Source organism: Anguilla anguilla, chromosome 4, assembly GCF_013347855.1.
Source record: "Anguilla anguilla isolate fAngAng1 chromosome 4, fAngAng1.pri, whole genome shotgun sequence".
Classification (NCBI taxonomy): Eukaryota; Metazoa; Chordata; class Actinopteri; order Anguilliformes; family Anguillidae; genus Anguilla; species Anguilla anguilla.
This window is the reverse complement of record NC_049204.1, coordinates 22,005,650-22,127,545: the sequence shown is the minus strand read 5'-3', so window position 1 is coordinate 22,127,545 and position 121,896 is coordinate 22,005,650. Positions and strand designations below refer to the sequence as shown.

Below are 121,896 nucleotides of genomic sequence, written 5' to 3'. Positions count from 1 at the left end.
ACAAAGCCACTGCCCCTTTAGCTCATGTAACCCCAGAACTGATGTAATTAGTCTCGTAAAGCCTTCAGGGCGAGGGAAGTGGTGGGGAGAAATACGACCTCCAACACAGATGCCTGCCTTCTGCTTCTGTTGCTGACCTGCTGCAAGCCACAGACACTCCTCGTACCAATGCTGCCATTATCCCGCTGCACCACAGCAAACTACTCAATATTCATTCATTCAGCTTTTTCTGTGTGTGCACAGAAACCAGAATCTAGGAGGAAAACGTCCTATTATGAGAATATGAGGCTACTCTGCATGCAGCGCTGTCGCTAAATGGGGATCTGTGCGTGCTGGTGCTAACCCTGGTGTGCCATCACCCGGAGGCAGAGGCATGACTCTACACCGCTATCCCTGTCTCACGTCACACTGGGGAGCGGTTTCTTCCCTCATCCATTAATATCGCTAATATGCACTGCAGCTGTCTGTCCTTGATAGAAAAGATTTCATTGAAAAAGTTTTAAAAATAATTTCAGCAGTACTTACAGCATCTATTTCCGGTGCCTGTAAGAAGCGGCCCTAGAGCTGGTAGAGTCGCTTATTCACTGACTCATCAGTGAGAATGCGGCTCCCTCAGCAGTAAACAACAGTACCTCATTTTAGCACTAGATGGCTAAAAGTTTAACAAATATGTTAGCTATTTGCTGATCAGCTCCTCTTATTCAGACACTGTATATCAGCAAAATATTACACTCTTATTTTCTCCTACTTTGTGCCCATGGGTGCAGTTGTTGAATTGTTTTTTTCCCCCCACATGTTAGTCTAGTACATTTTCTTGTTTCCTTTTTTTTCTGTAGCAAAGCTACCTGTCTGAGAATAATCATTCCTATAGCCCTGGCCACATCACTAGTAGTAGACTGCGCAATGGCCCATGCATTTATGCATGAAACCCTCTGAAACTTTAATAAGTGTGCACCATTAATCTATGTGCCATCTTTAAAAGTGGGAATTAAAGTTTCATTTGTATTTTTCTTCCCTCCCCCTCTCCTCCCCTGCCTCTGTCCACCACCCGCCAAGCTGGCCAGTTAAATATTTATCAGTGCTGAATCACACATCATGGAACGTTCAGTCTCTTTGCCCTCAGCACATCTGTGTTCGCTCTCTGATTCCAGCCCAGGGAGACAAGAGGAGGACGATAGGTTCAGGAAAACCAGATCCTGTTACTGGGAAAACAGCCCTAGGGATTAAACATCTGTGAGATACATACCTAATAAAAACACAATATCACTATTATCAGTTTTAGCTTGAATCCAGATTTAAATCCCCCCCCCCCCCAACAAAAAAAAAACACCTTTCTGAGATTCAAAGAAATAGTTTTTTTTTTCTTTCTCAATCATCGTATTTCATCATATATAACCACACTCATATAATAGCAACAATAATACTGCTGCCTCACTGACCACAAAGCAATATGGGTATCATTGGTCAGACAACCAATCAGCAGGACACATGATGGAAGGCCCAGCCTCTCGTCGAATTTGGATTAACATCCCACAATCTATGAGCAAAATATAAATATTTATGCTGCTTTACATGCTATATCACATCCCACATATAATGCAGTTTTTTGTCTACCTATATTTACATTTTACAAACAGCATTTTTTAAGTTAGTATGAGAAACCTCCTTTCAATTAGTTTTTCTTCTACCAGTCACAAGATCCTGAAAAGATAGCCTACCACTTCAGAGCGTTCACAATAGATTGAAGCATCTATGTGCGTATTTGAGACAATGACAATGACAAAAAGTTGACTACTACGGTAAAATATAACGAAAACGGCTCACAACAAAAGTACACAGCCCTGTGTAGCAGCAAACGCACAATAGTGAAGAAGTCCCCAAGATTTCAAAGGCGTGTAGCGATACCCTAAGGCCCTCGCGCGCAGCCCCGCCCTATTCGCTGGAGCACAGGCTGTGAATGGAAGGCTGCGCAGCCAGGGGGAGTGAGACATGCGGTGAAAGACGGAGAGGGCGCGCAAGAGAAAACCACCGTGTCTCAAAAAAAAAAAAAAAAAAAAAAATCATGTCAGCTCCATTGGGCTGTACACCACACACAGGGATGAACGAGGAGCAACACTAGGCATGGAACGAAATTGCCTCCCTCTCAGCGGCAGAAGCAAAAGACGTCGAAACAGGAACAACTTTGCAATTGATGCGGTATCTCCTTGCCACGCTGTGCTGTTTTAACTGCACGGAGAGGACGCAGCGAACGCAAAAGAAAACAAAAACTTAAAAATTGATAACTTTTATTTTAAGAAAAGCGACGAAGGGAAGAAACAGATTGAAGAAGGAAAAAGGTGGTTGATGCTTGAATTGCTCTCGCAATGTGACTGTGGCAGTCTCAAAAGCCGGACATTTGCAAACCAATGATTTCCATAGGATTGGATGTTGCCGTGCTGCGGAAATACTGTAATGTTGTTTTGAGTTTCAGCTAATAGAACAAGAAAGGAAAACAAGGATCCCGAAATCCGTATCAAAGCTGTTGTGTGTCTGAAATAGACCCATGGCATGCTGAACAGGTCGCCCAGAAAAGAAAAAATCGCTATGTGTTTAAATGTATGGGTGCACCGTTGTAATTTTAAAATATTCTTGCTCCCAGTTTGAGCACAAGCAACTGAATGGATGGATGGTAGCATATGCTGCTGAAGGCGAAAGTTTTAGCAAGTTATGCGGGAGGGGGATGGATTTAAAAGGCAAACCGTTGCATCTTTCTACTCCGTGAATTTGAAAAAGGACTTGACAGACGGCTTGTGGTGATTTCCAGACATGCCTTTATCAATCATTTTATTCTTGCAGAATGGATTTTAATGGATATTGGAACAGCTCACCGTGCAACAGTAGAAGAGTAGCGCGCTAGTTGAATTGTTTGAATGAACGCGGATTGTTGTTTACTTATATGAAGTACTGGCGTAACCTTGAAAACTTCGGTCCAGTGACACATCTGGATTCCAAAGGAGTGGACTGCAATTTGCTTGCCTTTTTGATCTGCAAATCATCATGACCATTTGAGAAAAGGAGAAATCTAAGTATCGAACAGTATCAATATTTAAAACTGACCTGTTTAAATACTAGACACACACTGACTCTCCCTGTAGGTTATCATGGACAAGAACTATATTGCTTACCAAATGGAGTTGTCACTTTTGGTGGTAGCCCTCATATCTTGGGTCTCGGTGTGGGCGGACGATAGCAAGGTGATTTCTGACAGATATGCAGTCTACTGGAACAGCACAAATCCCAGGTAAGGATTAGAAAACGGACTTTTCAAAATGAAACACAATACCCTCCAAACACACACGCGCGCCCACACGTAGGCCTAACTTAAGATCATAATGTTTGTTTATTAGAGTGTAGACTACAAAATGTGAGCTCAATAACTGAATCCTCACTCCTGTCATTTTGAACAGGATGCCTTCAGTAATATTTTCAGGATGTCTGAACGTCAGTCCAGAATATGAGTATCTTTATGTTTATTTAATGTACTCTATGGCGATGCTCGTATATAAAAGTGTTGCAAGTGTATCCACATTGCAAAGTTCTTAGGGAACTTCTTAAGGAACTTCCAGAAATTCAGCTGCATATGATGACTTGCCCCTTGACCCTATTTATTTATTTATTTATTTATGAGGAATTCCTGGACCAACATTTGTTGCCAATCTTTCCTGCCTTTATGCCCCTTAATTACACATTCCCACTGAGAGTTAACTGTGTACCCAGAAAGTAGGATTTGGATTTATTTGTGATATTTTTCAGTCAATATTGTGAGTTCATGGGTCTTTTATGCTTCCTCTGAAGCTCAGAGTTTCATTCCCCCCACAGACACTAATTAAAATATTCACAGTTTTTTATGCCACATCCAATTAATAATTCCCCAGTTCTGTGGCTGGCCGTGGAATCACACATTATATTTATCAGTATCATGTTAGCAGTGGGCTACAGTTTGCCAGTGACAGTGGCTGAACTGTCCTTTCCTGCTATTGGTTTATACAAATTTTAGTAGCATTAATGCTTTTATACTCAATACTATATACGTATAGGCCCTACCTCAAAATAGGCAAATGCTTCCTAGTCTGTTAGAAACAGTCTAGGAGGGTTTCTATTACAGTTCTCTTTTTCGATGTTATTGCATGAGAGACCCAGAATAAAACAACTGATCACACACTTAGTCACACATTATTCACAGTTGTTTACATAGTGAATGGCACAAAACATAACCAGTATTTTAAAGAATACAAATTTCGAATTCCTCACGTGGTTGTGTAATATTTGCCGTTATACAGAAATCAATACCAAAGGTAAGAACATGTACAGGTAATACATATCGTTTGCTAAAAATAAATGAATGCATTCTAGAGACACTCAGGACTTTTTATGATTCTCGTTAGAAATAAATCTCCATCTGTTTTCCTTAGCATTATACTGTCGATTGCAGTAGTGAAAGCAAGATTGACAGTTATATAGGTACTGTAAAGATTCACTACTTTGTATATTGTATGTTGCTTTAATACATGTGTTGGCTATAAAATAGCTTATTCCTGTCTTTCTGGAGATGGGACAAAGTGTTAGATTTAAGTTCAGAATTAATGAGAAATTTTCTTGTAAATAAAGTGTTCCAGATGTATAGTCAGAAGCTAGCAAAACTCCATGTGCATCAGAGATTTGTGGCACTCATGAAGTTTTCTTGTTTTTTGAAACAGTGATATACAGTTTTCCTCTAAATGTAGGGTTTACTGGATCACAATAATTTTTTTTTCTTTCAAATTTCTTTAAAGGAAACTTCTTAGGATGTTCTTCCTGTCAGTTATCATGGGCATTAAATGCAACCCCTGGAACTCATTTATTCTTTCTCACAATCAAAAATAATAAGAAATGGCTCCATGAAATAACATTTTCTTAAAAAAAAAGAAAGAAAACCAAGAAACTAAAAATAAAATAACTAGTCAAAGAAGAAAACACAGCAGTTTTCCATTAGCTCACTGATCACAGGGCCATTCTCTTTGATTATTAAATAATATGCGTCCAATTTTCTGACAAACTGAATAGTAGCATGATTGCCAGGACAGGTTGAAAACTAACTTATGGAAAATATTTTAAAGTGCCAAAGCCAATGAGACGCATGGCTTTTCTTTCAACTCTATAAATACACAAAAATGTCCTTGGTAATTTGGTGTTTTGGACTTGTCTATGCGAGTGTACTACTAATGGAGAAAATGAGAATATATAAAAGGAGAACAGGAATTGGGCTCTTCCCACAATTTCAGTTGGTAGTTTGCAGGTAAAAATGTTTGCACGTCTGGCAAAGTTGCCAGCGAAAGCTTGAAGTTCACGCCTTGCCATATTAAACTGTTTAACCCACCCACAGTTCCTCTTAAACAAGTTTTCAGGGTAAACATTACCACTAAATTTACTAGAGTTAAATGTTTGTCCCACTAATTTTGTCCCATACGGAATCATATTTGCTAGTGATTTCCCCTTCTCAGTATTTTGTGGTGTTTGTTTTGGTAGAGACAGGGGAGCACAATGTTGTCTTAGAGTGTTTAGATTGGCCCGTGCAACCAGTATATACTGTTCCTTTTAGATATTGTTTTGATTCTGACTTTTTTAGTTTTTCTGAATTATTTAATGTATTGTTTTTGAACTTTGTTTTATGTTGCAATTAATTTTTTTCACCAAATATGTTAGCTGCAAAGTTCTCGCAAAACTTACAAATGGCCAAAGAAAAAAATATATAAAGAACTCCCAAGACAATTGAGCCAATTTTTGAAAATAATCCATAGACACAAATTATTGGTGCTTATCAGTTATGTTTTGTCTTGTTTTGTGTGTATTGAGAGCACATTTAGACTGTTTAGTCATTGGGGTTTAGTGCACTGTTGACAATTAGGACAAATTAAATGGTGGAACACGGTTCTGTAAAAGCAGCTCAACTGCCGTGCATAGGAATTCACCTCGAGGCGAGGGGTGCTTCGACAAAGGAGGGTGAATGGAGAGGGTTTAGGGGGTCTTAAAAATGAGGCCTCCTTTTGATTTCATTTTCAAATGTAAAAAAAAAAGAACTAAAGTATAGTTTGAGGTTTTCATTTGAATGTTTATAACAGTAGGACCTATCAGGACATCACAGACTGGGCCTCGATCAGCTCCTTGTTGACGCTCGCAGTAAAAGAAAAGTTTAGGTAGTTTGCTAGCTTGAACACATTTCTTGTTGCTCCATTTCATATGATTTTATTAACTATTTACAAACAGGGCATACTTAAGTACGCAGAACACATCTCTTCATGCTTCAAAGAGGGGTAATGTAATCGAATGAAACCTATAATATTGAATTTGATCTGAACTGCAAAGTTATATCCCTTCTTTCTTGAGAGATCCCGAAATGATAAAGATTTATGAGGAAGGTTTACGTGTTTGTCTGCACAAGTATAAATATGCAAATGAAAATTGCTGGACTGCAGTGTTAATTTTCCTACAAAACATGGTTTGTTTTGTTTTGCTGCCTTGCAAATTCTATAGGTTAATTAGAGGGTTAATGGGATGAATATGATTACATTGTATACTTGGAAGTTATTATGCATGAAATTGTTTCATCTCACAGCAAAATTGACGGAAAGCTGAATCTCAATTTCACTTGATATTTGCTTGATTTTCATATCTATTTTTACATTCTACATGGATGGCATAAGCTGTTAGCTAATGACTAGAGTTCATATAGTTGCTTGGCTGTTCATTCTTTTTTGTTAAAATGTTAATTTTTCCCCCCTCAGGAAATGTAATGTTATATGTAATGTTTTTTTAATGATGACTCATATATTATTGGGTGGGGTCAATGTTCGCATTTTTCGATGCCTCATGGATGAATAGGCTTGGCCAATATCTGTTTGTGATGACTCATATATGAATGTATGTTGATTAGACAGACGTGTGTCTAATTCATGGCTAAACTATAGAGACAGTTACCCTTTAGCCGTCCTATGGTTCAGTTTCACGTATACAAACTTTAGTTTTCACAAATCCGGATAGTGAGCTACCCTGTAATTCAGTGATAGTTACAGAAACTAAAGTTATAATGTTCCATCAAGCAATTTGTTTCATTATCTTTATTTATAAAATACATTTTGGTTGACACAGCGCTATTTTCTAGCTAGACAGAATATAGTGATATTTATGCTGTTGCCATACTATGAAGTAATTATGAAAAAGGCGAACTGTTTTGGAAAAATCAGTGGTCAAAAGAAGATGGCTTTATGGTGGGTAGTTACATTAATCATTATTTATATTATTTCCACGCTCAAATTACATAATTGTATTATGAGATGTTCAGTAATATCATCTAATTTTAAGACCGTTAAAACAACATTGCGTGTAGTAGTCTAAAAAATTTGCTTTACTGATCAAAAGTTTACATGACCAAATGTAAAATACAGCTGAAAATGGTTGACTTAGTTCGGTATAAAATGTTATATTGGTCATATTTTATCGTTATGTTGCGTTGTCATGTTATTGGTGATTCAAATTACAAAGCACTCAGGCCTCCTGGTAATATAGTGAATGGATGTTTCTCATTATTATAACATACACTGCGCAGAACAAAACAATTTAGGTTTATTTAAAGTTTGTAGTATACTACACGCATATGTATGTACGTATTACATTGCTATGTAATACATACACAGCAATGTCAAATCACAATCTCAAAAAAACACTGGATTGGACAGATCATGTTACATAGCTTTCTGCGGGGGGGTGAATTGAGTTTTTCCTCTTACCTGTTTTTGCCCCATGCAGACAAATTAGTTTTGAATCTAAGGGGCTACTGCTGAATGTGACAGCACAATTCTTGGTCTTTTGATTTATAGTTCAGGACTTCCACTGAAACCTTCAGTCAAGCATCAAGCACTGGCGTGGCCTGTGGCATTATAGCTGCCGCGTGATTTAAGATATCTCTAAAATAGAAGCAAAATAGACCTCAATCTCACTGTATACTAGTGGGACTGATACATGACAATAAATACTGGTCTGACACCAAAGTACTTCCTTCTCAGAGTTCACTTGCCTTCGCTATATGTCTTGTATTTTTATTTTAAGTTCTCTTTTTCTTCTACAGTCCTTCTCTCTATTGACCCCATTTTGCAGAGGTTACTTGGGAATATATAGGAAGGAGGGAAGAGAAGAGTAGAGATGGCAGTCAATGACGTTGTTCTCTGTGATGCCATTTTTGGGTTTGGCTCCTTGATGTCAAATACCAAAGATGAGCTTTTTAGAATCTTAACTTTAGGCTTGGCAAGTTTGACCATAAAAACGGGAATGAGTGCAAAATGGCAGGAAACTGTTTAGCCAGCGTTCCACTAGATGGCGCTGCATTGTTTTTTGCATAAGTATACAACCAAGTCCGCCATTTTCTGTCTTGAAAAAGCGATCTTTTTTTGGAGTCTAGAAAGCAGACAAGAATAAATGAGAGAGAACACAATTCCAATCAAAGAATTTTGAATGAATAAATTGGCTGTGTTGTTTTGTAGAAATGTAGGATGGATTGCCTAAGTTAGATTGGTCAATGACTCATTAGCAGTACCGCATGGAAGACTGATTAAGACTGAGTAAACATTTTGTCAAATATATCGCTGACCTGAACTTCGAAATTAAATATGTTTATGCATGTTCTGACATTTATATTGAACTGCATGAATTGTTAACACTGTATCACGTAAGAAGACATTTCATTGAGCTCTGTTTAAGATGGCGGCTTAATGGAGGAGTACCACAAAAGAGAACTGGGTTTCTGATATTTGTCAAAGTACTTTGTTAAAGTATTTGCTGAAATTGTATTTGCTATTTCAGGATATTACAAATATATAAAAGATGTTTCCGGTATCGTACATATCGGTATCTGTCATATATATGTCCAAAGACATGTTATTATCAGTATGCATAGAATTATTCTGAATTTATACAATTTGCTCTTTAGTTATTTAAGAGATGCTTTTCGCCAAAGCAGGGTACAAAAGTGTATTTCACATGGTAAGCAAATACCACAATATATAATGCTGGTCAATTAATAATTATTATATTCTAGTCCTACTCTCAGAGACATAAGGAATAAATGCATGTAATGAAGCTCAACTGTCAATGTAGGATGCCGTACCACCAATTCAGGCATCGTTTTCACAAAGGAAAATGCCTGAGATGTATACGAATATTTTTTAAATGACGATTTGGTGTAAAAAAAAAGAAAAAGAATTATGCGAAGAATGTTAATTAATGAAGAAATATATATATATTATTTTTTAAAACTGATAAATAACTTTGACGCATAGTGTGTATCGTCAATGTATATGATTATTGCAGGACATGAACAATATCAGGCCTGGTACATGTTGTCTTCTCCTCACCGTCTCTGGGCTGTGAAATGGAGAACCTAGCACGAGCTAGCAGTGGATAAAAGATGTTTGTGAGAACAAGCACTTTGTTATATGTCCCTAATGGTACTTCTAATGGAGAATTTGTATGCAAAAGGACTGCTTTGTCTTACTGGGAGAAGCAAATTGCCGTAAATCTGTTTTCTGTATTCAACCAGACATAGCTGCGTGACATTAATTCATTTTTCGAATTCAAATGGGCTGCACTTTGGGGTCACTAGACCTGTGTGTACAAATCAGCCGTCTCAATAAGCAGAGATGTAATTAATTTGAGCTATCATGAGAGCGGTGACTTCCAGTGCAATTTCTTCAGTGTAAAGTGTGGTTTAAACCAGCCTTCCTGGGGAAAGCACAGTTTGTTATTGCGCTGTTTGCTCTTTGTATCTTGTGGGAGATCCCACTTGTCCTAAAGGTTAGCGACAAAATCTCTTTTTTAGAAGCACGCCTGAACGACATTAAGCTCCCAAGGTGCTCACGGACGCACATTCGTCTTTCTCTGCAGAAATGAACTGCATCCATTTCTGTGGCATTTCAGACTGACATTTGCTCTTAGTGCTCTAAACACAAGTTGACCCAAAACTTAATGACTAAAAGCAAGGTCACCATTTTGTCTCGTTCAAGTCGCCCCACAATTTATTTGTCGTCTTTTAATAAGAAATTGCTCCTCTCAATAGACAGGAAAAAGCCACTTTAATTGATAAAGTGCTAGGCTGTGCATATTTGTAAGTCAAGACAATCGGATTAGGATAAAAAATATTTGTGTTTGGAGTCCACTTGTCAAAGATATTGTGTCCTTTAAGTGAAACCTAATGTGGAGCCGTGCAGACTGTACCATCATTTTTATTTAATTGCAGGCCATTTCTTTTTTATATGAGTCTGCAAGAAATTGATTATCACATTATTGTTGTTTACTCAATAATTGTATATGTACCCTGTACAGGTGTACTAGGGAGGAGGGGCCAACAAGTGACAACATAAAATCAATTCATTAGTCATTAATTGATATACAGTTTCGTCATGGGCACGATATGGGAGTTCTCAAGCAAAACTTTTTCTCAGTTTATTAATAATCCTCATTTTATATTCCAAGTGCACAAAAAGTGCATTTTGTCTTTCGCGTTGAATTGCATGTTAATAGTCTTGCACATAGCAATATTAAATGGCTCTAATATTTAATTAAAGATTAAAGTTGGAACACCATATCTTCAAAAGCAGTTTGTATGAAAGGGGAATATTCTAATCAGTAATACAGGTTCAAAGCATCATTAAATAAAATGACCCAGAGTGTGCATGTGCCCTGAGCCAACTTCAAATGGGTAGGACACAGCATTTTGCTGCTAGTGCTAATCAAGGTTATGCTAATGCAATATATTTCAAATGGGACATTTACACTACCGTTCTGTCATCTGAACCTGTTATTGATGGAGAAGGTGCAAGAAAGACTTTCATTCATATATTTCTGTAGCTGGCTGTTCTTTCGGTCTAATTTTGTCAAAAAGTGTAATTATGCCCCTCCTGAAATTATGCCTCCATTAGAAATGGCTGAAGACTTAAGATCAAATAGATTGTTCTCAGATGTCCTTTCGGTTACAACATACATACATTTGTTATTTTGAAAGTGTGTTCATTATTGTGCTGAACTGTGAAAAGACACATGTAGTCAAAAAGGACATATGAAAGTAAATGAAAAGTTAGGAATATGTGAATAATCTATATGAATCGTTCATAACTATATACACACAAATAACACATTATTGCCTGAAAGAAACTATACTTAGGCATACTTCTGAAATATTAACGTGTTCCTAAGTCACTTCAATCATGCTGCGATTAAATGTAGATGGTCTATACATTGTGGTAAATTGTCTTTGTAATTGTATGAAATAATTTCATTTCTGTTTGTGGCTATCGTAAATCTTTAGTATCTAGAGTAAATTGTCCAAAATCATCCCCATGCAATCCTACATTCTGATTATTGTCTCATTTTGAATAGGGGGTGTAATTATTCCAAATGCCTTCCCTAAAAGTCACACATGCTCACAAACTAATTAAAATCAACAATTTATGAAAGTCACATTTTAAAAAAAAACCAGTACATACCTTGAGGGTCTTTAAATCGTCAAGAGAAAAGAATTACATACAGTTTTTACTTGAATGTGGTTTTATATCAGAAAATGACAAGAACTCACCTCATTCTGTATTAAGATAAAAATGCAAATTACAGTTCAGCCATGTTATGTCTAGGCACAAGACTTACATCAGTGTATACTCTGCACAATGGTCTTCTCTTACAGAGATATGGATGGTAAAAATTGCTCCAGGCTGCTGAAAAGAAGGTCTTGTTTATTCATTCAGCCTTCAACTAACTTTTTTCAAACCCCATTCCATTGTTCTAACCTGTGTGCAGACAGCTTAGGCCATCGTCTTCCTTAGCATTGCAGTCTGTTTGCATTTACACGTGTTCACTGTGCCTATTCCGCATTGCGCAAAACAGAACACCTCGCTATCAGGAACTCAGTTATTGATGAACAATGAGTAAGAGTTTTCGTTTTACTTCAAATTATAAAATTTATATTACTTCGAAATTTGGAATTGGGAGGTAAGTAGCAACTAGAGACAGTCAGGCGCTGTCTATTTTATTTAGATTTTACTCCCTCACACATATGCATTTCTTTTCAGTTTTAACGCCTGACCCACATTCGCTTTGCTCATAAATGGGGGCTTTTACGTGTACAGTGAGCAGTCAGAAATAGCTAGCTTGGCTATATGCTCAAAATGAATGTCGCTGCTTTTTTTACTGTTCCAAAAAAAAAAAGAAAAAATGATAACCTGAGCTTTACTTCACAGCCTTCGGTCGAAGAAAAAGACGGGGAAAAAGCATTTGGCTGAAGACTTCTGAAATGCCACTTTTATTCTTATAGGTCGATGTTATGACTCTAAACAGATGCAGGACACAATCTCACTTCCTACTCCTTAGCATGGCTCACAAACCTCACTTCTGTGTAGCATTGCTGGGTTTTTCGCATTGTCTAAACAGGTCTGTGTTGCATGGTCATGGAGCTTATTTTGAATTGAATAGAGTAAAACCCTCTGTGCCACTCTTTAGCTGCTCTCTTTCTCTCTCTCTCTTTCGCTCTTTCTCTGGTGTTGAGCCATTTCGAATCAAAAAAGGTTTTTACTGCTCACTGAAATTGTTGTGTCAAATTAAGGAAGTCTTCTTGATTTAAAAATTGAGTTGAAAGTATTGTTCTTTGGTTTGCCATTGGTTGTAGAAATTACAGGCCTTTTGTTTATTTACCCCTTTCAATGAATAATAATAGTAGCATAATTTGAATTTTATTGGCTGTGCAATGTGTATTAATCTGAAAACTCTGCTAAACATAATGTAACCACAAGATATAATTGAGAGCATGCAGCTCAAATGACTTTCTAAACATCCTAATGGCTTGTCGCTTGTATAAGGGACAGTCAGGACTGGACAAATTGAATACATCTATGTGCGCTTGGATGATTGCTCATAAGAGTGACGACAGTGCTTCCTTAATTGATCCTGAACATTAATTTACCTTTGCTTGCACATACACATACACACGCGCACAATACATTGTCTCCCTCTTCATTAATGCTCCATTGCATCCTGATTCGGCTTTTATCTGCATCAAAACATTAATCAAATTACCGTAATGATGTGCAGACTAAAATGCTGAAGTCTATTTCTTTTGTCTTTATAGTGTATTTTATGGACTGATTTCTCCACTCTATCACACATTCAAAATATGTGGCTTCTTTTGTGTCTGACTGTAGATCCACCCCATAGCAAGCATTTAGAATACTGTCCATTAGTCATTGACGTGCATGGCTTGCTGTGTTGTTTTTAGACAAAACCAGCTTTTTGTGTAATATGTTTATCATGATTATAGACTGTATTAAAATATAACGTCACAAAAATGAATAGAAGTCAAAATAGTACGATTTATAAAGTTATAGCGACTGCCTACATGTGATCAGGAGGGGAATAATAATTTAACAGTTCATAAAGTGTGTTCCCGAGGGTATTGATCATCTTCTGTGGAGTAGATGTCCCTCAAATTATTTTTAAGATCGTAGAACGGCAATGTCTGCTTCATGGCATCTTCGTTTTAGAAGCATGGCTACATAAACACACTCAGTAAAATCTGTTCATGGCTGAGCAGAGAACCTGTAATTTTAGCAGTACATGACAGGCCTGCTGTGATTTAAAATATTTAACAGAAACTCGCTAGGTTGAATTATTTGACGGAAGCCAAAACATTCAAAGCTTCATTTGGCTTGTTTGTTCTTTTAAATTTTCTGCCGGAGTCATTCCAATAAAAAAAAATCCTTAGATTTGATTCAATGGCTGTGCAACACAAAAGTATAACATATGTATATTGTATCAGATAATGCCAAAGTAAGAAACATTGTATGAGATGAAAGCACTAGGAATAGAAGTACATTTACCTGGATTTCGACTACAATTTATTAAATGTTTGAACAGTTCATGGACTGTTGTGAATTTGGTATAATTTGTGGGTGATCTTGGAGACATTTAAAATCTGGATTTTGAAGGCACTGCAGAAAACCAGCATAGACAAATTAGGTATGTGGAAATTTTGGTCAGGAGTTGGGGTAAAGTGCTGCATTGTTTTAGTCGAATGTGGCTAGCATTGTTGAAACCATGGGATACTGTTTTGTTGGATGTACAAAGCATTTGTACTGTAAATCTGCCTAATGAGTGTCAGTGAATTTGTTTGCTTGGTACATTTAATGCAACACCTTTTCCGTGAATTTTGTTAAATTTTTTATCTTTTCTGTGAAAAAAAATATTTTAAAGGCGCTATTAGACAGGTAAACAGAATATATTATTTGGAATTTTAAGTTGTAGATGTAATAGTCCAGTACAGATATCAGTCCTTTATGTCATTGCTGTTGGGATAAGTGCTTTTCTAAAATAAGCCTTCTTGAAAACAAATTCTCTTAAAAATTATATTTGTATACACAAACACACACAGACAACTTCTGCTGCTATGTTTATGCTTGTGTTGATATCATATGTAAACACACATTTCAGTTGTGCTATTTACTGTAAGACACATGTTTATGGCCGTCAAAATGATCTTAAAATTATCTCGCTGAAAAATGTAATGATTTGCTGGTTGTGTGCGTCAAACATATTCGTAATGAAATATACCGGAATTCAATTACAATACAGTTACATAGCCTGTTCATATTACACACTAATGACTCTTTGTTAAGCACTGAATCCTCTCTACTCATTTTAACATTTCAATTTATTATTATTTTTAAAAAATAATTAAAAAAAATAATAACCTATTTAATAAAAACTCTAAAACCGATATTGATGTTTTTGAAAATAGGAAACCTGCTTTAGATTTCAGGGGTGCCATTCATGACGAATATTCTCCAACGCACCATCTTGTCTGTATTGCACTTAGCAAGCTAGCCAGGACATATTTCTCTGGTTATACACTTATAAGCTGTGCTATGATAGAAAAATAGATACATGGACAAATATAAGTAAGTAGCCTGACTGGTATCACCTAGCTAGTTTTGAAAGGAATTTATATAGCATAACCTTTAGCGTATATATAGCGTAACTAGCTACTACACTATAAGCAATTTCAACAATACAAACAAATAAAGGAAAAAGAGATTTAGAATGCTTTTTTTGTATGCCATCAGCATGCGATTGGTCATCTGGTTGTTTTCAGGATGTGATTACCTTGGCAAATGTGAAAGCAGAGTGAATCTGAGGCTTCCAAAATTCTAGTGCTTTCTTGGCGAGGTAGATTTGTAAATGAATTCTGAACTCTGCTGGAAATACCGCAGTCTGCTCTCCTTGGGTGTGGAACTAGTTAAACCTGAGATACACCAACACATCCCGAAAAAGTCATGCAAATGGGACACACTCCTATAGTTTGCCCAGTAATGATGTGTCACTGAAAATGTTTTAAGATTTTATGAATAAAAATAAATAAGGAATTGCTAGAACGCTAATATGCTGGACGTTTTCATGAGATATTTTCGGTTCAGGCATGGTGGACAAGGTGCGAGGACGTTCGTAATTGCAGTACCTAGTTTAAATATCCTGACATATACTGCCGATTGCATGATGGTTGCAGTTTTACTTGGTAGGTCTGTGCTTACCTATACACATAAGAAAGTATTATGTGGCTGCAGTTTTTTCCTTTTTTTTGGGGGGTGGGGGGACGGCGGTGGAGAGTTGGCTGTCCCAAATAAGTGTCAACAGAATAGAAACAGGGTGGAGTATTCAAGTGCATACTATTTTGAATTTGTATTTTTATGTTGCTGTTAAGGCGCAGACATATTTCAAGGCATGTTCCCACTTGGCATTGAAAGGTTCGGCCCTGCTTACTTCCAACTTCTGGGAAGACAAACTGGAGTTCTAGCATCCCTGTTTGTTCCAGCATTTTCATCTGGATTTTTGATCTTTCCAGGCCCAGAAGTGTGTTCAGATCGTTGAGCCCATGCGGGTTCTAAACAAAGATAAAATATGCAATCACACTTTTCTTCTGGTTGTATCATTGATTGATGGTTTTTTTCAAGTGGAGGCGAGGGGTGTCTGTGTACAGTAGTGCTAGAAAATGGTCAAGATCGGTCTGAGTCCTTTTAAAGTCAGATGGGACAATGTGAAAGATGGCTCATACAGCAGCCACCTACTGTAATTGGTACACTTTTTTTATATAAAAATGAATTTGGCTTGGCATCGATGCCTCTTTCAAGCATCAGTAATTAAAATTTACTGATGATAATCGACATTTCAAATGAAAATACTGACTGTTTATAAACTTGTTGAGTTTATAAACTTGTTGAGTAGCCTTTAATAATGATTATAATCATCATAATCTGAATAAGGAGAATGGCAACAAAATCTCACATAATGCAGATGTTTTATTTTTAAAATTTGGCATTTAGCCAGCACAACTTCTCCATTTGTTTTGTTTTTGTCGATTTAGGCAAGACTTACTCATGCATAGAAACGAACGAACATAATGTCTCCGTTGCGTTCAACTGCACATTTTCTCAAATAACTAATCTTTGGAGCAGGATAAGGAAATGGAAAACACTTGAATAAAACTGAATTCAAAATACAACTTTCATTAGGCCCACTTTCCATTGTAGGCTACTATGGTACAAGTCAAGAAAGAAGATTTATAGCCTAATCAGACTACAGCATTGCATTCATAAAATTCGGTCAAATACTTTATATGTAACTATACTAGTCTCTGTTCTAACTTTGTATTTGCTATCTGCCATGCAGCAGCATGTGAGAGAAGCAGTCTACAATGCCATATACACTATAGAGTGTTTAATAAACATTCAGTGCAGACCACAAGTGTTTGGACAGTGTCACAGTTTGTGTAATTTTGGCTCAGTTCTATAGCACATTGGATTTGAAATGAAACGATTCATGTGGGATTAAAATGCAGACTGGCAGCTTTAATTTGAGGGTATTTATATACATATTGGGTGATTTGTGTGTGAATTCCTGCCCTTTTAAAATGTAGTCCCCCAATTTTAGGGGAGCAAAAGTAATTGGACAGTTGGCTTCCCAGCTGTTTCTTGGCCAACTGTGTGTCGTGTCATTAATTCACACACAAGATAGATATCAAAAGGTCTTGAGATGATTCTAAGTGTGGAATCTGGATGTGGAGTTTGTTGCTGTTGTCTCTCAACATGAGGACCAATCCAAACAAGTGGCAATGCCAGTAAAGCAGGCCATCATGGGATGTAAAAATCAGAGGAAATTGATCAGAAACATTGAGTGTGTCAAAATCAACTGTTGGGTACATTGTTAAGCAAGAAAACACTGGTGAGGTCAGCAATAGTAAACAACCTGGTAGGCCACAGAAGACCACTGTAGTGAATGACCGAAGAATACTTTCAATGAAGGAAACCCCCTTTTCAACTGTCAAACAGATTAACACTCTCCAGGATGTAGGCGTAGATGTGTCAGAGACTAAAATAAAGGGAGCACTACATCAGCATAACCTCAGTGGGTTTACTGCAAGATTCAGACCACTGGTAAGCCGCAAGAAGCGAACGGCCAGGTTGGAGATTGCGAAAAAGTACATAAAAAATGTGGAACAAACTCTGACAGATAGATGAGATTAGTATTAACTGGTTGCAAAGTGATGGAATTTGAAAAGTGTGGAGAAAGAAAGGAACCACTCATGATCCAAAGCACCACAGCCCCCCCCCCCATATCTTTGAAACATGGTGGAGGTAGTGTTATGGCTTTGGCGTGTATGGCTGCTGCTGGAACTAGAGCGAGCTCACTTGTCTTTATTGCTGATAGCAGTAGGATGGATTCTGAAGTTTACAGAGACATCTTATCTGCAAAGATTCTACAAAATTCCTCAGTACTCATTGAATGGTGTTTTACCTTGCAGCAGAAAAGTGACCCCAAACACACTGATAAAGCAACAGAGAATTTTTTCGGTGTGAAAAAATGGAATGTTCTTGACTGACTAAGTCAATCACACTACCTGAATCCAATGAATATTTATTTCACTTCCTGAAGTCAACATTGAAGGCAAAAATCCCCCAAAACAAACAGAAACTGGAGATGACTGCAGTACAGGCCTGACAGGGCCTCACCAGGGAAGATACCCGGTGTCTGGTTATGTCTGAGAGTCACAGACTTCAGGCAGTCACTGAATGCAAACGATTTGTAACTAAGTACTAGATCTGATGATTTAAGATTATGTTAATTTGTCCAGTTACCTTTGGTCCCATAAAATGAGGGCTGTGTATAAAAAGAGCTGAAATTCCTGCATGGATCACTGGATATGGATGTAAATACTCTTAGATTAACCTCATTGTTTCATTTCAATTCCAGTGTGCTGGAGTACAGAGCCAAAACAACAAAAATTGCGTCACTTCAAATATACTGTATAAACTGTACTGTATTTTGGTAGCTGATTTAATACATCTCATGAACATTTAATTAATAACATTCCAAAACATAGTCTGCATAAATTTAGAAGATACATTGTTCAATACATTGTTTTCAATTCAATATCATATTCTAAATATTGCATGATCCTAGTGTATTTCATCATTTTGAATGGCTAATAATTGATTGATAGTTGGTACCAATTTGCAGATTACAATTTTTTTTTACGTTTACTTTTACTTTTAAAAATGAATATATCGTCGGGAAAATGTAATCCAAAACCCAATGTAAGTGAACAGCCCTTTGTGATAGAGCAAATGTGGCAGTTCAGATGGGATTTCACATTGACTCATGATGGTGGTATTATGCGACTTAGTAAGGACGTTCAGATCATTTTTATTACAATGATTGCTGTAGAAAATAAAGAATGGGCGCATTTATGAAGGACCTTTTAACACAGTGTATAATTTGAGTCTAGTCATTTTCTAGCTTTTCACTTTCCCATTCTCAGGGCTCAGCCACCATAAATCTTTTATCTCACACGTTCATCCTGTAACTTTATTGTTCATGAATGCAAGCCAGATATCAGAGCACATTGAAATGTACAGAAGTATTCTCCATGCCATATAAATACTTTATATTTAATTCATATTCATACGTAGACATAAACCCATTGAAATTAGGGAATAGGAAGGAACAAAATATATTCTGATTAAGTGTGAGCTCACAGAGAAGACAGTGGTTGTATATCAGGTTTGGAATGTCTTTCCGAGAAATATTACTCATTATCCATTCATAAGATTAATACACACTGTGTAAAAATTATATTTTAACAACATTTCCAGATGATAATGGAATTGATTTATTCTTCACTTCAGTCCAGTAAAATGGGTAACATTTGTAGTTTTTAAAACAGAAATAAATATCTAAACACAATGCGTATTGGACAAATTAAATAATCTCAAAACATGCATAGTTTAAAGAATACTATTTGTGTGTGATTGCTAGGTTCAGTTAATAATTAAAAACATTTAGGGCTTTTGGAAAATTACTCAGTGGCATAATAAGGAAAATATTTTGTGGTTTCCAGAGACTGTGATTTTTCTGTTTGTAATTTAGTTATTAACCCTGAGGTCACTTTTCTATCATTAGTGTAATTCTGATGGTCTGTTGTCAGGCGTGCTGTCAATCTGCCAATCCGTGAGCTTAATCATTCTGGCCAATGCGTCCCAGATTGCCTCACCTGGTTCCCCACAGTAAAGCTGGGGCTTCTGACTGTCGGCAAAGGTGGCTCCTGCACACATGTTTCTGTCTTTAAGTGGAGAAGCAGAGGGTGGAGAGTTGGTATACCACAGCGCACACAGTAAGCTTTGACCTTCAAATAACTTGAGATTTGAAAGAAGGAAGAAAAGAAAGAAAAGGGAAAGCTTGTGAAAAGTGTAGCATTGCTCTTGAGTCATCTGGGAGCTTTCTTTCCTGAATTGCAGACATGTCAAATCTGTCATTCTCTTCTCAGCTGAAAAAAAGGCTTTTGTCTAGAGGTCTGGGGGGCTGGTGGTTAGTTGGAGGGTGTGTGTTGGGAGGGGGGCATGCACAGTGGCTGGGGTAGGCATAGTCTGAAACAGGGATCACCAGACCCTTTCCCAATCCCTTGCAGTACAGAGAGACTGGTGCAGGGATAGGCTATTGTGAATAAAAAACCAACCGAAATCCACCATCCTCCAGATTGCTTTAGCTGTAGCTGTGGAGTTATAATTGAACCAATATGGTAGTTTTCATTTACATTGTTCAAGTGATCAGGGTTTTCCCCAGTTCTGTATTTTATGATTAATGCTGTTTAGATTTTGTGCAATCCACCAGTCTTTTAGGTCCGTTGGATAGCTCATCCTATTAACTTATATCCATGTACTATATAAGGTGAGTGAGTACTTAAAGAATCCGCCCAGCATTTATCCTAAAAACAAGCCAGAATCTTGGTTAATGCACTATTACTGCTGACCTCTGAGTATCTTTAGTGTTAAGCCTATTTGCAACCTGTAACATTGCACACATGGCAGGGTTTCTACAATGTTTTTATTCATAACATTGTAGCATTGTAATTAATTGAAGAATACACCAACCATTGGTGGAGAGAGAAAAGGAAAATGAAAAAGGGAGAAGACAACTCTAAATTACCTATAAACTAAAATTTCCGCTCTTGTGAAATATCATGGAAATTAGGTAACTGATTTCTAATTTCAAATTAATAGTGGGTTTCCTCCCAGCTCTTCAGCATTGATTTCTTTGAGAAAGTCAAGAATGCCGATAAATGACATTGCTTCTGTAATTTTAATTGAATTTGGTTGGCCTGAAAAGGGGCAGCCTTGGGCTCATGGACATGTCTGCACACAATAAAAAGGGCGACTGGGTAAACAAATATCCAAAAAAAGTCCCAGAACTGGTAAATTAAGGTACCCAGCACATCTAGAGAGTACCCAGCACACAGTTTGTCATCTTGTTTTGGAGAGACTGCAACTCAACCATAACAATAATAACACAGTAAGTTGGTTGCAAGCAGATTGACATATGGCCTGGAAGATAAATGTTTGTTTATTGTTGTCCTTGAACTTTCAGCAATATTTGATAAGGACCTTGCTATATTATTAGGTGTATGTTTTGGCTGTGTTGGTTTCAGAAGTCGTCAGAGTCAGCCTTTATGAGCATCAAGGTGTGTCTCACAGATGGGAGGCGGTGTAGTCTAATGGGTAAGGAAGGAACTTTAACGGAAAGGTCACAGGCTCGATTCCCGGGTAGGACCCTGTTGCCGTCCCCTGCTTAACCTGCATTACTTCAGTATATGTCCAGCTGTATGAATGGACGCAGTGTAAATGCTATGTAAAAGTTGTGTAAGTCACTCTGGATAAGAGCGTCTGCTAAATGCCTGTAATGTAAGATGGAACCCCCTATGAAGGCAGCACTACACGTTCGCCAATGAAGCACAAAAGCCAATGTTTACATCACAGAAGGCCTGAAGAAAAACATTTAGGCCTATACATTTTTAAACAATTTCTTTAGCTAGGTAGTAGCTACCTTGTTAAGTAAAATTAAATGATTATCACTGTTTTGATAAAACTTGTATATTTAAATGTTTTTCCTGATTAGCTGAGCCCATCTGTATTCATACATTTCACTGGCTATGGTACATTAACTGGGTCTATGGACTATTTACTAGCTAGCTTGAGGAAAGTTCTGTGAGCCATTAATCATCCAACCTATTACTGAACTGTTTACTGCAGTTACACATTCATTTATAGACATAAATAGATCACATGATTGATTAACTGCACTTGTAACCCACCTCCCAGTGTACCTACCTGATCAAGGCAATGATATAGGCTGCCATTATTTCAATGTAAATTAACATTTTTAAGGTCTTGTTGTTTCACAAGGATTTATCAGATTTCCTGCCTGGCAAAGGAGACAACTGCCTTCAAATTGAACCAAATTTACTCACCTTGATAGACAGCATTCTGTAATGCCCATGAGTTGGACCAGCATGTGAAATTTCTGGGGCTGGAAGGACACCAACTATCATACTTGGTGTTATAGGTAGCTTCAGACTGCAATTTTTTGGCCTTAGAGATGCCTTGGTTCACCTCAGGCTCAGCTGACTTGCTGCTAAGGTAGGCGAGCAGGCAGTTCAGTGGAACTGCAAATTATGAGGAGCTATATATAATACTAATGGAAGTGAAAAATTGCAATCATCAGAAAAAATTGAAATAGCAAGAATCTATTTCAAAAAATTGATTGAAGCCATATAATTATATGTCTCCTACCATTCTACTGTATGTACTTCTTTCAGTCGTAACTCATGACTCAATTGTCACAGATGGAAAAAAGATGGTGTTATAACTCAGTCTAAAGCTTTACATGGTTTGTAGACAGTCTGGAATGCATTATCTGAGGTTATCATATACCATAGTTCTTTGTATATTTTCAGAAAATTTACTCACACACAATGTTAGGAACAACCCAGTAGTTGTATTTCATACAAATAACACGTAATTCGAAATGGATTTAAAGCATTAAGTTGACATTGTCAAGGTCTGCATTATACTCAAAAACGAACAGGAAAGCCAAATAAAAGTCATTCATCATGGTACAGAAATTGGAAAAGAAGTTGAAAGTTGCAGCCTCAGGGCAATCGGTTGCTGACCCCTAGATGAATTAGCAACTTAAAGAGCTGGTTAATTTGTTTTACTTGTAGTCTGCCAGTATAGTTACAGTCAGAATGGATATAAAATTGGCCTGTACAGATTTTTGATCTGTACAAATAAATGTGCGTATTTCAGTATTGCTTAGCACACTTAGAATTTCCATCAATGTCTGAAGCTATCTCCATTGGTTTCTCAGTGATCGGGCTTATATATTAAAACTTTTCATAGTGCAAACATCCCATCATTAATCACATTTTTTCATTCCTGTTGGTTGTGAAGTGTTGAAGTGTTGTAGATCTTTCTTGCATACTTAACTGGCAAGACTTTAGGTCAGAGTTAAAAAACAGCTTTATTGCCCACTCAGAGTGTGTCATTTGATCCTTTGAATAAATCACGTAATATGAGATGAATCACCTGAAAGTAATTCCACTGTCTCAGTCAGTGAAACTGTATGGCATTTGGTAAGTGACAGTGCAGTTTGTGAAACTGACAGCCCGTACCGCTGTACCATCGGGTGGTGAAATCTTCTTTTACGGCTACGTTTTATTTTATGTAAATTCTTACATTTTTTTTGCTACAAGATTTGGCGATCATGAGACGCTTTGCGAAAACTTGGCATTTCAGACCCCTTGTGCTCTGAAGTTCTGAATCACAGCGCGACTAATGGAAGTGACCTCTTGACTGGAGCATGTTAGCTGGCTGTGCGCTGTTTCAGAGAAAGAGAAAGAGAAAAACGTAGGCAGTTTGGAGATTGGGGGGGGGGGGGGGGGCAGAGAAAGAACAGGAAAACGTACATGACCAGCGTGACAATGAGAGTACAGCAGTAGCTGTGCGCATGCTCAGTGTCCCCGCACCGGGGGTGAGGAGTCTTAAAACTAGGTTACAAATAAAAAGGACTGACGTGTATTTGTTTAGAGAGTCACTCCTGCATTTTGTGTTTTTTCAAAAAGGGAAAGACAAAAATGTACAAATGTACACCTTGTCAAGATCATACAGCAGCTTTCCCAAACTGAATTATATATATATATTATATATATATATATATATATATATATATATATATATATGCTGTAGGTTTGTTAAAGAAGAGTATCTTAAACCACATTTTTGGTTATAAAACTGGGATGTTCATTTAAAGATAATATGTGCATAACATTTTATAAAATTATCAATAAATATAATAGAGTGCCTTCACAATTTTCATGTTACTGGTATGAATTTTAGTATCAATTCCAGGAGTGTAATGGCTAACAATGTTATGTTCATTCATTATGCAGGTTAGCATCATTTTTATTATGGTGCAAAGCATTTTTTTAAATAACCTTTTTGATAAGTACCTATATTTTGATGTTATGCCCCTGTAACAGTTCCAATTTTAAGATAAAGAAAAAAATGCATGAAATATTGAAAAGTATTTTTTCTTGATATCAGCGAACATAGACATATGAGTAAGTGTATATATGTAGTAGTATATTTTTAAGCATTCAAAACATATATATCCAGTGCCATGAAAAAGGATTTGGCCCCTCCCTTATTTCCTCTATTATTGCATATTTGTCACTCTGAACAGTTTGGGATCTTTAGACAAAATATAATATTTGACCAAGGGAACCAGAGTAAACACAAAACACATTGTGAACATTGTTATTCATTTTTCATTTATTTAATGGAAAAAGTTAAACAGTCATATAAAGTTAACAAACACCCATCTCATCCATGTGAAAAAGTAGTTGCCCCTTAGTTTCTCAATCAGCTCGTTTAACCAAATTTAATTGATAATTGGATTCAGCTGATTGAACACAGCCAGGCTTGATTGCAGCCGACCTTGTTAAATTTAAACCTTACTCATATTGATACTTACCATGAAAGTGAGAAAAGTAGAAATTACAGCACTTTTTATACAGTAGCCCCTATATTTCATGGCACCATGATGTTTGGGACATATCAATGTCCAAATGAAAGTAGTCATGTTTAGTCATGCTTTCCTTTGCCTGCAATGACTGCTTCTGAGTATCTTCTCTGGTGATGTTCTGCCAAGCCTGTCCTGCAACCATCTCCAGCTCCTGCTTGTTTTGTGGGCTGGTTAAGTTTTGATCTGTCAGACAGGTGTTTGGGGGTTTTTGTTCATTATAGTGAGAATTCTTTGGTCAGCAACAATAGAGGTCTTCCTTTACGGTTACTGAGCTCACCAGTGCTCTCTTCTTAATGATGTTCCATACTGTTAATTTTTACATGGTGCAAACAAAATGCATAAAGATACCCTCTAATAAAAGCTGCCCTTTAACCTCTTAATTTGATTACTTGATTACACATCTAAAATTATGGAGTACAGAGCCAAATCAAGAAATAAAGTCTGTGTTTGTCCCAAACATTATGAAGTTCACTGCATATACTGCAGTTTTTTGAGTACTGCAGGTAGCCTGGCGTGATTCCTGCCAGTGCCCTCACTCCCCTGTGATGATAAACTGCAGTCTCACCTCGGGGCGGCGATGAAGCGAGCTGAACATCGGGATAGCGGGAGATTACAGAGCCTGTGTAGCGAGTTTAAACAGGATTAGCCATTCCAGCTCAGGTGCTGCAGTAATAGGATTAGGGACTCCCCTTTCTTGTTCATTCCACCGTTAAGCCGAATTATGGGATGAAAACAAAGAAGGTGCGTTTCTGGACTATGCAAGGATGTGTGGGAGATGCTGAGCTCTTGGGAATCAGCGTTTGCCAGGAATCGCCACACACCTCAGTGTCAGGTGTGTCCACACTCTGCCCAAGAGTGATTTGCAGAGAATGTTGGGCTCTCACCTTTGGTAGCAACATTTCCTGAGGTTGATTGGGTTTATGTATCTCAAAAGAACTGAATGAACATTATTATATTAATCCTGTAGACATGAGCAAATATTGGGTCCCATTAGATGAGAATTTAACATTTTGTACTTGTATTAGCAGCATAAGCCTGTAAGGTGTAGAAAATGTTCCATGGAATATCCATTTCTTTCATTTTTTTCGGTAGGCAGTTAAAATATAAAAATATTCAAAGACTGACAACATCTACAAATGTGCAAAGCTTATTTTTAATGACTCCTGTGAGGATTAAAATTCTTAATTGAGTTATGCTTTAAAATGAGTTCTTTCAACAATACTATTATTAGTTCCAAGAATTGACTGTCTTGGACATCACCCAAACAAAATTATAGTTACTGTAGCCTGTACCTACCACTACTAATGTAGGCTCTAGCTTCTCTGTAAATTCTGGAGGAAACGAATTAGCTTGTTTTTTTTTTTTTTTTAAACTTGCTGTCAGCTGACCCCTCCTTTTGAACTGTGAATTTCACTAGCAGATCTGCTGCAGCAACTGTGCCACAGGCCCATGAGGCTGACACAGGTAGAGTACAAGTGTCCCAATGCCCCAGTAGCTAGCAGAGCCGCAACTGATCAATGGGCAGGAGTTACTCTTCTGACTCAAAACTATGAAGGTGACACTATGGCCAGTTACACAGAAACCCAGTGGAATACATTGCCACAGATGCTGGCTTGGGTGCATCACTGTATTAGTATTTGACAATTCATGCGGGAAGCGCATGTAATGTAACACAAGGGTATTTGAAGTTGAGTTGAAGAGTAGGAATTTAAGAGTTAATTAAACATACAAAATTGAGCATCTCCCCAGGTTTGACTAAGTTGATGCAAAATGTACTTCTTGAAAAGAAATGGGAAATATTTGTGACAGCAAAACATATCCTAATGCTCCTGGAAAGAAAACAGAAGGGAACTGATATACACTACACTGCACACAACCTCCTATTTTAGGAAAACATGCCATCATTACTGCTACTGATATCCATATTTCTGTTAAAATTGTTCTTTGTAAAAACACATAATGATGGTATATAATTCTGTACTATCACCTGTGCTGGATTTTTACTCCAGATTGGCAGGTGGTGGGAGGGGGGTGGGGTTGGTGGTGCTGGTATTGCTGTCAGCTGTAAAAAGAAGTGGATATCTCCTCAGTGCCAGTCTTGTGGGGGCCCACAGGAAAAGCGCCGAGCCGTCTACCCCAGAGGGATCCACTTATAATCCCAGGGTTTATCCTTCAAAAGCCAGTCTCTTTGAGGTTCTTCACAGACCTTTGTGCTCTTCAGCCTTTTCTAATAGGGGGGTGAAAGTTATACCAGGGGTGGGCAGGGCTTGTACATTATGGTGGGTGGGGGGGGTGGAGCGGGTGTTGCAAAGACATTGGCTTAGTTTCAGTTCTGGAAAAAAGAAATTCAGAGAGGAAATCCCTGGGGGGGATGAGCATGAAGTAGCAGTGTACGACATTCCTTGTAGGTAGAAGGGACTGTGAGGATCCCCTCAACAGCTGAAAAAATTAACCAAAAAGAACCAGGCATCTGCCTCTCAAAAGCCTGTCTTTGGAGCTGTCCTTCCGGGGATCTGGGTCTTAAGGTCCGTATTTACTTTCGATACCAAGCCTTGCTCTCTGAACGCACTTAATGTCAGTGTTCAATGAGGAGCATTTTACGCCGCTGTTCAATACTTGACTTTCATTGCTCTACACTTCATTGGCTGCTGTGCTCATTGCGGATTTTTAAGGTCGCATTGCATCTGAGCCCTAATGGGTGTTACAATGAGTATAGAATTTATTGAGTTTCTTCCTGAGCCGATTTTCCTACAATCGAGTAATGGTATTACTCCATCCCCCCAGAAATAAACTAATGATATACAGTCTTATTTGTTGTGTGTCTGCTAGACTTTTAGTTCTTTTGGCTGTTCTGACAATTTCTACCTTTCGAGCAGTGCAATCTTGGCTGGGTTCCCAGCAAATGCCATCATGACGAGCCTAAAGACCCTGACTTTCCATTCCACCAGCACCTCGGAAGAATGATTGTCCATATGGTTTAACTTTATGCTGTCAGTCTTTTGGTACTTTCCAGCTGCTCTGGGGTTAATCTTTTCCACTGTGCCAGCTATCCACAGTAAATACATATCAAGATAGGTTCATCCTGCAGAACAGTCATTGACTTAAGAGAAAACAACATTGACTTAAGAGACATTGAATTGTCTTAAAAGCCAATTTGTTCAGAATGCACTTCATTCTTCCTAATTTGAGTTCTCCCTGTTTCTTTGGGGTCTTTAAATCGCCTTCAGATAAACTGCTTGCTAGTGTACACAGACACACATACACTCATGCGTGCTGCACATGCACACATGCTCACTCATGCACACACGCACACACATGCACATACACAGACGTTATTCAAACCCTTGATACATATATATTTGTATTCTAAACAATGGGAAGTTATATTATTTTATACAAATATTATCTCTCACAGAAAAAGACTTGTTTTAACAAGCAACATTTTTTTCACAATAAGAAATGTTGCAATTATCCATGCCCCTACTTATTCCATTAGATAATCGACAATACATCTATATTAACGTGCTACTTTTTAATTTTACCTTAATCTTAGGATACTATCTTGTGGCCTCCCATGGCTTCCTGTTAATAATATAAAATAACCTTATAAAATGAGGTAACAAACATGTAAGATCCATTACCATGTGTCATCCGTTACTATGGGGAAATGAAAGAACTCTCAGAAGAAATAAGACAGGGGGTTGTTGACCTTCTCAAGTCAAGAAACGGTTGCAAACAAAACATTTTAAAGTAAAGATACCATTTTACACGGTTATGTTAACAACAAGAATCACTGGAACAGAGGTAAACCTGCCTGGTAGAGGATGCAAGTACATCCCACAGTTCCACAGTCGGAGGTCTGCAAAACTTGGTTGCATTGTGGGGGCACCTAAGTCCCCAAGTCTACTACCAGACAATAGACTTTGTGGATGGGTTACCAGAAGAAAGCCTCTGGTGAGGGAAATTGACCAGAATGAGCATCTGGAGTTTGCTAAATGGCACGCACGCACTTCAATGGTGGGCTTGTTTGAAGAAGGATGCTTATATTGAAAAGATGTCATACCTTGGGGGAAATATGGTTTCCGATCCTTGATGATATGGGGCTGCTTTGCATCTGCTTCTCCTGAGGCTCTTGTTCAAGTCAATAGAAACATGGCCAAAAATACTTTGGCCAGTATCCTGGTTACCTCTGCCAGGAAGCTCAAACTTGGTCACAGACAGGTCTTTCGACGAAACAACAATCCCAAGCATAACCTCAGTATCAACCAATAAATGAAAAATAATGACCTCAGAATGATGCTTTTAAAATGGCTTTCAGTCTACACTCCTGAACTCAATCGAACAGCTGGGGGTTGGAAGGGCTCTCCACCAGCACAGACTACAGGATTTGAAGGATCTTGGAAGATTCTGGATAGAATAATGGTCAAAGATCCTCACCGATATGTTCAATGACACCTTTGATGTATAATATATTTTTAATTTGACAAAAATTATATGTTGGTTACTTCTATTGAATCATTATTAAATTAAAATGCACTATTTTCCACATTTTGGAATTACAGTATATTTCAGTACTTGTATTATTTATTTTATACAGTATTCACAGTAAAATTGTTAAAGCAACTCTTACAGAGTGCATATGGTCTGTATTGGGCTCATATGTGGTCTGTTAGAGTTAAACTAACACTGGACATTTTAATGTGTTGTTAGGCTCCAGGGGTGTGTATCATTTTGGAAAGGGCTCCATATTTATATATTTCTGTAGTGATATTAATATGGAACAATAAGAGGTGCATTATAAGTTTCTTTCTTTTTGAATAATTTATAAGTTCAGAAACAAAAAAATCTACCAAAGGGTCTATTTTCCTTTCAGTTTTTAATTAAAGAAAACTTGAATCAAGGTTTTTGTCCAGAGGAAAAAATGCGACCTTGAACCCTTCAGATATATGCTATATCATGTGTTATATCTTTTTCATTGAATTTATACGTATATTGGCAAAACATTTTTTCATTGCTGCTCTGACCACCTCTGGCTGAAGGAACTTTCTGCAACATTTATCTATTTACATGTATGCGTACACACACACGCACACCCACACACGCATGCATATGAGAGGCATTTTAGGCCATAAATCATACTTGATCGTGCACACGCCATTCTCGCCCACGTACACCATTATATGCTTTCACGCACACCATTGTACTCTCTGAAACACGCTATTATACTCACTCACGCACACAATACTCTCTCATATACACCCTTATGCTCTCTCACACACACCATTATACTCACTCACACACACCATTATGCTATTCCACACACACCATATGCTGTCACACATAGCCATTCCTCTCATACACCATCAGAGAGTATAGTGTTGTGTGTGAGATTGAGCATGATTTATTGCCAAATCAGCCTCTCTCTCACACACACACACACACATGCAAGTATGCACAAAGCCATGGTATGCCACTCCATTTCTAACTTCCCCAATTCACGTCTTGTAGCGATAAAGATTTTACAATTTGTACTGAACGGTGACTCATCTGTTGCGTGATCTGCCTTCCCTACATACTTAATTACAACAGTAACCACTTCAGAACTATCCGAGACATTTTATGGAGTAGACGTACCATTCTTTTTTTTCTGCATCAACCAGATGCTTGCAGTTTACTGAGAACGCCAGTGACTTTGTGGGATACTTCCTCATTACCTTCCCCACTGCTTTCATTATCCCGCAGAAATGACTCGGCAGCTGAATGTACAAAGAAGAGGCCTGGCGCTCGGCCCTCAGTCTGTGATCATCAGAATTCAATTAAACACTTTCCGGCCCCAGGTTGTGTAGATGACCTGTTTATGTGTCGGTATTTGTGCGTGCTGATACTACTGCAGCTGCTGGTATAGCATGTGTTATAATCATTTTGAGCTTGTAATGCATTTTGTTATTCATGTCCCCTTGCCACATATTTTTTCCCATTTTGAAAACAGTATTGCAGTGATCTCGTTGAGAACTGGAAAGTTGCAAAGCAATTGGGTTGAGTGTTCAAAATATTTTTTTGTCAATACATGTGAAGTTTCTGGCCTGTCTTTGGGTCTATTCCTTCTCTGCTTGTTAAAATCACTTTTTACTGTGAAAGCCCATGCTGGATCTACTTCATTTGTGGGAATAGAGGCTCTATTATATATAATAAATAAGGTAGTTAAGGCAGGTTCCTAGGGTATGTTGAAATAAAAGAATGTGCTTGAACACTTGATTCAGTGGCTACTGAGACTGACAGAAAGACTAAAATAGGCCTATCTGCTGCATTGGTGTTGGAGTCGTAACTATGACTCAGTACAAAATAAGAATAAAGGGTTGCTGGTTTATTTTATGATAGATGTCATATGTATTTGTGGTTAGTTGGTTCATATATTTCCATATCTCTGCACTGTTATGAGTATGTGAAACGTTTTTGTATTCCTGTGTTTAGGGAGTCTCTTAAACTGCAATTGTTTTTATATTTGATGTTGCTGGTCTAAATGGGAAAAAGCTATGAATATGAAGCTTGGTTTTTACAAGGGGAAGCAGTTGGTCACAATATAATTCACACTATAGCTTCTATATGGTGGTTTTTCATGTGTCTTAATGGTGATGCAGCATTATTAGTACAAAAAAAACTTTAAAGAAAATACCATGATCTTTCATTTTTTGTCTCCCTATAAGGGTGAAATGATGTTTGTTTATGAATCTTATCTACCCACGTATACATTGTTATCATGTTCAACTGTTGGTCAGTTCTTAGTGAAATATATTTTTGGTAAAAGAAATAATTTTAAAAATGACATGAAAATGATTACTAAATGAAGCTGTAGCTATAGCACAGACATTGCCAATGGACTTATATAAATAAACTTTGATTCAATACTACTTGACTGAATCAGCTGGAATCTTTCAAACTAAAACTGTACGTGGTGAATTTGCATCATAAGAATGTATTTTAATGGGCCCTTGTGTATCAAGGGTATGATGAATAATTAAATAATTAATTTGAGATTTTTGACCTCTTAATTTTCATATGTCAAGCTGAATTTGATTAGCTGAGTCATTTATCTTTGTATGCATGAGGATATTACAGGAAGGCATGAGAATTAGGAAAGGTCCCTTGTTCTGTTGTGGACTTATTCCTCATTATTTTCTTGAAGACGTGCAGGCAGTCTCAGATTGCTCACCATGTGTCCAAGTACTTAGCTTGTTTTTGTTGAGTTGCCACCGTATATTGCCTGCACGTACCCATGTGCCTCCGTGAGTGGGGATTTCAGGGGTCATTACCGTCTTTCAGAGCCACGCCTAATGTAAAGGATTTTTCAAGATGTGATCTTTGGGGAACCCTTTGAGAAACCGTTTCCGTCTGAGGCAAAAGCGGTTAGACCCAATATGGGATGAGTTACTTTTCGAAAACAAAACGCAGACACGAAGGAAATGGAGAGAGGCTGTGGCCGAATTGAAAGGCTGGAGTGTGTGATAATGGGTAAAGACCGGGCAAATGGGAGTCATCAGCGTGCGGAAATAAAATGGAGGCGAAGCACGCCGCCTAAATTCCAGACCCGTGCGGAGCGGAGCGGAAAACAGGCCGCCGAGGTGAAGCTCCCGTGCCAGTTTCCACCCCGCTGACGTCCGCTAAGGTTTATGACTGGGAGCCCGTAGTAGAAGGGGTCCCCCTGTCCCTCCTCAACTGGGCTGAGGGGTGGCAGGACGGGGGCCTCGATAGCCAGGAGTGTTTTAATCTGTCTGTGGAACGGGCAATTAGGGAATCCTCAGAAGCATCGGCCCAGTGAACCTTTTATTGCAAAGTTCACTCCACACACAGGGATTAAACTGGCCAAGAAGGACTCTGCTGGAAGGGTCTTTTCTGCCACATTAGCTTTAACAAAAAGGATTACTGTGGTCGAGGAAAAGCACCCCAATACCAACTCATCCTCTGCCAACGTTCAGTGGTTGCAATTAACTGACGTTCCCAAAGAAAGTAAATTTGAGGGGTCGGTTTGTATGAGTATACCCCCATCCCGCACCCACACCCTTCAGGAGTGTAATTAGAGGGAAGAAGACTCCGAGGGTGGGAGAAACGGTGAGGGGTAAAGGGGCTTTGTTCAGTTTTTGTAGGAAATGAAGGCTTGTTAGCTGAACCAGGCTGCTTGGCTGATCAGCTTGAACGGGGCGCGGAGTTTAGGTAGGGCTTTGGGTGGGGTGTGTGTGTGGTGGGGGGCCACCAATAAGAAACTGTGAGCACTCCAGTGAACTTGAATGCAGAAAGCCCACACTTGATGATCAGCCTGTATCTAATATGGCAGTAAAAGAGAATAGCAGGCCATTATATGGATTTCACTTGAATGGACCAGAGAGTCTATTTGACTTGAAACTTAGATGCTGCCAGCATCGAATTGCACGGCCAAGTGCTTGCTTGAACATTACGGGCCACGGGGAGAAGCTTTGGTGCTTCAGCCAGGTCAGATTTCAGAGTTAGAAGCAGCTTTATTGCACAGCCTGGCAAGGTCGCCGATACCGAGTGGAAGGAAGAAAAAACAAATAAATATACAAGGTACCATTACTTGTTCCACTGTTGTTGTTGTTTTTTTTTTGTTTTTTTTAACAAAACCAACAAGCGGCCAAATCCCCTCTTGTTCTTTCAGGGCAGCGGGGTCTGCTTGAGTTTGGAGAGCTTATTGGAGGTCTTTGTAAAGTCATTGCTAACCCACCCCCCCCCCCCCCCCCCCCGGCCCCCCCGGCCCCCTCTCCCTGCTCTGCCACGGAGTTTAAAACGTGTTAAACGGCGCTGCCCTCTCTGGAGCCCGGGTGGATCACAGTGGTGCAGAGCGTTTGGCTTGTTAATGCTGCCCTTAATCCCAGCTTCTCTGGAGGGGATCCTGCCTGACTCCTTGCCTGCTGATACAAGAATCTGCAGCCACAGCTTTCTGATGGGCTGCCTGGACAGCACTTTGGGGGGGGGGGGGGGGGTTCAACGACGCCCTGACACCCCAGTCCCAGCCAAGGTCAGCCCTGATCTGAGCCAAAACACGGGCTGAAAACATTGGGGCTCTCGCTGTTGGGCACCCCAAGTCTCCCTTCAGTCGCGTGCACACCCCCCGATTGGTCCCCAATTGCTGGAGCAACTATTCCAACTAGTTGTGTGTTGAGACTTGGCTCTGCAGTACTTTTAGCGGCCATGTTGATGGTGACTATATTGAAGAAAATAAAATAAGAACAGGTTCTTCATCTCTAAATATGAAGAGGGAATTGGATGATGGTCTTGGGTCTCATCTACAGGCAAAGGGAAGTGCTTGCAAAGTGCCTTTTTTATATCATTCATAAAAAAAGAGAAATAAAATGCGTGGCCGTTGTTTGCGTTTTCAGCAGCCTGTACTTTGATATGGCTTTGTATAAATCATCTCAGCAATGTGGAATGTGTTTAAGTCAAAGAGCATTTTTTTCTCCTCTTGCGTTATTCATTATTGATTACTTTAAATTATTGTGTGTAGCCATTTCATAAATCATTGAAAATGTAAGAATAACAGTTGCTCATATCCGTTCTCGTCCCTTGGGGACAAAGCCTTAATACAGATCTGGACCATTTTTGGGGAAATAATGAAATATTTTTAGGAAACCTAATTATACCGTAGCATTTTACCTCGTGGAGCCTCTTAGACACTTTAAGTGATCAAACAGAATTTAAAATGTAATTCCCCCCCCCCCCCCCCAGCATCGGTCACTCTAACCCCTGCAATTCAAGTCCATTACCTTGAGCTCCTCTACCACATTTAAGTGATTGATGAGTATTGATTGTAGTAAACACATGTGTATTGTACAGTGTATCATCCGAACATGAAAACATCCATCACGCAGTCGGGGAAAAAAGAAATAAAAAATCAGTAACGTGATCCTAATGCCTCGAACGCACTACCGCCGCCGCTTTGAGCCCCAGCCAGAAATCAGTCATGAGCCAGGCTGCGCGAATTCCCATTTCTGTAACTCGAAGCCGGGACAAAATTCCTCCCCGTGCGGTACGCAGGTAGCGGTCGCTCCTGCGTCGGCCTGTTGTTCCTTGTGTTTCTCTGCTCCTCACACCGGTGCCCACAGGGAGTCTTTATTAGGAACATTTTCACAGAATAAAACCTTAACAGATTGCTTATTGATCGGCGCTGGAGCCAAACAGTGAAGAAAAAAAAGGAAAAAAAAGAAAAGAGAAACTCGGGCATTTTTCTCTGTAGCAGCCCCGAACTGCCTCACGCCGCATTCTGTCTCCCATTCCTTTGCAATATCCATCTCGTGATATCCTTCATCCCGTCGTATCCACACGCAGGCTGCAGGGAGGCCTTCTCATATATCACAGCCTTCACGGAGAGGTTTTTTTTTAGTTCTTTTTTCACTGGCGTGAGTTTAGGTCCTAATCCCCCCCCCCCTCCCCCCACCCCAATCATTACATGTGTGTTTTACATTGCTCCAAATGCTTTCTGTCTCCAGGCCCCATTTGTGTTGGCCGAGGTTTTGGTGGTCTTGGTGCAAACTTCATTATTTCACGTCCAATTCTTTCATTAAAAATGAATACTATAAATGACCTCTTTTTAATGCTGGAGTCCAATCTCTTTGTTGCAGAGGCCAGAAAATTTTTGTGAAAGGAAGCCCTTCTAGTACAACACTTAGCATAAATTCAAGTGCTAGTTATTCTTTGGCCACCATATCCACATTCATACTTCTGTATCTATTGCAATATAGAAAATTACATAAATAGTATGATAAGAGATGTCACAGAATTTGGAGTACTGTAACACAAATGGTTTGCTTCAGAAACCCTGTTTTTTTACCCTAACTTTCTAAGTTAAAACTTGACAGAGAGGAAAATCACTATCAAATATTGGCTGTCATCATGTCCAGTGGTTTGGTGTCCAGCAGTCCATGTCTGATGTGTCTTATACAATTTTTGTTTTAAATTTGTTGTTTTTGTCAACTGTGACTAAAATACTGCTGTATAGTGATGTTTTCAGTCCCATTGTGTTCAAAATTTTTAAAGTGTTATTTATGCATTAATTGATGAGTTTTTATATGAAGTCGGAGCTCATGAACACATTAGGGATGGAGGTTATTCAGGTTATTCAGGACTAGCAATAGTAAAAAGACATGTCCCTTTGTCCAATCTTGAAAGTATTTCAGTTTTTTTAATCCGTACCATTTAAAGCCATATCTTTTTGCATCTGTGAAATAAAATTTATTTAATATTTATAAAGGGCAGTTGCATATGCTGCTAAGGTTGAGACCCATTTGGTCAACCAGTCAGTCCATATCTCTGAGGTTCCTGTCTTTGAGGTTCTTCAGCAAATAAAAACAGAATAGAAAACATTTTATTCCAACATAGTCCGTTTAGCTAGTTCAACCGCTGTATATGGGGCTGTACGTGTCTGGATGTGTGTTTGTGCTTTTGCTTTTGTTTATGTTTTTTTGTTTTTTTCGGTGGTGGCAAAATTGGTACCATGTTTTCCCTGAAAAATACATTTGGACATCACGTTCTTGTTGGAAACACTAGGAAATGAAATTCTTTATAACAGGTTAGATATGATCTCTTGTACATTGAGTTATCTGACAGATGTCATTGTTGCTGGTGGGTATGATTGGATTGTAGTGTGACTCAGCTCTTGCTTGCTGACTTCCCAGATCCTCTTCTCCAGTTTCTTCTTCTGGAACACTTTAATTGGATATATTCGTCCTTTGAGAAACAATATTTAAATATCCCCCACATAAATTAATTTCTCATTGATTGCTCGAACTGACAGATTGTTTAATTTCTTTTCTGTTTTACTGAAAATCCTGCTGTGCTCCCACACAGTAAAGAATACTCTGCACAGCAGTATGGTGTGACTTGTAAGATCATAGCGAATATCTAATGAAAATCCCTGTGGGACTAAAGAATTGTTTTAGATACGTGTTGCTGCTGATACGGTAAGGAAACCAAGTCCCAATTTGGACATAAATATTTAACTAAACAGAGTCATTGTTAAAATAAATCAGACTGACTGCGAGAGAAATAAGATAGCACCCCCCTGTGACTTTACTCTACTTTTCTTTCTTTCTTTCTGTCTGTTTTTTTTTTTTTGCTGTGATCAGGGTATAGGATTTTCCCCACAGAGAGTAATATATTTTATGCTATACATTTTTAGTTATTATTTCTAATGGGAATTCTTTCAAGGAGAGAAAAACTGCAGCAATATTCAACATTTAGTCCAAAAAGGCCGTATTTATGAGAGCGCTATTGACATTTTACCTCTTTTTAAAACGCACCTCGAAAAATTCACAAAAAAATGTTTTTACTCATCAAAGTAATAAATGTCCAGTTGCGTTTCTGCATTTATAAGATTATTTCATACAAAAGAAATTCTTCTCTACACTGTTGTCATTGCTTTTACAGTGGCTCAAAACCTACCAAGTTCTTTTTCTCTTTTCTTTTTTCCATACGCCGAGCAGAGGATTGTAGTAAAGGCAGTGCAATAACTGGAGAGTTAATGGGATTATGCAAATTGGAGCACTCTTAAAGGGCCCATTTGAAGTGGTTAATGGAGATTATGGAAATGGTCCGCTGGCTAAGACGCTTGGAGTGGAAATGAAAGGCGAAGGGAGGGTTTGGGAGAAATAAATAAATAAATAAATAAAGCGGCTATCCTTGTCAGCAAAGGAAGAGGAGGGAAGGAACGTATCACGGTGGAGTGGGAGTCTGGGAGAGTCAGGAAGGTGGGATGGGCGTCGGGTGCAGTTTGGGAAGGAGTCTGGCCGAGTATTTGCACTGTGTCCATTTCTGGTTAGCTTATTAGCACCTCATTCAGCCACTCTGGTGATTGTGTTTCTCTTTGTGCTCTGGCTCTTTGTTGCTTGGGTTGGTTGACATTGATATTCACCAAATCTTCCTGTGGACAGTGTGCGATTGCAAAGGCGATCAGCTCTGCTGTGTAATAATATGCCTACGGTCAGGATTATAATGACTAAGGAGGTTTACACTAGAGAAATATTGGTGTGCTAACCACATTGAAGTATACCTTGTATTGTTTTGGAGATCAAAGAGAAAAAAATAATCATGGCACACTCAACTGTTGGATTAGCAAGTCTTGAATAAGCTTATTAAATATTTTAAACAGCAACCCCAAGGTTCTAAATTAGATTTGGCTTGAGTGTAGAGTGCAGAACTGGTATGTTCGACCTTTGCAGTCCTTTTCTGACATCAGAGTATCAATATAATTAAAACAGAATCGCTCTTGAAGTGAAGCAGAAATGGCAAGTCATCAAAACTGGCACCCTATAAATAATTTAGACTTGTAAGATTAATTGTTATTTGTGAAAAATGTTGGTGAGGACAATCTGGCCAAAGGCAAACACTGGAAGAAATAAATGCTTAATTCAGTATTTCCAATGTAATCAGACTGGATAGGTAGCTTTAGCAGTGTCTTACCAACTGTCTCTCACAGTTTGAGCAACGTTTATTTTAGAAATGAATTTCTGTATGATGAATTTGTTTTGTTGGTTACCTATAGTTATGAATGAAAAATGGAACTGCATTTTATTTATTGATGGATTGATACCACTTTGTGTAACGTGATGGAGAAAATGTAACAATTCCAGTATTTTATAGCTAGGCTGTCAAATGTGTGATGATGAAAAGAGAGTACAATGTTAAGATATTTTCACATAAAAACATGTGTCATTATTAAAAGATGTTGTGATCAAATTGTTCATTATAAAAAAACATTAGTAGACATGGAAGAATATCAATGTTGAAAGCCTGTGAAAGTTTGTTACTCATATTCTCTCTTGAATTATATTAGTTTAAGTGATGACACAGACCATTACATATACTTGGCCTTGTATATCTTTCCTGAAAAACTTGCTTATGTTTTCTGACATTTAATTTTATGAAGTGTATTTTTACCTTAACTTCTGTTTGCATATGGCCTACCAAATGATCTACCAAAACACACTTTTCATTGAACTGCCTTGTGGATATTTTAAAGTAAACATCTGCTCTTTTACAAAGGAAGAAGAAGTTCATGGGGCGCCATTCGAAATGCAGTTTTTGTTTTGAGCACTTTATGTAAATCATAAGGTTTTAGTCGTGACATAGCAAGTAGCTTTTGAAATGTATAATAGCACAAATTAAGTTTGCACAGCACTTATCCCAGCTTGCAGTATTTCAGCCAGGAGGTGAGACAAATATGCTTTTTTATATTCTCAAAGGATAATGCCACATATTCATGCAAAGTACCACCCCGAAATATGAAAACAAAATCAGTTACATGGCATTGTCCTGGCAGGTGTTGCTGGCTAGCTAAGCGTTTACACACCGGAGGTGCTGCAGTTTTTAGTGGTTTTAGTTTTTCAGTTTTGGTAGTTTTAGTTTCTCTCCGTTGGCAGTATTTTCCGTCTTCCCTTTACTGTAACTAAAATACTTCAGTGGAAGATTAATGCACCACAGGACATGGTCAGGGCAGAGCGTACTGTGATTAATGTGCATGAAACATCTTTTTTTGTGAACTGTGTTTGAGTTAATGCTCAGTTACTGACACACAGTTCATGCATGTAGTGGGAGGTATGTTGAGGTTGATTCATTTTTGGCAAATATCAAAAACCTGGTCAGAATCTATTTAGCTTGTTTCTGTCCAGCCTTTCCAAGGTATTCTTTGATATTGTTATTTGAAATCTAATAAAGCCAAAAGTGCAAGATGTAGTTTGTGGGTTCAAATCCCAGCTGGAAAATTACTGCTGTACCCTTGAGTTAGGTACTTTGCTCAAATTGCTTTTGTAAATATCCAGGTGTATGAAGTGATAGTGTGTAAAAACAAAAAAAATGTAAGCTGTGTAAATTTCACCAGAAAAGACCATGTGATAAGCAAAAACAAACAAAAAACGAAAAATAAAAATAAATATGTTGAACCAGAATTTAATCTGAATCAGACTTAGCTTTTAAGGCAGTTATACCGTTGTGATACAGTCATTCCTTCTTTTGTTGGATTAATTCAAACAGTACCAATGAGAACCAGACATGAGAATTTCTGGTTTAGGACTGTTCTGTTCTGAAGCATACACCATGGCACGCTATATTTTTAGACACAGAACATGTTTCAGTTTTGCCAGCCTTTTATGAGCTATCTCGAAATTTGGATCATCATCTCCATTTCACTCCCATTGACAGTCATCTATCAGTGAAATTTTACTGTCCTTGATACTCTTTCACCCACTTGAAATCAGACCTGTTTTTATCTTCTTTATTTTTAGTTATCACGGTGACAAATAGACAATTTAGAAACAATTAGATGGTTCTATACCTCACTGAAATTGTTAGTTGGGGAAAAAAATCTTTACATGGAATGAAGTGAAAGTTCTGTTTTGTCAAAGTTCTAAGTAGAAGGAACATCTGATTTGTTTTTGTTGTTGATTGCTTGCACTGCACGCACAAGTAGGCATGTTAATGTTATTCGCTTTTGAAAAGGTTGACTTTGCTTTTAGCCTTTTTCTCCTTTGCTGTAGCTATCATCTACCTGGCAAAGCTTAGTGAGAAGAAGCTGTGAGTTTGTTTTTGATATAATGCAGGAACCTAGTTTTCTGATTGCATTCTTCTTATTCCAACTAAGATGTAGTATGGTTTCTATTCCCCTGATTTAGGAGTGGTCCTTGGAGTGATTATAAATCGAGTTAACATTCGGCTTCCTGCAGATTTGTTTATCACTTGGTTTATGTTCTGTACAACATTAGGGAAGGCAACATACGAAGAACTTGACAAGGCACATTAACGGTATTTGTCTGGCAAAATTTTGCGAGGGCCGCGCTGGCAGAAAGATCTTGTACTGTAACACAATCTTTCTTCTGATTCAGTTCCTTCAGATTATCATTAAGACGAATACAGATCTGCAGCCTCATACTGATGCGGTGTAATAGTAAAAGGCGCAGGGTATAACCTCCCTTACACAGAGACTTGCATGAGATTACTCCCTAGATTGAAATGCTTTCTACTCTTATATTTAAATTCATGAAAAAGTGGTGCTGGATTTGGAATTAAAGACGGAAGCAGATAGTGGATGGCTGGTGTGAGGAAGCTCTCATTGTCATGCGCAGGTCGATTGCGCGCTGGGCTGGGGGAGCACAAACAATTGAACATGCTGCAAAGTTTAAAAAGCTTTCTATTTCATTTAATTAAAGGACTAGAGTGGGCACCGTGCACGTTTGCAAGGGAAAGCAGACTTGGCAGAAGTACAAAGAAACGCAGGGAGGGTAGGGGGGAGGCCGGAAAAGGGATTGAGGTCTTATCTGTTCATTTAAAGGTATGGCGAGGAAAAACTCTGGCCTGAATTTCGAAGTCGTGTTTTAATTCAACCCAGGTGTCTGGTCCTTCGGTTGATCCAACGGAGGGTTCACTGCAATGAAATTGAGGATCTGGTTAAAGTAAAATCCAAACCCGGGATAAGACGTGAAAGCCAGAAGTATGCACCGACCTGCGGATGCAGGGGTCAGTAATGGCGGCTTTGAAACACATTCACTTACAGCGAGTCCAGCGTTTAAACAACCCCTTAGCTAGTCGTCAGCAAATGGAAGATTCTTTTTTTCCTCACCTGCAATGGAGTCAGAGGAAAATGCCTATTTAAACATATCGAAGAAGGAGGTCAGATATGAAATTGAGTATATCCACCAAGTTTTGTTTTGGTTTTTGGTCTCTAAAAATGGTGGTCCTGTCTGAGGCACGAAATGACTCCTTAATCCAAAATTGTTCAATTTGGCGCCTGACATAAAGGAAACAGTGAATTTTATTTATTTAGTTTTCGTCACCCTTGAAACCAGTCGCATTACTTTTTGTTAGCATACGAGTAAAAGATTTATTAGAAACATACTTTTTAGCGCACATACGCTTTTGATAATCTTTGGTTTTACCGCAGACGAACCTGGCCTACCACACATTCCAAGGGTAATTGCTTTAATGATAATGATGGATGGTGGAGAAGTTTTTTTTTTAATGCCTACAATGTAAGCCGTAATATCGCGGAGTATAACATAAACATGATCTCTGGACCTTGTTTTATTACCAGTGGCTTGCCTTTTAAAGGGGCTGTTCCTGATGTAGCCAGGAACATTAAAATCAAGTGCTACAGAGAGGCCAGCTCTCCATTATGAATAGATGGGTCAATGGGATCTCTGAACCATGTGATGCATTGCACTTGTTTTATGTTACTCAGTTTAGGGGAGAAATGAAGAGAAATGTGCTGGCTGCTAAAAAACCAGATGCTTTAGTCTTGAAAGCATATTTAATTCACTTTAATATGTTTATTATCTTAATGGACCTTTGTTAATAATAACTGTCTCACTTCAGTGTGTAAAGTGTAACAGCAACATACAGTATTTATTTAAACCCTACTATTTTATAGCTTACTTTTAGACCAGCTGAGCTTAGTAAAGACAGTTTGTGTTGGGTGCTTATTATTACATGGTCGAATTTATTAATTATGTAGAAGGATGCATTATTTAAATTCATGCTGGTGTTGAGCTGGCATGAGAAAAGGTGTGTCGTATATGCAGTAAAGTGACATTTTTCACATTTATGCCACTTTCCGGTCTATTTTTTCAGTGTCAGCTGTGCCTTGTGGTTCAAAAGTTCAAAATATCATTGCTGCTGAACTTCATTTAAGTTAAAAAATAGTCTTCATCAATAAACTTGTAATTATGTATATATTCTTATGGAAATGCATTCCGTTTGAATATTGGAATGCTTTGTATTGAGAGATTTGACATCTCAGCAGCTTGAATGTACAGTATGTGAGGTGGTGTGTGTTTGTGTGTGTGTGTGTGTGTGTGTCAGCCAGGTTACAGCATGTTGTGCTGCTGACTCCCACCCGGTGTACTGAATGAAGCAGTAGCTTCTCTCTCTGTAATTGTCAGGGCGAAGCATTTTGAGGACGAGGTCACAGTAGGTAACCGGTGCCGCTGACTTTGTACTGTTGGGACCTGACCCATCGTGGTCGCATTGTCTCGTAGTTGATGGGACCTGACCCATCGTGGTCGCATTGTCTCACAGCTGATGGGCCGCCCCCATTGCTGCGAGCTCAGGTCTTTAGAGTTTTCGAAGGGCGAACTGGCTTTGATTTTAAGCAGGGTCCGAAGACGAACACGCCAACCACAGGTCAGCCAGCCTGCTCGCCGCAATCTCTACATTTTATTTCTTTTCCACCTCACCCCGCCCCGCCCAAACCACTGAATTGCTGGAGAAAGGGGGAAGAAGCGTGTGCTCTCTCCTCTCAGTACGTGCGCGGGGTTTCGGTTATTCTGGACTGCCGGTGCTCACGCTCCCGTCTGTGTGATTTGGCTGTGAGCTGCTCCACACAGCCACAAATAATTAATTGAGAGAGAGCAGCAGCGGCAGCGGCAACAGGCCCCACTGGACCCGGGCTGTACGGGCCCTTAAAGTGACAGTTCGCCGCGCGGTTCGCTGACAGTTCGCTGTCCCGCCAACCGGCCCTCGCCTTTTCCCTGCGCCCGATAAATTAGCGCTAATCTCTCTGAAGAGAACGTCGGTGGCTAAGACGACGCGGGCAGGACCGCATCGCTGAGTGTAAAGGCTCAGAGTGGACTCGTGTCGGTAATCTAAAATGGCTTCAGACACCTTGTTCTGTCAGCTTCACTTCAAAGCCGGCGCCCATAAAATCAGGAAGGGCAGAGTCGGGCTCGAGTGCTGTCCTGCCGGATAAATACCCTCTCCTCTCAGCTTAAACCGTGAGTTGGGAAAGTACCGAAAAGGATATGACGTGCTGTGACCTCGCGCGTTTTTCGGCACCTGTGGCTCGTCTCCGGTTTTGACGGGAAACCGCAGAGCGATGGAGCGCACGTCGGGGGCAGCTGCCTCTCCTGCCGGCCTCGTTAGCGGCAAGCTGTGAAGTGGCATTTAAATAAATAAAGGAATCGGCTGAAAGACCACCCCACCAACCCCCCCCCTCTGCCCCCCCCCCCCACCCCCGCGCCGCAGTGCCAGCCCTGCGTCTCTCAGCGCCGTCGCTCGGGCTGTCAGTTTCCGCGGCGTTCCTCCCCGGTTACGGCCGGCCCTTTGCGCTTGCGGCCCCCGGAGGGCCCCGGCAGCCGCGCGAACCCCACACACGCTCCCCCGAGACGCACCTTGTTCATTTCTCATAATTAATATTGAAGGTAATGGGCTGGCTGAATGGCCGTTGGAGACTTGCTCCCTCCACCATATGCTTTTCCCTACTTCACAAATGAGCAAATAGGGGGTGGGGGCGGGGGGGAGTTAACTATGTGTGATGTCAGACACTGTGTTCATCTTATTTTTTTGTGTCCTTTGGCAGTCTATCATATACACCTTTAACAAGGGGATTATATTGCAGATATAGTAAAAAATATATATATTTAACTACCCCTAGCTAATTTGTTGGCAGCCGTATTTAGATCTAGTTTTATCTTAACCCCTGGGACATTTTCATTCTCCTGTCGCCATAGGTGCACAAAGGATAAGCCTCCTACTACAAAGCTTCCTCCTTTTTAAAATGTGAATTAGTCTTTGCATGTAGCCCCTCTCTTGCTCCTTTCCCTTCCTCCCAAACCTGTTGAGAGCGCAAATGCAGACTGTATCCGTTCCATTTAGAGCTACCCCTCTCCCTCCCCTCCTCTCTTCCTCTCTCAGACTTCATGTTAACAAGTGCTCCCAGGTGGTTGTTGCCATGGCGATTTCCCCATGGCTGCCGTGGCGGTGAGCTCGGGGCGAGACGAGAAAAAGGTTCGGCGAAGACAGCTGAAGCCTTTCTCTGTGGCCTCCAGCTCCTGCGCCTCCTCATTTTCTCCGCTTTTGTCCTTAGCGGGGCGAAAGGTGCTTTACTCCAGGCAAATAACCCACTTTGCATTTTGTTTCCATCGGCAAAGTTGGTCCACTGGAGGCCAATTTCATTTGTGATTTATTGCGGGTTCCATATTCAAGTCCATATGCGCTGTCCCTCCACAGTTTGACGTGAGGCTACTGATTTGGACTATATTCTTATGCAAACCAATTTCAGCTGCACATTCCCCCGTACTTCCCAAAGCAGCGGAGACTGATACCCACGTCCAGCTGTTACTCTTTGAACTTTTTTTATCAAGTTGGGATTAACGCCCAATGAGACTGTTCAAAATGAAAATTAACATGGGCACATGCCAGCAATATCATATGACACTAACCATTTTTGGACCCTGTATTTTGGCACTTAAAAGGAATAAAACTTTCATATAGGGGCTGTCATTAATGCATGCTTTCGTCCCCATAGTATTAAAGCGGCGGTTTAACAATCTGCACATTTTCCTTGCATCAGACAGCCGAGCCTTTGGGTCTGTTCTTTTGTTCCATTACGGCTGTTCTCCTGTCTTTAATTTGAAAGATATGCAGTGCAGTCACATGTCCTATAGCAGTCCTGTAGTTGAATTAATTTAGTCTCCTGTGTGTCTGTGTGTGTGTGCGTGTGTGTGTGTCTGTGTGTGTGTGTGCGTGCGTGTGCATATGTGTGTGTGTGTATGTGTGTGTGTGTGTGTGTCTGTGCGTGTGCGTGTGTGTGTATGTGTGTGTCTGTGCGTGTGTGTGTCCGCGTGCGTGTGTGTGTGCGCGTGTGTGTGTCCGTGTGTGTGCGTGTGTGCGTGCGTGTGTGTGCCTGTGTGTCTGTGTGTGTGTGTGTGTGTCTGTGTGTGTGTGTGCGTGCGCATATGTGTGTGTGTGTGCGTGTGTGTGTGCATGGGTGTGCGTGTGTGTGTGTGTGTCCACGTGTGCGCGTGCGTGTGTGTGCATAGGTGTGTGTGTGTGCATACGTGTGTGTGTGTGTGTGTGTGTGTGTGTGTGTGCCTGTGTATATTTAATACTTGAGACACAGATATTAGCTGAAACATGTCGAACTCGAAGGCAAGCGCGTGGCATCCCCTGTCGGATACATAGTTAACGCAGATGTTTTGTGAAATCAGGTCTTGCTGCACTCTCTGAACTGTGGCTGCTGTACGCTCAGTGTGCCTCAGTACTGTCTCCCCTAGGAGGGCGCAGCTACGAGAGGGAGAGAGAAAGGGAGACTTTCAGTGTGCGGCTGCGTCAGCAGGAAGCCTCCGTGCGGGCGCGACCCCCCCTCCACCCCCACAGGTGAGGGGAACAGGAAGGAGAAAGGAACACTTCAGCGAGAGTGGCATCGTCTCTCCAGTTACACACAGGTGGAGTGGAAGTCTCTCGGAAACACGTAACACGAGAGTTCCCTGAGAGGGGCTCGGACCGCAGCCAGAGACCAGAAACACGCTTCCTCTGGCGGTCTGCGGGCGGGGGGGGGGGGCCACGCCTTGCGTGACGCGCGCCGGCAAGGTGCTTTCCGCGCGACCGTGGAAGTCGAACCGCTGAGGCGGAGCGTGGGAGGCGACGTTGACGTATAAGGAGCGCCGCGCGCGCGCGGCGTGCCCTCAACCTTGTCGGGCGCGACCGGAGGGGTGATTTACATGCTCCGGCGTTCATCCCCGCGCATAAGCACCGCAGGCCGCCTCCTCCTTGGCAGGCGGAAGGGAGCGCGGGGGACAGGAGATTGGATCCTGAAAGAGATGGATTTGCTCGGCGGCTAAAAGCTCTCGCAGGAGAAAATTGCTTCGTGCTTCTCTTTTAGCGAAGTCTGAGTGGCCCTGCGTGTTTTCCGCGGGCCACGACCTGTGCAGTGCGTCACAGCCTGTGGTTACCGCTGCCCAGCGCATTCGTTTCAGTGTCTTTCTCCATCAGAATCGGCCAGGCAGAAGGCTGGTATTTTTAGGTGCGGATAATGCAACATTACTGGGTAAGGGGCTTGTGCGGTATAGGAGAGCTCTTTAGTAAATTTCTTATGAAGTTCTATATATACTCTCTTGTCATCTTGACAGGCCCTCTGGATAGGTAACGAAAGTGAGGTCTTTTTTTGCTGATAATTGTGCGGCGAGGGCGAGCCTTCGAGCCGAGCGGAGCGTGGCTCGTCGCTGTGAGCGCCGTCTCTGCTGAGACGCGCCCGCCCGGCTCACGGGCGAGGGAAGCAGGACTCACGCTGTGGCGAAAAGCGTTTTCTCCTGGAGAGGGACCGGAGCGTCCGGGGAGCTCTGAGTCACGGCTGTCCTCTCTCCGTCTCCGTCAGAGCCGCCTTCTCCCGCGTTCTAAACTTTGAATGACGTTCTCCCCCGTGGCTGTTTTTGTTGTGGCTCCCCCACCCCCCGCCCACCCCCTTCCAGCCTTCTTATTCCTCCCAGTGTGTTAGATGGGAGGCACCGATGGTGGACCTGCTGGCCAGGGGAAATAGTTTTTATTCAATGCATACCTAAGCAGGCCCCCTGTCTGTCACCTTACCTCTCTCGTGCACACGCATCACCTTCACACGTGCATGCACACACACACACACACACACGCACGCACACCCCCACACGCACATATGCAGTAATACCCGCATGCATACACACACACATGCATGCACATTAATGTGCATTTACGCTCATACACATTCCTTAACAGATTTACTCACAGTCTTGTGCATAGACTCACATGCTCGCAGTCACACATATGAACACACACACACACACATATATATATATATATATATATATATATATATATTCCTTCATACCCATGTGCGCAAACACACATTCACACAGAAGCACATATATGTTCAAACACAAATACACACACGTGGGCATACGTGCACACGCACACACACATGCATGCACACACATGCTCACACGCACACACGTGCACACACACGCATACGCGCATGCACACAGACTCACACACGTGCGCACACACAAACCCACGCACAGCCATGCACACACACACACACACACACACACAGTCGCAGTCTCTCTCCACAGTGGCCGGTCTCAGTGGTGGCCCTGCTCTGTCTGAGTCTGCCTAATGGGCTGCTTTCTCAAGCCTGCATTCCCAGAATGCTTTTAGTTTATTCTGTATTTGTCTCTTTTCTTGTTTCTTGTTTCCCCTGAAAAGGGTATTTTCAATTGAGTGGGGGCCTGTGGCGGTCATTTTCAGACTAAGCTGGGGATTCGAATCCCCGCCCACTACATCACACTGAATCGTAGCATTACCTTTTTGTATTTTCTTTTTCGTGCTTTAAAATGGGAAATTTTTATGCCTAATTTTTTTTTATTCCTGTTGATATATTATTGAAGACAGAGTCTAAACATTTGGGGCGCCTACAATAATTGGTTGCCTTTTTCTACATTTATAAAAGTTTCCGTATTGTATACATGATTAGTTTCCTTATAATGGAACTAAAATGAAAGAGTAAGAAAATATAGTCGCATCTGTTCAAGAAAATTGTATTTGTCTCTAAGAACAATGCACTTTTACTCTGGGGACAAGTGTTGGAAGGCACCCTTGACTGCATACACTACATTGGACACTTTCTTTGGCAATGCTTTATTGTATCTGTCCCCTACAAATAATACAAAAAAAAAATAAAATAAAGTAGATGTTGCAGTGCCAGTGCGAATAACATGCGAATAAGTCTAGGTATTTTCATGAAAGCTGCCGGGTACTGTAAATGCAGAATCTTATTGAAGCAGCCGAGCTGGAAGTATGGAAGTATGGAAGTTGTATCAGTATTACTGTACTTTTAAAAAATTGTTCAGCAGTTTGAAAGTTAATTCAGCGCAGGCTTTGCAACACACTCCAGGTGAAGTGATGCAGGGGGGAGAGAGGCGCACAAACGGAAATTAATCTGGGGCTCTTATTTTTATTTTTTTTAAGAGTGCAAGACAGGAAGTTGAATGGGGGTGGGGTGGGGGGGGTCAAACTAAAATTGGAACTTGTTCCAAAAAAGAGTGGGTGCCGCATTATATCCTTCTCCTTTCCAAATAACCCCCCCCCCCCCCAACCACATCCACCCAACATTCATTTTCACCCTTCAGCACCATCCTACACGTCTCCCCACCCTTGCCCGCTCTCCCCTCACATCCCCCCCTCCCCCTTTCTCTCTCAGCGCTCTGAGCTGCCACCTCCCTCTCTGTTTACGTGGTACAATGTGAAGCTTTCAGCCTGCATGGTTTAATGCTGAAAGACAGGCCTCCATAAATAATTCATCCCTCCTTCGCCAGCCTTCCTTCTGCATACGGTACGAGTGTTAGTGACGGTCTGGGGAGAGGAGGGGGGAATTGTAAGCAGGCTACAAAAGCGAAACTAACGAAAGCTCGGCTGAGCAGGCCCTCTGCTTAGCATTGTAGATGCGCACCTCTGGAGGGTTGAAGTGTGTGTTCGTCTGCGTGTGTGTGTTTGCCTGTGTGCATGTGGGCGCACGCGTGTTTGGGTTTGGAAAACTACAGTTCTTTTGCGGTTGGTATGGCGGTTTATGGTGGTTAGCATGTCCTTGATGAGTTCAGTGGAAAGAAAATGATTTTTAACTGACATCTTGGGATGTTTAATGATTTTTATTGGACTAGGCAGGAAATGGTGTCATGAATGCAGCAAAGTTGCATGTGTGGAGCAGCACGCTGACACAGGACCGTGCTATAGGCTACTTCATTCCCAAATTAGCCAAAGTTTCAAAGTGCAAGGTGTACATAAATGTTAGCAGCCAATGCTTGTTGAGTTTTTTTCTCAGCTAGTCTTGAACAAATAACATTTTTCTATTATGCACAAATTTTGGAGGTTACATCAAGAATTTGATTGGTGACAGCTAGAAAACTGAAGGTTCCATTCTTCCTCTGTGTAATTATATACAGAGAAAATTAAAGAAGCATACCAGTTTGATAAAATTCTTTATACATATTTTAATTCTGTTTTCGATAATACTGGCAAATTTATACATCATAATTCTCCTAAATGAAGTGAAGATTTTTTTACATCACTGAAAGTCTTTCTCTGTTAAAATCAGCGATGTGTTTTGCTGTGGACGTGAATTTGAGATTGTTCTAATCAGGATTAATCTAGCATGGTGTTGGTGACCGTGATCCTTTATTTTGTTGATTGCAATTTGAATTTCAGATCCATTATAATTTAGAACACATCTGTGTTCTAATTGCGGGATCATTCCGTGTTAATGTGTTACTTTCAGTTAATTTCCAAAGGACCGCGATGTTCAGACAAGAATCTTTACTTTTAATTTATTGCATTTGCTTTTATTTAATAACCGATGTGCTGATGTTTCCTGGTCACAGTGTACTATGAGGCCAATTAAGCTCTCATTTGCCCTTTTAAAGCATCTTTTTCTTTGAAGTCGGGGGCAATATTCATTTTCAGGATCGCAATGATGAACGTTCACTTCCTGGATTCAATCGACATTTGTCCTTCGAATCACAATTAAGTGAAAATGTCTTTCTTTTTTTCCAAAGACATTTTGGAGTTGTCAACACTGATTAAAAATTCAAAATGTTGTTTTTATTGAAAAACATACCATGTGTTTAATTATAAATCAAAGCTAAGAACAGATGTTAAATTAATCCATTTCTTCTTTTTGTCTTTTAATCTCATAGCTATTTTAAGACTCTTAAGTCACTTTGATCGATCTCTGAATTTCAGAGTGGAAATAAAATCAACATTTGTTGGCATTCTACGTTGAAGTCATGACATTTGTTATCCAAATGAGCATCGTAAAAGGCATTGAACATTGAATTTGATACACTTCATCTAGACCCTGGACCTTTCCTGAGCACATGGTTATTTTGTTTATGGTGTGAACACAAAAAGAGCAGAATTTGCCCTGTAAATAAACGTGCCCCGACTGGAGGATTAAAGTCACACAGTTTAATCTAAAAATAGGAGCAGAGGTTTTTGAGTTCACCCATCATGTGTGCTGAACTGAAACGCTGGCCCCTGTGGACATGAAACAAGAAGGAGGACGTTTCAGTGTAATGGATCATGGGGTAATAACACTAAAACTTCAACAATTCCCTTAGAATTAATCTGTCTATCCCCAACGTGCTGCACATTTTCAAAAGATGAAAGCTATGTCCAGGGAATCTTATTTTCAGACACTTTATCAAGGAATAGTATTAAAAATAATACAAACTAGAAATCATTACATGTTCCATACCACTTAAATAATTGGTATGCTTATGCTTTTTTTATGAATTTGAGCCTGGTGCCTGTAATCCCCAGCTTGCTAGTAAAGCGAAAATATCAGCAGACAATTCACTGTGGACTAAAGAAAGTAATCTATTCCGGACATTAAAGAAAAACTACTTTAGGGGTAAGAATCGGCTTATCAAACGTAGTTTATGGTTTAGCTGCCTCATGGTTAAGCGTCTGGTTGATGGTGTGTGAACATGAGTAATGGACTGCAGTATATTCTTCAGCACCGTGTGTAATAACCCTGCATGGATCTGTGTACTGATATCCAGTGTGATGGGTAGCACGCTCCCGTTTCTCTCCCTGTGGAGCCATAGAAAAACAGGATCCGGTCTGGACAGCAGCTATAAATGCATGGCTCTATATGTAATTCCTCCAGCTGGTTTGGATCCAGTGGCCGTGTTCCTGCAGGGACAAAGTGGGAGAGAGGTTGGGTGGACTGGGTGTCAAGGGCCGCCCGTGGGATCTGCCCACCGCTCGCTAGCAGGGCCCAGGCTGAATGGCCTCCGCTCACCCATCCGGCAGCCATCAGTGATTAGCAGTGCATTAGCCTCCTCCCCAGAGCAGCATTAAGTGCTGGAGCTAAACTGTGCCCAGCCTTCGGCCATGTTCAACAGAAATGGGGGAGGGAAAAAAAAAAAAGATTTTGGAACGCAGACCAAGTTCCTGCAATTACAGGATCTGGCCCTTGCTGCCAAGCAGAGAGAGAGGGAGAGAGAGAGAGCGAGAGAGAAAAAGCCGGCTGTGATTTTGCTTCAGTCTTAAAAATGACTCACTGCGATGGCTTCAAGGGCACTGCGAGTACAGTCCCCCCCGCGGGCACATTTCGCTCGTCCCTTCCTTTTCATTTCCTGGCCCGGGCGCGGACCCCGGGTGCCGGGCGGTCAGCGGCGCGGCCGGACGAGGCCGGGGCCGGGCGGAGGGCTCGGAGGTGTGGCCTTGCGCTCGCGCGGCGCCCGCCTGAGCCCGAGTCGGCGCGCGCGGCCCCTTCCCCGCGGCGGCGCCCGCCTCCCTGATCCTCGCCATCAGTGCGGAGTCATGCTCTGCGCTCCGGCTTACTCGCGCCCGTCCGTCAGCGGCACGCGCCGGATAATACACTCGCCGCTCCCGTCTCGTCCTTCTCAGGCCCCGTCGCCGAAGCCGGCGTTCTCCCGGGAGGATCCGCGCCCAGGAGGCTGCGCGGTGTTAATTTGCTCCGCAGTAATCAGCGTTTACCCCTGCTTTTTTCATTGATTAAACAATGCCTGCGTAATGGTTTTGATGACCGCTTGATTACCGATGGTTCAGCGCACGCACCCGTGCATCTGTCTAATTGGCGTGTTCCTGTGCCGTCGCCTTTTCCAGCTGGACCGCAGCGTGGGACGAGCGTTTATGTCTGCACCACCGTTTATGTTTTACGCCCCTTTTACAAAACCCCAAAAAAAAATGTTCCTTGGAAAAGACAAAATGGATTGGCAAGTGCTGCAGTTCATTTTTAAGGCCCATTTGGCCATCAAAATGGACGGTCAGTGTAATGAGTATTTTGCCGGTGTTCTTTCCTGTGTGTAGTTATAGAGTACACTGTTGTGAGGCTGATAACAGCCCCAAAGCTAAAGGCTGTGATTAAGAATGTGACTTGCATGTTGCTGTGGGGAAACCCAGCTGGGAAAATATTAGGTCAGAAAAGTACCCAAATGTGTCTGTAGGGCACAGGATGAGGCTCTACAAGAGCGGCAATGTAGAAAGTCCTTTGGCGCAGCGCTCAAATGGAATTATTCTGTTGCACAGATGTGACCCGGCTCATTTCACCTCGGTGTAATTGCTGCTTATGCCCTTGTACACCTCGGATAATTTCTCGACACAAATACCTATATGCTGTCGAGCTTAGGTCAGGCTGTGTGTGTGTGTGTGTGTGCGCGTGCATACGCGACTCTAAAATTAAAGCAGTTATTTAATTAAAATATATATAAACGTAGTGTGATCGCCGACATTGTTGCCGCTGGCAAGCGGGCCGGCCCTGGTGTTTGTCAGGAAGATCGGCTAATGATAATGATTGTGAGGTTGGAAGCTTGTTTCTAATCACGCGGCCTTAAGTGGCACGAGGCTCCTGGAGACAGACAGATTGTAAGTGAGGGAGCAGGCGCAGCCAGGCTCTTGCTAACAAGATGTCAGTAGACAAACCCAAACTGTCAGGTTCAAGGCTTTGTTTCTCACCCCCCTCCCCCAGTTTTTAAAGGCTTTTTGTGGCGCTAACAAAACAAAATCAATCCTTTGCTACCATTACCCTTCTCACTTGTGAAAGAAGTATTGACAGGGCTAAAGCAAAAGAAAAAGCTCAAGTCAGCAACTTAGAACAACCAAATGTGGCGGAGTGTGTGGGATGGAGGTGTGCAGTTCTTTATTTTCAGACATTTAAGGCTGCGTACTTTCTCTGAAAAAAGTGAAAGACATTAGCCGCTAGATGAATGACAATGTCCTGCCTGCTCGTACATTAGTAATCCAGTATTGGCACTTCAGGTAATGGCACGTGCACATCATACATCTTAAGGTCTCATTTGTAGATGAGGCGTATTGGACATTAATGCCTAATGCACTCTCTTCCCACAGAACCTCCGAGATAGATTTATCAGAGGAAAATACAAGCGCGTGCTTTGCCATCTCAGCAGCTAGAAAAGGGGAAAAATTACTAATCCTATAGAAAATCCAAAATATGATGTGGTGTGAGGTCTGTGGGGATTACAAGGCTTTAATTTTCCCATAATCCCTTGAAGTGAATTCACTAATGACATTAGCCCCCTTTTCATATGATACGAAGAAGAAAAGCGAAAGGGGGCATCGCTTAGAAACGTAACAGTGTCAACAGAATTATGAAAGCGGCGAAGAGCAGCGTGTTTCCAGGCAGAATATGAGGGGATTTAGACATGCGATGTTTGGGGGGGGGGGTGAAAGAGAGAAATGTATATTGATTTCGGAATCTCAATTACTGCTCAGTAGAGTCCCGTCTCTGAGCACCGTCGATGCCACGGCATCCTAAGGGCTTTTCGCTAATAACGGAACACGTGTTTGGCACCTTATTAATTCGCACACACGTGTCCCTGTCTCTGGCACAGGACCCCAGCCCCCCCCCCCCTCCCCCCAGCCCCCCACTTCCTTTATTGCTTTCCCTTCCCGAACCCGCTGTGTTAAGTTGTATGATTTATAAGTCGGGCTCGTTGGCAAGCAGACGTCCGCGGCCCTGTCATGTGTGACAGTGGGAGAAACGGCGGGAGATTAATGAACTTGAGTCTGTTGCTGACTTCAGACCGTCTCTATCAGGACGTGAGCGATGCATACGGGCCCAAACGAGACAGTCGTCGCGCCGCCCGTCCCGCCCGCTCCGTCCCGCCTTGCGGGGGTACGCGCGGCGAGCCCACGCCGGCCGGCCGGCCGCCAGGCGCCTCCCCCGAATTTGCCGTGTTTCCGCACGGTCAAAACGAACGCGGACGGCACCCGCCAGGCCCGAATCGGTGACGTTCCGCGGAATCTGTCCGTTCCGGAGACGACAGCTCAAATCTTTTTCTGCGGCCGGATCGGCGGCGGGGGCTGGTTTAGCCAAATGCGAGGCTCGGGTAATCGTTCCTGGGTTCTGTGAGGGTGCTGGGGATGTCTCTTTAGATTAACTCTGCCCGCTGATTTTTTTTTCCCCCCCTCAGGAAGCAAATGGCAAGAAAAATGGCCTTCTTTAACCTTGCGCAGATTTTCCAGGCCTGCTAAAGTGCTGCAGTAAGAGGGGCCCCCTCTGGCTCGTACACAGCTCTGTGCTCAGTGTATGCCTTCTTGCAGATATGGATGACTAGCTGCAAGTGGCCTTGTTGCAGCGGCGCTTCCATCTCCATTTCGCTGTATTTTTGGAAAGTCTTTTCCTCACCGTCTTACCAACCAATGAACTCCCATGGACTACAGACAAATTAGGAATACTCATTCTTTACCATTATTATCTTTTCTCAATTTTAGCATAATTCATAATATTATTTTTCTGTCTATTTATTTATTCATTTTTTACCATTGCTGCTTAACATATGAGTTGTCCAGTAAAGAATTTAGCCACTGTTTTTTTTTCTTTGTGCGTTGGCTGGTTTGTTTAATTTATAGCAGTGCGGTGCAGTATAAAAAAAATGCACAAATGAAAGAAGCATTTGTCCCTTGGTGCTTGCCCAGTCTCTCACATGATTCCAGCTCTGTTCCATTTGGTCAGACTAAATCCTGGCCTCCATCTCTCCCACTCACATACGGTCCTTATGTCAGCAGGCTTGTTTTGTTTTTCTTCGCTAGGAGCTTTCATCTAGCACTGATAGGATCCTAGGAAATCATCATTTGTAATGAAAAAAAGTCCAGTGATCAAGCACCCTACCACCCTCCCCCTCTGTGTAGCATAACAACTCCTCCTACTCTGTTGTGCCATTGGAAAAAAGACGGATGTTTGTCCCATCGCAGTCGTGATGATACCACATAGTTTTTGTGTCCATTTGTCTTTATCAGTGGTTCGGGATGTTTATGCTAAAAACTCCCTTAGCTTTTCTATAACAAGAAATGTCTAAAACCACCAGCTGGAAAAAAAGAGTGGGGGGGTGTTTCCATCAAGAATGTGTTTTCTGACATTGCAGAGATATATGTGACAGGCCTACAAATACAATTGGACATTCCAGATGGGGATAAAATAAAAAATTGGCCAATTTTTTTGAGAATGTTTTTTTCTTCTGAATTTCTGGCTTTTTATTTTATTTTTGAAACAGACACCATTTTATCCACCCGATCAATAAGAGACTTTATCCACTGAGTGTGTCAAAAATATTTTCATCAAGGCGGTGACCGATTTCTCGTTTTTTGGACAGTTGATTGTAATGGCTGTGTGAGATGAATCCTTCCATATTCCCACTTTTAATCCATGGCATGATAGTCCCCCCCCCCCCCCCCCCCCCCCCCACACACCCCAGTGCTTCAGCACAGGAAAAGTAGAGCATAAACTGCATAGAAGAAATTAGTAAGCCATGTTGCGGCTGCTGATTCACAGGGATCTGTCAGAAACAGGCCTAATGAGGTTCTTGAATCAATAAGCTCCTAAGGATGATGAGAACTCTCTGATGAGGCTGAATGGCATCGTCTCCTTCAGAATTTCCTCCTTCCTTTCTGTTATTCACCTGCTCTCTGAATATCATGAGGGCCTGAAATCATCCTCACAAAAGGCATCTTTTCACTGATTTTAATCAATAAGATACAAAAGGATTGATTTGCAAGTATCGACAAGTACATTGAGGAAGTCAGAGAGGAATATCTGTTCCAGTGGGAGGGGGAGCAGTGAGTCCTGTTTTTTTCCCCTCCATCACGATTCAAAGCCGAGCAGATTTAGTTTCCATTTTCTTCATGTTCTATCACTTCTTTACCAAAGCTAACACAGAGGACAGATGTATACAAGGATGAAAACAAAAAATAAAATATGTGCATTTTTTAAAAAAGAGAGAAATTACAAAGGAAGAAAATGCAGAACCGTGACATTTTCACACCTTTCATTCTGACAAATTTAGGCAATCTTAAATGCAAAATGGTTCCAATGAGTTTGACTGTGAAGGGTAAATTGTCAGGGGCAAAGATAAATGCTGTTTTTCAAAACAGGAAAGCTAATAAAATTCATTTCTGGGTGCCCACAGAAAAGTGCTGAGTTTTTCATGTTTATCATATTTAATAAAACACATGTCACACAGACACCACAATCGATTAAGATAGCCTGAGTGATTAATCAGCTTAAAGCTCAATGTCACTGAGATATTGTGTGTGTGTGTGTGTGTGTGCGTGTGTCTGTGCGTATGTGTGCACGTGTGTGTGCATGTGTGTGTGTGTGTGTGTGTGTGTGTGTGTGTATGTGCACACACACACAGTCATAGCCTTATTTCATGAGGGCAAGTATACTAAAGGAATTGCAAAAAGAGACACCCATGATCTTGAGAATTTGATGACCATTGGATCTCAGAGTCAACCTGACTCTGCTTTTCAAAACCCTGCTTAAGGTAATGGATGAGCACCAAAATAAGCGCATTTCTTTTAAAGGGCAGTAAAATAAGTGCAGACGTGTGGAAATTGAACACCACAGAGACACGTAGCTCTGGGAGCAGCACAGTACCCAGTGCATCAATAAAGTCTGAACATTTCAAGCCTTAATAAAACATTTAATGAGTCACCTGTTACAATAAAGGGGTTAGGATAACTGGGAGAGAAAAAAATTAAATTCTTCAGCAACTGGAATAAAATAAAGAATGTTGTGCTTCAGTTAGTATTATGAGGGGAATGCACTTAAAGCAATTAAAATTCACAAGCAAAGTCAATCTTGTGAAAGAAGTTACCCTCTGTGACGGCTGCTAAATGTTTGCTCAAGTCAGTGAATGGAAAGGCCTATAAATGTATGTTGTTTTCAGTGAGAAAGTTGCAAATGAAAAGGGAATGTGAGGGGGACCACGTAGCTTGCTACCTGTTGGTCTGAGAAGCCACGTGCAAAGGTTCAGAAGAGGACCCAGAATGCCTTGCCCTGCACTGTTGGGGTGGTATCTTCAGGGCTTCGGAAGGGGCCTGAGGGGCATGTTCCTGTCAAAAGGGGGGTCACCCCTTCACAGAGCCAACTGCCACTCATGAGCAGGCCAACGTTGCCCTGGGCAACACAACAAAGCCAGCAGTGATGAGGTCATCGGAGGTTGGAGGGAGAGCAGTTAGGCCTCACTGCAGACTTTTTTTCTCCCTGTTTTATATGAAAGGCTGAAAGAGAAATGGGGGGGGGGTCGGGATTATGGGGGCTCGTCCTTTGGAAACCTTTTCATTTTTTTTTCAAATCTGATTAGCCTTTGAGCTGCATATGGAGAGAAAGGACCAGGAGGAGAGGGGGTGGGGGGAGCAGTTCCCCTCGTCCGCCAGCTTTTGTGCCCAGTTGAGTAGGGACCTCAGTATATCACGGCAAATTAGGCTTTTACATTTTTTTAAGCAAGAGAGGAGTCCAGTGAAGAGAATGGCCATGTTTCTGTTTACCCGTATTGACCCACATCCCAGCCTTTTAAAACAGGGGTCTTCAGAGAGAGAGCGAGAGAACGAGAGGAGGAGGAGAAGAAAAGAGGTAGATGAAAACCGAATGAAAGGCTGGGCACAGAATATGTTTTTTTGTGCATGCCTCATTCCTTGCCAGCTGCCAATGCTTTCACAATCGAGGTCTGGGCACTAGCAGATTAGTAGTAGTCCTACCCTAACCTCAGCTGCAGAGAGAACATACAGTCCCTCAGTTTCCACTGTGGGTAAACTGGGCACGCAGCCTGCCCTACAGTAAATTCATGACATGGGCATTTGGCCTACAGTTTCCCACTGTGGGGAATCAGGTTTAGGGAGCTTTGTTCTTTTCCCTTCTTCTCAGCGGTCTTACGGGAATGCGTTTCGGTCACATGGCACATGATATTGCTGATGCGCATGCAAAAAAGAAAAAAGAGAGTGAAAAGGCGTGTGAAATTTTGCACGCATGGCAGATAAAAGATGCTAGACAGCTGTGACTCCAGCCCATTTGGGCTTGATATTTTATAGGAATATCCATTAAAGGCTGAAGCCATAAGTGATTTCACATAGCGGAGTTATACGGTGATGATATCTCAAACTGGTCGAGTTCCAGACTATTTCTTGTAATAATATCAGGTCTTTTATGTACGTAAGGATTGCTCTCTTTTGGACTGTGATTATGGTACGCCACATTCAGTAAAATGGAGTGGAATCCCATTGTGCATGTGAAGTTGGAATATTCTGTCTCTTTTCCCACATCTGTATTTAATCTTTGCGTGATTTACCATTCTCATCCAACTTCATATTTTATAGACTTATTTATTGTTTTTAACCAGTACATCTAGGCCGATGTGATGTATCACTAATTTAATTGCTCTGATTTATTGAAAATACTGTTCAGGCAGTTGTTACTGGAACATTTCAGAAACTGAGCCAGAGAGTGTACTGCTTTTTAGATCCCCAGCTAATCCACATGGAAAATGTGCTCAGTTTGGACTGAGCTAGATGTGTGGAGTTTGCAGAGCTGTCAATCAATGTGAAGCTGGAAGTCAGGCAAGAAACAACCCCTTTTAATGTTATTTTAAGTACCAGAACTTGGTAATATCGCTGTCACCATTATCACATTTTTTTCATGCCACATTAGTAAATATTTTTTTAATGGTCTGTGCTAGGACGTAGTATTTTTTATAAACACCACAGAAAGTGAACTAATATAAGAAACTGTGTGCAGGATGGAAGGCATAGTATTGTGAAAATCTGAAATGCTATAGATTTCCACAGAAATTGCTCTTGGGTGAAGACACATGAAAAAAAAAAGACTGTTGTTGTTTCGAGAGGTGAAAAAAACGCCTTCAAATAACCACTGAGCTTTGTCATTGTTAACCCAGTCCTACATTCCTGTCTTTCCCTCCTCTTTTTTGTGAAGAGTAAAAACAAACTCCTGTTTTTGTGTTTTTTTGTTGCTTTTTCATGGAGCCTCCCTCTCTTCCAGCCATACTTCAAGTGATTGGGCTTCTCCGGTAGAACAATGCAAACCCTGGGAGAACTGAAGAGGGTCTGTCTAGGGAGATCCGTCCTCTTTGTTTCACAGGAGACGAGCTCTGTGACCAATTAGTGTTTTATTGGACAGAACACAGTTGGAGTAGGCTCTGTTGTATATGGCCTTTTAAGGATTTTGCTATGTAACATTCCACTCTGCCTTTTCTGCATACTCTAGCCTCACAAAAAAGATGCCCTTTTCAGCAGAATGCACATGAAAAGGGCACATTATAAGGGAGTAATAAGGACTTTTGATTGGTGGCACCAAATAGGTACATACAACTATGCTATCTACACATTTTAATGTAAATATTGATCTAGAAATACTGGAACGCCTGGCAGTATATGATGCACTTGATGCTTTGAGCTGTTTTGTGTTTCTTTGAACCTGATGACAATCAGACTTTTAACACGAGCGTAAATCTATGGTTACTTTGGCGACACATTTGTCAATAAATACTCCTTCAACCAAATCGATTTCTGTGCCAGAAAGAATAATGTTTGTCCGCAGAAGTAAACTGGCGGTTCAGTCACCGGTTGAGAATTTCACGTTCCGTTCCTTTTTCGCCCGCAAATTTCCCCTCGCTTTCAGAAGATGTGCTGTTTGTGACGGAGCGTTTCAAGTTTTGAGTGGGTGACTTCCGTGTGTAACTGACTGATGGGTCATCATGGAGGCGGGGGCAGAAAAGAATGACATAACTTCAATAACAGATCTTTTCACACTGAGAACAGACAGCAAAATGAATAGAAGTGGAAGGCTGACTAAGGGCTGAAAATCTTTTGGGTTAGATTACCTGCTGTGAAGTAAAAGAAAACAGGGATTTGTGGCTTAAAATAGTTTTCTTAGCACAACAACAGGTTTGAAATGTTGATGGTGAAGTGGTCGAAATCTAAAGGAAAAAGTTGAAAGTACGGTACTTTTTTATTTTTTATTTTTTCCTCAACCTGAATCAAATGGAGCAATAATATTCTAGAGAAACGGCCATTTCCTGACGTGAGATGTTGCGAAACTGCACGGTTGCAACAGCCCTGACACGGTGTCTCAGGCCAATGCAGGGAGCAAAAAAAAATCATCATCAGAAATCATCATCACTTAAAAAAAAAGGCACACATATGTTAGATATGAGTGTTTCTAACTATGTTTTTCTTTCTTTTTCCGGTCTGCCTGATACACAATATAACTCACCTTGACAGGTAAGTCTCCTGTTTTATATTTTGCATTTGCTTTAATTTATGTTTCAGTTCATTTTCCCCGGGTTTTCCATAAACCAATTTTGCTGTAATCACAGCTATTAGGAAAAAACTAATGGCGTTACATTATAGTAGTTCTGAAGCAGCATCAGCATTATGTACTCCCTCCCCCCAACACCCCTCCCCCCAATTTTTTTTTTTAAATAAAATAAATTCACAGTGTACTGCAAGTAATTAAGTGCTATTATGTGTTATTTCAGGCGCAAGCTTGTGTCTGCACTATTTTTGAAATAGTCCTCATTTTGAAACAAAGGCAGGTCTGGAAGCCCATGACATATAATAATTGTGCTTTTTGATTACTGTCCGTATTGGCTCAATTTTGGCAAGTAAAGACAAGAACATTTTGCTGATTACCTTTGGCTCACCTCTGTCATAGCTTGGAGTAGAAGCTGTTTAGAGTTGGGTAGGTTCAGTGCCTCTCTGTTTCCTCTTTGTTAGCCTTCGGTGCACTCCGCCAAACAGTGTGGTGTGTGTGGTGCAGACATTTAAGGTAACTGATCGGTCTGCTGCAATCCTGTTGTGACCATTAAGAGTAGAGTGGTCTTGAAATAGTTCGGGAAGGCTTTGGTACATTGTGGACGGAGAAGGCATCTTTCTTCCTTCTCTGCAACCCACCCATACCTCACACAGTATTGTTTACTTTAACAGACTCCAGTCCACAAACCCCTTGATTTCCAGCCATTTATTTCCCTGACTGCATTCCACCGCAGAACAATGGATGCCTTTTTGTCAGTAGCAAATTCTCTGATCTCCCTTCTTTAGTATTCTAAATAGTATAACACAGGATCTCCCCTATGTTTGAATGTGTGTGTGGTTTTGTTTATACTTCCATGAATCTCGGGGTGTAATTCAGCTGAGAAACCGATATCTTTCAATAAAGGTCTGATGTGAATTGCCTCAAAGAAAAGAAAACAGCAGGAAAAAAACGACAGAAAAACAGTTTGTTTCCATAGTGGCAATGACTTTTTTTTTGTTCTTTAAAAAATGTAAGATGAAGACAAATGACTCATCCATAGTTTTTTTTTTTCTTCTCCTGAATTTGGAAGTGTTTATGAGTTCCTGACAGTTGCTGATGCGTTTAATAAACAAACAAACAAGCAAAATAAAATAGGAGGAAAAACACGGATGGGGGTCAAACTGCTGACAAACAGTCTGCTACTGGAGAATATTCACTGTAATGCGCATTCTGTAATAGGGTTGTGTTGATAAGTAAGCAGTTAATATCATATGGGGCATCTTGTGTCTGGATTAATACACAATGTAATGTTGTTCTGTATCCTGGCTACACAGCGAATACAAAATTCTGTTGTGATTACTGTGTAATGAGGGTCAGGTGCAGATCTGTTTAGGGCAGCCAGTATCTCTCATTTGCTATTCTCTGTGCCATTTATGTAAAACAGTTTGCTGGCTCAGAGAGGGAATGCAATAGGTACTCATATTAATGTAACATTAGTAAAATGGTCTCTTGACAGTAATATCCAATGACTAAATTAATGTTCCATCATCAGTCCATCTGGCAATGTGTAGTTTATGCATTAATTGGGGCCCTTTCTTTAAAGAATTGAAGCTGAACTCCGGAGCCATCTGTTTTGCTGATTCCACATAATGTACTACTATTGACATTGTTCAGCTTTCTGAACATTGTTACAGCATTGTACATTGTGAGTCATCTGAAGGAGGGAGATATATGTTCTATACACTATTGCCAGTCCACTGGAAGTCCTTGCCCATACGATTCTCTCCTATTGGTTTCATAACTTCCCAGAATGTGCAGAAAACATTCCCAGTTTTGCAGATTTCCCAGTTTTGTTTGCTTACACAACTGCTGCAGGGTGTAACGTTAGCCCAGCTGAGGTTATGGCATCACTCAGCAGTTGGATTCTGAACAGGGGCCAGTCCAGCCCTCACAGAAAGGCCTTAACTCTGTGATCTCTTAGAACCTCACTTTGTTTTACTTGCGCTCGTTCAGTGGTGATCCCATAGGAACATGTGCTCACTCAGGGTTCAGAAAAGGGCCATCTTGTGAATTACTGTGTGGAGCTGGGTTCTGGTCTGCTTAAACAAATCTTAACTCTTCATCAGCCCACTCCAAACAGGTAATTACCTGTGCTGGCCTTTCAGTTTCACTGGCCGATGCCCCCCTCCCCAATCCCCCCCCCCAGCCCATAGCAGGGGCTGTTCAGCTGCCATTGTGATACATGAATAAGGCATGCAAGATCGCCCTCCGGATAGGCCTGCTTAAGTTCATCACAGGCCTTTTGTGACCCCTGGCACCTCTGTGACCCTCCCAAATGCAACGACTGCCCGGCCCAGGATTGCTCTTGTCCACTTCAAGGATCAGTGGGTAGCGGTCACCTCTGCCCAATTGTCCTGCCTGGGACTGGAAACCTGAGCTACATCTGCCCCGGCCAGCCCAAAGACCAGAGGCACAGTTGCTAAGTAGCAGGGGCACTCAACTGGAACCACCAGAGCCTTCAACAGATGCCTCCAGGAATTCCCACGTCTCTGAGACTTACCCCCCCCCCCCCCCCACCACCACCACCACCCGCCTATTAAAACACATTGTTAACCTTTCATTAGGAATGCCCAGCTGTTGGTGAATATTCTCACTCCTCCCTCCCCTTGCCCTTATCCTTATCCTCTGTTTGCACTTGCATACTTCCGTGCAGCACTGCAAGTTCAGACGACATCTTGGGACCCGCTTTGTGGGTTGCTATAATAGATGTGCTTTAGAAACGTTATCAACCACAAAAGAGAAGGTTTCAAGCAGGGGTGATACCTGAGACTGGTCTTTAGTGTCAGGGATGTGTTTCTAAGGTTGGCAGTGCCTCCTTCTAAGTGCCTGAGAGTCAGTTTCCACGGTATTATTTTTGTCCATTAAAAATCGTTACACTAAGAGCTTTTTAACATTGATTGATGATACTCACGGAGTTTATGTTAATTCGTAAATGTCAGCATTTATTCACCATAAAAGTAGTGTACAGTCTAATTTGTGTCTTCTTCTGGATAGTTAGCTTTTACTGGGAGCAGTAAGATATGGACCTGTGTAGACCTAATTTCTTGTCTTGTATTGTCAGGTTTTGTCAATACAGAGACTGAAAAAGGCTTACCGCTTGAACATGTCTTGCCGCACCTGAGTTTTTTTTTTCTTGAGTTTTAGTTAAACAAGCTGCGCACAAAAGAATTATGCTGTCATAACTAAAATCAAATCATTTTGTTCATCCCAAAGAACATGAATCTGAAATATTTGCCTTGGGATTTGTGTTTAATGCCCCTTTGAAAGAACTGTCCAAAGCCAAAAATTCTGGTGGTTCAGGAAGGATTTGTCAAAAGTGATGACACACTTTCCACTGCCAGTGTGCACATTGGCGTCGGAGGCAAGCCAAGGGAAAGAGATTGTCAAGGTGCAGTGGAGCTGCTTCGCTGCTTGGGGAAGATGGCCGCGTGCTGACAATGGCAGAGGTCCAGTGCGGCGTCTCCCAGAGAAAGGTTAATCGTCGCAATCTCTTTACTGCTTTAATCTCTCTACGGGATTTGCATAAAATATTAATGAGTGATTGGATTAACATTACTGGGGCCTGCTCCCAGCAGCCTGTGGTATGTAATCCCTACAGTGTTGGGGCTGTGATAAGGGCAGCCATTGGTCCAGTATGATGATAGACAAGAAAGAGAGGCAGGGAGTGGATGGTACGGAGAAAAGTCTTTTTTTTAAATGGTAGCGCCTCGCAATGGTCTGAAAGGTCTGATCTGACCAACTGTGTATATATGAGTAATCAGAGAGGAGGAAAAATAAAGTTTCTTCGAAGAGAAAATAAAGTGGTAGAGTCACCATTGGTAGCGATCGCTGTTAGAAAATAGTTTCGAATACTGGAACTGCTGTGGAATGATGCTTTCTTCGTGTTTTAAAGACTTTTTATTCCTCTTTCACAAATTTTTGAATATAACAGTCTTTTATTTCTCTGTGCTATTAGCACCATTTTCTTGGGGGAAAGGGAGGAAGACAATGGATAAATTGAAAGCTAAAGCTCTCTGTTTTCAGGGTATTGAAACCTAGTTCAGTGCACTCCTGGATTTCATGATGGAAAGAGAAAATCTTTGCTCAAGTACAAAAGAGGCCTTCACACTATTGCTCAGTAACAATAGCCTTTATAAAACATATAGTCGCCACTTTCAAGGACTGTAGTGAGCTTCATAAACCCTAAAAATGTGTTTCTGAAAGAAATCATCCTGTGGAACTATGAAAATTTAATAAATGATCACATTCTTCAGTATCGTTTTTCTTCCCTTTTAAATATATCAATCTTAAATAGTTTTAAATAGTTTTTTTCCAGTTTGCACGTGGCTGATGCACAAAAAAGAAGGGAAGAAAAATTTGTCTGACTCCCTGGGGTACGGCTCCGTCATTCTACTACAGTATGCAAATTCTCCTTGGGAAAATCCTTGGCTCGCTCACAGGGAAGTTTTATTGTTGTCCAGCCTCTTTGATTTGTCTTCCATATCCAACATTGACAGCCTGCCACCTCAGGGGTTACAGGAACAAAGCAGTGGTGCACCCAAGCAGAACAAATCCCCCACGCCTGCTGTTTGCCGTTTTCTTTTTTTTCTGCAGGAATCATTGCAGTTAGAAACAGTTTAGAGGGCACTGGCCACTACACACTTCCAAGTCTCCTGAGCCAAGATAAACAAGAATAATCCAAGGCAACAAGACTGCATTAGAGAGTAGTGGCAAAATGTCATTTTTTAAACCGAATCTATCAGTTTGGTACCATAGTTTCCAAGAACAAAAAAAAAAACTTCAATGTTTATCCTATTGTAATTGTGCCAAACAGCCCTTAAGAATGAAGAATGTCATTTTTTTGATCGGATATTAGTAAAAAAAAAAAAAAAACTTTAAGAATTATGTTTAGTGATAAGTTTTTTGTTCTTAAAACAATGAGGGAATGCATTGCTGGTCAGGGTGTGATTTTTGAGTGTGTTTTCATGCATCATATCTACAGATGACAAAGATTGGTTTTAATAAATTTATTAAAGTTCTTCTGTAAAGACATTCTGAATTTCAGATTCTGAATTTCTTATTAATAGAGGAGATATGAGGTGAAAATTATTGTAACAAGATCGCTGTGCAATAAAGCTTTAAAACACTTCCATTCCTGGAATTTGAAATTAAGTGAAGTTCACTGCATGCGGTCAGAAGGCTCAGATTCGCTGAATTTCACTCACAGCCATGAATTACCTTCCAGGAGGGTTTTCTGGCTTTGGGTTACCCAAGCTAGTCTGACATGGTGAAATGGTTCTTTATTCTGTGTGCACAAAATGGTACCCCCTGCATGTCTGAAGTTTCTTCAACAACATAGTAAACTAAACCGGTGCTCTCGTGTCACTCTAGGACACAAAAATTCTAAATTTAAGGAGTTAACGAAACCCCACAAGACCTCGAAAACTAGAACTCTTTGTTCCCTTGCTTGTATTTATAAGTGATATGATCTCTGTACAGGAAAGGCAGAGGATGGTTTGAAATAAATTTAGATTGCATTCGATTTGTTTAAAAAAGAGGGCGGGAAATTCATGTCAAGTTCTTGTTATAGAAAACAGTTGCACACGTGGGACTGTGGAGCTTAATCAGAAACATAACTTACATATTAGAATATGGACTTTGAATGGACCTTGCATACAAAATGCCAAATTTACCTTCTTGAATGAGATTGTGGATATTAGAATATGATCTGCCCTGGTGAAAAGAATGAGTTCCAGGACAAGATGTTTGTGCATTCCAAACCAGTGACTGACTGACTGCACAAGAAAGCAAACACCAACCTTTGCTTACAGCAGGGGTTTACGAAGACTTTGGAAAATCCCCGAATTCTTCTGAAAAATGATACAGTCCTATTTTGCAGCTCCAAATGTCATTTGGATTTGTAACAAAAATATGCAAGTAACCCAAGCACTGTTTCAACCAAGATTTCTGTTAGAGTTGGCCTTCCCCTGGACATATTTGGCAGTGCCCAGGTCAGGCGGGTTTGTGTCAGTCAGCTTTTATGAAATGTCCATATACAACCATATAGCCAATTTCCCACAACATGGAGTCTTCAGCACGGTAACTTCCTCTGAATGATGCATATTATATAGAAGTACAGAAGCATTGTCCTTGGAATAATATTTTAATCTTTGCCGCTGAACTGCCACGGAGAGATGCCATTGACCTGGGACTGTGGTTAGTCTCTGAGCCGCAACAAGAGATGTGATTTAAGTAGTGACATAAATCACTTCTCATCATGGAACCAGTCACTATCCAGTCTGATGGAAGGAGATCTAAACATTTATCTGTAATAAGGTTTGGTTCCCTTGCGCCCATGCATTTTCACATATAAAACATTGAAAATAAACTCTTTTCAGTTATGCATAATCCTGTTAGAACTGAGATAGAGACCGCAGGGCACTGCACAGAAGGAACTCCACACTCCACACTTCTCTGTTGTACCTCAACAAAAACTGACTCAGCAGGATAAAAATTTTGAAGACTTTGACTTCAGTTCTGAGACTTCATATCTAGTCTGTTAACTTGCAAAAAATATAAGAGGGTGATGTGGAGCATTTTAAGTAATTAAATGTTATGACGAAAATGCTAGTTACTGTCACCCATCTTAGTTTTTCAGGTGTTTTCCAGTTATGGTTAAAAAGGGTTTTCTCCCTGTCACACGTCGGAGTGCAGGAATTTGGAATTCCCCTTAATCAAGACCAAGTGGAGTTTTGCGAATCTATTCTTTTCATTATGGGATTGATTTTCAACCCATTAGACATGACAGATGCTGGGTGTGCGCGCCGAACATTTCAAAGAGCTGAACATCGCTCTCTCTCCCGCCGTCAGCGCCCAGTCGAACCCCGAGGTCTCCCTCCACTTCGCCCTTTAAAGGGTTTATCGGCCGCTCATGCTATTCAGGCCGTGCCCGGGCCATTCACAGCTCGGGATGAAAAATAGAACGGGATGAGGACCGGGGCCGTTCCACTTGTTGGCCGCTCATTTGTTTACGCAAATAAACGAGGGAGCGGTGGGGGAGGGGCGCCCGACGTGAAAGGGACGGGGGGGGGGGGGGGGGGGGACCTGGGCGAGGCCTTTAGGGTGACGCAGAAGGGGAGCGCGGTTCAAGAGTAGGACTCCCCCTGTCACATACTGGGCTGCTGAATGGCACTTGTCCTCTAGATAAACTCCCCACCCCTCCTCTCCTCCCTGCCCGCCCCCCAACCCCCCCCCCCCCCCCACAGAGCAGCCCTGGCTTGGTCTGACTGCTGGCGCTGCAATCGATTGGTCATGGATGCTCTCTGGGTTAAACAGCAGTGTGGCTCTTTCTCGGTGCCCGCCTCCGTGGCAGATGTCTGGGAGTCATCTCAGTCGCGTTGGTAGGGGACAAATGTGTTGCGGTGATAAGTTACCGGCAATTTCTATACGAGGGTCGTTGACAGCCGGAGGCATTGCCAATTCAGCCAAGAATCCATTGGACAGTCATAAGCTAAGGTGATGGAACGGCCAAAGCAGAACACAGGGACCCAGTGGAGGCCCCCTACAGGGCCTCTGATCTTCATTCCCTCTGACCGACTTAAATGAACCCCTTACTGATATTATGCAAATCTCCACTTGCTCTTCCAATCTCTGGGTGCAGTGTAACAAAGCATATCACAATGCCATAGAATGTATATGATTTAATGTCAGCGCTTGTTTGTTTGACGTTGTTCTGGCGTTTACCTAGACATTGTGGAGATGCATATGCTTGAGTTGTGTCTGCCTGTTGTATGACGTACACACTTTATACCTATACTGATGAAACTCCAAAGTAAAGTAAGCTCATGAAGAGACTTTGTGGCATACAAATGGCAAACATGCCAAAAACATTTATGCCACAGAATACCCTGTGTGAACGGAAAGTTTAGAAGAGCTGTGACCATTTTTTGCAACCATTGTACAATCCTTTAATGGTGTACAGATGTTGGATATTTTGCCTAGTTTAAAAAAAATAAATTTTAGTTTCCTAACTATTGTCACAAATGTATTGGAATAGCTTTCACTTTGCTCTGCGTGTCCTAACTGCAGCTTAAACACAATGCTACAGCAAGGTCATTTTGTTTATTTACCTACAGAAGCCTACAAATTACCTATAGTAGTTCGATTTTACTCTAGTGCTGGAAATGAAGGGCAAGTACACAGTAAATAATGAGTTGTGGTGGCAGGTAATTGGTCAGTATTATGGGATCTCCTGTAAAATTAGTTTTTTTCAGATCAAAAGACCCAAGAAATTGAAGATGTGGCCAAACTAGTTGGGCAGGCTAGTTGGAAAGTCAGCCAGGATGCGAAAAAGCATTGTGTGATGTTTAAAGCAGAATTTACACAGAATTTACGCTCACAGGAAAGCCATGGAAGGTAGAGGCTCCAGTGAGGAACCAGGCAGAAAGCAGGAGGTTGTGGTGCCTGTTTGAAACTGCAGAGAGAGTGAGAGGCTTGGTCTCTCCAGATGAGAACATGGACAGTGACCCAGTAAATCTCTTACATTTTGAATGAGAACATTTTTTCCTTTTCTCTCAGCTATTTTAGGACCTTAAGTACCATATAATGCAGAGCACAATGCCCTTTCCATTTACTTGGGGAAATGGTGAGCAGCGATGAGACAGTTTTGTACTTGTAATGAGGTGAAAAAACAGCTTTACCGATCCTCTGAGTGTGCGAGAGGTCACGTGATGCGGACATTGCAAAGTAAGCCCCGGAGAGGACTGTAACTGAAAGCAGGAAGTACATTGTAGTCGTGTCCATTAACACAGGACATAGCCACCTTTCATAAAGCGATTCATTTTCGAACTGACATACTGACAAGGGAAAGTGTAAATCATTTGGTCAACTCTCACTTTGCTGGCATACAGCGGCCTATTTTACTCAGACCAGTAATTGGGAAAACCTGGCTGCGGTTAAAGCTTTCAAACACGGACCACCACCTCCCCTCCCCCCCCCCCCCCCCCCCCCCCCCCCCACCCCTGACTCCCATCCTGCTATTCCCTACACCTCTCCACCCCTGCCATTAAAATTTCCCAAATCTAGCATAGCGTCCGTGTAATTTTCAACAATTTGGCATCTGGTTTCACAGGAATATAGGGCTTATGAAATCTGAAACAAGGAGAAGCCGTGTCTTGACAAGCAGTGAAACTGAGAGAGGTCCGCGTTATAAATTAAATTGCAGGGCTGGCAGGGAATAAGCTACCGCTGTAAGTGGCACCCCAATGTCTGCTGCAATTAGTGCCGATTTATACCTTTTCAATGAATAATGTGTCATCAGGTTCATGGCTCCATTATATCACATACGCAATTATAAATCCGACCAGAACGACAATTGATCCTGAGAACATTGATGTAAAAAAAGGGCTTTGTTACTAAACAGAGTTACACAAGGTATTTTGACAAGCCATTAGTCAACTCAGAAGACAGAGCGAATCTGAACTGTGGCCGAGTTCTCCGTCTCAGGAGAGTGGTGACAGCCGACACATCTGTGAGTTTGCAGGCAGGGCACGTTGTTGCCATGACACCTGTTTGGCATTTTTAATGTCGGAGGATTGCGCCAGTCCTTTTTTCAAAGCAAGGGCCCCCTCCCAGCAGGTGAGAGTTCATCATTAGCAGCAGGATAATTAATTGTCAGGCACACAAAAGGCAGACCCTGGCCCCTCGAGGACCTCTTTAGGACCTCTCATCCTAGGGCACCTTGTAAATCATAAGGATTGTCAGGGTCAGCACAGCACCACATTTTTTCTGTTAGCGGGCTGAATCAAGATTCATGCTAAGAAAGGGATCTTTCAGCAGCCCTTAATACATGTTATATGTGTTCCCTCAAAGCAGGATATTGCCTTGGTAGGCCATGTTCATATGAGCCTGTGCTCCTCCACCCAGTCCAGCACTCACTGAAAGAATGTTGAAGAGACCGTATTTATCACATGGTTCCTGATTCACTCGTTATCCTGTAAAACGCAAGGTCCAATTAAAACAATGACTCCATTTTAAAACGAGTGACGTGTGAAGCCGGCCAAACACACTACTATCTCACGAGGGCACGTGATAAAGCTGTGTGAGTACCGTGTCGCTGGAGGTGAGGGAAGGATCTGAATATGGCAGTTTCTCTCAGTCTCTCCCTTCCTCCCTCACACACGCGCACGCACACACACACACACACACACGCACCCAGAGGAGAGAGGGAGAGGAGTGCGGAGGCTGTGCCGGGCAGGCCAGATGGCGGGAGGCTGTGTGGCACCAGGCTCTCGAGGAGTCGGCTTTGACAAGAGCCCAGGGAGTTGGGCTCTCCTCGGGCAGATGGGTCTTTTTTCTCGAGCGAAGAGCGGGCCTGGCCTCGTCGTGAGAGTCACGTTCGAGCCTCTGCTGGGAGAGAATGAAAGGGAGAGGGTCTGGAGGCTAGGACAGAACAGCACCACTTTATTAACCACTCTCATTCCTCCCCATCAAAAAGCCTATCATCCTATGCTTATAATGCTGCTCTGTGAATACACGAGACCTGCTGGGTGCTTAGCTAATTCAATTTATAGAGATAAATAAGTAAATAAATAAATAGACTGAAGTTGACCTGTATTTTGTCAAACAAGATTTCAGTCCACATCCCGTGCCCCTTGGGAATGGTGTCCAAATTACTACAATTACAATTCTTCATCATTTCCAGATGGCTGATTTGATCCCTGTGACAAATAATTGGGTTTATTTTAGAGAGTGTCAAAAGGAACTAATGGCAAACCCAAACTAATTTCAGTGGGGTACTTTTTTGCTTTTATATTAATGTCTTTACTTAAGAAGGGTCAATTGCTGGAATTAATTAAGAGGCCTTGCGAGTGAACAGCCTTTCCTTGTTGTTTTTGTGTTGTTTGTGCCAGAGGCCTTCTAGTTCTGCTGAAGGAGGTTGTATTGATGGCTTTCTGAGCCCAGGGGAAGCCATAGCTTTGGGAATCTGTATCTCACGTTTCAGCCTCTGCTTTCATCTTACACTTGTAGGGAAGCCCAGAGAGACTGGGAACTGCACAAACAGAATTCAGTGGAGGGAGCTGTCATACAAGGGAGGATGTGTGCGTGCGTGTGTGCGCGTGCGTGTGTGTGTGTGTGTGTGTGTGTGTGTGTGTGTGTGTGTGTATGCACACATGTCTGTCTGTCTGTACGTAGTTGGAATATCAGTGTATAATACTCATCACTGTCATATCACATGATTTAGTTTGGTTTGAAGGCAATGGAATGAAGGTATGAGAAGCAGTGGTCGAGTTGACTGTGGAATGGCTGACTTAGAGGAAAGCTAGTGCAATTGATTCATTTGATTGGACAGAAAATAATGGGCTGCTGAATGATGCCAGCTCAGTTATCTAGTATAGAGAGAAGAACACCAGTTATGCCTGATAAGGAATACAAAGGTAACTGGTGAGTGCATAACAAAATTGTTCTGATTTCTTTATGTTTTCCACTTATCGACAGTTATGTCTCACTGCCGTTTTAACCTTCTTCTTCTCTAAACTTGAAGTTTTTTGTCCCTTTACAAGTTTACAGTATAGTGTTTCTGTAAGATCGGAGACTACTATATTTGCTTGGAGATAAAAATACATCCTGAATGGCTAAATGCCCCTATCACATTATACACACAAGACATTAAAATGCAGCACATATCATAAGCCAGTTAAGCCCTGTGAGTGCTCAGCTATGAACATGATTAGTCATATCAGCTTTCTTTTAAGAGGTACTTCAAGTACAATTCCCACAAAATGCCTACTTCCTGTTATGCGTAAATAAGCAGAAATCTTGATAAAAGGAGTTACCTGGGTGTTCTGTCACAAGTTAAAACTGCCCATTCATTAGTATCAGTGTTTCTTGTGTGGCTATGAGCTCAGATATATATATATATATATATACATATATATATATATATATATATATATATATATATATGTCAAAGAGCACAGCTTGCAGTGTGCTCTCTTAAACCAAACCACATATAGGTTGTTTTTATTTTTTAGTAAAAGCACCACACTTTCGGTATTTTCTGTATTGTTTTCAGATGCTTTTTCGGCAGTTCATCGTTCACATCTGCGCGAGTTGCCCTTTTTCCGCAGGGCGTTATTACCCAGACAGAAATGACCAAATGTAAAATGACAGTGTGCAGTCACAACAGGTAGCGCATCATTCCGCTCCTTTTAAAACCTTTTTCCACCGCGCCTAAAACCATTTAACCTCGCAGCCATGCCGCTTTCGTCCCTTTTTCACGCGCCTCGCTTCATTGGGAGCTGTGTAACGCTGTGCAAATGCGTGTTACCTGCAGCCGAAGGGCGTTCTCCCCAGTACACTCAGAGGAACTCTTAACTGAAAACCTCTTTAACACACATTTGTTAGTAATAAAATAAAACGAAATGGACTGTGGACCGAAAGTAAGCATCGTTCTACAGGGATTTCTTAAAACTGGCTTAATCGGTTTAGAAGAATGCAGATTCGGCAAAAACCAGATTCAGCAAAAAAAAAAAAAAAAAAGAAGCTGTTTCTTGTAAAATGAACGTATATTCAGTTTATTGGAGTAACTATGTTATACCGGATACCGCTGGGAAATGTTGTCTCATATTGTTTGCGAAGTTCCATGTGATTTCAGGTTATCCAGTGTCTGGAATAGAAACCTTCCTTGCTTATTTAAAGCGCGTTCACGATACCATACCGTACATTGATCCCAGGGACAAGCTGATATGGTTTACCTTTAAAGTCAGAAGACCAAGCGTACCAGAATTTGGGTACAGGCCACCTGATACATAATGTGAACTTCCTTTATGTGACCAGAACTGCAGTGATACAAATTAATTTTTCATTGCTCTCTGTTATCTTCCAAAAATACCTTTAAAGGCATCCTGCTTTTCATTCACCTCCAACATTACCAGATTTGACCGTTTTGTTTTTCTTTATTACGCATATATGTAAACAAACTCCCTTTGGTTGTGTATTACATCTGTCTGTGCTCTGAATCCAGGTACTCAGGTTAATGTGAAATCAGGCATTTTGAAGGCATTAGCATTCTACTCCACTCACCTGGAAGTGGATTTGCAAACAAATTCCATATCAAACGCGTTCGGCAAAGGAAGCAGTTCATCGACCCTCGTTTTCCGCGTTTACTTCCCCCATACCAATGTGTTACTGTTACAATTCTGGAATAATGTACAGTTTCAGAAATAAATCACAAGAAGTTTTCCTCATCTACCAATGATAATGTTTTATGGTATTCAGTGATTCATAAAAATGGTACAGGGACATCTGTGATTGCACACTGTTCAACAAGCTTGTATTTTCCAACATTCATCATTGGTTGCTCGGGACTGTAACAGGACCACAGTATTATATTTCCCAGACACATAGAGCAGAGTGTTCAGAAAGCGTGATTTTACCCGAATTCCTTATTCCTTATATTTTTGTGGGTGCTTGGTGGGCCCATTACTCAACATAATAAGCGATGTGTCTTCGGTGAGCTGCTTGTTTGGTGGATTTACGCAGTGTATTTGCATGTTTGCAACTGAAGTTCAATGCAGAACCTATGTCACGGGTCTCCAGCAGAGCAAATGGATAGTTTTCAGCCAGTGTGGAAGCAGACAAATTGCTAACACCTTCTGTCACACTTATTTCCTACATCAGAAGGTGATAAGCTAGAATTCAAATTCCATATGTGAAGGGGGCGCAGGTACAACGGAAGAGAGATGTGACAGAAGCGGGTGAGCGACTATTGATTTAGACCCATATGCTCTGAATGTTTACGGAACATGGCCGCCGCTGCAGTCACTTCACATTCAGAAACCTTATTTAATACCCCGATAATCTCCGTAATGTTTTACTCTGCAAACAATAAAGTACTGTAAGCAGAGGGAAATGGAATGAAAAAAGGCAACAAGCCATGCAAATCTGTCTTTGCTATGTGTTGTTAGAGATTGGGATTTTATTTTAATATCCTGCCATCGACCTGGAAGTGATCTTTATTTGTTGGCTATACCTGCACATGAGTAATATGCTGTATCAAAGGGAAATAAGCTTTTGTTGTTTGCCTTTAATTTTGGATTTATTACGTCTGCATTTTTTTAAATCGCATCTCATGAGCTATGCAGATTGATTTGATCTGGTTTATTTACTTTCATTTGGAGAGACCCCAGGAGACAGACCTGCCCCGAGGAGCTCTAGACAACACTAATTATTGTAATGTATCCATTTCTGTTATTGTAACATTGTAGCCCTGTCTGTTGCTGTATCTCCAAACAATGAAGGCTAAGAGGGCAAGGGGAAGGAGATGGGGGGGGGGGGGGGGGGGGGGAGTGCGCACATTGCAGGACTTCTGAAACATGTTTGCTCCAGAGGTTTAGATTTAGATACGGCTGTGTGGAGAAGAGCGCCCTCCCGGACCGGGGCACTGGAGATTGAGCTGTTTCCGGGGAAGGAGATGAGGAGAGATACGAGCCGCGTCGCGGTTGCCGTGACTGCCCCCGCGTTGCGTGCTGTCTCGTGTGGCGGCGGGAGGGGCGCTGGGACAGGGGCGGCTCAGGTACCTGTAGTGCTAATTGGCCACGGGTGAATAGTTGTGTCAGAGTGGAGCGCGTGTGGGAGTGGAGAGGGCAGAATTAAAGTGGAACACGGGCTGCAGCGTGCGTGTGTGTGTGTGTGTGTGTACGTGTCTGCATGTGCGTGTGTGTGTGTGTGCTTGTGTGTGTGTGCGTGTGTGTGCGGGTGGGTGGAGGTATGAGAGGTTACTTCGTCTGAAATGCACCGTGAGCTGTCTTATGTTCCATTTGACCCCCTTAGCCAACTGTGCGAGGCATATTTGTTGGGTATACATCGTCAGTAGAGTTGTTTTTGTTCCGCTTCAAGGTAACTGTCAATTAACCAAGGCCGACATTGAACACCCGGGTTTTTTTTTTTTTTTTTTTTGTTTTTTTTTTGGTAACTCATATTGATATCTTTGAAAATCCAGCCACCAATCTGAGCCGTGCAGTTGTTATAATTAAATGCAAATGAAAGGAAAGGGAAGGAGGGTAATAAAAATAACCTCACTTCTCCTCACTCTGTCTTCGGGGTAAGGGGAAGTCTGCCAGAAATCGCGTTCTGTGTTTTCTGGTGCCGTTTTGTTTTATCATTTTCCTGCCTTCTCCCTTGGCCTTGGCCCCTCTCCAGTGGGAGTATAAAGCCCTGTGTCTTTCATCGAGACTCTTATTGGTTAATACACTGCTCCCCGCTGCTTAACTGGTGTTCTCTTTCAGAGCCGCATTTGGCTTTTAACACCGAGGGTCTTTAGATATGCTTAAGAATGGCACCAGTTCCAGGAATATTAAAGACTTCCCTTTTGAAGCCTTTTCACAGTAAAACAGGGCTGGCTCTGACGTACCGCAGGGAATCCGAATGAAATATGCATTAAAAGCAGCGTGGTTGCTATTAGGATATTGAATCAAAAATTACAGCCCCCCTCTGCTATTGCCCGTAAAAAAACTTTTCTCGTCCTCAGTACCGCACACTTCTCTTTTTGCCTGAAGTTACCATGGAACCCATGGGTTTGAAGCAGCAGCCAATTCCACCCTATCAGCAAAGCCATGAGTGGCTCCTTTCTAACTTGTATATATTTATAATGCAGGGAGAACTTTTCTAATGCAGCCTGTACAAAACTTGAGTGCAGCATTAAGAAAATGGAGAAAAAGGAGAGAAAAGGTGAGAAGAATTGTCAGGTGTGCCATATGTTTTCTCTCCTCAATTTGTGAGATTAAGTTTATTGTTCAGATGCTTTAAGGATTCAAATAATCTACCACCTTCTTTCGTGACTTATATCATGAACTCTCTTGCTTAACCTGGAAATTGAATTAAAGTTTGATTAAAGATTGGTCTGTTGTTTGTCTTAGTCACGTGGAAGTAACCTGACAGGTGGACTTAGATTCAGATCTCGTTTTGTTTCGCGTATGTTTGTTTCGCGATACCTTTTTTCGATCACTGTTATAAATACAGTGAAAGGGACAGACGCAGCTGTGGCAGAAGAGGAAGTGCCGCGTTTATGCGTACCGATGCCCGGCGTCGGTGTGGGGACTGCCGAGAGGGAGTGTTTAAACACAACGATGTCACTAATCTAACCTGACTGGAATTAATGGCTGGTGACCGGAGCATGTGGAGTTTATGAGCTTAGGAGCAGCAGGCAGCGGGCCTGGCCCAGCGATGGGTGCTCCCCAGCCAGGCCCAAGGCTACGCTCCCCCGTGCCGCCAGGGCTCCGGGGTTAACCAGCCCGGCCGCGACGCTCCCGCTCCCCCCCGTCCCCGCACGCCCGTCCCCTCTCATCTCCGTGATTGATCCGGACGTTGAGTGCCCCGCGCTGTCAGTCAGAACCCTCCCGCTAGGTGCTACCTGTCGCTCCCACTCCCCGCGCGTGTCCTCCCCCTGCCCCATCTCCGTGACGATGCTGATCTCGGGACGCGATGCCCTTCCCTCGTTGCCAGCCCCAGGGGTCTGTGGGCGAGTCATTCCCCGCGGCCTACTGTGCAGAGTGCAGCCTGCTCTTGGCTATTTTAGTCATGCATATGATGGACATGAGAATAATCCTGGAGCATGCATGCATTCATGAGCATAGGCATACCGTTTTGAAAGCTGTCTTAAAGGGAAACTAAATCCTAAAATTTGATTTCAGAAGTCAAATGAACCGTCAAGTGAATTTGAATTCATAAGTCTTCAAATGAACCACTAAAGAGGAACCACGTCTCCTTCCGTTGCACTAAGTAAAAAAAGAAATTGCTTTTAACATTTTTAGATGAAGGGGCTTTCAATAATAAATGACACGCTGAACACCAATGCGGAAATGTAACTTATGAGGTACTAAAACAGTTGAAGAAGTTATTTTTAGACTGGAAAAATTTCGAGTTCAAGCTGAAGAGACGTTTTGTGTACTGTATGGACGGCCCAACTTGGATTTATTCAGTCGTTTTTTTTTTTTAGGTGAAGTTCATCCGGCAAAGACGCACAATAACAGAAAGTAGCCCGAGCATGAATTTGATTGCTCCCTTTAAGTTTAGTAATGAGGTGTCAGGCGAGTAAACAGGTATGACTGATACAGATGTGATGTGACAGGAGCAGGGCAGGGATGGGAGAGCAGCCATGCTCCGAAAGTCAGGCGTGACAGCCATCCATCTCCTCGCACCCGGAGCCGCGTCAGGCAGCCGCCGCCCGCGTCCGCGCCGCTGTCAGACAGGAGTCATCCCTCACTCTCGCCGGCGCTGGCCCCTCGCTCCGACGCCGCCGCGGCTGACAGCTACACCTGCTCGCTCTGATAGGGAGAGAGCCACTTCGGGCCAGTGGCCCCCTCCCAAACCCTCCCCACCCCCCCCCCACCCCCTCCGGTAGGTGTGCCACTCGGCTGCCCGCGGGCCACCGCCGCTCCGTCACCCCGGGCCCATCAATCCGTCTCGATTGGCGGGACCTGTCTGCGCGGCGCTGCCAGCCTGGACGCGCGCCCCCTCCCCGCGCCCCCCTCTTCCCGGGGCACCGCCCCTGTCCGGGAGCTGTCAGTCCGTCACGTCTGCCGGGCGCGTCAGTCAGCGCACCTTCCTCCTCTGCGCCCAGCGGTCCTCCTCACATGAGTGGCCACAGCCGTCGCAGCAGACCCCCCCGGGGGGACGCGTGCACCTCCCTCCTCCCTCGTCCTCATGCGGACCGGATCCGTCCGCGCTCGGCCCCTCCCCTTGTTTACCCAGACACACTTTGCAACTTTAACAGCTTCCCCAGCTTGTATTTTCTTCCGTGTAAATGTTTCGTTTGGAGCCCGATTTGGTTGAAAGGTCTGTTTGTTTTTGCGGTTGATTTTCTTCCACCCCGTGCCCCTGTCCGCTGCTACGTTTTGTTTTTGTCTTTTTCCTGACAGGTCAAGGCAACACCTCTCAACGATGGAGGGGTCACGTATGTTAGCGGATTCCATGTTGGTTTATGTGTGGTCATTCCACAGCAGACAGGCAGCTCTGGGAAGTGTAGTTTCAGAGGGCTCTCTTTTTTGCTCTGCTTTACTTTGTGCATGTACAGAGAAACGCGATCATGGCAGTCAATGTAGTTAGCCTCTGTAGCCCAGCGCTGTGCTTGCCTCACAGTCCATTCAACAATACAGCAAATATAGTAGATGTACTCACTCATGGCATTTCCATGTGGAATTATGGCATCAGAAGCGCTGTCTGTTGGAGTCGTTTTAAAATGGCAGATTTGGCCTGCCTTGTGAGGTCACACATTTAGAAAGGCCTTACTTGTTGAGTCAGAAGGGAAATAAGAAAAGTACAGAAACAGGTCAGGAAACTTCCTGAAGGTCACCCCAAACCCCAGTTTAGAACCTCATTAGAGAACTCATTCCAGAGTCGGTCTCGTTTAAAAAAACTCCCAAAGCACGTTTTTCCTCGTTTTTTTTTTTTTTTGAGTAGACGAAGAGAAGGAAACCTTTCAGTATCTCTCTCATTGGCAGGTTTAACCTACACAACAGTTAGCATGGCGCTTTCCTAGCGAGGCCTCGCGACCGGGCCCGCTTTGATGTGGAAATGAGTGTTTTTTTTATTCTTTGACAGCGTGAGTCGGGTGTTTACATAACACAGAGAGGCAGAACCCCGCGAGAGACGGCGTGCCAGCGCTACCAGGAGAGGCCCGATAGATCTCACCGTCTGATCCTCGCTTAGCCACGGGCACTGTGAGGCAGGAGGAGAGCCAGCCCAGGAATACATTATCCGCACTGGGCCTTTTCAGAAGGAGGGAGGGAGAGAGGGAGAGAAACGGAGAGGGAGAGATTCCCACAGACCGGCCGCCCACCCACTTCCATTCAGCCCTGTCGTGTAGCCGGTGATAAACATGGGCCGTCGCGCTGATACGTGAATTCACATCCGTGCGGGGTGTGTGTGTGTGTGTGTGTGTGTGCGTGCGTGTGTGTGCTTGTGTATGTGCGTGTGTGTGTGGATGCGTGTGTGTGCATGCACATGTGTGTGTGTGTGTGTGCGTGTGTGCATTCGTGTGTGTATGTTTGTGTGTTTGTTCATGAGTGAGTGTCTGGATTAACACGGATTAGCATTAAGATGGCTGTCGCTGTTTGAACTGCCTTTCAGTGGCCATGTAGACTCCCATTCCTCCTATCTCTTTATTTTCCTTCGTCTAAAATGAACCCTGAAGGCCTCTGTGTCATGTCACTCACTTGCATTAAGGTCAAAGCATGCAAACTGCAGGTATTTTTGCCCCGCTCTGGTAATTTAGCCAGATTTGGTTTCTTTAGCCATTCATCAGGAAATAATTTATGTGGCGTGGGCACATCACTTGCAGTTTCAGGTACAAATATAGTTTTTAAAAATTAATTTGCCTCCTCAAGAGATCTGAAAGAATTCTTGCTAGCTCCTAAACTGCCTCATAAAACAAGCTTTCACAATGCACAGGGAAAACAGATAGAGTACACAGCATGTGAACCACAGACAAGCTAAATAAAATCCGGAAACCCGACACAAAGTGGCTATGACATCTTATACTCCCACTTCCCCCTTCATCTGAAAAAAAATGGGATGAATTTAATTTCGTGACAGTTCTGGATTGCCGATAAGTCTTAGAAATCCTTGGCCGCGGGCCAACTGAATTAAAAGAGAGAATATAAATGGTTCTGAATTAGAGGGCCTCGCGTGTGACATTCCCAAAATGAGAGCTGAAAGCAGCGTGAGTCATTTCTCTGTGCCACAGCATCAAGTGCCGCGGCTCAGACAGGTTTAACTGACGGGAACAAAGCCCCCAAACGGGAGGTAAATAAGGGATGAAGGGATCTATTCAAAATAAGATAAATGAAGGCGATAATGGGCCAACAGTCCGCCCGCGGAATGGAAAACAAGAAAGCGAACAATCATCAATTTTCAGCGTTGACCTGTCTGGTAGTGGGGGGTGGGGATCCCCATTCATCTGATGCTATCGCCAAAATTGTAACACTGACAAACAAAATTGCGCTAGGTACCTAAATGCACTGGGTGCCAATTACCGGAGGGTAGCAACTGTGAGATTATTGCGGATGTTGCGATTCTGGCCCTGAGTGGCTGGATAAGTGACTGGCCCCAGCTCAATACCCCATGCCAGCGCTGTGCCTACCAGTTAATTGTAGTGATAAACTGCGCACCATCTGCCACGGGAGAGCTTTTCCGACCGAAACTCTACCCGCCAAGGCATATCGATCCACATTAATTCCGCGGGAGATATTATTAGGACGTGCTGCAGTATCTGGGCAGACACAACAGTAATGGGAAGGGATGCGTAGTGCGGGAGCGTTCCGTCCTCGCCGCGTTCCGTCCTCCGCCACGCCTTGGCCTCCGAGGGGAGTCGGCCCTCGGTTTCGCTCTCCGTGGGGAAATGAGCTCGGACGTCCCGCTTTAGAGGGCGTCTCTGAGCGGACCGGCCCCGGCAAAGCGCTCGCTCCCTCCTGCACTTTTCATTTCTCATCTTCCCTTTGGTATTATCCAGTCTGGTGGCTGAGCCTCTGTTATACGTAGGGGCTGATGTACAGCAAGGCTTTTCGGATATAGCCCCCGTATCTCCCTTCCCCGTTTCCTCTGAACAGGCGTGCGGAACAGAGGCGCGTGCTTTAGACTACAAGCGCTTCACTAGGTGGAAGCTGGGCTTTCTGAGGCCTCGAAAGTAATTCCAGCCCGAGCTGACGGTTTTCTGTCAGAGCTCAATCATTGATAATACCGAGCACGCAGATGGCGTGCATCTCGTCCCGAAACACGGAAACACAAGGAGTGTTTGCTCTTGATCACTGACGTGGCGCATGGTTAATTATCTTTTCTTTTGCACCAGAAGTAAACAGCCGAGCGCTGGAAAACATTAGAAAATCCGAAGGAATTCAAATCGGGGGGTTTGTTCCTGTGCTCGAGAAGGAGCAGTTTATTTGTTCTTCGTACCGCAATCTCTCCTTGTTTGATTTCACCACTAAAGAAGCTGTTTCTTGTTTCCCTCTCTCCGCGTTGAGGTTTTATCTTCGCCCCATGTTTGTGTACCGGGGAACTGAGCACTCCGCGCGTAGATTAAGCCTCGCGCTTTTCTAAATTTGTGGTGTTACACAAGGCGGCTTTTTCATTCCCCGAAAACAAGGGAGCACCTTGCGACACTTTCCCTTGTTCCTGCTGCTGCCTGTGGTGGTTGTTTTCATTTTTCCGCGATGTAGTTACAGAATAATTGCGGCCTTGCGGTCGCCGCTTTTTCTACTGAAGATGTCGGGAGGGGAAACCGGTGCCTGTTTGTCTTTAAGGCCGCATCCTCTCTGACGTCATTCGGGGTCACCGGCTCTGATGTATGATAGGACTGCATTCATGCTAAGCCTCTACTCTGGAATGCGCTGGCCTCCGTTTCACACTGACATCGCCATATCCCCCCCCCTGGAAGCCAATCAGAGGTCTATCATGTACTGGCCATTACCGGTAAGTGAAAAATTATGTTAGGCTTTGCATGCGTCAGTAGTCCATGTTCACTCTCTCTTCATCTTGAGCATGCTAGGCACCAGGCTCGGGTAGCTCTGAGCTGAGTGTGGCTGGGTACTCACATGGACGTGGAAACACTCTTCTCTCTCCCCCAACTCAGCATTTTAAACATCTCAGTTCTGTGGAGCTGTTGGGTGGGGAGGGCGTTGTGAGGCCCACCACTAACATTGGGCAAATACTTACCCGCTTCGGAGGGGTCTGGGGGAGGTTTTCGGATTGTCGTTTGGGAGCAGGAGTCTGCACATTTATCACGGTCTCAAACGAGACAGTAATTTTGCTTCCAGATGCTCTGGATGAGGTCATCCTCAGCTGACGGCTGTGCAGGGCCCCCAGCAAGATGAACGTGAAAGCCTCTTAATTCAGCCCAACCTTCCACCCTCATCAAAGTTACCGGCTCGTTAGACCAGCCACTGAGACCAATCAATACAGCCATTAACCAAGTGCAGCAAATGAATGAATTTAACCGGGCCTGACTGCCCATCTCTCCCTCTCTCTGAGGCACAACTCCTTTTTTTCTTCTTCTTTCGTCCACCCTTTTCTCTGGGTCTCTGCTGTGCTGTATTATTGTCAGGCGAAGGAAAGAACCTCAGTGGCATCGCTGTCATTTTAATTCCTACATTTCATGTTGTGTCACCTCTATTTGCCTGCCTTGATTAAGCTCATCAGAGAAACAATGGCTGGCTGCATCATTTTATCAGTGGGTTGGGATATTTCAAATTATTTCCGATTTCATTACTGAATATCTTAGAATTAGCTCAGAGCCATTTTACTCAATTATTTTCTCAATAGCAACAGGCAGGTATTTAAAATAAAGGCAGAAGCTGAGCTCACGTGCATCCACACACACACACACACACACACGCACACGCACGCATATGCAAATACGAATGCATGTGCATGCACACGTACAAATGTGCGCAAGAGCGCACACACTCCCACACACACTCACTAACACACACACACACACACACAAACACACACACAAAATCACACCTTCCCAGCCTCCTCAATCGCTTTAACCTTCTACCTTCCAAACTGTCATAGCCGGAGCAGAGTCTCTACATGAATGTCTTTGATTAGACAGGGTTCTGCCCTCTTTTATTTTAATTAGCTAATTCCACATTACACGAGAGTGAGGGAAAAGAAAGGAAAAAATTCATTTTTTGAAAATGCAGTACTTGCAGACCTCATTAACACACTTCAAAAGGACATATAAAAAATTAATAAGGGAGCAACAGTTTGGGTAAATTAAATAATTTAGTTGGCGTGCTTATCCGCAATCCCCCAAGATTCTATTAACAGCACAAAAGAGGAAAAACCTCTCATTTTTTGCCCTAACAAAAAAAATCTTACACATTGTCTTGTGTTATTTGGATGCATTTTGCATTGTGCATTGTTTTTTTCTTGACTGCAGCAGTACAGTAAAATTTACCAGCTGCAGTACCCAGCATGCATTGCTTCATTCTGGTGCTTTATGTAAGAGGTGCGGGATTTATGTTTTTACTGAGCATCCCACAGTCACAAGGGGAGGGACAGGCCAGATGAGAAGGTGTTTCGCCCTCGCAGTGGGAGGAGTCCCAGCTCTTTGATTGACAGGGGGGCGTTGCTTCCCCTGCGTGTGTGAGAAAGGAGCCCCGGGAGGCCGGTGGACAGACAGCCCCGGTGAGCTCCGCCCAGCCGCATAATCCCTGATTGATGTTAATGAGCGCGTTGATTGTGCCGCGGTTTCGGGCGTGGGGCGTCGCGCTGCTGCGCTTCGGCCTGAACCTCCCGCAACCTGACCCCCCAAAGCAGAATAACCCCACAATAGGGCTACTGGGGAATCGCCCGGACCGTGGCATTGTGGGCCGGATTATAACAAATGGGACTGAGGGGAGGGCGGGGGCGGGGACCCGGGCTGACGGATTTCTGACGGACTGCGGGGTACAGCGGCCTGACTCTTGACAAGCCCCCGTAGCCGGGTCCCCCCCCCTCTCTTTGTCTTCCTTCACTTCCGTGACAAAGAGGGGAGGAGTGTCAGGTTCCATCCGAGGCCTGTGGGCAAAACTACAAATTCCCTTTCATTCTTCTTAAAAAAAGGAAAAGCGTGATTGTTTTTTCCTTTCCAGGCACATGGTTAAAGGCGCAAGTGCGTGAGGGCCAGAGAGGGCCTGTGCAGTCCAGGCTACGCATTAGGCCAATGAACAGGGACCGCAGTGTGAGCGCGCATTGACAGCACATCAGACTTTGCATAATGTGAAAATGGACTTATGGACAGTATTCAGTTATGTTTTTGGATGACATACACGGCAGGAACAACAATGTAATTCGGTCCCTGAGCACTTGGACATATGGATTGCATGTTTTTTTATAAACTAATTCATACAGCATGCAGCTGCATTTATTATTATTTCAATGAGTACCATGCCTGATACGTAGTTTTCTTTAATCTTTTAAGAAGAAGCAGAACGTTTTGTTGAGCCAACATTTATGAGAAGTATGTTACATCAGACAAGTGCCTTGGCCATACATATTGTATTGCGTATGTAATAATAATTTGGGCTTGTCTGGTCCAATTGTTGTGGCTTTATTAGATTTTTCTCAATCTTCTTATTAGTTATGTCCCCTTATGTCCTCTTATCCTGTTCCTTATTACCAAAACTCCAAACGGGAAATACTAGTATTTCCCGTTTGGAATATAGACCTTTATTTCTGAAGGCTACTTGTGTAAACACCGCCATCGTTACAATGAAGTATGCATTACAGGGTTGAATGTTGGTTTCTGTAGTCTTCTGTAGTGTCAACTGGGGAACAGACAGAAGCTGCGCGGGGTGGGAAAAAAAAGCCTGGCGTAGCCTCTGAAATATTTAACCCAAACTAATTGGAGAGCACTTCCCATTTCAGGATTCCTCAACCCCTGAAAAAGCAAGACCAGATCAAAGGCTTCTGCTCTGCCCCTCAGGAGACTGATGAGAGAAAGAGAGGGGGAGAGAGGGAGCGGGGAAGGAGGGGGGAGGGGGCTGGCGATGCAGGCAGGAGCTCGCAGCAGAGAAGCGGGCATGTGGAATGTGTTGTGGACAGGTGCGAGGGTAATGGAGAAGGTGGCAGGGCGTATACTGCTGGGAACCGGAAGAGGAGGGAGAGGGGGGCGGTTTGATTTGCCAGCGCCGTGTGGCAGTGGCTGATGAGCGGAACATGTGCAGCAGAGACTATGCCCCCCCCCCCCCCAACCGCCCCCCCCCCCCCCCAGTTCATTTCCCTCATTACCAGACCGCTTTTTATTCACTGGCTCACAGCTGGCCCTTCTCTCAAAGTACCGCCGGGAGGTCGAAGGTCACCGCTCCGCCTGCCCTGCAGCTCGTTGGAATCTCCTCCACAGAAAAGAGGAATTTCTCCGAGGCGGAAAGCGGCCTGTTTTTTCCCCTAACTGCCTTTAAAAGGATAGGGCCCCAAGCTGCCTTGGCCCCGACTAACGGATAGCTCTCTGTGCTCAAGCTCCAGTCTGCCCGAATACCCCCCCCCTCCCCCCACACACACACACGCACTGTCTCAGCCCCTACACACGCATGTGCGCACACACATAAAGTGTGCGCACGCGACGCGCACACACTCAATCGCTTCTGGCTCGCACACGCTCCCTCCCCGTCTGTTTTTCCGACGGCTGTTTTGTGATTGACAGCTCCTTCTCATTTCATAATCTGGCCTTACCGCCCTCCCCTCTCTCTCCCGCTCCACTCCAGTCAATTAAAAATCAATACAATGCTCATCTCTAATCTGCCTCCTGTGGTCCTTTGATCCACGCCTCATTAGAAGCAGGCTGGATCTACCTCTCCTGCCAGACAAACACTGCAGAGGTGCTATAGTGCGTCTGCCCCCCCCCCTCCTCATCTTCCGCTATCTGCCTGACTCACAAACACTCTCTCCATCGTCGCTGAGAACAGAGAGCCTCTCACGAATGCATTACATTTTACATCTAAAACATTAATACGGCTTATTAATAGAACAAAGGTCTTCCTGGCCGCGGGCCACCGGACACAGACGGCTGTGTTCGAGCGACCTTCATTAGTCCGGTGGCCTCACAGTTAGCCTGCCCCCACTGACACCAGAAGGTCCTTGGTTCGGTCCCCCCGCTGAGCCGCGGCGAAGGCTTTTGCAAAAAAGCGGCGCTGTTTCCCTCTCCTCGCCTCGCCCGGCGCTCAGCGGCGTGGCGGCCGCCAGGTGTGTGTCCTCGCGTCCTTGCCCGTCTCGCTCTGGCGCGCCGCGGCCCCGGCGGGGCGGAGGGCGACCCGGTGAGAGAGGGCGCTCCCGCGGCCCCGGGCGCAGGTGTGATCAGGCTCCCCCCGAGCCCGTTTCATCCGTCAAATAAAGCGGTTCTGCAGGCCGTCTTCTTTCTCTTTTTTCTTCTTTTTTTTTTTTAGGTGCAGAATTAGGGTGCTGCTGGCTGTGCCTTTTCCCTCAAGGAGGCGCCTATTTCTAGATCTGTTTGGAGGTCAGGGTTCAGACAGAGAAAAAAAGCTCCCTTGTTTCAGACCAAGCGACGCTTCCTGTGTGGAGAAATAGTGTTCCAGTGCCCTGCAGCACATACACACACACACACACACACACACACGCACGCACCCCTATTCTCACCCAGCCTGAGGGCTCGGCAGTGGGCTTACAGTGCAGGGCAGCCTCTCTCTTTGGACTGTGTTAATGCACCATGTGTGTATCTGCCTCCGCTCTGTCGCTGGGCAGTGTCGGCGAATCGAAGCGCGGCTCGTTTTGTTACTTAGCGCCGTGTCGCGCGTTTGCAGGCATTAGTCTAAACTGCCACGAGGAGCGGGGACAGATGGGTCAGAACCTGCACGTTAGCCGCGCGTCCCTTCGATCGCGCGCCGCCGGTACGCGCGGCGTGGCGGGCGGGCAGGCGTGCGCGCGCGCCGCGTCTTTCGCGGGAGCCCGTATCCGCGGAAAGGGCTGACATCGTGACATCACCGGGCAGATTGAGACGTTTGTTGGACGGGGCTAGCGCGGCCAGAAGGATCCCGCCGCGTAAAGATGGCACGGCCTGCCGTGCTCAATTAACCCGCCAGCAGGGCTAATGGGCACTGGGAGCCGAAGGGGGCGCTTCGCCGAGCGAGGCTCGCCGGTGCGCTGGGGCCCGCGGATTAGGGTACGGTCAGCGGGGGCGCGCCGCTTTAACCCCCACCGTCAAAGGGACGCCGAAACAGCCGCCGCCCTCGTTTCCCGCGTTCATCCTCAATCTCCCCCCCGGCGTTGGAGCTTGTGTGCGCTTGGCATCTGGGAAGCAGGCCGCTAAAAGAAACATCAGTATCCATCTGCGGGGCGGTTAAGTATGCTTCTGAATGCGCAGTGCATCAGTCCTAGCGGCGGCGGTGCGTAATAGCTGCAGGCACTGCGCAGCACTTTGCTCGGTGTAATTCAGGGTCTTTAATTCTGGATGTGGATCAGTGCGGTTGAGGTGATGCGCCCGGGTAAGCGTAGGCTGCGTAGGATGTATGGATGAATGGGACCGGGCCCAATGGCGTACTAGAGGCCATTCGGGAGAGCAGCGTTAAAGTTGCAGGAGCGACTCCTCGGTGAGACGCGGCGGGAGGGCGGGGAGGCGGGGGGGGGGGCGGGGGGCTGACTCACGCGCGCCGGGCCTGGCACGCCGCGCTCCATGTGAAGGCCCGTCTCCCGCGGCTGCCCGCGCTCGCCCGCGCCACTCGGCCCCGCTGCCAAGCGCGCCGCTCCGGTGGCTTATCTAACGACACACAGAGTCCCTCTCTACTCCCTCGCTGCCAGGAACCCGGGGAGGTGGGGGAGGGGGGGGGGGGGGTAAAGAACACAAACCAGTTAGGAAAAAAAGGGAAGAGAAGGCTGAAATGCCGTTTTAATTTTTCTGGCATTGACAATTACTGTATTTTATTTACCGTTATAGAAAGGATTCTTCATTCGCCCCCGCCAATATCTCCGTGTGTACGGTAAGCTTTGCTTGACAATGTTAGCTACCCCCCCCATCACATACTTATTGCCATCTCTTTCTGCCCCAGCGTGCCCTGTTGCCCTGTGATAGATTGAGCTGTCCATGGCAGACACACCATCTCCTTCCAGACTGAAACAAGGCATGGAGCAGCAGCAGCTGTCTTGATTCAGCGAGAAGAGACACTTCATTAAATGCAGTCAGGAGGGGAGAGAGAATAATAGGTAGGGAGAGAGGGCTTTATTGAGAGTTAAGTGAGAGAGGTGCTTTTTTTTTTGAAGCACTTCAGCCATATGTAGTGCAATTTGCTTTTATTTTGTATGTGGGACATGCTTCTGTCTCATAGGGCCATCACTTTGCGGGGGTCCTTCTGGCATCACAGGGCAAGTGGTCACAACGGCTACAAAAAATGCAATTTAAAAGCCCCGCTTCCCTTAGATGAAGCCTAAAAGACATCATTGAATTCAGTGTTTTCAAGGCCCCCGCCCCCCCCCCCCCCCCCATCCCCTCACACACATTTTACGTCCCCGTTTCTAAGGTTAAGATGGCTGAAATGGCTTGGCTCGGAGCGACGGCGCCTTCGATTCGAGAAAGCCAGCAGATGGAGTGCTCACGCGCTGTCATGGCAATTAGAGTGTATTTCAGCTCATTGGCGATATTGACCGGAACCAGTCATAACCTTTTATAGCTGCAGGGCATTGAGAAATGACCACACGCGGGGCGAGAGATGCAATTGGTGCGATCCCATGTCTGGCCATGAAGCGAAAGAACACTGGTCTTTTTTTTTGTACTGGGGCGGGGGGGGGGGGCAGAACAGACCGAAAATGAAGAGCGAGGTAATTGCGGTAAACCTGCCCGGTGCTGAGGACTGAGCAGCAGTCAGGAGATCCCCCCCCATCCCCGCCCTCTTTCCCCCCTCCTTGTGCTGATACTTGTAGATGGCTGATAAATGGAGGTCAGAGGCTGTGCTGTGCCAATCCCCGAGCTGAGAATGAATGGCCTCATTGAGGTCTTGTTATTGAGATTGGAGCGGCGTGAGTATTTTAACCCTTGTCATTAATTTGTTGCCGCGGCGGCTGGGGGAGGCGGGGGGCTCCAGGGCTTTTCAGCGCTGGTTAATAAACGCACAGCGGGGAAATGGACTGCCTCGGCGTCCCTGACCCCCGGGCCCCTCACGGCTCTGCCCTTGTCTCCCCTTGATTAACACAGTGGCTAAATGTGACCCCTCCTCCTCCCCCTCCCCCTCCAAATCAACTCCGAGCTCCCCAAGCCCGAGCCCGCAGCAGAATGTCCGGATCGATGGTCCAATCACAGCTGTCTCCCCGCAGTACAGACTGTGAGGGCTGGGGGTCGCGACCTCCCATTGATCCGCTCGGCAGGGCCCGTCTGGCTCGGTGATGGATTCCGTTCCGCGGCCCAGTCTGACGATTCCGTCTCCTGAGCCATGGATTCATCTTAAACTCCCGGGTTCCCAGCATGCACCTGCCCCGCCCTGCTGCATCTGTCCCAGGTTCCTCCCAGCACTCAGCATCTGCTGTGTCACAGTCAATAACCTTCTCTCAGTTTTTTGGTAACGTTGTTTGTTACAGTCATTAACAAGCTATGTAAAGTAAACATATGAAAAATGTTCAGACAGGTTTCAAACCTGTTCATAGTTAAATAATATTTATAAGGGTAGCTATATCTGTTAGAGTGATATAAGGGTAAGTTTACCCGAAGATAGTGTCTCATGATATGATTTATTAAGAAATTTACATTAGAACAACATCAATATTTTGTCAGTTGTACTCAAGAAGAGCGGTGACTGCATTATTCTTTTGTCTCCACTGCATGTTTACAGACTGCAATGTGTGGTCTTTGTGTTGTTGCAGGCAGGAGCAAAGGCAATGCAGGAGATTGTTGTTTTAGTAAGTGGAGCAGGACGTTTCAGAGAAAATGTGTTTTCATCCCTTTTATAGCTTTAATAAATATATCTGCAAAAAAAAAAAATATATATATATATAAGTGCAATAATGTGAAGGAAAATGTACTACAAAATGTAATATATATAATAATATGGATAAAATTCTCATTTTATGTAGAATGTAGCTTTCGAAATATCGTGTGTACACTGTGCGATAAGCAGTATATTGCGTCTAAGATTTTTTTTAAGGCATCGCGTGTTTGTCGCTTTGTGCGGCTACATCAAAGAAGTTCACCGGGAGTTCACATGAGGTCAGTGGTAATCAGAAACTGTAAAAATGCGTGGTTGGGTTTCACGCAGTGTACGGTGTTGAGCAATCAGCTTCTAAAGGATTGTGCATGAAAGCTAACCAAAGAAAATTCTCCATTAGTTCTTGAAGCACGGAGTGCTCCACTCTTGCGAAATAGCCACTGGTGTGGAGAACTGCAACTGGTATAAAATTAGCATTTCATCAGACGGAGCATGTTGAGCCGTCTGCCAGCCATTCTGCTCTTTACTCCATAAGGTAAAGCGTGACTCAAGATTGATGAGGATGGACAGTCCTCAAATTGCATAAGGCTAGAGTGGGCTGGTGGGAGGAGGCTTCTGAAGGATGCTTACTGCTACAGTTCCTAATAAACACAGCACAGTTTCCAGCGAGAGACAGAGGGAGATCAGTGAGCATTTCCACTGTTGGTTGTATGGCAGCAGTTGACTTGCCAATTCCTCCTCATTTCTCCTTTTTTTTTTTACCTTTTTCTATTCTTTTCTGTCAGTGCTGCACGTCCATCCACATGAGAGTTCCTCTTTGATCTCTGGCACGCCTTCTTTTCTCTGGCCCCTACAACCTTGAGCTGTGGACATAGACGGGGCCGAAGGAAGGCCTGTGATTGGCTGAAGCCGATAGGCTGACATTCAGGGCGGGGCCACCCAGCCACCGCTGTTTCCTGCTTTCAGCTTTCCAGCCCCGCCCAGCTAAAAGGACCAGCGCTTCTAATTGATGGCCTAGCCTCTCCATAGCCATAGCCAGCGAGAAAAGCGGTAATTAGGCTTTGCGGGAGACGCTTCCTGATTAAAAATGCATCGCCGCTGCTCGGGCGCTTCCTCTCCGTGCTTGAGCCGGGGGACCGTCGTACATCACGAACCTCAATAACGCTGACGGGAGAGGGGATCGCGCGCGGCGGAGAAACCGCAACCCGCCGGGAAGAAATCAACATAATGCGTGATGCGTTTCTCCGAGCGCTCTGTCATCCCGTCACTGTAGGGGAGAGTCCCAGACAGAGACCTGACAACGGCCAATGGGGGGAGGGGGGGGGGGGGCAGGGGGACAGGCCGGAGGGGGGTGGGGGGGCCTGGGAAATGGGCAGAGAGGGGAGCTTGGGTTACCTCTACGCCGTACCTGTCAGCCCAGGGGGCCGAGCTGCTCCGCCACTGTCTGCTGCCCCCGTGGGCGGCTGAGACACACCGCCCCGACAGCCACAATAGGCTCCGGTTTCCAGGCCCCCACCGGCTGATGCGGGGAGCAGATAACTTTGTCCCTCCGCTTGTATCTTTTATCTCACATCTGGGAGCTATGCCTGGGAGCTGTGCAGTGACAACACTGTGCCCATTGTCCTTGCCCTTGTCAAGACACGGATCTAGTTTCGGGCGGAGCGGGCGGTCCTCAAACACTACAACTACCCCCCCACCGTCCCTCACCCCTGCCACACACACGCACACACACACACACACACACCGCCCCAACTCACAGCCCCTTGCTGGCTGTGAAGCGTTTGCCTGTAACTACCGTCACCTGACATGGTGGTGGGCGGGATTTATCCCGGATTCGCAGGCAGCTCGCCCAGCTCCTGCCATCTCTCCGCTCCGAGGAGGAGAGGAGCATGACTGCCGATGACAGGGCGTGTTCCCCGCTAGCTCCCAAACTGGCACCGAGGCGGTTTGCAAGCCTGGAATGAGGAAATACGCGCGCCTTCCATCTTGCCTCGTGCCTCCGTGCAATAGGCCCACACGGTTCTCGCAGCAGGGCGCCCTGCCCGTCTGTAGGATGTCAGGTCGCCTTTGTGGCCGTACAGCTGTAAGCATTCGTGTTCTTCTGCGAAATTTCAGCTCTGCAGAGTCGCGGTGCGTTCTTTGCTCTCCTGTTCCGCCTCACACTGCAGTGCATTCACCACAACGCATCCTAACACCCCGGAGCCCCAAACAGTCACACGCTTAACATCCTGCGTTTATTTGTAGTGCCCCCGCAAATACTGATGGCCATTTATCAAAATGCAATTGTGAGGGTTGGGGGGGTGGGGGGGGGGTAGAGAATCCTTGCCCTGTATATGATCCATATGGCAAATTGACTAATGACACAGAAGCATCCCCACTTAGGTGAAATATATAATTTAATCAATATGTTCAACTGTGTGCTCAGATTGCACCATAAATCATGGTAAAGCAAGCAAGGCAATGCAGGGTACCTGTTTGCTGACGATCACAAGATCTGGGAGAAACTGTGTTCTGTTCTCTACTTACCTAGCAAAAATCACTGCTTTCTGAAATACAGTACTACAGTATAGTGCACAGGGGTAATGTCAGTATTTTTGTGCAATGGAGGTTTAGCTAACCACCACTTGTCTTCTTTTTAGCACTTTCAGGTTTAGAGTCAGATGTAAATATTGACAATGGCTGCTTCTCTGTCTGTTTTACAGTATGTGTTGTTTAGGACTGACCATTGATGTGATTGCTTTCAATAAGAAATGAGTGGTAAACATTAAAAAAAAGGTATTCGGAAGTGCATACTTTAAAAAACACTCCTTTTTACAGTTCCTGTACACTGGTCCTTGCATGAAGTGCATGAAGCATTTTTGTTTGACTATATCCAACTCTTTTGGGAACATTCTGTGCAAGTGTGCATCCCTTCAGAAGAGCTGTTTCTGTTCACTGGCTAAAGGCTTTTGAGTTTAAATCCATCTCATGTCCCCTGAGCGAGTTCATATGTATTTGTGGAAACCAGCCTGAACAAAGGCAACATCAGTGAAGCCGTGTTGCTTAGCATTGGTCAGAACTAAAACCATGGGACATCAACATGTAGATGCACAGCATGGCTTACAGAGTAAGACTATAGCTGCAGCCAAGAAATGTGTTTCCATCAGTTTGCTGTACATGTAAAACAATAGTGCAGCGTTACGGGGTTATTTTTCTATGAATAATTCCACTGTGTGCAAAATTGAAAGATTTCAGAAAGCCTGCGTATACAAGGCCTTCTTAAGAAGATGGACACCGTAGCTGAAGGCAGTGGACGTGCGGTGCTTTTATGAAAGTCCGGAAGTTTAGGAAGCTGTCTGGATAATGCAATAACACTGAGATGAGAGTGTGTGCCCAGGAGGGCTCATCGAGTTGACCAGAGACAGAACGCAGGAGCAGTGGGCAGGGAGCATCATCGCAGACCTGGCCACTGAGCTGCGCTGCTCTGCTAACGCTATTACTCAGCACTTTGCTAATGGTGTTAAAAAAGACAAAAAGGGCAAGCCAAAGTGAGCGGGGGGGAGGGGGAGAGGGGGCGGGGGAGGAGAATTCACTTAGCTCTTGAGTGCATGGCATCATTATCATTTTAATTTTTTTCCTTTTATGCTTTTTTCTCATAGCGGAGCGAAGTGCCCACAGAAACCTGAGACGAAAGAACAGGATAGGTTAGCGGAGTTCACGTAGCCCCTTGAGAGGCTTCATGTGATGTTTGTTTCCTATCCTCTAGCTTTTTTTTTTTTTACTGCTAATGACCAGCTCTGTGAAACCCCACAACTCAGTGCTGTGAGTAATGCACAACTTAACTTGCCTACGCCTGGTTTAGGCTCTACGTAGGGGTCTTCCTTCGTTTTGAAAGTGGGCTGTATCTCCTGAGAAAGGTGTGCACGTGGCAGGGAGAGGAGGGGACACGGGGCCTGATGTTTAACTATGCTGTGCGCAGAGAGACGACATCAGTATCCTGCTAATGTTAGTAGCCCCCTAGAGGAAAATCTGGAGTCAAGGTGTACGATGTTTTCCTCCTCTCCTCTGTAATCTGCCTAATCTGCTAAACTGCCGTGAAATGTTCGACTTTGCAAAACACGAAAATAAGCAGATGCACATGCCCAGGTTTTGTGGACGTTTTACAGGGTTTTTTATATATTGTTTCTGTTGCAGTGGAACTGTGCCATGTCATGCATGTTAATATTTTCTGAATTCTGTGCATGTTTTGGCAAATTAAAAGGCCAGAAAACAACTCTCCTCAGTCAAGGAGATGGAGATTAATCAAGATCAAGGACACACTTTTGGGGTCAGTCAAATACTTGTCCAGTTCAATGCACACATGCATTTTGTAATCTGCCAATAGTCTGAATACATTTTTTCCCCTGCATGTCCTACTTACACAGTTTATTCATTTTGAGCCACTTTACTGTATCAACAGTCTTGTATATCATGTGTACGAAATCTCCAGACAACAATATCAGCGGATAGAAGAAATAAGTGTGCGTTTTTTCAGGCCTGTTCAAGTTTTCACATTGAAAAAAGGCAAGTTTGCCTGCATTCTCTCGCTTGCGTGGATTGGCATAAACCTTATCAGCAGTATCATAAACACTGCAGAGCCTAATCTTTCCTCTACATTTGTGCCAGATTTTACCCCGCTATCCAGCCCAGTGGTCTTGACGTCACGTTCTGTCAGTACTTTGCGTGCTAGGTTTTCCACATCAGCACTGAGTGGACGCTATTTTACTTGATTATACAGAAATGAACCTGGATAATTTGCCGTGCGTATCATTAGAAAATATCTAAAATGAGGAATTCTGGCTGCACATCACATGGGCTTTCATGCGTCATCCTGTTTATAGTAATAAACAATGATTTGCAGAAGCGATGCATTGCACATGTAGTTACATAAAAACAGGGTGATGCTTGGTGTATGGGTGAATGTCAGTATGCATTAACTATAACATTAACATTGAAGTGACTATGGAAACATACTGTCTGATTAGTTATGTTCAGAAATAAAATCAAAAGAGATGGCCGTCTGACGTTTGATGTTTATTGATGTTTGAGGTCATCCCGCGGTCTGCATTGATGGAACTGTACTTAACTGTACGGAACCATGGTTACATGGAATACTCTGCCTGGGTACATTCAGAAAATCATAAAAATCGATTCAATATCTTACTAAAGCAACATGTCCTGGCTTAACAGGGCTCCTCGTGGTAGCAAATCTTGGAGATTTTATTATATGGAAGTGTGTACTGTATTTATGTATTTCTGTATGTATTTATATGTATGTGTAAATGTGTGTCATCATATAGTGTATTTTATTACTTAATATGGGCATTTCAGGGATATATACTATGGTTATATGATAAAGATGGAAAACAAAACCAGTTGTTGGTAACAGATGTAATAGTGGTTTAGCCATAATAGGTTGGAAGTGAATATTTCATTTTTATTTTTTCTATGTGGAAGGCATTTTGCTCATCTTATGGAGTGGAGCAATGAACTGTGTGCTGTTTTGTTGGTTCTTGTTGTCTTTGATGTTAAGTCTAATGATGTCCTCGGTGCTTAATGTTGTGTTTTGTATGGACCCCCGGAAGAATAGCTGTTGCTTCTGCTGGAGCTAATGGGGATCCTAATAAATTAAATTAAATTAAATTTAATCTGTAGCTGTTTGTATGGTGAATGTAGCAAACAGCCAATGCTAACTCGTAACTGTAACTTTTATGTTGTGCATAAAAACTAGAAACCTCAGAGAACTGATCTGCGGAAAGATTTAACTGCTGTACGGCTTTCCTGAGCTTTGTCTGTGGCAAAACAAAGGCAGTAGACAGTCTGGCAATACCAAATAACTCTTGTAGTAATTTATCACTGCTTTGCCAATAACCATTGGCTTTCATTTGTACACCACTAGCGAGGAACATTTCTGTGAATGTGTCCTCTTACTTTCTCTTTCAATTATTCACAGATGTGGAGGGTATTGATAAAACTCGCTGCGTAAAAAGAACAGACTCATAGCCTTGAAAGGCATGGATTACGATTGTCATTTAAATGCTGCTTAGTGCTAAATCACCTACGTTTGGCAGAGGCGTAGGGGTGTGTGAGAGAGCTGAAATGAATGTGTGTGTTTCTCCCGTGAATGCTCAAGCATTTCCAATTAGTCTTCAACCGTCCGTCCTTTTACAGTCCACGCCCAGCTTCCAAAACGCAGGAACGCCCACAGATGTGCTCCAGTTTTTTGTGTCATTGTTGCTGTTATTTTTGCTGTTGTTGTTGTTTTGTCATAGTGTTGAATTTTGGGGAGAAAATGAATGCTTTTATATCAGAAGTAATATAATTAATCACCACTTTATTTGAAAGCCCTGGAAAAAAAATGCTTCCCTGGGTCCTCAACAGACACTGTCACATATTTTGAGCAAGCCCTCAAATCTCAAACCAGCTAATTTAAAAACAAAGGCTCATTAAATCTTCATTTAGAACCCTGCCATGAAGGGTTTTTATGTGGAAATTTATTGTGCGTGCTGCAAAATAGTGGAAGCCCAAAAGAGAGGTTGACACACTTCTTTCAGCTGTTGAATGTAAATCAGACTAATTCATGCCAACAGTTTTGTGGCTCAGAAAATGAATTGGTTTCATCTATCTCCTGTGCCGATCGCAGCACCTGTTCACATCCTGAAAACGCGCTAAGCTGCAGGTTTTGTCTAACCGCATGCGCTGGCATCCGGGTGCAGGAAGAGCGGACCCTAACAACGCGTTTATGAGCACTCTCTGTGCGGCACCTGCATTTCTGCCCTTCCACAGTTCCGAGGTCTGAGGTTAATGTCACGGTGATTCCGGGTCCAAATTGCAATGTAAATGGACATGAATCCAAGTGAAAAAATAGCCTGAATGTCAATAACATCTTACCTTGACTTCCCTAAAAATGCTCACGGAAGGGCAGCCTCACTTTAACTGGGACTTAGTGCTAAAATGGAATAGCTTTGACACATAGTGAATAATAATGTCTGCTTTCCCAGTTGTCAACCAATAGCAGAGAGATCCAGTTGTTTCATCTCTCTGAGCAAGGGCATTCCTTCCCCGAAGGCTGTTTCTAACATCTCTGCTGTTTGTTTGTTTTTGTTTTTCGGTTGATTTTTTCGTGTTGGCCGAACATCAACTGGAGGTTAAATTTGTGTAAACGCCCTGATAGGAAAATTGCTCACGCCGAGTTGAAATAACACGGGGAATTGCGGGGATGCAGGGTGGTGGGGGAACCGGGTTTCTGAGCGTCTGTTTGACACAAAGAACAATAAACACGGTCCGCACGGGGAGAGGTGGCCACCAGATGAGGCTGCAGAACTAACACGTGGGAAATGGCTTCCAGACAAACCGACGCACAATGGGCTGTTCTCACACATCGCTCTCCTGTAAGGTTCTCTTCACCTTCTTCCCCTGTACCTATTCAGCTATGAGCATAGAGAGAGAGCTGGGCAACCTGAGATAGCCCAGCGTTCTGCAAGAAGTCGGCGTGCAGTCCACAGAGCCGTCTGGGGATTCGCTTGAAGAGTAATGCTCAAATCCCAGTTAGCCGGCAAACTATGGGGATTTTAAAATGAAGGTTCACGTTTTTTTGAGGATCTGCCTTGTTCTTGTGAAATGTTCCGATATGCTGCACAGTGTTCTGCAGACATGCAGACGGGGGTGTTTGACAGGGTTTTGTCAGGTTATTAACTTGAGTTGTTTGTATCAAGTGAACTTGCCCAGGTCACGGTTAATTGCAGAATAAATCCCCCTGTTTATTTTGGCCGTGGGTCAGTGTTAACAAAAAAAAGAAAAGGAAAAGGGTTCTAAAAGTTCTAAGATGCTGGTAACCTCTGACATAAACCTCTGCGGAAAGCCCCTGGATGTAAACAAAGGGGCCTGTATTTAGGTTTGTGCTGGGGTTCCTCTACAAATGACACTGAGGAGCGCAGCACTTTGTAGCCACATCAGGATCCAGCGGGGCACATGTTGTCTGGGGTGGAAGTGAGCCCCCCCACCCCCCCAGCCCACCCCCCACCTTGGCGGAGAGCTGAGCACTCACGGGGCAGGACAGGATGAGAGTAATGTTCTCTCCTGTCCCGCTGGACTCTCCTCAGTGATTTATTCCACCTCTGTGGTGGTTTATCTTGTAAAGTGTGTTGCTCAGACAAACAAGCAGCTGGAGTCCTGTGTCTGAGGGCAGAGCAGGTGGTGTGGGGATGCGCGAGCTTCCTGTGGGTGGGGTGGGGTGGGGTGGCGTGGGGGGGCTCTGGCTGACCGGACTGACACACTGGGATTCGTGGGAAAGAAAGAGGAAGCGTGCGTTCTGTCACGGGCCTCCCCTCTCCCCTGCTATCTCGCCGTCCAGGTGCCCGACAGATTTGAACGCTGGCACTCGGTGTGCGCAATGTTTATAAAGAGGTTCGCGCGTTCCGAGTCATGCCGGATCGTTAGGCTGGAGGATTTGCTGCATAATTCCTAATGGCAGACAGGCGGGCCTTTTTTTTTTCCTCAGAAGAAGAGTGCTTCGATGGCGTTATAATTCACCGATTCCATCCCATCAGATTTGCTTGTTTGGTTTTGACATCTTGCTTTGCAGATGCTTCGTACGAAAGCTTCAAACGCAGAGAGCGTTGCAGACAAACATTTACTCCACGGAGAAGTAAAGCGGTGCGCTGAACCGCGCTTCAGGTCCTACCCGTACTGACAGGACAGTACATCAGCCGTCGTCAAAACACTGTGAAGCCCGAGGAAGTTTAAAAGTTCACCCTTAAATCATCCGTCTGTAAACAGTCACAATGCAAACAGTTTGATTAATTAAGCTTCTGTAGTAAACCAGGCGGCTCGGCGACGTTTATTTGTCCTGACATCCCAAACTTCCAAGGGCCAGGAAGAGCCAAGAACAGGTCTAATCACTCGGTGGGCATAATTTATCAATCAACAGCATGCCTTGGTGGTCTCCAGAAATGAGCAATTAAGGGATGGTTGGGCCCAGGGATGGAGGGCTATGGCAGTGAACCGTGCTGGTGCCTGTACTGGAGAGGGAGAGTGGGAGGGGGAGACGGGGAGGAGGAGGGGGGGGGGGGGCCCAACTGTCATGCTGAAGCATCAGGGTGGAACTGCCTCATCTCAGACCAGCAGTTAAAGTGTGAGGGATGATATTTCATTTACAGCGTGTGATGTCTGGGGAAATGGGAGGAAGGGATCAGCGTGGAGGAAGGGCCTCCCGTGATTGGGTGGGAGCGAGGAACGGCGAAGGAGCGGGGCGGGTGATGGCTTGATTGATTACGGAACCTAAGATATTTGCATGCATAAGCTATTCTGAATGCGCTCGGCCCTGGCTTGTTTATCAATATCTTGTTCTGTCACTGTCCTTTCCCTCGTCTGACCGCACACCACATGAACCCCCCCACATAACCCCACCATCCGTTCCCCCCGCCCCCCCCGCCCCCCCCCCATTTCCAATGCACAGCAATGTCTCACAAGGTCATTTTTAACAACATGTTACAGATTGCAGTCCAAAGACTCGTACAGTATGTTGCTGTGTCAAACGACTTGGCAGTTTCCTGAGGCTATGATCGCATACATATAAAGCAGCGAGCGGAGCCGAGCTGGGGAAGCCGGCGCTATTGATTTACTGAATCATAATGTGCACTTCAAAAGTAAAGATGAGGCTTGCCTATGCAGAACATGCATGATAATGATGTGCTTTCCCCGTTGAAGGGTTCCCCACGTGCTCCCTTGTCGGGGTAGTCAGTTTAAAATATGGATTTAATCCGGTGGTATTGTCAAGAACACATCAACTCTGTTGTGTGTATGTGTGTGACAGCGTATGTGTATATAGGCAGAAGCATACACACAACAACAGGAATATAGAGTGTGTGTGTATGTATTTTTGTACAGTTTGTATACATGTGTGTGTGTGTGCAGTATGCGTGTGTGTGCCTGTGTGTGTGTGTGTAATATGTGTGTATACATATAAACCATAAACCTAAATACAGGCAAATGTTTATTTATTTTTGGCTTAAGGGATATTCCAACCGCAACCCTATGCAAATTTGTGGCAAAAAAGCAAAGAAGAAGACAATGGAATAAGCGCTCCCCTCCCTTGTGCCCCCTCCCTGGATCAGCCCTCAGTTACTGACACTAAAATGAGCTTTTCCAGCCTGCCACCAAAATAATAGAGAACGTTCCCCAACCAAATCGGATGAAGGGCTATTTCTAAAAGCAGATAATCTTGGACAGCAGGGTTGGGACAGCATATTATATTTAGATTCTTTTTTTTTGCATGCGTGTGTAACGGAGTAGGGATGCAGAGCAGGAATGGGGGGGGGGGGGGGTGGGAGGGGTACGGATTGGTTGATGGAATCAGCGTTTTTGGGGGGGAGGGCGCGGTGGGCGGAGTCAGAAGCGGCCCGCTGGAAAGGAGAAAAGGCCCGGGCGGAGAGGGGGATTGATCTCTGCGCCGCGGCGATAAGGGGAAGGCGTCTGGAGAGGATCCTCCCGCGGCAGCTGGAGCTCGGAGCTGAGCGGCCCTCCGACCGTAATCCCACACCCAGATTATCTGTCATCTGATGCCGCGCCCGCTTCGAACCCCAGGCCCTGACCCGCGCCCCTGCGTCCAGCCCCCCCCCCGCTCCCGCCCTTTCACAGCACATCAAAGGCAGACGCCGTCTCCACGCTGACCCCGTACGCGCTCCGTATAATAGATCATGCTTGTGCTCATCCCAAGACTTTCAAAGAATCGTGCTGCGTGTGTGTGTGTGTGTATTTTTATATGTGTGTATGTGTGTGTGTGAGCGTATGTGTGTGCGCATGTATTTGAGTATTGTGCGTGTTTTTGTGTGTGCGGGCGTGCATGTGTGTGTGTGTGTGTGTGTGTGTGTGTGTGCCATTATTGGTTTGTCTAACATATTAATATGTGTTATACATTAATGAAATGGCACGTTCTTGGCAATAAAATTTTTTTTTTTCTGTGCCTGTAACTGAGTGCGTTTGTATTTTTAGCATTAATACACATACACTTCTCTAACATTTCATGCGGTATCATGAAGCACTCTTGTTATATCCCGTTCGTTCAAACCTAGCTCTTTATTTCGTTGTACCAGTTATTTGCTGGTTTGTATTCTTCTGATTTTTTTTTTTTTTGTGTGTACTACATATTTTAGTACACATTTTTTCACAGTTATAGTCCAGCCACATTAATTCAGGAGCGGGTGCTGCTAACAAACCATTTTAGATTCCTCGGCTTTAGCCATCACATTTGATTCAGGTATTGTGTGCAAGGTGGAAGGGATAAAAATGGTACCAGTGGGAGGAACATGACTTGTCACTTTCCAGGTCCAAGGGAGAAATAGTGTAAAAATATAATGCATGTAGCGTTCTGAGATGAAGAATGCGATTTAGGAGGAGCTTGAATATATGAGTGGAATCATCTCTCCTCCATGCGCTGGGACAGTGTTCAGCTGGCCCATGCTATGAGGTAATAGCCATTGCAGCAGCCCCTGTAAACTACATGCGCTCATGGGGATTCTGCAGTGGGCAGATCTATGCCACCATGCAGGTGCTCAATTTGTGTCTAAATTGCCCCAACCGGCAAACTCATTTCACCGGAGCTGGGTGAGAGCCAGACCCTGTGAAACCACTTAATAAAGCTGCTCTCACTCTGTGAACTCCTGTCAATCTCCCCCTGTCCTGCCCCACATTCTGCTTCCTCCCGCTCGCGTATCCACGGCCCATCACCGCTCTTGGTTTCGCTCTCTGTCTGTTAGGATTGTGTGCCCTGAATATTTCCATCGCGGTCCACGCGGGGAGTGGTGCTGGACGGTATGACATTGATGTGCGGTTCTATAGTGGTCTTTGAGGGGGCGAGCGCTGGCTTTGAACCGGCGTTTTCTGTAAGCTCATTCGCGGGGGTCCTGAGAGGCCTCGTCGAAGCCCGCCGATCGATCGTCCCCTCGGCAGTAAAAAAAACACACGCTGGGCCTTTCATTCTGGCCGTCGCCGTGCTTGTCCGTCCCTGTGCCCCCGCAGGACCCCTCTAACCGCCTCCTCTCCCCTTGCAGATTCCTGCGTGGCGAGTACACGGTCGAGGTGAGCATCAATGACTACCTGGACATCTACTGCCCGCACTACGAGGACCCCCTTCCCCAGGAGCGCATGGAGCGCTACATCCTCTTCATGGTCAACTACGACGGCTACACCACCTGCGACCACCGCATGAAGGGCTTCAAGCGCTGGGAGTGCAACCGGCCCCAGAGCCCGAACGGACCCCTCAAGTTCTCCGAGAAGTTCCAGCTGTTCACCCCCTTCTCCCTCGGGTTCGAGTTCCGCCCGGGCCACGAGTACTACTATATCTGTGAGTGCCCGATGACAAGCAAAACTGACACGGTTCACAGTGCGATCACACACACGCACGAGTGCACGGGCGCACATGCACACACACACACACACACACACACACTCATACACACACACACGCACAAGCGCACGGGCGCACACGCACACACACACACACACACTCATACACACACACACGCACAAGCGCATAGGAGCACACGTGCACACACACACACACACACACACAAATCCACTTAAATTATACGCACACCTGGTTGTCCGCACACTCCTGTCCAGTACTCAGCCTACCATACACAAAATAAAGTGCTTTTTAGTCACTTACTTTAGCACTTACTCCCCCTTGGTTGAAGGCATGTGGCTTGGAGCATAACAGAATATGAAGTGCTGCTCAGTTTGTCACCAAACTGATGTAAAACAGCGGAAATTTACAAATGCTGTCCAGTTTTATGGTCTTAGGCCTTCTGTTTGTTTTGGAGGGAAAAATCTAAACCCTTTGTGTGAATTGGGGGAGAATTAGCCCCACTATCAGCACTGGTGGATTAATGAGCTTTACACTGAAGCCCCATTTGCATTTGGGACGCTCCCCACTTTGCGGGCTGAAACCCTGGAAGCACCTCATACCAAAACAGACAGCATTCTGCAATAAGCTCCATAATACTTACGAATTCAGCCTCAGCGCACATTTACACGGACTAAAGAACACATCATAATGAAAAGACAAGCACTAATGCAGGTGCGCTGTGAATCAGAAATGTGTAACCATGTTTGATAATTTGCCATTATCTGTCTGATTGGTTTGGTTTCTTTTTTCCTTCTTTGTGTGAAATATGCAATCCTTTCTCTGTTTTCATGTGTAGCCTGCACCTTAGAGTCTTCAGACTCGCTCTGAATCCTGTACGCAGCAGGACACAAGCTGTGCGTGAGTGCACTAGACTGGGAAAAAACTGCCACATGGTTGGAGCAACACCACCCATCACCCGCATGTAGACCTTCTGTTGTAGGGCAGCCTGGTCGGAGGTGTGTTCTCTGAGGAGAGCAGACACTGAGAGCTGAACTTGGGAGGAGGGCACAGTTTCTTTGGCATTCTACCGAAGGCCGCTTCAATATGTCAAGTGTTAGAAATCTGAGCTGTCTGGAACCAATCACAGATCTCAGGGACAGATGAGGAGGGCAGGCCTGAAATGCTCATCTCTGGCACCTTGGCAGCTTGTGTGTGTGTGTGTGTGTGTGTGTGTGTGTGCATGTGTGAGTGTGTATGTGCGTGTGTGCATGTATGTGTGTGTGTGCGCATGTGTATGTGTGACTGACCTGCCCTCTCCTTGGTCTTTAGAATGGTACATCCCATCTCTTCCTCTTGATGAAAATGTCAATTTGTCAAATGGCAAGCATGTCATTAGCTGGGTGCTTAGCGTCACCCGGTGAGATCGGTGCAAAACCAGTTACCGGCGCCCTCATGCGGAACGCACCAAATTATGCTGATTGGCCAAATCATATTTGGCAGGGGGGACCTGATGGAGGAAAGTGAAAGTGGGGCCTCCTGGCTTTAGCATTTATCTTTACCGTCTTTTTTATTTTAACAACTAAAATCCATTAACCTCGAGGAGTTCCACACTGCACAGGGAGCTTTTTCTCCCCTTTTTTTTTCGAGACACTCCTGATGGTTTTTTTTTCTTTCGTCCCCCTGGATGTTCCACGCCCGTTGTCTCAAGGTCGCAGCGCACAATACTTCCGATTTCGGCTTGTTGAATTTCCTCGCCCTCCTCCTCCGTGTCTGGGCGCGCGTGATGGGAGTGAATTTGCCTGGGCGCATCTGTCCCTGTTTTGCTAATGGCCCAGTGAAAGGTGTCCTTTGGCCTGATAAAAAGGGCTCCCGCTGAGCCCAAGCAGGAGAGGGCTCGGGGCAGCGTGCCGGATGCATTAATGAGGCAATTTCAGCTCTTTTTGTTTTTCCTCCCCTCTCTTCCCCTTTTCCCTCTGTTTTCAGAAAACTTTAGAGGAACTGAGAGTGGAGGGGAGAGAGAAAAAAAAAAGTTCAGAGAAAAATGAATAAGGCTTTTCATCTTAAATTAATACGGCTCATTAACTGGGTCGTTGTGATCGTGTGTCTCTTGCTGCCCCGTTCTGTGTGTTTCTAGGATATTGCCACTCAGCTGACAGTGCAGTAAAACAGACGTCGTGATTTCACGCTGAGTGACTGAGCCTCTAGCAGCACAAATAAAAGTGACAGATACAGGATATTTCTGAAAAGAACTGACTCTACCGGCACTAGAAGTCAAATTCTCACTTTGCAAAGTAAAAGCTGTACCAGGGTATTCTTGCGCAGAAAGTGTATTTTTCTGCTTGTTCATTCATAGTGACTCACTGCCATCTGTTGTTGGGAAGGCCTAACAATTGCAGTTGTCAAGTAACAAACAATTATTCTCTCCCAAAATATTTCAGAAAAGCACCGTATCTTCCATCACTCACTCTGCCACCTTCAAACAACTTTTGAGAAAAATGCTCGGCATGCCAGTACATCACTTTCTTGACAACAAGTGTCATTTGAATGGTTTTTTTATATATACACTGTATAAAATGTAAACAAACTACTCGTATCGTCAGACAGACAGATCCTGATGTCTTGTCTGTAAGTGGGAAGCCTTGAGTGGAGACAAGGACAGAGAAGGAGAGCTGCAGTGTAGGACAGTAATGTGACGAGCCTCCCGTGCGGAGAACAGGAGGAACCTTTGCTCCTGCAGCGCCGTGGGCTCTGGGACGTAGCGGGGCCCTGAGGGACTGGCCCCCTGTCAACATGTCTCCATTCCCAGACAGGGAGTCCCTGTTATCACTCCAGTGTGCATGGATGCTAATGGTTTATATTGTTTTGTTTTTTCTCTACACACACGCAGTGCACATTTCAGTGGCGATTGTCGTCGGGGGTGGGGGTTTGACGGAAAGGTATTTAGGCTGGGAAAAAGAAGAGGCCAGCGAAATGGTCCCCCCTCTTAACCAGCGGGGCGTCCCACCACTTATTATACATGCTGGGACGTTGTCACTCCCGAAAGGAGGAGAAGAGGAAGATGGAGAAGAGGAAACAAAAAGAAAAGAGGGTTCAAAGTTAGCATTCAGTGTCGGTGATTCTTCCTGGTCCTGAGCTGTTTTTAATGCACTCCGCCCCGAAGCTCCCAGTCAGGCCCTGTATTGTGGGCCCTTTTGTCCCAGACAGCAGCCAGGGCTGGGAAGCAGTTTGCCCCGCTATTCACAACTCTTTTTTTCTCTCCTCCCTTAGAAGATTGTTTGGCTACTACCAATATTGTAGCTGTCACGGCCCCTGGGGTGCTGGGGCAGGGGGATGACTGGAGAGGGATGGATGTGTGGGGCTATAGGAGGAGAGGGGGGCCTGGCTGGGTTATCTGCTGACAAAAGAGCTTGTCCATCACCCCGGTTCTGATGCCACCCCCTCCTCTCAGCCCTGATTGATTGGCGGTGATGGCATTATGACAGCCTCTTCTGCGCAGCTGCCGCCAGTGAAGCTTGGGCCCGCCCCCACGCGGGATCTTTGGCTCAATGGGGAGTCACACTCTGGGGGGGGAGGGGTGGGGTGGCGGTGAGGGGTTGAGGGGGTGATGGGAAGAGTGGGGGTTCAAGGGTTTGAACATAAGAAGGCTACAGATTAACACACATGGTGTGTTTGTGTGTGTGTGTGTGTTTTAATTTTAACCAGTATTGTTAGACTGTGTGTGTTATTTCTCTTTTTTGTTTTAGCATGTGCCTTCTGTGTTATCGTTAACACTCTTTTGCACACACATTTACGCACACACACACGACCTTCGCTCCCGAATTATTTCCCACCCAAACGGGAGCACTTGTTAAAAAAGCCCATTATTGAAAAGACTATCATTAGCAAACAGGCTTTAATGTGCCTGTTTTGTATATGCAGTGGAAAAATGCCTTGTTACTCTATGGATGGAAAAAAAATAAAACAATGCACCACAGTGAAATTATGATTAAGCTTCCATTAGGGTGTAAAAGCAATCTTTGAGTCACAAGTGCTCTTAGTTTTTTTTCAAGGTTAAGAATAAAGCACTATTAATTGAGACATTTTCCATCCTCTACTTTCCTTCCCTGTAATTTTATTACCATTTCAGAGGTGGATTAAGTGATCTTTTTTCCGTGGTGCCATATGGTGTGTGAGCGTGCTTGGTGACTTGGACCACGGCGCGGTGGAGTTTTGTTCTTTGCACCCCGGTCACAGTACAGCCTGGGAAGTGATTGGTGACATGAACGTTTCGGTGGAGCACCTGGTCAGCGGCGGGTTCCAGCTCTGGTGGCAGTGTCACATGGCCCGAGGCGATCAGGGTGACCGGCAGGATGGCTGTGCGGAGGCGGGAGGAGTGGGGGGGATGGGGGGGGCATTTATCATGCCAGGATGGGTGTGGTTCCTCTTTCAGCGAAGGCTTTGTCTGTTATCTAGACATTGTGGCTTTGATGTCATGCAGACTGATTGCCTTCTCATAGGGGGGAAAGGAGAAAGGACTGCATGGGTTTTGATGAGTCACATCTCTCCCTCTTGCCAAAACAGAAGGTTCCCAATACAGACCATGACACCTGCAGATAAAAAAACATGTCTGCTTTCCTGTAGTGACTCTCAGTACTGTCAGCCATGCCAACCATTACTAATTACACATTCCCTTTTGGAATGAGGGCACCTCAGAACGCTGAAACTGATGCACGATTCTTCGTCTTCCTCTCTGTTTGCAGCTTCTCCTCACCCCAACCTTGTCGGGAAGCCCTGCTTGAAGTTGAAAGTGTACGTCAAGCCCACGAGTAAGTCCCGCCCCTTTTGCCGACGGACGGCAGTCCTGACCACTTACAGCCTGTGTTGATCTCAATTGCATCGATTTCAGGAATTCAGTTCTAATCACGGGTGTCCTTGTTCAACATTGTCTCGCGTGACCCTTGAGACTTGACTGAGGTACGGTACGGACGCCACGCCTGCGTGCCCTGCTCCTGCTGCTGGTCTGAAGCTAGTGCTCTACTGAAGCCCGAGTCAATGTTGATTTATGAAGTGAATCCCCATTCCGTCATTGTCTCTGCTCTGCCTGTCAGGAAGAGACAAACCTCTATTCGGCAGTGAGGCAGCATAACTCATTACTGGGCCGCGAGCTTCCCAGATGGACAGTACAAATAGAAACAGATAATACCGGCCTCAGGGCACTTTCTGGAGGAAATTATTCATCTGTAAGGGGCCAGATAAAATCAAGACTTTGACCTACCAACTAATCATAAAGTCTAAACCAAGATGCCGATCTCCCATAGGAGTAAAAACAAAAGCGTCAGAAAGCCACTGGCAGCAGGGCTGTCGTTTGTGAATTAAATGGAGGTTGGAATTAAACTCCCAAAAAATGTTCACTTGGTGCTGCTGCTGTAACATTGAACAGGAACCACATTAAGATGTACTCTGTGCACACCTATACATTTTTATGTGAATTAACACTGGAAAAATTATATTCTGTTTCTATGCTTTCAGCTGAATGTCGGGATATGGTGTTGATTTAATGTAGTCATTGATTCTATTCAGTAACAATCGTTACCTTCATTTGTAGAGCACCTTTAGTCTAACATTTGCAGCTCAGAATAAGATGTTGAAAACATGTAATCATGCTGTAATATACTGTGTATATTTACTTATTCAGTCATTCGTTAATTAATTCATTCATTCATTCATTCATTCATTCATTCATTTAGGCTTCCAGTTTCTTGAATGTGCTTCAGCGGTTCATGGTCAGTTTATTTGTTACTGTTATGAACGAGTTAGTCGAAGTGAGCCTGTCTGAACTGGTAATCAACTTGCAGATGTAGCTTCTATTCAGCTCAGACAAGCTACTCATTTGTTTCAAGCTATTTGTACAAACCCGGTAGAGAAAAGGAAGGTGTTAAACTGCCTTCACAGTTCAGATGACTATGTCAATATTTTTAAGTGTCATTTGCAGAATAATGTCCTGAAGCCTTATTCCAGAGCTATTTATTTCCAGTATAGGCTGACTGATTGTGTCATCCCATTATCTCTGTATAATTATGAATAAATATGACTAGCACTGAAAACATCAATTCCCCAGAACAGTTAAGGCAATTGCATGTAAATTGAAATTTATTTATTCCTCCCAAGTACAGATGCATATTTCTTAGATTCTCAGTGATCTGCTACTGAAGCACCAATGAAAAATTGACTGGATATGGTTCTTCATATTGCCCCCTAATGCATTTTGCTCTGTGCAGTAATTTCATCATTAAGGTCTTATTGTTTAAACTCTTGCGATGTAATTTAGATTGATATGATAATATGCTTCTTGTGATGTCTCAGACTGCTTCATCCCAGCTTTAATGAAGGGTTTTGGGATTGATAATTGGTGCTGTGAAAAGATATTAATTGATGGATTGATTAAAAATGGAAATTTTTCTTTAGGACTCTGGGGCTTTATTTAACGCGTAAACCTTGAAGAATTGTCAACTAAAATCATACAAGTTTTTTCTGCCAAGAGTTATTTTTAAATAAATGTGCCACAATCTTGATGGGCTTTATAATTAAATATCACAGATCTCAAATATCATACTTCTGTTAATCACATTATTTTTATGTCATTTAGACGCAAACTTTAAGAACCATAAAATACTTTTCACGGTAGCTCCAGTGGGACTTGTACAGCCAATTCTATCAGCCCTTAACGGGTCAAGGCAACTGGATTCAGACTGTGGTTATATTCCCCAGAGCTGATAATTTAATATCTTCTTAATATTTATTTCAAGTTTTAAACACAATTATAACCATTAAATTGTAATAAACATTATTTAATTATGGTGACCTCTTCAGCAGACAAGGACAGGGTGAGCATGTATCCTGCACTCATTTACATTCATATCTGTAAGACACATCATATGTAAACCATTCCTCATCGCTAACTAGGTTGCAGCTGGTTAGAGCAGCAACTTTACACTACCACAAAAAAACGAAAGAACGCAGCATAAACTAGGCTTTACCATCAGATAGTTCAATGTGTAACAACGTTGTTGCATTTGAATAAAGAAAGTCATTGATTCTGCATTGTAAGCTTGAAAGCTATTTAATTGTCGCTAGCTAATGGTAGGACTACTTTCCAGTCCACCACGTTCTGCGACAAGTTCCAGGCGAAAATGGGCACTGCAAATACTAACTGTATTGGTTATTGAAATGTTGCAGTGCCCGTGGTCTCCAGAAATACAACCCGTTTCTTGTACGTCTCTTCATTTTTGTGAAAATAAAATCCAGAGAAAGAAAATCTCCACATCCAAAGAAGGGGAAATGCTTAGGCATTTTCAATTTAGCTTGCATTACCCCCACAAAAGTAGCAAGAGCGTCATTTACATATTACATTTAGAAAAGATTTCAAGAAAAGGTTTTTGTTACGTAACTAACACCTGGTTAATCTCACCCTCTGAAAACCTGCCATTAAGCCAAGGAAGAAAGCAAGCCAATTTTGGTGCAGGTTTTTGTACATACATTATACATACATTTTATACGTTTTAAACAACACATCAGCAACAAAAAGATTTCAGTTTCCTGAACCTTTATGGCCCATTTGTTAATACACCTTGGACTTTAAGTTCTGTGCTGAAAAATGGGGCCAGTCATCACAGATTCCCAAAACAAGTTCTTGTCCAAATAAATAATCGGAAATCCTTTCTTTCCCTTTGAATTGTTGAGGGAAGGGAGACATTTATTGTATTCCATGATTTATTTAGGATTTTATTAGAGTATGTACAGCCAACAGATTAAATTCAATTTTCTCTCTCATCAGGGTCTAACCTGTGTGGGATTTTGATTGTGAAATATGTGTATATTTACCTCTGGCATATGGTAAAGAATGTGGGCCTGTCTGTTAGGAGCTTTATTATACATAACAACTCGATCTGCTCCCTTGCCAGCTCTGTCCGAGCCATTACCATAATTCTCCCTGGCTAAGTCTGGTATGTGACTGTTTATTTTCATGCGCACACTGAGGCCTAAAATCATAATCTTGTTTGGGAGACAGGGGTTAACCCTTGCTCTCCCAGACCCCCCCTCCTAATGTCTTTTGGAAATGGAAACAGTCTTGTCTGAAACTGGCGTCTTAAAAAAAAAAGGTCTGGTTAAACCATTTGGGAAAAAAATAGTCCAAAATCAAAGAGTAATTTTGGGGGTAGGTTAATGGGGGCTGGGGAACTGGAGCGATGCTATGTACAGTGTAACTGAACTGAGGATTACAGTGTTTGGACATGGCATTTGTACGTGTCTCAGGGTACCTGGCTTCACCAGACAGGTCCCTCTCTCTCTCTGAGCACTGTCATCTGAGGGTGGACGCTTTCCCTCTGATCTCATCTTCACAGTAAACATCGCAGCAGAGCTGTGAACAGCTCAGCACTGCTTCGCTAAAGCAGCGGTGCTAGGCTGGCTGGGACACTGTCTAAAGCTTCAAGATTTTATGTTTTTCTTTTCCTCTGTTCCATCATGTAATTGATTTCATTTCGCCAGATCCTACTGCTGCAAATCATATTTTGTGGTGCTTCTATAATTCAAATATTCTTACACTACCAAATTCATATTCGCAAATTGAATGGTAATACAGGTGCTGTAATGCTGCAGTAATTCACATGGTGTTGTCTGACTGTAACTCGCATTCTGTAACACTTGTGTTCTGTCTGTGTCCCTGTGTCTCAGATGACTCTGTGTACGAGTCCCCAGAGCCCTTCCTGACAGATGACAGCACAGGCGGCTGCTGTGTGGCTGCCCCCTGCCTCTCGCTCATGCTGGCCATGCTGCTGATGCTGCTGGCTTCTTCATAGCATCATTGCCCTGTCACCCCCTCTGCAGGCCTCCTCCACAGTGGGCCTTCCCCACCCCCCCTCTGCAGCCTCCTCCACAGCGGGCCTTCCCCACCCCCCCCTCTACAGTCTCCTCCACGGTGGGCCTTCCCCACCCTCCCTCTGCGGCCTCCTCCACGGTGGGCCTTCCCCACCCTCCCTCTGCGGCCTCCTCCACGGTGGGCCTTCCCCACCCCTCCTCTGCAGCCTACTCCACAGTGGACCTTCTGCACCCCCCTCCCCCCCCCACCCCCATCTCATACCCTACCGCCCCCCCCCCAACCCTAACCCTAACCCTAAACCCCCCCCCCCCCCCCCCCCCCCCGGAAGACCCCTCCAGTTACCCTTACGTCTCAGCCACCATCAGGACAGTGTAAGACCACTCTGTTCACATTCACTGGAACCCTGCCACAAATACTGCTGACGCTGACGCTCCCGGCGACCTTCGACCTCCACACGCAACTCAACCCCTGCAAGTGATTATGGACAGCGGCCGTCAGGGATGGAGCGAGAGTCCTGCACAAGATGCTCTCAGCATGTTTTCTCTCCTCTTTTTGATGGATAGTTGGGCAGTGCAGCTAGAGCAAAATGATTGATTTCCGAGTCCCCCACCACTCCATGTAACCTGTTTTTATTCCTCTGCTTCATCTCCACTGGCAGTCCACTGAAGCCCCACTCCCATCGTGAACACCTTTCTTTTGCTTTAGTTTTTATAGTTTTTGTTGGTCAAGGCTCTGTTAGTCTTGGACTGTGTCCATCTGCATATAGAACCTTCACTTTTCCAGTGACTGTGCTCAGGGTGGGGTGTCTCTCTCTCTCTTTCTTTCTTTCTTTCTTCCTCTCCCTCCCTCCCCCTCTCATTCTCATTCTCTGTCTGCTCCATGCTGCCACAGTCCCAGAAAGTTTCAACATTAGCCATCCTTAAGAAAAGGCATTTTTCTGTAAATCTGCCAAAGACGCTTCTCTAGTTTTCCTTTTTTTTAACTGTGGGTGTGGGAGACATCAGGATTTGGACGGTAATCATATGCAGCCAGAGAGCTAAATGTGCAGACGCTGAATCAACGTATGAGGAGTCGCATGGCTGAAAGGACAATGATGTTGTTTTTTTATAATCTTTTTTCACAAAAAAAGAATGTTTAGTAAAAACAAATGAACAGTAAAAAAAATTGCCTTTTTTCCTCTGGTGCTGAAACCGATATGAAATTTTCTGGTCATAAGCTACAGTACTGAGTGGAAGGGGGACATCCTGTGGTGATGAAGTATTTTTGTGAATTACAAACCTTGCTTTCGCTCACTCTACTTCCCTTACTCTCTCTTCTCCCTGCTGCTTTCTATCACTGTCCCTTTCATCCTCCCTTTCCCTTCATCCCTCCTTTTCCCCTCCATTTCTCCCTCGCTCTCTATGTGGAGTTTTGTCTGACGTGCTGTGCCACTTCGCGTCCCCTGCCTGAGAGCTGGTGAAGACAAGCTTTTTCAGTGGAAAAGTCCGGAGAGTCAAGGCCTCGCATTTGGCACTGGATGCTCATTCAGCTAACTCTCTGGGGCCTGTGCCCACAAGACTGTGCGCAGGACCTGGCTTTCTCACCAGGGAAGCCGCAAACAAGCAAGCAAACAAAAAAGCGCAGCAAAAAAAAAAAAAAAAAAAAAGAAAGAAAAAAATCATTCAGTTTTGAGTCTGTGTAGCACTTCTGCCTAACTAATGGACACCCATTTTACAACTTCATCAAATGACTGGGGGCAGGGACAAGGCGCTAATGCTGTGACTTTTTATTGGAACGCTCGTCTCTAATATGGAGATCATTAAAAAAAATATGATTTCTGTGAGAGCCAACCTAAATGACAACAAAAAAACAGAAAAACATTTTAAAAAGTTACCTGAATACAATTTTTATATTTTACTTTATTCCATGTTATTTTTTACTTTTTACTTTTCAAAAAAGCAGCAGAAATGATTCATATGTGATATGAAATTATAATGTAGACCCTTGAATGACTAGAGTGATGATGGTACCAGTCTCTGCAGTCAAACAAGCCTAGAAAAGTCAGCCGTTTGCTATTGTTGTTGTTGTTTTTCTGCTTGTATCACAATGCATTCTGGTACTTGTAGTCCTGTAATGATTTTTTTTTTCAAAGGTGAAAACCATATTATGGTGTGATTATCAGATCAATTCATCTTTTGTTTGACTTTCATGTGGGAACAACATGTTTTCAGTTCCTATAAAATGTTCTTGTTTGGGCAAAGGAAAGCTACAGGAAAAAAGGAAAAACACAAATAAAGCTTTTTGTCTATAGCAGAAAAAACTCTGGTTTGCACCATGAAGTGTCTGTACCTAGAAAATAAATAATAATTATATGATGTCAGAATGTCTATAATAGCTGCCAAGATCAAACATAAGCTATCAGTCATTATTTCAGGTATTTCTTAATTTCTAAATTAATTTGCAAGATCAATTTGTAAAAAAAAAAAATGTGCAAGTGTTCTTTAAAAACAATGTCAAGTAGTCAAAGTAAAGTCAAGGCATCGGAACATATTTTGTAAGTAAATAAAACATTATTCCACAGTTCAACAAACTGGTTAGAAACTGAATTGGGAAGTAGGGGTAAATGGGATTATTTTCCCAAAAATAAACTGATTGTTGTTCAACTTTTATTTACTGTTTACCCGCTGATACTCTTGTCAATTCCCTGACATAGTCCTTTTGGCTGTAGCAACGCAGAATTATAAATATTCTGCTGGAATGACACACTTTCACTTAAGAATATACTTTCTAACCTCTGCTGATTGCTCCTAGTGAGTCTTCAGAGGGGAGCTAATTTTAGGAATGTATCAATTCGTGTTTGATAAATTCACAAAAAGTAAAGCTGCCAGTAAGACTATTTCCTTTCATTTCAACTGCAAAACTACAAGATTACCATCCAATTCACTCCATGTCACTCTGTCATGGCCTCCAAAAGACAGGTTTGTATTGGTGTGAGATCGGCTCATCTCTGCAAATAAACTAGAAAGCAAAAAAATGAAAAAGAAAAGAAATATATATATATATATATATCCAGATATATATCATCAAACTGTCTGGTAGAGGAGGAATCTGCTGTGGCTTGTGGAAGTGATTTAAAACGATCAATACTTTCCCATGGCAGCTACTGCAGGTTTTGCTGATAAGGAGGCAGGATGTGAGGATGATGACAAAAAAGTGGAAATAAAGTATAAAATAGTCATGGAGAAACTCCCCTGCATCGCTGCCTTTAAGAGCCGGCCCATGTGGTCTCGGCGAAAGGGAAGAGGGGCAGGCTGGGATATTTGTTGTTTGAAAAGGTGCCAGAGTGGAGATCAGGAAATGTTGTTTGATAGCGCTGAATGTTGCAGGTACCCCATACGGAGACAGCGCCCGACTCCCGGGGAGGCTGATAAAGGAGAGATGGGATAATTGAAGGGTTACCGGGGTATTTTCTTCTCACAATTTCTGCTATTTTCTTTTCCCCTCAATTCGCTGATGGAAGCGGGGGCCGGGTGTGTCTTGCCGCCGCTCGTGTTGCGGGGACAAACCGCACGCTTCTGCTGTGAACTGCTAATGGTGCTGCTGCTGACCAGCGGTGAGTGAGAGCGCTGTGTCCCCCTTCAGCAAGATGACCAAGGGGAAAATGTATATAATCAAAAGCCTTTCACAATCTTCATCTCCTACAAAACATAACCCTCTCTGGCCGCTCTGGGGAACATTTGTATCCATTTTAAAAATTGAAAACAGGCCTTGATCTCTTACTGTTATACAATCAGTAGATTACTATTAAAGTTTCACTACCATATTAATCTCGGGATTGATTATAGCGTACAATTAAAATAAATATTGAAAATATTGTAAAATAGGGTACCATCGTCAAGACACAGTCTGCCTGTTTAATCAGGGTGGGGGTGGGGGGGGAACCTTTTCCCAAGGACATCAAAATTGAAATACAAAAATCCCACTACCCAAGTGATGTGAGTATTTGTAATTCTCAAAAACAGTCTAAATGAAACATCCAGAGTGTGAGTAGTTTAAAATGAAGCTGTAGAATTATCATTGGTCGTTTCTGCAGTAGCAGTTGGCACTAGCTGTGTCTGAAAACACAAAATATCAGCAATGGTCTTCATCCCCCACTGCGCTCTCTCATTTCTGAGTCCATCACTTAGAGCTACACTTTAAAAGTCAGCAAGTATGAAGTACTTCTGTCTGCTACTCCTTTGTGCCCCACTGTTATTTACTGTATATACACACACACACACACACAGAATAAGTACATTATAGCCCCAATCAGAGCCACAATATCTCTCTCTCTCTCTCTCTCTCTCTCTATGTGTGTGTGTATATATATATATATATATATATATATATAGTTGGCGGCTGCCAAATACATTGCTTTATACAGAATGGTAATGGTTCTTTTTATGAGACTCACGATCCAAGATCTAATTACGCTTTCTAAATGTTATGCTACTTCACTGAGCTTTTATACCTATTTAACCTTTAATACTGTATTTCCAAACCCCTCAGGATACATGGGGCTCTAAAATCATCTGGGCTCTTCCAACTGAAGCACTTGACTTTGACATGTGTTTACTTGCTTTGCACAAAGAATGATAGGAGTTAAACAATAACAGTCACTCTCATCATACTAACTCAATTAGAGGACATTGACCCAGTTCTTTCAGGGCAACTGGCAACTGGCAACAGTGGCTTACTGTCTCTGGCTATTTGCTTAATTGGCCAGCACAACTATTTTCCCTGTGGTCCTTCATCTGTTCCTAATTAAAAGATATTTAGATTTTTTTAGAAATCTGCTGAACTAGTCCCTCCAGGTCTTAGCTCAATGATAATGTTCATTGATTTTATAATGATGTGCTCTAATTCAAAATGCACCATCATAGTTCTGTCAGTCATGAGAGGAATATAAATACTACTAATTAAGTACATGTACTTTATTACTAGTACTATGTACAGTACATACACACCGAAAGCAAGCATAAGCATATCAACCAGTTATGACATACTGTTGCTGTTTTTCCCTTACCCCACTCTACTTCGACTTCTACCTCTAGAGAAGACATAAACTTGTTACTTGTTATTTGCTGTTTACTCTGGCATTTCATTTCTTGTTCTCTCTCAGTTTTTGTGTTGTTCTCACCCCTGTGCTGTGTTTCTCTGCTCGACGGCTTGCCACAGCAGGAACTCTGTGAGGTGCACTTCCTCTGCCGGGCTTGGCTTGACCTTTTCACAATCAAAAAACCCTGCAGCCAAGGCCCATCAGGCCCCTGATGTGAAGTGCTTCTCCCACAGGGGGTTTCCAGGAGATTGCACCCCAGGCATTGCTTAACAAGATAAAACAGAGCTGCTATCACAGCTCATTCCTAACAAATTGTGACTCACAATCGCAAACACCAAACCCACCGAGTGCTTCGCAACATGACACCACTATACAATGTGCTGTCCTTCGGATGGTCCAGGTGACAAAATAGTTTTGATTTCTGATTCCTGCTTCGGTTTTGTGACAGGGGAGTCTCCAGGATGGCATCGCATCCACTCTGTCACGACTTGGAAAGAGGGCTTAAAAGTTTCAGCGGCAGTAAGCAGAGGAGCCGGAGAGAGATGGCTCTTGAATCATTGGGTAATCAAAATTTGTAATGCGATCTGTTGCGGGTGCACTGCCTGCATCCAGATGAAATCTGTTTCCTACCTAACCCTCTGACATTTATGGTGAGGTTCTGTTGGGGACTAAGTACAAAAGGCATCAGGTTTCCAGGCTTTCATGAGAGGCATATATTTTCAGCGCGGACTTCACATACTTTATTCCACAAAGCTGTTCTTCCATACGCCATCTTGTATTCTAGCGAAATCATTAATGCAATATTTTTTTGTGTGTGATACGCTCTTTAAAAGCTTTTAAATAGCTGTGACGAAAAAGTTATGCCATTATGCTATTCAGCCCAGAAATTAAATACAAAGTCCATTGGTGTGAATAAAGGCTTCAATTTTCACATATATTGTATTAGATATGACAGTACATCAGTAAAACAGTAGAGTATGTAGGTCATATTTAATCAAAGATGTATTAATATTCTACAACACTCATATTACATTCTATTATTTTATTTTAATGGTGGAGTGTATGGTACTAGTCAAAGCAAATGAGTCATCACACAGACTCACAGACTGCACGTTTTATTTCCAAGATTTGGGTAATTTTCTCTGCGGTGTAGAGGCAGGCTGACTCAACTCTAATAGTAATGATTAATTCAAGGCGCACGTTCAGACCTGATGTAAACATCACCTGAGTCAGACCTGGAAGAATATGAGTGGAATTCACAACACGAAGGCTGCTACATTTCCATAGGCATTGCTGGCTTCATCCAAAGGCTTGTATTCTTTCTGATAGTCCAGCAGTTGTTGTAAATAGTTACACACATATGCAAAAATTAAATAAAATGGCTATAAAATATTTGTGAAGTAAAACATGAATTCTGGCACTTAAAAACAAAAGTAATCCCAAAACATTTTAAATCAGTCTAAACAGAAGGAACTTGTTTTAGTTTCAATGAGGAACCTTGTGACCTACAACCTGTCCACCATTTTAAATAATGCATAACTGCCAATGGGTATACAGCACAATATAATTTCATATCTGCACATCAAACAAGCCGAATGGCCAGTTCTCATCATCAACTTTCTTATGTTCTTATGTTCAATCGATGCTTATTGTGCATTTTCCAAGTTGAACATTCAGCCACAGTAGTCACTAAACAATATGGATTTCACATTAGTTTAAAATGGCTGGAATTTGTTTGACTTGTGCTGTGTTATAAGGATATTGTAAGGAGCAATCTTTGCAAGGGCTTGCACAAAGATATTGTTTATGTCCCATAGGCCTTTTCAGCCCTATCAGGTTTTATTAAAATTGAACAAATGGTCTAGGTTATATGGTCGTTTAACTGCTGGAAGGAAATGAAAATTAAAGAAAGCTATAGGAAACGCGATAGGGTGTCTCTGCACCGCTGGTGCTAGGCCCTGTAATAACTGCATTGATTCTATTAAGTGGAGGTAGTAACAGACAATAAATAAGGTAAGTAGGGAAGGCTGGATTTCGGTTGCATGTGGTTGTCTTAGTCTTCACTCCCGGTTTTGAAACAGACGTAGGCTGTGTTTCCACGAAACCCAGCTGTTTGTTATCGAGCTCTTTTATAGTAGGTCTCCCTAAACTTGAGCTATGAAAATGAGGCATGAAATGGGTAATGATATAATGTACCGTTCATACCGAGACACATTCATTTTGTGCTGATACGCTTTTTGGAAATGGTACACTTTGAAGCAGGATAGTGTTTGCCTTGCCTTTGCTGTTTTGAATTTTTTTATTTTATTTTTTTTAATGAAGGTTGAAATCATTAACCTTGGCATTTAAGACAGGTGTGAACTGCTGATGAATTTAATGAATGCCAAAAAGGATTGAGTGCAATAGGTATTAGTGTGATATATCTTAGCACCAACTATTTTGCAAATAATGAACATACACTCAGGATGCTGGGTTCTCACGTGGTCATTCTGACCTTCCAACTTTCTGCTGTAGTACTGATGAAGGCTGGAATGACTGGGTCTCAAAGTGAGTAAATTTACAGTTACACACGAGGCTTATATATTGTGTGGGAGTGTTTCGCCATTAGTTTCAGAATGAATTCCCCCAAATAAACAGCATACACATCTGTTATTTAAAATATTTTTAGGTGTGCAAAGACCTTCATTTATGCGATAACAATTCTGCGATTTAAAAAGTGAGTTGTATTTTTTTAGATTTTTTTATTAAGAAATAAAATTGGCTGATCCAGATTAGCTATGCACAATAGCCCTCATTAGCACTCGAAAACATGCTGACAGAAAAGGTGCCTGGTGCTCAGGTCATTAAATTCTCCTGCTCTAGACAAGCTGGACACGAATAAAATAAAAGGTTAATGGTTGGCTTGTTTTTCTCAGAACCATCCTCTCCTTCTGTCTATAACAAGCCCTTGAACACAACCCTTATTTTATAAATCCCACCTTTCTTTAACTTCAGCACACGTACCCCCAGTGGTAAACAGTTACAATGCATTCTGTTTGCAATGTTAATTTCCTTCGTTTAACACATATTTTAGCATAATTAACAGGAGCGAGACAATCTGCTGCTAATTGATTCTGCGTTCGGGCAGCTGATTCGCATTCACTGGAGCTTTTTTCCACTCGCTCTTTTTCTCTCTCTCAAACACAAGAGGGTGAAGGGCTGGCTTTCTTTATTAATGAGCACCATCTGTGCCGAAGCAGAGAGGGGGGGAGGGAAGTGCCGGGCATGTATAGCTGAAGAAGGGACCAGGCTATGAAAAACAAAAACGAGGAGCAAGGGACCGGCGTGTTCAAATGTCAAGGCCGCCCGTAAGTGTCATTATGTGGTTGTGATGGCCACTGTGCCCCTTACTAATGCAAAGCCTGGTGCAATGCTCTTCACTCCTATAGAAAGCCTTGTACCTTCCCTTTTTCCCAACTGTTTCTTTTTTCCACAAATTCCACAATTTATTTCTGTATCTTTTATGCGAACTGAAGAACTCGTTCATAAGTGCAAGCAGATGTCTCCCCGCACCCCCACCTCTCTTTAATGAATGAGGGCGCTTCAGGCATAGAAACCCGATCCTTGGGTTGAATGTTAACAGTGCAAAACAGGTTTTCATTTTTGGAGATATAATCCAAACTATATGTATGGACCACTTGACATGTTTAAAGGGAAAGTGTCAGACTCATTCACATATGGTTTCTAGAATCCAAAATTAAGACACCTCACCATACATGGCAATGACTCTTTCCCCCATTCAAAACACCCAGCTACTTTATTAGGCTCATTAGACTCTAAATGCTATGGTGGTTCTATGCTGTATGCTACTTCTATGTGTGCTACTGTTTAAAAGCATTATTCCTGACAGTAAACATCTTTGACAGTCAGCAGAATATAATTTATTTGTTGCCCATGTTTCTTTTATGTTGAATATTCCTGAGGCTAGCAGCTTTCATTTAAAGAGGAATTCAAGCCCATCGAATGGACTGCTCTGGGTTAAAGACAGCATAATAGAAAGATATCTGCAATGAATGGAAGTCTGGGGGACAGATTCAAGTTTTCATATTTTCTTGGTAAAATCCTTCATATTTTATTGCAAATGTAAATCAGTCCGTGTGGCCAAGGGTCATGAATGTAGTAAAGCTGAAAATTAGGCTTTGTTAATTGTTTCAGTTTATAGGCTACTTGCCGCATTTATTTAAAATGGTAAACGCATGGATATCCAATTGCAGTCTTCAGGCTCTTATATTTAATTATTTCTGTACTGGGTTTTTTTTTTCCCTTGTCATGTCTGCAAAAGTTTTACAAGTAATCATAGGTGATCTCACTGATTTTATTATAACCGATTATAGCATTCCACATTGATAAAATGTTATTTGCAATGTATTGCATTTTTAAAAATTAATATACTCCATATGCATGCATGCTATGCAGGTTCCTCTGCAATGGAAATAGGAAGGGAGAGGTCAGGGGTCAGCATTGCAAATTTGAACAGTAAAAGTGAACAGTTGTAGTCTTCGTATAAAGCCTTCCGATAATACTTCATAACAGGTAATGGTTAAATGGCGAAAGAAGACATGCATGAACCGTAGCGGGACAGGAATTGAGTCATTTCCAAGATTATAAAGGGAAAGCAGACCTCTTTGGAGAGCTCAGAAGAGGGGGGAGGGCATTTCCATTTAAATAGATGCACATTGAGGAGATGCAGAGAGAGAAAAAAACTTTTTTTTTAACATCTGATTCATATTTTTTCAAAAACCCCTTGAAAAGCAGTATGTTCACTTTTTTAAAAAGGTTCGAAAACACAGTCCTTTCCTCAACAGCTTAACAACGAACTTGAAAGTCAAGCTGACTGTATATATATTCTTTTAATTATGCCTTGCCTCCTTCCAGGGGCTTGGTGTGTTATTAGATATGTACACACTGTCTCAGAAAATTACGTGCAAATAAACAATCTTGTAATTTTTCCATTCCAAACTTGAATGTTTGGCATAGTGCAAAACCTATACATAATGTTTGCATAAGGAAACTTCCTCCTCCACTTTTATCTCTGTCCATGTTTAGTCATTTGTAATGTGTACTTCAATCATGTGATATTTTCACAGGGGTAGCATGCTGCCACCAAACAGCCAAAGCTTCTCAGTAGATTTTGCTTTCAACAACACTCCAGTAATAGCTTCCAGTTTCTAAGACCATACCAGTCACCTTCTGCTACACGACACAATAACAAACACACCGCCTATGTTGCCTTATTACTTGCTTCATTTGAAGTGTTTCATTATGAGTTCCCTCACTTGTCAGCCAAGATATGAACTGAGAGCGGACTGAGCAATGGAGACCAAATTAAATGTCAAAGATCACAATCCAATTATAGGCTATAATTGTACAACAAATTAATTTGGGTCATGTGTGTATGTACAGTGCACTGTGTGAGTATTGGGATAGTGACACAACTTTTGTGGTTTTAGCAATGTACTCCAGTACATTGGATTTGAAATGAAACAATGAATATGAGATAATGTGCAGGCTGTCAGCTTTTATTTAAGGGTATTTAAATCCATATCCCGTGACCCATTTGGGAATTACAGTTTTATACATGAACCCCCATTTTAGGGGACCAAAAATGAAACATAATTTTAAATAAAGTCATCATATTTAGTATTTGGTTTTCCTTTGCATTTGATGACTGCCTGAAATCAATGACCTGTAGTCATAACCAGACACCGGGTATCTTCCCAGGTGATGCTCTGTCAGGTC

At 43.2% G+C, this 121,896-nt stretch overlaps 1 protein-coding gene across 3 annotated transcripts; it reads left to right on the top strand.

Moving 5' to 3' along the window:
• Positions 1 to 1,913: 1,913 nt before the first annotated feature.
• On the top strand, positions 1,914 to 111,277 carry efna2a (ephrin-A2a). 3 transcript variants are annotated; one of them, XM_035412225.1, is made up of 4 exons: positions 1,914 to 3,280; positions 101,889 to 102,181; positions 106,924 to 106,989; positions 110,897 to 111,274. In XM_035412225.1, exons 1-4 carry the CDS (start codon positions 3,141 to 3,143, stop codon positions 111,019 to 111,021), a joined length of 624 nt encoding a protein of 207 aa, XP_035268116.1. In that variant the 5' UTR covers positions 1,914 to 3,140; the 3' UTR covers positions 111,022 to 111,274. The 3 variants fall into 3 exon arrangements, with proteins under 3 accessions (XP_035268116.1, XP_035268117.1, XP_035268118.1); XM_035412226.1 differs by lacking the exon at positions 1,914 to 3,280 and adding an exon at positions 11,925 to 12,048 and having other exon boundaries at positions 110,897 to 111,277; XM_035412227.1 differs by lacking the exon at positions 1,914 to 3,280 and adding an exon at positions 60,103 to 60,366 and having other exon boundaries at positions 110,897 to 111,277.
• Positions 111,278 to 121,896: the final 10,619 nt, after the last annotated feature.

Excerpts from the sequence above, each read along its gene's own strand:
- efna2a (XM_035412225.1), top strand. The coding sequence starts at position 3,141 with ATGGACAAGAACTATATTGCTTACCAAATGGAGTTGTCACTTTTGGTG. Across the intron at positions 3,281-101,888 it reads TGGAACAGCACAAATCCCAG|ATTCCTGCGTGGCGAGTACA; the intron begins GTAAGGATTAGA and ends CTCCCCTTGCAG. Across the intron at positions 106,990-110,896 it reads AGTGTACGTCAAGCCCACGA|ATGACTCTGTGTACGAGTCC; the intron begins GTAAGTCCCGCC and ends CCTGTGTCTCAG.